The sequence below is a fragment of the Argiope bruennichi genome, chromosome 9 (assembly GCF_947563725.1).
Source record: "Argiope bruennichi chromosome 9, qqArgBrue1.1, whole genome shotgun sequence".
NCBI lineage: Eukaryota > Metazoa > Arthropoda > Arachnida > Araneae > Araneidae > Argiope > Argiope bruennichi.
The window spans coordinates 120,877,075-121,021,253 of NC_079159.1; the positions used below are offsets into that span (position 1 = coordinate 120,877,075).

The 144,179-nt window shown below is 28.7% G+C and overlaps 5 protein-coding genes across 12 annotated transcripts in view; 3 read left to right on the forward strand and 2 right to left on the reverse strand.

The window, feature by feature from the left end:
- Positions 1-10,062: 10,062 nt before the first annotated feature.
- Positions 10,063-26,130, reverse strand: LOC129985223 (RNA-binding protein 39-like). 5 transcript variants are annotated; one of them, XM_056095163.1, is made up of 16 exons: positions 25,987-26,130; positions 23,819-23,895; positions 22,824-22,903; positions 20,378-20,427; positions 20,039-20,263; positions 19,844-19,954; positions 18,676-18,705; positions 18,535-18,570; positions 18,316-18,433; positions 17,633-17,725; positions 17,240-17,437; positions 16,517-16,582; positions 15,925-16,126; positions 15,534-15,669; positions 13,756-13,940; positions 10,063-10,489 (listed from the first exon to the last, which is right to left on the reverse strand). In XM_056095163.1, the coding sequence occupies exons 3-16, from the start codon at positions 22,875-22,877 to the stop codon at positions 10,404-10,406; spliced, it is 1,590 nt and encodes a 529-aa protein (XP_055951138.1). In that variant the 5' UTR covers positions 22,878-22,903; positions 23,819-23,895; positions 25,987-26,130; the 3' UTR covers positions 10,063-10,403. The 5 variants fall into 5 exon arrangements, with proteins under 5 accessions (XP_055951138.1, XP_055951139.1, XP_055951137.1 ...); XM_056095164.1 differs by having other exon boundaries at positions 22,667-22,903; XM_056095162.1 differs by lacking the exon at positions 23,819-23,895.
- A 5,139-nt stretch (positions 26,131-31,269) lies between these two features.
- On the forward strand, positions 31,270-68,085 carry LOC129984321 (ATP-dependent RNA helicase DDX1-like). Its single transcript, XM_056094181.1, has 31 exons — positions 31,270-31,423; positions 34,639-34,690; positions 35,092-35,155; positions 35,880-36,015; positions 36,796-36,840; positions 39,925-40,011; positions 40,106-40,189; positions 42,430-42,506; positions 43,372-43,444; positions 43,550-43,626; positions 45,506-45,559; positions 45,707-45,767; positions 46,374-46,432; positions 46,576-46,599; positions 47,928-47,980; positions 50,444-50,504; positions 52,291-52,362; positions 52,647-52,673; positions 54,293-54,382; positions 56,077-56,127; positions 57,547-57,621; positions 57,708-57,767; positions 58,065-58,116; positions 58,237-58,383; positions 59,185-59,276; positions 59,623-59,695; positions 62,400-62,472; positions 65,349-65,391; positions 65,475-65,573; positions 67,143-67,263; positions 67,829-68,085. The coding sequence occupies exons 1-31, from the start codon at positions 31,408-31,410 to the stop codon at positions 67,954-67,956; spliced, it is 2,226 nt and encodes a 741-aa protein (XP_055950156.1). The 5' UTR covers positions 31,270-31,407; the 3' UTR covers positions 67,957-68,085.
- A 9,891-nt stretch (positions 68,086-77,976) lies between these two features.
- Positions 77,977-95,809, forward strand: LOC129983984 (uncharacterized). Its single transcript, XM_056093722.1, has 5 exons — positions 77,977-80,098; positions 85,216-85,537; positions 88,605-88,839; positions 91,313-91,523; positions 95,056-95,809. The coding sequence occupies exons 1-5, from the start codon at positions 78,281-78,283 to the stop codon at positions 95,395-95,397; spliced, it is 2,928 nt and encodes a 975-aa protein (XP_055949697.1). The 5' UTR covers positions 77,977-78,280; the 3' UTR covers positions 95,398-95,809.
- Positions 95,810-97,669: 1,860 nt separating this feature from the next.
- LOC129985234 (GDP-D-glycero-alpha-D-manno-heptose dehydrogenase-like) lies at positions 97,670-112,732 on the forward strand. 2 transcript variants are annotated; one of them, XM_056095182.1, is made up of 5 exons: positions 97,670-97,782; positions 107,032-107,159; positions 108,695-109,006; positions 110,420-110,696; positions 112,300-112,732. In XM_056095182.1, the coding sequence occupies exons 2-5, from the start codon at positions 107,043-107,045 to the stop codon at positions 112,563-112,565; spliced, it is 972 nt and encodes a 323-aa protein (XP_055951157.1). In that variant the 5' UTR covers positions 97,670-97,782; positions 107,032-107,042; the 3' UTR covers positions 112,566-112,732. The 2 variants fall into 2 exon arrangements, with proteins under 2 accessions (XP_055951157.1, XP_055951156.1); XM_056095181.1 differs by lacking the exon at positions 97,670-97,782 and adding an exon at positions 103,028-103,156.
- Positions 112,733-131,465: 18,733 nt separating this feature from the next.
- Positions 131,466-144,179, reverse strand: part of LOC129984493 (ras-related protein Rab-30-like) — a 14,285-nt gene continuing 1,571 nt past the window's right edge. The window contains exons 2-4 of one of the 3 annotated variants that reach the window (XM_056094383.1): positions 143,246-143,355; positions 139,270-139,482; positions 131,466-134,050 (exon numbers count right to left, since the gene is read on the reverse strand). In XM_056094383.1, the coding sequence (XP_055950358.1) occupies positions 133,607-134,050; positions 139,270-139,449 (624 nt within the window). In that variant the 5' untranslated portion in view covers positions 139,450-139,482; positions 143,246-143,355 and the 3' untranslated portion in view covers positions 131,466-133,606. The remainder of the gene's footprint in view (positions 134,051-139,269; positions 139,483-143,245; positions 143,356-144,179) is intronic. The other 2 variants (XM_056094382.1, XM_056094384.1) reach the window with 2 other exon arrangements.

Consider the following 144,179-nt stretch of genomic DNA (forward strand, 5'->3'; position numbering starts at 1 on the left):
TTTAGTTATTTTTCCTTATGTTATTAACTTTGGCCAAAGGAATCAGAGAAAAACTTTTGCCGTTTGAAGACCAGTTTTTCTCTTAGGGGCGGCGTGTGAGGGCGCTGCGGATGATTAGAACCAGAAAACGAACTGAAGGGAAGAGTGTGGAGAAGAAGGACGGCGGGAGAGACGCGGCCGAGAGAGGAGAGAGATAGATGTTGGAAAGTTCTATGATGTTAACGTACTAAATTTTGTAATAGTGTACATATATGTTATGTTTCGTCCTACGTCAATTAAATGTTATCAAAAAATTTAAATATGGTGTCATGCCAATTATTTTCGTTTACATTTATTTACTAAAAGGCAGTCTTTGCCTTATTAATTTTTCTGATGAGAAATAAGAATTAAAAAAGCTCGGCAGCGCCGACAGACGGTAAATGTAAATTTCCTCCTGCACTAACCCATATTTAGTAATAATTTTATTAGCACAGTATCATAGTAATAAAATTAAGAAAAAGTGAGATCTTAAGTATTCTAGAATAGCTATCACAAGACTGCCACGAAATTAAGGATAGAACAATGCCATTTCCTAAATAAATTAGATTTTTTAAGTCATTTTTTTAATAGAAAAGAAAAACAGCAGTCAGAGAGGATCAGACTATATAAAAAAAATACCTTATCATTGAAAGAAGTCTTATAAATGTAAGAATCAAAGCATTCCGGATTTGCTATCATTAAAAGAATGCAAACCTACCATGAAATTGACATTAGAACAATGCCATGTTCTAATTGCCAATTATAAATGAGACCTTTTAGGTCATTATTTTTAATAGAAAAGAATGACAACATTCAGAAAAGGTCAGACTATAAAAAAATTGTCTTGTGATTTCTTCCGAAATTTAGTAAAGGGCTTTTATTAAATGTTCCCAAAATCTAGAAACATGCTTTTTAATATATATGCAAAAGACTTTTTAAAAATTAAGAAAAATGTGAATATATATTTTAAGAAGAAATGGAAATACTTATAAGTCCTGGTTTTCACAAATAATGAAAACCAAGACTTGTAAGACCAAGTTAGAAAAAGAAAAAAAAAAAAAAAAAAAAAAAAAAAAAAACAGCTGTATAGTTAGAAACAAAATAAAATTTTCAAAAAAAAAAACTATAAAGGAAACATTTATTTTTAAAATATTTTTTGAAACCAGTGTGGAACAATATACTGCATTGTTACAAAATTTAACTAAATTCATGAAATAAGGAATCTTATTTAATGAACTGCTTTAAAAAAATTTTAGAGTTAAGATAGTGTTTTTTCTTTATGTACTAAGAAAAAAAACCTTTTACAAGATAATTAAGATAATATGGCAAAAACATGCTAATTTTGTTTTAATTAAAATTTAGAAAAATTAGTTTTTCTAGACCTCTATCACCCCAAATTTCATGCTCCCAATTTCAATAGTTTATGCTATGCATTTATCAGCACAAATGTTTACATGTAGAAATATTTCACTAGGAAAAATAAAATTTCTGTCAGAGTTATAAAAAGAAAAGAAAAAGAAAATCGTTATAAAATCTGCACCCAAAAAGTTTCCAAAATCTTTTATTCTTATTTTTCAATTTTTTAAGTATGAGATCCAGCTGCCCCCTCCTCTAATTGAAACTAAAATTTGGCGAGATTAGTCCAATAAATAATATTTGCAAATGGATTGAGGTATTCATAAAACATGAAAGAAATCACGATCATTGAAAATTTATGCCTCGAATTAAAATCTCATCACACTAGATATTAGGCAATTGACTAATGTATTTACATACTGCAATTTAATTCAATACAGTACAGTAAAATACCTTAAACAGATCATTCAAGGGATTGCTCCAAAATAATATACTAATGATAATGATGACTGAATGTGTAACATATTATAAAGAGGCTTCACTATAAAAACTTTTAGAGCAACTTCACCCATATTCAATGTATTTCTTTGGATCAAGTTCGATGTTCTTTTTAGCATCAAATTCATTCTGCTGTATTCTTATTTTCCATTGACGGAATTAATCTGCATATTCTTTTTTAACAACACAAAAAGGTTAAACTTAGTAAGTATAACTTAACCCTCCTGTCGGCGGCTTTCAGATTGCTATCCTTACCGAAAGTGGTACACCCGAATAACAGGGTTACCCTTAAAATTTTTAGGGTTTGGTCAAAAGGATTGCTTTTCCCTTTTGCGGCGAGTTCAGCGCTGCAGGGAGGAAGTGACTAACAGACCTTATGTTGTGAGTGACAGGTGTTGTTTTTCGCAGTTTTTAGATTTCTATGAACATTTTTCTTTCAGTATTTATGAAGAGTTTGACAATAACATCGATTGAAAATGCAGAAAATTTGATTGTTTTTTTAGAGATTTTTCGATTATTTCATAAAACACTACAGAAAATTTACGTTAGGAATAAATTATTATCATGTTAATTTGATAAGAATCTAGTTTTTATAAATTGAAAGTGCTAGTCTAATTTTTTTTTCATTGTAATATGTTTCTCAAAACCTTTTATTCCGTAGTACTGAGAAAATATTTTGATTTGATTTGCAGAAGAATATTTTAATTCTTCTGCAATTTAATTCTTAAAAAAAATCCTTTCAGCGCATTGCCCATTTATTTTAATGTTTTAAAATGCGCGTTTAAGTCATTAATTACGAAACGTAACACTACATTATAATTTTGTTTCTTCAGTATTCAAAAAAATAATTGTGCAATTAGGGATTTACATACGATATTTCACTTTCAGAGAAATCGATTTTCGGTATTCATTTACATGATTAAAATTTTGTAGTTAAATATATTTTACAATATTTAATTGGCAATTCTAATTGGCCAGTTATTCAATAATGTGGAAATAACTGGACTATGCAGCTGATGCGCCTTATGACTTCAACAAACAAAAATAATTGTCAAAATATTTCTTTGTAATATTCATGATACAAACAAATTTGGACTAGAAAAATGACTCAAATAATACAGGTTATTTAGACTTTTAATTTTAATTAATCATTTGCAACTGGAATTTTTTAGTTAGTTTAGTTTAATTATATTAACTTCCCGTTGTGTATTTTGGGATGGATCTTGTAATCTTGAACCGTGGTCAGATGACGAGGACGACACCTGAGCTGGCACCCCCCTCTCCACACCAGCGGGAGAACGTTTGCCTCTGACGGATTTAACGTGCAATAGACCCTTCCTTACACGACGGTTCTTCGGTGGAATCGGGTCTCGAACCTGAAACCCTACGGCTCACGAGCCAAGACCTTACCACCAGGCCACCGCGGCCTTACTGGAATTTTTTTGATAGAAAGTTCCTACAGAATATTAAGAAAATTCTTACAGAATATTTTTAGAAAGTTCCTACAGAATATTAAAAACTGTTTTAAAATAAATTTAAATTTTTTTTAAAATCTAAATTTTTTTTTCAAGTTAGAATCAAAGCTCTCATTTAAAAGATTTGCAAATATAGTTGCATTGATCTTCTTTACTTATTACTTCCCAGTTGCTTTTGGCGACCGACATATATGTCCAGGTTACTGATCAAAATGAAATTTTTAATTACATGTTTTCTTCAGCAAAACATCTTGAAATTTCAAATGTTGATAGTCATATAACTCATACTATTTCAGATGCATTGTCCCATTCTGTATTACATATTTTTTTAATTTTCTGTCAGCTCCTCGACAGTAAATCCTTCATTTAAAACGGGAGTGGATAAACTTCAATTAATGCAAAATCTTTTTTGTTGAAAATAATCAGGCTTATTAAATTTCTGAATACAGAGAATAGAATCATTCAGCAATAAAGTTTTATGTATACTACTGAATAATTCTTTTTAATTTTTGAAATGTCTCAGATGATTTCTCATACCTCTTATTCAATAAAAATTGCTCTGATTCAATTATAATTTATCTTATTATAATAAGAAAGCAATTTTGAGGTGATAGGAATGATCATATACTGTCATACTTTTAATTATATTAAGGATAGAGCAGCAATTTTTTTTTAAATAAGTGCAACGTTGAAAATTTTTTTTCACTGTTTAGTTGTAAAATTAAACTGTAGTTGAATTACAACAAATTTCTAAAAGTATATTAAAAGCCAGCTTTAACAGAAATTTATTAATTATGTAAATATAACCCAAGTCTTCGCACCTTCATCTTGAACAATGAAAAAAAAAGTCCATGACGAAATAGGTGTAGCAATAATATAAACGACTTGAGTTATTTTATAACAGTGAAATATGTTGCTGTTAAAATCGCTTAATACCGAGGCCGTGCGCGAAAAAGACAAGAGCGCTACCTAGAGTCAAGGGCATTCCAATGGGAACAGCTTTCTCAAGTGCTTTAGCTAATATTTTCCTGCATTACTATGAGAAAAAAATAATTAAATATAATTTAATAAACGGGTGGAGATATATTGATGACCTACTTTTGATTAACTTCGACAATACTAATATTATTACTAATTGCTATCCAAAAGATTTAATTCTAAAAGATACAAATAAAAATCAACTTGAGGCTACCTTTCTGGATTTAAAAATCGAAATTGCTAATGATAAAACAATAGTTGGTATATACGATAAAAGGGATGATTTCAACTTTAAAATAACAAAACTATGTAACTACCATTCCAATCTAAACTCTAAAATTTTCAAAAATCTAATTTTCTCACAAGTTAACAGGATCAAAAGGGTTTGCAATAATAAAAATTCTTATATTGAAGCATCAAACATCCTCCTTAAAAATTTAATTAAAAATGAATTTCCTAGAAATTACTGTAATGTCAATTTTTTAATTAAACAAGGTATGGTTTGGGATTAATCCTTTGGCTTAAATAGAAATAGAACTTTCCTTGCGTATTGGATCATTCAATAGATGGCGCTGGGAGCCTACCTCTGTTTACATAATTTACTGTTAATTTTTTTAAAAACAGGGAATCACAATCGATAGTTTAAAGTTTCCTTGACTGTTGGATGGTATGTGCTGGACTTTTCGTTTTTAATTTTAATTTTAGTGCTAGTTTTTGTTTTCATTGTTATTTTTGTTATTGTATTTTTACTTTGTTGTGGTTTTTTTCTTCTAATTTGTTATTTTGTATTTCCTTTCTGTTAAAATGGTATATCTCTTGAGCATAATTTCAGGGGATTTTCGGGTCACGAGGAATCATTATTAGACAATGTCTGTATGTCCTCACAGAAAAAACTCCTTTCTTTGAATCCCTGCCTGAGGGTGACCCTTGAAAAAGTCTTCAGGCCGGATTCTTTTTTTAATATTTTTTTTAATAATTTTTTTTTGGTTTAATTTTTATTTGATTTTTTGTTTTTTCTATTAACTTGATTCTAATACTTTTGTATATATATATATATATATATGATATTTTAAACTCTAATTTCAATTTAATTAATTTCCAAGGTTTTATCTTAATTTAGCCCATAGTAACGTGCTTGTGATTTTAAAGTCTCTCCTTTCTTAAATTGAAAAGGCATTTTAAAGGATGTCGAAATTTAAGAGACAAATAAATATTAAATAATGAAATGCAGTTAATATTAACCAAAGAAAAGATTAATAAAATATAAAAGAAGTAAGCTAAGCGAATATAAAGATACGTGCAACTGCGACTAAAGCGAGAAGACGAATGAGCAACAGGTTTTCTTTTATCACTTCACATTGACGCCAAGAAAAAGAATACCCCCCAGACTTCTATCCGATTCCACCCATTCAAAATGGATAGTCCCTACCGGAACCCGTCTCTATAACGCCCGCCGTAAACATAGACGATTGTCTAGCAGTGTTCTTGTCGTGGACAGACAGTATATTCCACTAAGATACAAATGGAAGCTCTAATAGACGCCCCGTACAAACATTCGTCTCGATTAATAATAAAGATGGACGAGTGTGTGTGTCATTATTTGTCTGTTTGTGTTGGTGTTCTTCAGACCAGACAGCTTGAAATAGAATTACCAAAATCAGCACCTACATACTTTGGACAGTGAGAATTTTAAATTAAACTTTAAATTAACCTTTTTAAGGGGCGTGAGAAGTATGCTCATCACCAAGTTCATCAATTTTCGAATAAAGTTATGAAAGTTGGCATAAATTCTTACGAGTTTTTCAATATGGCAGAAACTTAGATGTTTCAATTGTTTATCTCAAATAAAATGAAGTGCCTTGATTTATTTCTTAGTTATTAACTGACAAAATTAATTAATAAATCAGATTAAATTGATCTAGTAAGCTTAATGAATTACTTTTCCTAGGCCAATTTCAATTCTAAAACCATTTTACTCCAACATGACTAGAAAAAAAGAGACACTTTAAAGAATTCATAAAAATCGTTACAATTTTAAAGTTCATTCGAAAATAGGACAATAGAAAAATTATTTATACATTAATTGTGAATTCAATTTTTTTTTTTTTTTGTGTGTGTGTGTGTCAATGATATGAAATTTTGTGCCATGTCATTTTCCTACATTTAATTAAATTAAAAATATTTTAGCACATTTCAAATAATATATTTTATTTTTAAATTGAAACTAATCTTTATATTTCATTCCGGCTTTTTCCCCATTGATAATAATTTAGTTAAAAGGTTAAAAAGGTCTAAGCTAAAAGCAAAGAGTTGAAAATTTCTTTACTGAAATACAAATAAACCATGTGGCTGAAGCGAAAGTTCCATAATTAGCATGTCAATAAATAAGATACTAAAAGTTCAAGATCTTCATTTTACCTCAAAAGAATAAATTTTTCTTGGTGATACATTCAAATGTATAAATAAAAATGCATATTGTATAAATTGTGTTGTAATAATTTCGGATTTTATTGCAGATAAATGCTAAAATGTTATGTAATTTTTAATTAATAGAAATTCTAATTAAAATTTCGGAAATTTCACCCCGAGGTGTACATTCACCGTTTCCAAATTAAAATAAGGGCGACATGCGTTCGCTCCCAGTCAAATAGTTTGATCTGGAGATAGCCAATACGAACACTCATCTTCATTATAATCAAGAGAGAATTCGTTACTTTAACCCTTTAAAGGGCCATTTTTTTCTAGTCATATTATGATAAAATATTTTGAGGCTTGAAATTAGAATAAGAAAAGGGATTCATTTAGCTTATTAGATAAATTTAATTTGATTTATTAATTAAGTTGGTTAATTAATAATTAAGTTACAAACCAAGACACATCATTTTGTCTGAGATAAAGAACTGAAGCCTCTAAGTTTCTCTCTTTCTAAAAAAATTTGTCAGAACTGATGCCAACCTACATAATTTCATACAAAGATTGAAAAATTTGGTGGGAAGCATACTTCCCACGGTCCTAGAGAGGGTTAATAGAAATATTCATGTCTGAATATCCTTGTTCGAATTAGTTCTGTTTTTAAAAAATGAAAATGTGAGGCTAAAGGTTATCAAGAATTTCAAATTACTTGAAAGTGGGTGAAGTTTTTTTACTCCAGTGATCGAAAATATCTTATTTTTGTGTTACACTTTTATAGCATATTGGACTAATTTTTATTAAGGCTTTAAGGCATTTTTGAGTATTTTAATTGCTCCTAAATTGTTTATATTTTGATTATAGCCAAGAGGGATACTGCACAATTTCGCTTAGTTTTCTTTAACCTTTTTACAATAAAAGCATGCTTAGGATTTTCTTAATGAGTGAGCCTTCGCAAAAACTTATTAGTGATTTTTAAATTAAAACCTTTTTTTATTATTAATCATCTTTGGGTTTACTATCTAGCGCAATGAGTATGATAATACTCCATTTCCAGAAAATCGTGAATTGTTCTTCCCCTTTCTTTCTTTAGGATATGTTGATCATACAAAAATATTCCTTGACATTTCATCTGTGGTTTTTACCAGTATCGACGTAATTTGTGGTGAAACATTAGGGGACAATCAATCAGATATTCTTCTGATAACATCTTTTCGAGCGTTTTTCTTGACAAGCCGATTTAAATCGAATTTGTTCTCACACCATTCGGAATCTAAATAACCCCATTTTTTAAGATCTGTATTTAGATTTTCAATAACGAAACAAAAAAGTCCTGAAGTCCATATTTATTATGGAATTGCAAGAAGGCCAAAAATCTGTCGTGAGGAAAGCTAATCAGATTTGTCAATTGGTACATATTAAAAATATGGCTTTAAAGCTAGTGATAAAATATATAATGCTGCCAAACTTACAAAGTAAAATGCCATTTTATTTTTCACAAATATATTATATATATATATATATATATATATATATATATATATATATATATATATATATATATATAATGTACATAATATACATTGAAAATTTAAAGGTCTAAAAAAAATTAAGCCAAAATGTTAAAAAAAAAAAAGTTGGTTTATTTTACATATACCAACTAATATATATAAAATAAATCGCCTGCGTTTATTTGTTTGTAAAAAATATATATAGATTTTTTTTATTTAAGTTTTTGAATTTTTATATTCAATTTCTTAAGAGTATTTAGAACCCTTAGCTTAATTAACAATAATTAAGCTTTACTTCTATAAAGCTTTGTGAAACTAAACAAGCATTTTAGTTTCATTTGGCATATTAGGAAATAAAAACTAACAAACTTGATAAACAAATTAAAATCACATCCAGTGAAATAGAACTGTACACCGGAGAAGAAGATAGTGTAAATGCCAGTTGTACTCATTAAAGGCTAAAATGAGATAAATTTATGAAATAGATACGAGATTTATTACGCTTTAATGAAATAAACGTAAAAAAATTCTCACTTTTAACTCACTCATTAGTTCACTTTCATGCGAATTAAACTACTCAGCATTAAATGTATAAGTAAAAATATCAGTAGAAACCAGTTTAACATTAACAGATGGGCTCGATGCAGTGAAAGAAGATTAATATTTCGATAAGAAAATGAAACCTAAAACATTAATCTTTAAAATCTTATGGATCAGATTATTAATAATAATACCTACATGTGTACATTCCAGGTATATATTTTCATATGTTCAACTTTCTTCCCGCTATTTAAAACTGATTTTGGATACACATTTATTCTCAAAAGTAACGGCTCAGAACATATGCAAAATTTGAAGATGCTTAAAAGAACGTGAGCAGGAAGACATCAATCACAAAGTACACTAATAAAGATTCACTTCTCCTTATCTCGCAACTTTAGATTGGGGGAAGGGAAAAACTGGAATGCGTAAAATTATAGGCAACAACAATTTTAAGGGAGTTTTCGTTTCCATGATTTTATGTGTCCGCCATTTTGAAGGGAGAAAAGACTGTGTTTTTCAGGTCTTGCCATTTGGAGGGTTAAATTCTTCAACATGCAAAACACTAAAAAATGAAGCTCGAACACTTTACGAGTCACAACAAATACGGTACAGCACATTTTTTGCACGGCCCCTTCCAGATAACTATTCCAGTATTTCAATAAATGACAATGCATATGTTTAAAGAGTGGAACGGAAAATTGGCTCATTTAGTGTTATCTTAATATGAGTTGGAACTACACTTGGATCTATTTCAACCTAAATTTCTTCCCTTTTGTTGAATTTTTTTCTTGGTATAAGAAATATTAATATCAGTATTAATTTAACATCGATAAACAAGCCTTTATGTACATACTTTTTAAGGAACTTTCCTCCCACCCACAATATTAAGCACTTTCCATGATGCTACACATCCTGTTATATACGAGAAATATCAGGCTAATATTCATAGCCTGTTTCTACTTAGAAATATTTTGTTGCAATTTCAAAACAGTAATCAAATTATAAAAACAAAAATGATAAAAATTTCGTTCTGGAGCATCTGAAATTAAATTTCAAAACTGGGGCATTTTAAACATTAAGCAAGACTATTTAAATATATATATTGTAAACTTTTGAGTTGAATTTTTCATGGCCTCACTTGAGAAATTAGTTCAGTTTAACAAAAACAATCATGGTCCATTTTTGAATATTCCCAGTGTTTTATTACATTAAATTTCAAATCTTATTTTTTTTAACAAATGGAAAAGAATATTAAAATATAAAAAAGAAAACAATTTAGTAAAAAGAAATTTAATAATCAGTTCTAATACCATACAGTCATATAAATAGTGCTCAACAAAAATTCATGACTTATATAAGACTTTGAAATCGAGGTCTACAAAGTGAGGCACAGAAATGAAGGAGATGTTCCAGATAAATGCTGACAACAGTCATCCTTACCACAAAAAAGTTTATATACAAATGACATTTTGAATATCTATACAAATGACAGCTCCTTCCTCTTCAAGACAATGAGTTTGATTTTATGCATACTGTTCTTTTCAAATGTAACAGTATATTAAAAGGTAATATCAGGTGAAAAATCATACAAAAATAGTTTCTGCAGATATCAGGCTCATCCCAAAATAGGAGCAACTATGGAGTCTGGAAACAGACTGTGGTAATTTACAACAGGTACATAAGCAGCTGTGATCATTCGCCCTAAAAACAGAAAATATTAAAAAATATAGCACATTTTATGGAAACAGAATATTTATACATTTAGAGAAAGAGGTCAATACATAATGACTTTTCTAATAGCAGGTAATTTACAAAGATCAGAATAATCAAATAACAAAAATCATCTTCTACAGCATTTTATAACTTTTGGATAATACATACATATTTTTTGTTTTAAACAACAAAATTCAGTTATATCTTCATTTACTCGGAGGAAGTCTATTTAAATACAAGTTAACATGATAACGACAAATCGAAGGGAGTTAGATGAAATAAAATTCAAAACACAGATTTAGCATCTACATTGTAGTCATCTATTTAACAAGGGTTGAACGTCTGTTGGTCTGGACTTCAGAAGCATGTAAATGCGATAGCCTAAAAACACAGCAACATAAATATATCAAATATGGTATTTTATTTTGCGATTACAATTGTAAGCCTGTGTCAAATTTCAATTTCAAATGTTGGGAAAAAACAAGCCTAAGTCACATTTACTAGAGAATACACAACGAAGTTATGGGGCAGAATACTCTTGATCTTTCTATCTCCATTTCTATTAACAATAAAAAAGAAAGTCAGACAGTGTTTGTGTAACTCTACAGACCAGACCGTTTAACTTCGAGCTATCAAACTTGGCACATATATACTTACATATTTCCAAAGTTTTAGATTCTTATTTTCATTAAATTAAAAATTAAGTAAAATTTACATTTTACATGATAATTTTTGAAAATATTACAGCACAAAAAAATCTTTATGCCATCTTTAATTCAAAGAATTGTCTTTTAAATTTTTTTTTGTTGTTACATACATTTTTCTTTCATTTAATTTATTAATAAAAATATTTTAAATGCACTTAACAACAGTATATTTAATTGTTAAGCTGAGACACAAATAACTTTCATTGTTTTAACTAATATTTCATCTTGGCCTGCCATCCACCCCTTCCTTTGTTGATGATAGAATTTTGAAAGAATGGCTTATTTTAGCATCATGAGTAGAATACTATTTAAAATATGCATATTTAGAAAACTATTTAAAATATGCTTTTAATATACTTTTTGAAATTCATATTTACAATTGAGGTCTAACTTCATAAGTTTAAAATAGTGGAATTTTTATAAAGTGTGCCCATTTTTCTTACTCATTTAGTTAACTCTTAATGTAATATATAATTGGATGCATAAGAATATGTTGAGGTATATTACAATAAGGCTTGAGTATTAATGTTAATTAAATAATTAAATTAATATTAGATAATTAAATTATCCTATAATAAACATAAGCAATGCCGGACGATTTTATTTTCTGTTCTTCAAAGAAGGTTTTAACAATAGTAGAAGTTTAAACACCTCCATTTTTTTAAGTTTCAAGTGCCTTTTAATTGAGATGACAGAAAATTAGAGGGATGCATTGCACAATAAATGGAATGGTACAAGGTTTTTACGTTAATAGTAAGTGTTACATGTCTACCAAAATAGAAGTTTAAATATACTCTTTTGAGTAAGCATTCAAAAGCAAGTCGAATGAATTTTAGCAACCATAAATCTATAAAAATTAACTAAGTTGGTTATTGTTTTCATAAAAACCTTTTTTTATACGAGAAAAAAAATAACATTTTTAAATGTGTATTAGCTTCAGTGTAACAATATATTTTATAAAATTTTTCTTCCAATTCATGGTAATATAAGAGCAATCATAATTTATTTTGGACAAAGCAACATTCCTAAAAAGTTATTTAATTGAACTCAATAATTTATTTAAAATTTCAATTACATACAAATAAATAAAAAATAGATTAAAAGCCTTCAGAAATGTAGAACTGCTCGACTTATCCTAGATGCCATAGACAAAAGTTTGTGGTCAGTTTTTTTTTTTTTTTTTAATTTCTATACATAACCATTATACATACTGAAAAATATGAAAAAATAATTTTTAGAAACTATTTTTTGAAATTAAATATAATAACTCCTTTTTATTATTTTTCCTTATATTTAAGAAAAAATCATTCCAAATCCAAGATGAATTTAAAGTCCCAAGCATTTCATAACTCGGATGTGTGATATGGAATCCAGGCTAAGCAGATAAATATTGGTACTGGCAAAATCCAATAAATAAAACATAACAAATTTATAATCACTCATTTAACTAACAGTTAAAAAATTTCAAAAACCAGGAGACATTAAATGAGTATACGCATTTTACAATTTAATCTATTTAGGGGGTGCTTACACTGATTTCTTTTTTTTTTCTCCCTTTGCATAGAACTTTTAAGATTAATGTTGCATTTCATAATCTGAAAAGTTTTGATAAAATTAACAATTGATGCTTTGAATACTTTTGACATTGTATCAGTTCTTAAATCAACATTTTAATAGCATAATAAGGGTGATAATCATTTCAATGCTCAGACATTTTGAACTAGCTGATATATCCATTATTCAGGATGAAAATAATACTTTCCATGCACAAGTTTGCTAATGTTATATATATCAGTTTAAAAGGTTTTATATTTTTATAGTATATTAACAAAATGTTCAAAATCTACTTAACAAAAAAAAATCTCTCTATATTAAAAATTTATGTAAAGTAAAAGTACATGAAGGCCATAACTGTTTTTTTTTTTTTCTTTTTTCCATAAAATAGATAATTTTTTTTTACTATTCCCTATTTTTACAATACATATACAAACTTCTGAAACTACCAACCAAAGAATACATAATATGCAATTATTAAAAAAAGAAGAAACACAAGAAATATATTTTAGAATTAGGATCAACAGAATGCAAGCATTGCACATAAATAAACTAATTTTCTACTACAATATTGTATGTATATTACAAAAAAATCTTATTACCTAACATTGCTATTTTATTTTTATAATTACACCAAAATTTTTTTAATTGCTGAAAGTAAATTTTCTCCACATAGGTTAATATTTAACATTTTTGATTGCAAATAAATAAAAGGATTTAAAATATCAAAACTATTTGTATTCAACTGGAAATACAATACTATTTACAATTCTTTTATAAGTTTATAAATTATTATTACAAAATCTTTATACTTTACAATATTTCATACATCATATGAAGAAAATTTATCTACCAGCTTGGATTTTTATAACATATAAATTATGTATTTACTGTTACTTTTATTTGTATAGATGAATGATTTAATAATGGTTTGTATAGATTAATTACAAATAAGAACACGAGAAACTTCCGTTACCAAAAATTTGCACTCACCAGCAAACCATCTTCCATGCAGAGCAGTAACAGATGCAACAGCAGCAGCTATTGTTGGACACTTCACATACACATTACCAAGAGGTGACAGCTTGTCTACAAACACATGCATAGCGCCACCATGCTTTTTACATTCTTCAATTACATCATTGCGAATTTCTTCATCCCAATTAGGATTGGTTTCCCTAAAAAATTAATAAAAATAAAAGTTAAGCAAAATGTAAATATATCACAAATTTATACAGAGAGGAAGAAAACAGATGCATGAAAATTCTTTCTATACAAATAAATTTTCCTCAAAAAAGAACACAAACAAATTTTACTTTTTACAAATCCACTCTCCTTAGCTTTGCCCAAACTGAACGTGAGCATACAAATCATATCAGCCATTTCGCACTCTAAGAGTACCTTGAGTAAATTTTTTTTCTTCTGTTGATACCTTTTATTAAATTACTATATGATAGCAATGCACTATTAAATTAATATGGCAGGAATAATATTACATGATAAAAATAATTGAAATATTTCAGAATCATTTTTTCCCCCTTCTGAAAATGACAGGTTTGAAGAAACCTGAACAATGCTTATAATAGAACAATCCACTGACTGCAACTATTTGAAATTCATTAGAATCATCTTTTACACTGCTTGGGACTCGTGGACTAACACCCCATCCCACCCTAAAATTGATGAAAATTTCTTAAATTTTAAGCCATTTGGCAAGAATTCTTGGATAGATACCTGGTGCTTAAAATTTAATAAAACCTGATTCTGAGTTCACAAATGATATTCCACCATAAAAAAATGAGGTAATTTTTTAAAATTATTTCCATATTACAAGCATTTTGGAGAAATTTGATTTACGCTAATAAGAAATATTCTATTTGCCAATACTTGGAAAACTATCAACAAAATGAGGGCACATTAATAAAATGCTTGCCCTTGGAATGAGACATGCAATCAGGAATTGCACACAAATTCAAAATTTTGCAAATTATAGCCATTGTTTGAGTACATGGGGGAATCTTGAAGAATATATCTTGATCTTGAAATACTATAATCTTGAAGAATATATTTCTATATCTAAATGCCTGATGTTAAGACAAAAGGGCCAAAAGGCTGCATATCAAGATATTGATAAGTTACAACTAGCGTTTCTACTTGACAAAAATGTAAAAAGGTTTAGTTATATTAATGTCTTATTTTAAAGCAACATTTGGACTAATTCAGAAAACAGGTCTGGTAATATTGATTAGATAACAACATCCAAGCCAGCATATCCTCTCTCCAAACATATACATAATACTACTGAGAGGATAATGGGGGAAAATGAGAAAAAAAGATAAAATGATAGTTGGTTCCAAAATAACTAAGCTTCTAGATTTGAACCGAAAATTTTGCAACCAATACAAATACTGGTACATTTTAATTCACCTTAATAAACAAATAGAATAAATTTATATAAATAAGAATAAAAAATATGACAGTAAGGTGTCAGTTATGTAAGTAAAGAACCACATTCAAAATATATTTTGAAGGTTTTTTTTTTTTTTTTGAAAAATATGGCTAGAAAACATTATTTAAATGCAGAAAAAAAGCAAAATTTTTCTGCAATATCACATTTCTCTTCTTTTGTGCAATGCTAACTTCACACATTTAGTAACTGTCAATTAAAAAATCTACAAAACGAACAGCTGGTTTCCAATCCACATAACTATTCTAAAGTTAAATTAATCAAAAGATGTAGTAAAGAATTCTACAAAAAGCTAGCTACTCACGTTGCAGGATCAAACATATTAGACAACAAGAAACACTGAGTTGCAATAGGCGGTGTTATTGTTTGTTGAGGAGTTACCAGTCCTTGAGACATCTGCAAAGCAGATACTGCTGCAGCAGGAATATTCAAATCTGTACCTAAAAAAATGAATAAAATGTTTTTTTACAAAAATTTAGGACACACATTCAAAATTCACATAAATAATTGCACAACTTATTTGATATTAGCTAATTATCTGCTTTTCTAGCATTTCAAAGCCAAATACTTTCCACACAAAGTCTACTAAAGAATATATTAAGATATTAGATTGAATATTTTAATAAATTTAAGACATACAAAAATGTTTCTTCAAAATCTTTCAAAAATAATGCAAGAATATTTATATCAAGTACCTTCAGCCAACTTTGCCATTAATTGCAAGCGACCTGTAGCACCCAAGTCAATACCAGTCCTATCTAATTCATCACTATCCAGGAAAGAGCCCTGAGCTACATCTGTTCTCTCTGTTACATGACCAACTTTCATGGGTCTGCCAGCTAATTCAAATCCATTCAACTGCTCCAAAGCCTTTTTCGCATCTTCCGAGTCATAAAACTAAAACAATAAATTCAATTAAAACTATACTTAAAAACAATCATATGATAATACTCAAAATTAGTTACTACGTTAATCATATATTAATTTTTTTTAAATAATTACATAACATAGCCAATTTTCTAATTAATTATTTCAACACCATTCATACAGAATGTAAATTTAATCAATTGATAATTAAAATAGAGTGCCATCAAGTACATATAATTGTACAAAATTTTAAAAAAATAAATAATTCTAAATTTATAAATAAAACACAATTGTATAATTAATACAACTTAATTAACATATTAAACATGCTTGAAAAGCTTAAGATCTCCAGTAAATAATTAGTTCATAGAATACTAATGCCATTAGATTATAGGTTTAAATTATTGATAATATACTTACACTAATGAAGCCATAACCCTTGGATCTACCAGTTTCTGTGTCTTTTATTAGTTCAATTCGCTCTATCTGAAAGTGTATAAAAAGCACATTATAAAACAAAAACACTACTTGCATTAAAAAAAAAAAAAAAAAAAAAAAAAAAAAATTACAAAAAACAATAATAATAGCATAAGAAATAAAAAGACAAAATGAATGTAAAGAGAAACAAAAGCTTAAAGGATCTAGACATGACATTGCAAGTTATTTAAAAATAATCACTTCAGATGAATTATTAAATATTACAATCCAAAAAATTACTGAAAAACTACTTACTGTCATCTTAAAATACAAATATAGTGTAAAGATTTAATTTACTTCCAAAAGTAATCAGTTTTCACCTTTTAAATACATATTTTTAATAGTAATTTTTAGCAAGAATAATACATTGTACCAACAATCAGCAAGGAATTTTATTTTCTCTCAAATCAAAAGTTTAATTGAATGAAAATAAAAGCAAGATATGATCACACTCTTACAAAAAAAATTTTAAGACTTTTATAAAACGTAATTAGGGTACAATAATTTTTTGCATTACACTGATTTCAAATGTGTAAAAACTGATTTTAAAAAATCCAGACTGAAAAAAGGAATATTAAACAAATCTTTTATTCAGAAATTATGATACAAAAAAATTCTTTATATACAGCAAGACCCAAGGGCCAGATAAGAGGAATTGTTACTTACTCTTCCAAAAGGTTCAAAGATTCCTCGCAACATATCTTCTGTGATGTTAAAATGGAGAGATCCAACATATAACCGCATTGGCCCAGGAGTTCCTTTTACCATTGAACTTGTACTTGCTGCAACCCTGTTCTTCTCAGCTTGGGACAGCTGAACATGGATTTTGCAGCCCATAAGTTCTGTATCATTCAGAGCAAGAGCCTACAAAAATTTTTGATTTAAAGATATGCACAAAAGATTTCATTTTCTATTTATTTTATCATAATTAAAAGATTTATCAATTACAATACTGACCAGAAAAAACAAAAGTCAAAATATAAACTTCATGCACATTAAATAAAACACATACATATGCACACTTTAATTTTTAAACCTTTTATAGTTTGCAATATTTACCAAGGGAATTGAATCAACACTTTGGAATTCTACATATGCAATGCCTTTAGACCGCCTTGTCTTGTTATCCATGATAATTTTCACATCACGAACCTAAAGGAGTTTTAAAAAAAGACCTTATAAGCATTACATACATCAATATTAATTATTGCCTTACATGAACTAATATATGAAAAATGAATTATAATAATTGAATTGGGCAGAACCTATTTATTCCATTTTAAAATTGAAGTACTAAAGTTCCCAGCAAATTACTATAAACCATGACATTATGCAATCATTCATCACATGAGAAGTGTTTTAAAAATAATCTCAAGACCTCAAGATAAGTATTCATGAGCCAAAGGACAATTTTTAAGAAAAAAAATTTATACCACTTCTTTAAAGGGTACTTTACAAATCATTTTGAATTCTCATCCTTATTACCCTATTTAGAATAAAGCAAAAAGGAAATTACCATAACAAAAAAATATACAATACACTGCTACCACTGTAGCAGATATTAAACACCTTGGAACTAACAATACAAATGTTTGAGCTTTCTACAGGTTAGGACATAGTTATTCATCGATGGCATCGTCCTACAGATAGACAAAGAAATCAAGCTGAAATATTCAGTAATTATTTAAAATGTGCTAATTGCATGTAATATTAGTATACTAATACAATAAAAAAAAACTTACTGGGCCAACAGATGAGAAGAACTCTTCCAGATCCCGAGCACGGACCTTCTGGGAAAGTCGCATACAAAATATTGTACGAAGATCCCTGTCTTCTGGACTTATATCATCATCAGGCAATCTATAACAAAATAATAATGAATAGATTAATTTTAAACTGAAACTATGTTCAACTCATTTATAAAATATTTTTAAACAAAAAAATTGACTGAAAAAACTCACTTGTTTCGCAAACTGTCAAAAAACTGGGTATGCGCGCTAAAGAGAAGAGAAAAATATTTTATTTCTTTGATATCTGTTATATTTATACAAAAGTAAACAATCTAAATGGTAATTTATACACATATTTATATAAAATATTACCCTAGTGGACTTCTTGGAGGAGTACGTTTCCTGCAAGAGAAACATCAAACCATAAAAAAAAGAAATTAAATATGAAAAGAAAACTCTTAATATGCAAATACATATTTTCATAAATAAAATACAAAAAAAAACAAAAACAACATTAATATTCAATTCTTTTCCAAGAATTAAAATTATTATTTATTTATTTATTACTATTATTATTTCATTTTCAGGGATTTATCCTTATAATTGAGAAGTCTTCATAGTACCTCCAAGTATTATAGTATTATAACTGAAAAGCACTTTAACCTTTTCAGGGATAAATACTTTAAATTAAAAAATGATTTAGTTTATTTTGGTTTTATTAAATTGATTTTAGCATGACAGAAACTTTGCTTGAATTTTAAATCCCATAGATCACTCCTTTTTCCCCATTAGGGAGAATAAAAAAAAAGTGCTAAAATTCACAATTCATTGCCATCCTCACTTCTTCAAGAATAGTATCCACATTCCTCTGCACAGAAAAGGCAACACTTAAAAAGTTTGAGCACCATTACTATTTAAGAAGTCAATGTAAAAAAAATAATAATAAAGATCATAGCACATTTTTATAAGTTTTGATATAATTTCAAAGCATAGCTCACTCTTATTGCTACATTATGATCTATAATAGAAATACTTAAAGGTCCTTTAATAGAATACTACAAGGTTTTTACAAAGATAATTCTAATCCAAATAATATTATGGTAAGATCTGTCATTTTTAAACCATAATAATACACTTGATTATTCCATATGATAGAAAATTATTTAATGGCATAAAGTTTTTTAAAGATGTTAAGGAACACAACTTTTATGTATAATAAAATTTAAATATTTTTTTTCATCTGCCTTAAAAATGAACGGTGTAAATTAAGAAATAATTCATACTTTCAAGTATTTATCTTCTAAGATGTCATAAACAAATAATAAATGGCCTAGATAAGATTGACACTAAAATCAGATAAAAAATAAAAAAAAGAAAAGGAAAAAAACTGCCAAACATAAATGATAAAAATAGGACACAAGTAAACAAAATGTGTTTAAGTTTATCAGATTGTTGGTACAAAAACAAATTTTTAAATTCTGAATGTAAAATTAAAAAAAAAAATAGAGCGGGGAAATGGGAAGAAAAATTCACAAATTACCTAGGACTTCGAGATCTAGTCCTATGCCTTATTCGATCTCTTCGTGGAGACCTAGATCTAGATCTTCGGTCACGACTGCGGATACGAATTCTCCTTTCTCTACTACGACTCCTATAAATATGATAATGCAAAGTTAATAAAATAAATGTTCATACTAAATGAAGAAAGAAAATCAGAGACAGTAATAATCATTACCTGGTACGTCGACGTTCTTTGCGGTCACGACTATAACTTCGACGCCTTCTATCACGACTCCTACTGCCTCTTCCACGACTACGGCTTCTTCTACGATCCCTACTTCGACTTCGCTTATCCCTGCTACGGCTTCTACGCTCACGACTGCGACTACGCTTTCCGTCTCTACCTCTGCTCCTACTGCGGCTCCTTTTTTTCTTCTTAGAACTACTACTGCTACCAGTTCTAAGGAAGAAAGAGGTTAAATACATCAAAGTTCTAAAAAAAAAGGTAAGATTAAAGATTAATGCATCAAATGGCTTTCAAAACCAAAGTTAAAAGCACTATTAAATATCTTACCTTCGATTTTCTTTATCATTATGAGCCCCATTGTATTTTTCAATATCTTCCTATTATAATGAAAATACATTAAAACATTTATATTTTTTAAATAAATCAAGTATCAGATTATCAATAAATATATCAAATTTATTTCCATAAATAGATTAAAAAATATTTACAATGAAAATTACAGTTAAGATTGCTGCATGGAAATGTGCAACCATAATTTAAAATATTAAAAAAAATTAATAATCAAACATATAATTTCTACCTGTTTTGAATTTGCTGTCAAATATTTTAAATTAAAATACAACTTAGAGAATATTCACATAAAAAAATCTTGACCTACTGCAAGATTTGCTTAATTTAATAAAGCACTATTCCATAGAATTAAATGTGCTTTACTGAAACAAAAAAAAATTTAATAAATATTAATTTTTAGAATTTTTATCAACAAAGGGGGTTAAACAATGTTTGATAAAACTTCATATTTCATTCTTCGAGGGAGGGAGGAAAAGGGAAACTGAAACTCAAAAGAATGCCCAATTTTAATTAAAATAAAACTGAGTATAATTTAATGCAAATCCAATGCATTGATCAAAAATATACAAATCAAAACTTCAATTAAATCTTAAAATGATATACAAGCTCAAAGGAGAAAGACTAACAAGGAAAAAAAAAAGTATACACATGAAACTAAAAAAAAAGCCATAGTTATTTTTCTTTTCAGCATCAATTATCCAGATGTTGTCACCTAAAAATAGACATATTTTGAACTCCCAAAAGAATAGATATTATTTAATTTTTTGTTGTTGTGTAAAACAAACCTTTTGTTTTTACAAGCTCTTTAAATCAGGTTGTATGAAGATTTCGAACAAGAATCCAGATATTATCTATAAAAAAGAAACCAATAAATTTGCTTTTTGACCACCAACCTTTAAGTTTCCTCAGTGAAATCACTTACAGAATATACAGAATAATTATATATATAATAAGCAAGAAAGGGAAACATTAATTGAATATAAGTTTAAAATGTAACAAATAATTTTAAGAACAAAAAGTGCAAAACTTACAAATAATAGACAGTAAAATGGAAAACTAGACATGACCATTAAAATTCTGAATTTTAAATGTTTTATGACTTACTTAAAAGAATAATAAAGATACATATGTAAAACTTAAATATTTTTATCTTGTAAACTTATGTTTGTTTTTAATCAATACTTAGATTCCCCAATATTTTCTGAAAACAGGATTCACTCAGTTTCAGATATAAAATGTACAAAAATATTCCATTCCAAGTTAATACAAGATAAGAGTTTCCAATTCATTCCATTCAATGTGAAATTTTATTTTGCAACATATTGATCAAATCAGTTATTTAGGAAAATTTGAATCTATTCTCTAAAAAAATCAAAAATTTTAAATTACGAATGTTCTGATACGAGGGAATCCTGTTAACTCATTTCATCAAGCAAACATTTTTATAGAAATTAAAATATAGTATAAAAGTAAAAGATTAAACTAATTATGAAGCTCTTTTTTAAATAAAAATGCAAAAACATTTTCTATATACAATCTTTTAAATGTCAGAATAAAGATGTTAATAATTGACTGTTAAATTTAATTTGAAGTTCAGACATCCAAATTGATTTTTCAATAGAAATAAACTATAAAAAAAAGATCTCTGAATTTTCATTATCTTTAATTCATAAAAAAGAAAATGCAATATTTGATTACTGAAAGATTAATAAATTATTTTAATGGCTATAAAATAAAATAGCATACCAAGTCCATGCAGAAGTATTTATAAGTTACATTTTAGAAAATGAAAGGGGGGAGTTAAGTCCGTGCTTTAAATTGTTGAGTACTCTTAATTTTATAAAAGGAAATTAACTCTACCATAACAATGAATCTGAAGAAAAGGACAAGCTTTAAAATGGAAAATAATTATTACAGAAAAAACATATTTTACTCCTTCGGCCAGATATTAAAACAAAACATTTTCACACTAGATCTAGATGGGGAAGCTAAATGAAATTTGTATTAATTACTTTAACTTTTAAAATTTCTTATTACTTCCATAAATTCATTTTCTTTAAATAATCTTAAAGGATTATACAATCTCTTTATATTCACAAAACCTAATTTAATTAAATGGAAACAACATTAAGCTATATTGCTAGTTTATTACATTTAATCACTAACATCTGCCAAGTTTCTTTATTCGCCTAATGTATCGACAAGCCAGTTGTATCAGATACAACCAAAAGCTTAGTTGCAATACCCAACGGCAATGCATACTACCTTGGCTAAGTAATCCATAGGAACAGGGAGCAATCAGTTCATTCTACAAGACAGAGCAAGAAGATTATTTTTAAGATGTTGAAAATGCCTTGAAAGCTTTACTACTTAATTAAAAAGTAACAAAAATCCAGGAAAGAAAAGATAATGTATTTCTCACCTCTTTTTTATAAGGTGCTTCAAGCATGGCCTCTACATCAAAATCTTCTGCCATTTTTCTGCTCTTCGAATCAATTTCAACTAAAAAGAAAATTTTTATAAATGTATAAACAATCAAATAATCTTTTTTGTTTATAATTAACAGGTCATAATTACTAAATTTATCAACCACCACATAAAAAAGATTTCATTAAATATAAACAAAATATTTAATAGAAATTTATTTTAGTATACTCCTAACATACCACCAAAAAGCTAAACAACTACAAAGATAAGCAATAGAATAAAGCAGCCACTATTCCAATTAATTTCCAAAACCCGAACCTATCATTTTCTGGTTCTAGATTTTTAAAGTTTCAGATAAATAAGTTTAGCGTGTCCTTTATCACACTAAGCCAAGTTGTCAGTCAAGATGGAAGACCAAATAAAGAATCCTGTAAAATAGTTACAGTAAGTTAATTTTATTAAAATTATGAGCTGTATTGATTATTGTTTTATGTAAGATTTCTTTTTGAACTTTTATGGGTCACTAAAGCTACACACCTTTTTCCTTTTTAAAAGAAATTTTATACTTTTCCCTTTTGTCGGTTCAAATCTTGCCAAGCAGAATTTAATGGGTAATAACACAGATTATACCCATAAAAATATACTACCAGTGGAGATATTCTGTTTGGCATCAGTTGTATAATTATCGTCTAGCCCAGTAAAACTGAAAAGTACAAGGAATATTACAAACTGGCTGCTTGGGTCTGTGATTTTGAAAATAAAATTAGAGCATGCGATTGATGCCTTCAGCATCTGAAGAAGGCATCGGGCAAAATTTTTGAACTTAAATAATCATTCTATGCTTCACAGGCAGTGTAAACTGTAACCCAGTAACTTTGCTAGCACTCTGATTCTGAGAATAAAAAAAACAATATACAGAATAAAAAAGAAAAAAAACAAACACGATCTTAGGCTTTTTAGGAAGAAATTTTAAGAAATTAATGTACTTACTTCATTTAATTAATTGTTGAACTCGAGATGGAACACTTTAGTTATTTCCTTAAGGAAAAGGCGAATTATCAAGGGAACTATTAATTCAAGAAAAGAAGTTTTTTGAATTCACAGAATTCCATTGTAAAACAGAAAAAAATCAGTTATAGTATTACCAGATTCTAACAAAGACTTCATATCAATAAATTTATAAGAATTGTCAAAAATTATCTGCATCCCTTGAAAATCCCCCCCCCTTTATGCAAAATTAAATATAGAATTAAATTACATTCTTTAAATCAATAATTGTTACTTTGTTTTGATAAAATTCCTAAAAAGATGCTTTTAAACAGAATAACTTATTTCAGAAAGAATTGCATAAAAATAAATATTGGTTCCTAATTCATATAAAAAATTTCATTAGAACGTTTTATTAACAATTAGAATCGTTAAATTACAATACAAAATTAACAGTTGAAGTGTAGTTTAGTGTGCCCCTGATATTGTTGCCAATGTGATAACTCAATGAAACAATCTTATAGCAACCCTAATGCTGTTTTGTTTACCATTTTTTATAGTGATTGAATTATGCATGAACTACAACTATTTTATGAAAAATGTTAAGAATAATAAAAATATCAGTTAAAAATTTTAATTTAATTTTATATTACAATTAAAAGTTTTTGTATTGCTAATAAGATACTGAAATGTTATTTTAAATGTCAATACAAACAGAAAATATTTATTCTTTTGCAATACTTAACTGTCCGTATGCATTTTAGAAATCGTCTGAATTAGTTATCTAAGAAATTGTCTGCAATGGAATTCCTTGCACATTTCAAAATCTTTTTTCCGATCTGACGGTTTTCTTGATAATTCATTATGCTGCTAATTGCTCAAGAACGGATATGTGATGAATGGGATGGCAAGAAATATTTTGAACCTGCAGAATGGAAGGGTGTGTAGAATATTATATATATTTTACGAGTTGATGAAGTTGGGAAAAGGATGCTTGTTTAAAATTTTGTATGTAGATTTCTTCTTTCTTCATTCTTTTCTTTTAATTATGTACATTTCCTCTTATCCTTAAAGTCCTTATGTTCAATGAGCTAGTGAAGCTACGAAGATCCTACTCTCGCTGCTAGCAAAGCTGTAGGATGTTTTTTTTTCTCTCTTTTTTAAGTTAAAAAAATCTATAACTATGCCTTCCAATGCATTAATAAATACAAGTATAAATATTTTATGGTAAAGTCATACATGTATTTTATGACTTAGATCAATACTTTCTAAAAGGTCATTTTCTACCAATAAAATTTGTAAAAATTTACAAAAACTGTTCTGGCAGATTTTTTTCACTTTTTAATGATGAAACTAATGGAGCTTGCTATATAGTTACATTAATTAGTCATACATTTATATTTAATAACTTTTAAAATTAAGTAAATGAATTCTCAAAATTAAAATCAAATTAATTTTTATGACTTATATCACCTCTTGAATCGGAAGCGCCATCGGACTACAGCCAATTTAAACCCTTGGTACAATCTTTTGAAATTAACAATATTAAAATTTGTTTAACTGTACCGAATCCTCAACAGGGACTCTGAACAATATATAAAATGTTTGACTGTGGCATCAAAAATCAGATTGTAAGCAGAATTTTCAGCAATCATTTATATAATCCATGTCACAAACGCATAAAAAGCAATCTATGCAATATTAGTTACTGCTTAGAGTTGCTTGAAATTGTAATGCAATCACTTACGTTAATTTATTTCACTAGTGTTTATGTTACATCTAAACACTACGTTTAAAATCATCCAAACATTAAATAGATTAAATAAGGAGGGGAAAAAAGAATCCATGTCAATATCAAATACTTTCCAGAAAGTTTATGAGCGTAAAACTGTAATTATTAAGGCAATATCATATGCTACTTTATGAGAATGTAAAGTACCAGTCATTATGTATTTTTATACATAATTTATAACACATATATAAAATGATCAGTAAAAAACTGTTCAATTTATTAAAGATAGAATTCAGCAACGAAAATCAACACCCTTAAAGAAATGCTCATATCAATAAATAGGTAAATTTATCCTTGCATCGATTCCATTAATGAACTTCAAAACAATATGTGGTAGATAACATTTAAAACTTCTGGTGGAAAATAAATCTGAACTCACCCTAGAAAGAAATTCTTTGGTTAAATAACCAAATCTTGTATTAAAACAATAAACTTTTTTTTTTATTTTATCTTCAGAATTATAACAATAAAATGAAACAGAGCTACGGGGACTTCCACCATTTACCAAAGGTTCCGAACAGGAAATGCTGCCAAATCTAAAATGAAACAATTGAGACTTTATTTAACTATCGCAAATCTAACTTTCGCATTTCAATATTTGTTGTCCCAAAAAATATTTTTTGTTTTGTATATCATATAAAAAATCAATTTTTTATAAAAGAAAAAGATACATCAAAAAGATGTAATTTTATTTTATTGGATGCTTATGCGAAGTCTAATATTGTGAAATGATTTTGAAGAAATTTTGAAATTTGGCAACGTTATGATCAAAACACTCATCTTCGATTGCCGTTATAGGCAGACATCTATTGACTCAAAAAATAGAGATAGAAGAGGAAATTGTTGAGAAGTTTTTCCCGCTGTATGGTTGCTTGCATATATTACATTTTCGCCAATTTTTTTTTTTTTTTTTTTTTTTTTTCCTTCTTATTATTATTCAAATGAATAAATGGATTTTTTTAACTGCAAAGGCAGACATCCGCTAATGCGAGAGAGTCAGGATTAATAAATATTAAAACATTTCAGTGAACGAAGAAAAATTTGAAGAAAGCACTTTGGAAAAACATTTTTTGTTTTTTTAATCAAAATTTAATGAGGCAAAATTTCTTAGTCATTGAAAAGGAGCTTGCTCCAAAGGTATGTTCTCTGAGTTGAATACTTCAAAAAGTGCAAAAGAATATGATTAAAGACATTCTCTTGGTAACAAGACCGCCTTTTTTGGAGAGAAGGAAGCGGAAAAAGCGAAAAAAAAAAGGAACTAGAATTGTGATGTCGAAAGCTCTACATTTTTTAATTGCTTAGATGCAGACGAAATGTTTTTTCGTTTTGAAGACAAGGAATTTTTTTATTTATAAAACGTAAATTTTTACCCTATAAATAAATATTTTTAACAGTGGCGTTACTTGTTATTGATGACTCCCGACAAAATTTTAGGGTGAGGTTCTCAAAAATGCTTACTAATCATCTTTTACTAATTATAAAAATTCTTCGTTCTTGAGGATTCTGAATTTTTATTTATAACACCGTTAATTGACTTTAAAATATATTGTTATTTAAAAGAGCTAAGAGATACTTTAGCATTTATCTATATTTTTATTTAACACAATTAAGAGATGACTTGACTACAAGGATCTGTAGGTTTATTTTGTTTTATTCCATTTAATATTCATTCTCTGATTAATTTACTTATTTTTCCAACTTGGAGAATATGATAATAGCAGTACCTACTTTCCTATGTATATTTGGCATAGTTGAGCGGCACCATCTGGGAATTTGGCCATATTACCTACCTTAAATTATGTGCTATGTTTCACGTATCATCAGACATATACTTTTATAAATATTTTAACATGATAATGTATTTAGCTAGTCAAACTATAAAGTGTGTGATGTAAAAATAATTCAAAACACTGTTCAAGGCAGATCATTGGAATTTATTTTCAAATTGGCACGTACTTAATTCTTAAGTAATCAGAGCTAAGAATGTGTTTTTCAAAATTTAGATCTTTACTGAAATAGAATTAATCAAAATTTTATAATTTTACTCAATAATTTCTAAAGCATATTATTCCACAAAACTATTCTAAACCACTTTAAAATACAAATGATGATATAGGTTTAAAAGTATTGAACATAAGTAAAAAAATTAAGGAATATAAGTTAAAAAGTATTAAAAGTACGCTTTTGTCGCAAGGGCGGTCATACCATTTTTTTCCCCTTCTCTCTATTTCAAAGAATATTGGTACAGGTGGTTTCTCTTGACAAATGTATTGCGGATTTGGATTTCCAGCAAAACGAGATCGTCAAAAATAGACCGACCACCTCTATGGAAACCACTCTGTAACGGGCAAATGCATCCTTGCTTCTCCAATCCTGACCTCCAAGAGATATCTCTCGGGGGTCACGTTCCATATGGTTGGCATTGTTATCAGCCATTTCTTGCTCACAGAATATACAAAAATATGGAAAGGTATTTCGGGCGTTAAAACGCAGAGGCAACCATTCCGCGCTATTCTGAATTGCCAGGAATGCAGGACTGTAAGAATTAATTGTGGAAGTTTGTGCAAATGTTCGGCTAAGAATATTTGCTACATCTAATGGAGTGAAATGCATGGAATATTCTGTTTTTAAAACACAAATTGGGGCTTCACAATAAATTAATTTAATTAATCCAATTTTAATCTCTCCCCAAACTTACAAATTATAATTGCTATTCTAAATTATGATGTGGAGGGGTTTATTTGTATTTAAAACTCCAATAGACTTATGAAAACAGGTTTCATTTAACCAAAAAAACATTTAGTGAAAAATACTGTGTAGCAATTAAACGATATATTAAATGCTATTTTGGTTGTAAGAACCTCTCAAACTGTTTGTCAGACTACAATATTCTCAACGAGTAAGTCTTTTTCAAGTTTAGCTCTAATGCTTTTATGAAAGACGATCGAAAATATGCCAAAATCATTCACAGTTCTGTGATGCAAACTCGTAACGAAACCAATTCAATTTTGGCGCAGAAAATAGCCAAAATGTCCAATTAATAGTTGCTGGTCTATTCAGCTATCTTTCGTCACAGTACTTCTTAGTCTGTTCTTCCTTCCTCCCTTTTTTTTTTTTCCTTATAATTTAGACGAAATTGCTAGAATTTAATTCTTAGCGAAATTCATCCCCGGTTCTTTTTATTTATATAGTTTATAAAAATTTTAAAGAGGGAAAAATTAGTTTTTTCAATTTGTTGTTTTTTGTTTGTTTTTTCTATTATCCCTTCGTTTAGTTCAGTTATATTAACGTCCCGCTTTAAATCAACATTAGGACTATTTTGGCATAGATCTCGTAATTCTGAACCGTGGTCAGACGGCACCTATGCTGGTACCTCCTCTCCAAACTTCCACACCACACCAAAGGGAGGCCATTCGGTTCCGATGGATTTAACTGCACCAGGCCCGCTTACACGACGGTTCTTTCGTGTAATCGGGTCTCGAACCTGAAACCCTCCCTTACGAAGCCGGGATCTTACCATCAGGTCACCATAATTCACTATTATTTCTTTTGTGCTCATTAATAGAAATATTCGGTGAATAAAATTATGTCCTAATGAGTATAATTATATGGAGTTCGATGTCAAGTTGATAATTTTTCCCTCACTCTCTAACTTTAATGGCCAGTATATATTATGGCGAATATCTATTTTCTTAATCCTCTAAAAATTATTTATTGAAAGGTTTAGAATTCGATTTTAATATCAAAAACTAAGTTTGATAAACTGAAATTGAGGTTTGAAATTTTAAAAATTCTATATTAACTTTCGATATAACGGGGGAAAAAAATTCATTTTGATTTTGAGGAATATGTTTTTTTTAAAACTAATTTATTCTTCTATTTTGTGCCCCTTGGTAATGGCACTCAAGCAACGTATTGCCTGCCCCAATCTAGTTACGTCACTGTGTGATATTCATTTGAAACTGACCATTATGTTAGACATAAGAATAATATTTACTCTCATAAATAATTGAAAAAAAAGCAAATAGCTTTCAAAATATGAAAAGAACGAGAAAGATAAATAAAAATGGATAAATTTTAATGAAGATACACAAGGAAGATAAAATGGAAACAAAAAGGAATATTCGGATGTTTGAACTTTTTTTTAGCTTTTGGCACTGAAATAATTATGGAAGTTTTCATTCATTCAAAAGATATCTTAAAATAACCTTCTACTATCATCATTCAAAATTTTTATTCTGTTTAAAATTACTTTTTTTAAAAAATGTTCTTTTCGATTTGAAGTAGCAAGAGCAAAAATAAAAAATAAAAAATAAATAAATAAATAAAAAAAATAAAAAATGCCGTGTAGGGGCGGGAAAGGAAGGACAGGCCAACTTAATAAGGCCTAGAAGGGCCTAATATAGTAAATATATTGGTACAATAATCTACAATATATAAAAGAGGAACTAAAAATTTTTTGAGCAAAAATAAATAAAAAATAAAGATTTATTTTAATTTTGCTTAAAATGTTTTTATATGCCAATGATATATGACTTTTATTAATCCATACAACATCTTTTATTACAGTATCATTCCGCATTTAAAAAATATAGCAGTAATTAAAGTCATCTGTTGATAACATTTACGTAACATAAAATTGTATTTTTATTATATGTGTTCCAGGGTAGAAAATTATTCTGAAATTTTTTTTCTATTTCATACTTTTATTCTAAATTTATAAATTTGGTATTGGTAAATATGTAAAATTATGTATGAGAATATATATTATCGTAGTAAAGAAATCATATTATGTTAATGCAGATTTTTATAAGAATATAAATGAAAAGATAATGTATAAAATAATTGCGTTTCATGAGACTTAAAATTTCATTTTGCTTTCTTTAAATGGAGAATTATAGTTTGAAACAATATGATGAAATAAATAAATAAAAGTTCACCTACTTTTTTTTCTTGTCATTACGAATTGAAATGGACAAAATAAATTTAAAAAAAAAATAAAAAAACCTTTCACATGGGGTAGTAGATTTGGCACATAATTATTTCTTAGTTATAGATACTCTCTTATAAAGTGTTTCTGAAATGATTAAAATTGCTTTTATTTGCAACAGCCTTTTAATCACATTAAATATATTTTGCCATTCATAAAATCATTTTATGTTTTATTTTGCAAGAAGTATACTCCGCGATCTAATTCTCTGCCAATAGTAATTCATAAATATATTTGTAACATGACGATGATAGAATTAAAGTTGCATATATTTAAGATTTTTTGAATGTCCTCAAGCAAGTACTCTTTTGTGACAAAGTTCCATCTACTTCAGAGTAACATATTAGTGCATTTATTTATTTACATTGCTATACAAATAATTTTCACATTTCATCGAAAATTATAATTGACTAGTATTTAATATTTTTCTTAAAGCGTATAAAAATATAATTCGAGAAATTAAACATGCAATATTTTCTCTATGCGAAGTTCTGCGAGATGTCATAAAATCATGAACGAAATCGAATTTGTAAAAAGCAGGATAATTTCGCTTATAATAGGAAAAGAAAGAGTGCTTAAGCGCCAAACCTTACGCCACCACTTGTGATTTTCTGCTGTCAGTGCCCTCTGGATAATTGTTTAACATTTCAGATGCGGAGTTTTGCACGCTTCGCAGGAGTTCTCTGAAAATAACGTTTATCTTCGGAAGTGTGTTTCAGATTCGTTTCGTGTGCGTGACGTCTGCTTATAGACAAATAAAGATTTGAAACTTTATTCCATAATATAAATTAATAAAAATCTTATTTCAAAATGACTGCATTTGAAGGTAACTTAAGATAGCTTCTTTAAATGATTTGTAATTCAGAATCAAAGCTTTTGCACATTGTACTTGAAGCCGGTGTCTGTAAATTGAGCTTCTAGTTATAAACCGATTACTGTAATAAATACACTTAATTAGATTGTTATAATGTATAAATTGAATAAACAGAAGTAAATCATTTTTTTTGATATAAATATATATGTTGCACTCTTTCTGCTTTAAATATTTTGATATATCCATTCTTCACATAGTAAAAATAAAATGTACGATTTTTTTTGAATACATTAAAAAAATGATTTATATTTATATAAATCTAATTAGACATTGTTGCTCCCCCTTTTAAATAAAAATTAAGAAAAAGAAGAGAAACATATTGTATCAAAACTCTGAAAATAATTGTGTTCTTTTGTAACCCTATTAAATTAATTACTTTTTATCACAAAAGTTAATTTTTTGGCTTTTGAATTATAACTTTAAATGTACTGTTAATTAAATATTTAGGTCAATGTAGCTTGAAGCATTTCATCAAATATATAAAATCTGGTATATCAAAGTATGCATTCATAAGAAATAATATGATTTTTATTATTATAAAGAATCACTATTGACAAAGTGGATTAGTATCATTGGAGGTTATATGATGAAGGAATTCAAAAGAATTCTTTTCAATGTAGAAAATTATTTATCTTGGTGCTAGTAAGCATCTTACTAATGGGAAAATCTTGTACTTAATGTATCTTAATTAGACTTACTGTGAGTAAACTATAAGTATGAATTTTTTTTCTAAAATATTAAATTTAGAAAAATTGCTGTTCTTACATTTTGTAAGTAACATTATTAATTATATTATTAATTCTTATATTTGGCAAATCATTTTTAATAAAAATTATACAAAAGGTTTCAGAATTTTTCTTATTAAATATTTGAATATATCTTTTACTAGTTCTGTTTCATTGATATAACCTTACTTTGTCTGGAGATCATTTAAGAAAGTGCCCTTTTATTGTTTTAGAATTAGTGATCATTTTGCTTTTTCTTTAATTTACTTTCAACAAATATATTTTATTGATCTAAAAATAATTTTGTTTGTATTGAACAAAGAGATATCCATGTACATATCTGTAGTTAGAGTTTAGTGTATGTACTGAAAAAAATCAATGCTTAAATTACAAACTTACGCATTCCTTGTATGGGAAGAAAGAAGATGTGTTTGAAGATGTATGTCTGGCTTTTGTGAAATCGGAGAATTTTTTTTTCTTATCAAACACAAAGAAAATTATATTTATGTTATAGAAAAGGTTAATTGCATAAAAGCTCAATTTATAAAATACAAAAGCATAATTTTTAGACAAATATAACTTTTGAAATTTTGCTTTTAAAAATATTTCAGGCATGAAATTTAAAAAAAAAAATTAATTTTGCTTTTAAAGTTAACAAATACAAGATTTAACTTGAAATTATTAATTTATAGTATTCACTGTGTAATTTCTAATATATGGTAATAATATGTAGTTTTATTTTGAAAATTTGTAGTATTCAAAATAAAACTTACTTGCAACCTCTAAAAAATACTAAAATGGGAAGAAATGTATGCATTAAGTTGCAGAGGTTTGAAAATATGTTTCATGTAAATCAAACACATTCTATCCTTAAAATATTGAATTTTTAAAGAAATTACTTTGTATTTGAGAAAGATTTGTATTCAAGATGTATTCTCAGAAACATTTGTATTGATAATCTATTTTGGAAATAATATACTTTACATTTTAATAATTTAAAAAATGTTTTAAAATTGAAGAGAAAGTATTTTAAATATGCTACATGTATAATTATTGTTAATCATTGAATACAGTTAATAAATTTCTACAAAAAAAATTAAGTTTTGTAAATGATAATGATCTTAATTATTTCAAAATAATATTGCATTTAGGTTCAAAGGAAGTTACAGAAAAAAAAAATGCATACCTTAATAACTCATAATTATTTAAATGAAAGTTGAATATGCAGAAAAATCAATTTATTTGACACATATTTAATGTATAAATCATCCTTGTTCTAAAATTGTTTTGTTCATAAATATTGTTTGAATTTAATTTTAATTTAGTCTCTTATGCACATGTTAATATTCATAGCTCCCTCAACAAAATATTTTTGAACATCAAATTGTGATTCATTTAAAATCATAATCCTTACATGTACTGTGTTTATTATGTATGTGAATCTTTTTAATTCAGTGATATCCAACAACATCATATTGCCATTAAAACATAACTTCCTATGTAACCTACCTTCTTATTACATATTGTCTTTGTAACATTTGTACTTTTTTTTTTTTTTCATTATGCAAACTAAATATATAATGAATAAAATTTTCCTCCCTTAGCTTTCAACAATGAAAGGAAAAAATAATATTAGAACATTAGAATAACATTAAGAATTTATGAAACAGTGAAAATGGATTGTAATAATTGAAAGTATTCTTTGAAAAATACAAAAATAAATCAATAAATGCAAAAGCTCAAGTGAAAAATTGCTTGCCAACTAAATTAGAATTGTTAAATCAATAATTGTCTATGTTTTTAAATATGTAAATAGCATTTTTATGCAACTATATTTTAGAAATTAGTGCAGAAAAGTGCCAAAATCATACTTAACTTTTATTGTATTAAAATTGGAAACAAAGCTTTAAGGTGTACTTTCTCACCTTCTAAAATATATTTGATAGTATTGTATCAGTAGTTTCTTTTCTGCAAAGTGCCTATTGTTTGACTTGCATTCTCTTTTATTAATCAAAATTCAGATTGAAGATTAAAAAAAAAACTTCTAATTAGAACTTTTGTCACCTTATTATTATTCAAATGTGCCATTTTTATCACATTTTTTAGAAATTGTATCAATAAATGCTTTGTGTTCATTCATGAAATAAAGATACAAATTATAATGTGCCTGATTGGTTGTGAATGATGATATATAATATTTTTTCATGTTTTTAAATTTTGATGTAAATCTGAACTACTTTGATGCTTATCATATTTATTTAAATAATCAAATGAAACGTATTTTTGTTTTCAAGCTGCAAAATTTCACCGAGCTGGTCATATTACATGAGGAGGAGTTTTAATTAATCTAATATCTATATTCATAGAATTTTTACATATTGTCTTTTCATAGAAGTAATTTTTTCTAATACGTCCAATTAATTTTCTTTTCTTTTTATATAGAAATGGGTGTCCTTCCTGAGATTGCTCAGGCTGTTGAAGAAATAGATTGGAAGTAAGTAAGCTATACATTTTTCATAAATGTATAAATTTTACATTTATGAAAAATGCATAGCATCAGTTATATATATGATTGGTATTAGAATTAAATATAATGATATATAATTGATATTTTATAATTTAATTTTAATTATGTAACTGATTAAGTACTTGTGAATTGATAATTTTTGTATTAATTTTTTAGTAAATCACTTTTATAATTGTTTATCTCAATATTGCTCTAACACAATAAATATTATCTCAATATTGCTCTAACACTCTGAAAATTGGTTATGTGATCTTGCTATTCCCTTTAATTGTGTTTTGAAATCATTCTTTAGCTTGCTGAAAAATAATTAGCATATAATGAGGATCATTAAAACTAATATCTTTAATGATGCATCAATATTGTTTCAGTCTACCTACAGATGTACAGTCTGAAGCAATACCATTGATTCTTGGAGGTGGTGATGTTCTTATGGTGAGGATTTTTCTTCAATAGGTTTTTAAAGATTTTAATGCTTGCAATTACATAGTGCTGTCTATTACTGTTATTAATTATTTTGATTTGTCAGGCAATAATATTAAAAGTTAAAAAAATGAGTAACAATTAAAAATAGATACTTCCCAAACTTCTTGCTTTTCTAAACAATAAGGTAAATTTTCTCTTAAGTAATGTTTAGTAAAATAAAAAGAAGATATTTAGGAACCTATTAAAGTTTTGATTTCTCAGGTTAAAGCCATTCACACTATGGTAGTGATAGGTGGAGTATCTTTTTAAGCATACAAAGAAATTAATTTGCAAAGCAAATGTAATTTCAAGTAAAATATGAGTTTGAAAGGAGAAAAATATGAGATGTATGTCATTTGTAAATTTAACAAACACATCAATCCTAATACATAGATAGTTTAATTCAAGTTTGAAAATGTTATTTATATGATCAAACTTTTAAAAACTTATTGATCAAACATTTTTTTTTTTTTGGTGGGAGGGAGACTGGTTGGAATAAGAACATAGATAACAGTATATAAATATAAGCAGCATATTTGGAAAGCATTTAGATACAAATAGAATTGAGTATGTTAAAAATGTCAGAGAACATATAATAATGAAGGGGAAAAAAAGTTTTTTTTTAGTTGTATATGAATTTTTTATTAGAAACTTTTCTTACCTATTTAAGTGTGTGCATATCTCTCTTGTGTAGGCAGCCGAAACAGGCAGTGGAAAGACTGGAGCATTTTGTCTGCCTATTCTGCAAATTGTGTGGGAAACATTAGCTGACCAGCAGAGTGGAAAAGGGAAGAAAGGTGACAAGGGAGGAGGTGGCAGCACTCAACAAAGTAATGTATTTTTTCCTTTATTTTTTTCCCATCTTTTTAATTTTCCATTTGTAAGCTTTTGTAGAATTTGAATCATTATTTAGAAAGAAGGATCCTATTTTTAAAGTTTACTTTTTCTGATCTGGCTGCTCAAAAAAGATAACATTTTAACTGAACAAGTATTAGAATTTGTAGTTACTCTCAGATTATTAAAAATATTTTCTTAATATAAGTGAATGTTAATTCTAAGTTACAGAATATTAAAAAAATTATCTAAAAGTGATTATTTATGAAATCACATTTTCACGTTGTGTGACAAATTTATGTCAGCTTTTGCCATCAACTGTATATTTACTAAATAATTCTCTTAAGAGGAGAAAAAGAGTTGTATTGAATTTTGATTATAATTCTTGTAAATATTAATTTTTAGTTGGTTACTATTTTCCATACACATGTCTCTGATCAGTTGACAATACCTTGATGATTAATTTTTATGTGTAACACTCTTGGTTTTAAAAATATTCTTTTATGTCCTTGACTTTTTATTAAAGTATTTTCCTTACAAGTTTCCTTTGAAATATTGTCATTAATGGTTATAGACTAGAAATTGCTCAACTTTTCTCAATTTTCTTCTTTATTTCCTTCCATCCTTTCTTTCTTTATTTTTTTTTTGTGGGGTGGGGGTGGGGGAGTACAATTTTATAATTTTTTTAAATGGTTATATTGGTAAATCCTTTTATGTATGCACCACATTTCAATTTCTGTTTACCCATTATTATTTAGAATTTTTTTCATTTATAGGTAATAAATGGCGTATGAGTTATTTTGATAGAGGGAATGCTCTAGGTAAGCTATTTTTATTAAAATTATTGTAATCTGCATATAATATAGTTTTTTATTGCCACCCTTGGAGTCCAGAGATTGCTAGATATAGAGCATCGCAAATAAAAATATTTTTAATTATAATAATACCTGTTTTTTTTTGTTAAATAAATCAGTCCACTCTTATTGTTATACTTTTGTCACATTGTTAAATAATTTGTTTTATTGTTCTTAAGATCATTATTTTCACATTTGTAACAGATCTCTATATTCAGATAATAAAATATCAGCTTGGTATTTTTAATCAGCAAAGAGAATTCACCATTATTGTTAGATTTTATTATTTCTTTTATGTAGATAAAAGAAATAATAAAATCTGTTATTAAGTATTATTAGTGATTATCTGTATTGTCTGTATTAGTCTGTATTGTTGACCATCATTAGTTGCTTAAGAAATTCAAAAAAATAATGAAGAAATATTTTGCAGTTAATAAATGATGTGTACATTCTAAATGGACAATTCTGGAAGAAAGGATATCATTCATTTTAGTAAGAATTTCAAACCTCATCAAATTGAAATAAGATATTACGCTGATAATGTGAGCTGAATATTCAAAAGTTATATCATTCAATAAAATTCAAATGTTTAAGAAAAGCTGCTTTAACGGAGTTGTCATTGCACCGGAAGAGCCGGGGAAATACATTGAATTTAAAAATCATCTAAAACATAGGGAAAATGCAGGGATTTTTAAGTTTCTGAATTCCCTTTTTATCTATCTAAAAAATGCCGAACTCTAAAAATTTGAAGAATAAAAGACTGTAGCATTGCACGAAAAATGAAACAATTGTGAGTTGTGGAAACTTGCTCCTTTTTTTCATATAATTCAGTTTAATTTCGACTTTAGAGACAGTTATTCTCTTTCCATAAGATTCTTGAATTGGAGCTAATGAAAATGTGCAAGAATAAGATAAATTTATCTGGAAAATAGCAATAATCAATCTGATGAAGTGCCATGGTGATATTGAGTCACTCACACATAAGTTTATTGAATGGTTTGTTCATTATGTGATGAATTGTGAACTTATTCAGAGTAAATTAGAGAATTTTTTAAAACACTGAGATGCTCAAAATTTGCATTTAATTCAAATTGGATGGATAAAATATGACTTGGCTAAATGGGTTAGAGGAGTTCTGTAAATCCATTTTGCAACATACTGCTTCCTTTGTAAGGAGGTAATAAGTTTAACTAGCACACATTAACCATGCCAAAAGAGGAAAATGAACGATATTGCATGCCAGTTAAAAAAAAAAAAAAATCATAATTGATATTGTACTTTGTATCTAAAAAGAATATAGGAAAAGCTGATAAGCTAAATCTGAAAAAAAAAAAAAATGATGTCCAAAATAAGTCAAATTTGAAGTTTTTAGTTCAAGAACAATCATATAATGCTGAACTTTTATGGGTATTAAAACTTGTTGCATCACATTCATCCTTTAATAGCGAAAAGTGAAATGATAGTGAGACAACCATATTTATCTATAAATCTACTAAATGGAAAGTAGATGTTATGCTAAAAGCATTGTGTAGAATATTTTAATATAGTCCAGCTAGATGTGCTGATTTCCTGTAAGTTATTGGTTCTTCTTACTTTTAATTGCAGTTTTGTTCTTTCCACTGGGGAGAAAACATCAGTGTTTGCAAAAGTACTTTAAAAGTTTTTGACAACTTAAAGAAATACATAGATTTCAATTAAAAAAATACCTTTTTTTAAATCTGCCACAAGTGATTATGTTATAAATGCTTGTTAGGATAAATTGATTTGATTTTTTTTTCCCCTTGATATAGTAGCAACCCTATTTAAACATAAAACCAGACATTTAAACTGGAAATCTTTTTGAACTAAAAAAAAAAAAAATGTTGACCTCTTAAAACCAAATTGTATAATTTGCATATTGTTCAAAAAACATTTAGTAGGAAACTGAAATCATATTTCTTGGTTTGCTGTAGTTTGCATGTTGTCTTCATTGAGGAGAGAAGGGAGATATCTATAACCCATCTTGTATGACTTAAAGTATACATACAAGGTTTTTCCTTGGGTAGTTATTTATGTTAGTAGTATGGTAGTAAATGATAGAACACAGCTAGATAAATGCAAATCACTATATATGAAATTCAACCTGTGAAGTATTTTCTGGTTACCTGTCCCATTTCGATCATTCATTCGCAATCCACACCAACTGGCTCACCCAAACAGAAAGAAGTTGTTTGTTTGAAACAGAAACTATTATTTTATATTGAACTAGGTATCTTTGGCATCCGATTTAATTAACCAGAATTAATAATTGAGAAAAATTTCTTAAATATTTTCTGTAACTTGTTCTTAATAGTTTCATCAGTGAAATGTACTTATATTTCAAATTTGATAGGCATATAGCTGATACTTTCTATGGGAAGGGCCGTTGATGGCCCTAGGACTCATCAGTGCTAAAACAGTTTGAATTTCAGGGCAATATTGTAATCTGTTGTTGGGAATTAGCTGAAAAAAATATTTTTTATAGTTTACTAAATTCAGTAAAAAATTTTTATGACTATTAAATTGACATCATTAAAATTTTTTTTGAAAATTTTGAAATGTTAAAAATTTTATTTTTGTCCAATACATTTCAAAGTTATTATGGAAAATTCAATTCAATTTAATTTTTAATTAATTAAAATTTCAAAAAAAAATCATTCAAATATTCACTTATTCACCCTGAAAGATTTGAATGGATCAGATTTGTTTGCTGTAGGTCAAATGGTCTGGCTTGTACAGTGTCATGCACAAACCACAAACTCATAACATTCATCTTTATTATTAATTTAATTTGATTTCTAAATTTGAGATAAAATGCAAATATATTGTTAATGCATTTTTAAACTTTTTACAAGTTATTTCATTATTAAATATTAGTTCTCAGCTTATAAACGGATTATTTGTAAAGTGGGAAATAATACATTTCTCAACAGAACTTGAAATAGAAGAGCTAGGTATTATTTAAAAAAAAATCTTTTAATATAAGGAATAAGATTTTTTTTCTTTTCTTTTTCTTTTCCCTTCCTTTAATAGCTGTTAGTCCTGATGGTAAAACATGTCAGTCCAGGGAACCCAAAGAATGGCATGGCTGTCGAGCAACAAAAGGTGTTCAAGGGCAAGGTTAGTGCTCTTTGCTATAAATGCAAATATTATTGTTTCTTTTTCTTTAAAAGAAAAAAAAATTGTAACTCACCTAATTTGATTCATTTGGCAGGAAAATATTATTATGAAGCCAAAGTTACTGATGAAGGTCTTTGTCGAGTTGGATGGTCCACACCTGCTGCTTCTCTTGATCTTGGTAAAAGAAGATTTTTCTTATTAATATATTTTACAGATCTCTGGTATGTTTTTAAAATTATCATTTATAGCTTCTATAATTTGTAGTTTGTTTTAAAGTATTTTTAGTTCTTATATTATTAGCAATTGAGTTTGAGTTTTATGGAGTTCAGAAAGTTTCATGGCATAGACATTTCCAACTGAAAAGATTTTTCTAATACTTTATAATATCCTTTTTATTATATTTGATTTGCAACCATTCTGTTATGAAACTGTAGAGAAAGGCAGTTTGAAGTTACTACAATGGGAAGCCAATTAGCAGAAAGTTGATGGATATGCAAATATCAGAATCATGACTTCACAGGTGATGCAAAGACATTCAAAACACATGTCTGCAAAAAAGAAAAGCACATTTTGAGATATTTTTTTGTAAGTGATATATCATATTTTCAAAATGGCTACAAGAAATCTTTAAGATGCCTGTACACAAGATAGAATAATCAGTAAATTGGTGGGAAAATGTAATTTGAGGAATATTGCCAAAGAGTTTGGCACTGACAAAAATGTGACTTCAAGTGCTTGGAAAGCATTATTTAGTACAGGTACAGCTATAAGGAAGAATAATAATTGATGTCGAAGGAAAATAAGAGCAACAATGACCAATATATGACCATGATGGCGAAATGTGACCAAAAATCAAGCAACAGAGAACATTGCTCAGTACTTATGTATGGCAACTGGATGACAAATGTCCCAATTTTGGGGGGCCCAGAAGACTTCCAAGAAAGTGGCCTACTTGCTTGATGTGTGTACCATTCACAGGATGCCAATAGTATGCATATTTGTATCCCTTTAAGGAAGGAGTCTTTTAGGGCAATTCTGGTATACTTATATTATGAAGGAGGAGGCATAATGTTAAATGGAAGAATGACCATTTTCAGTAGAGGTTCAGGAACTGAATGTCATTGCTATTATGAAGTGATCTTTCTCTCAAGTGCATTTGTTCCTAGGTGCCATAGGTTCAAACTTTTTGTTTACAGATGATAACATATTGTGACTACTTTTCTTTCTGTTAGGGAGCTTCTGCAAAAAGATTTCTGTTGAATAGATTGGTCAGCATTCCCTTTTGATTTAAATCCCATTAAACATGTTTGGGAATCTCTAAGAGACATTCGATGATTGCATATTCTAGAGAATCTACAGACGGCTAACTCAAATACTCATTAAGAAATGGACATTCTTGACTTAAGAGTTGCTAGATAATATTCTTTTGATTATAAACTGATGATGCCACACAACTGTTGCAGCTAGGGAATATCCTATCCCTTATTACTGGATATCAATTAATTATCTTTGATCAGACTCTGATTTGTATCACTGCCATTCTGTTAACAAAGCCTTTTTTTTACTTCATTCACTAATATATGCATCCTATTTATTGTTTCCCCATCAAACATTTTTCGCCCTTTAAGTTTGAATTTCATTCTTACAGTTCAATTTTTGCAGAATTGCAGCAAAATCCAAAAAGTTGCTTAAGTTTTGCAATTACTGTAATTAACCATGTAATTTTATATTTGCTGCATATAAATCATTATAGCTCCAATAAAATATATATTTACAAAATAAACTTTTATAACATAAGAAAGACTAATTTTGTAACTAATGTAAAATGATTATAAAAACGATTATGAGTTGTTAATTTCTTTTTCTTAAAAACAAATTGTTATTATTTTTTTTTTATATAATTTATTCTATTTTGTTGTAAAGATGCAGCATTTTGGAACTTTTTATATTTATGTAATTTAGAAATAATTAAATGTTATTTAATAAAAGAAAACTGGAATTTTTTAAAGCAAACTTCTGCAAAAGCAAAGAAACCCAGAAATCAGTTTTGGAAATTTATATGTATACCCCTCCCCCTTTTTTTTTCTTTAAATATTTAATAATTTACAAATATAATTTAGTTATTCTTGAAGCTAGGGAATATTTAAATCAGATAGGTGTGTTCTGTACAAAATTTTTGAACAATATGTAGCAGAGTTTAAAGAATATCTATTTAAAACTGGTAAATATAAATAAATTAAATTTAGAATCAGTATTATATGATATTTTGATATCACAATAGTGCAATTTAATATTATTTTTTGATATATAAATAGTAAATTATATGTAATGTCTAGTAGAAAAATTTTGTAATTTTTTTTCTCATATAGAATTCTATTCTTTAAGTTCTTTTCTTTACATGCAAATTTTATTTTTCAGGAACTGACAAACAAGGATTTGGATTTGGTGGAACTGGCAAAAAGTCTTTTGGGAAACAGTTTGATTCTTATGGAGAAGTAAGTTCAGTTAGAGTGAATTTTTAAGTAAAATAAAAGTTATTAACATATTGAATGCAAGCCTATTTCACTATGGATTTAAACGTGCAACAAGCATTTTTATGTACAATACATACTTTTACATGACTCCTTTGAGTATGAGAAATATAAAAATATTTTCCCTTTTGCAGTTTCTTAATGTATTTCTTGCATTTCTTATTGATAATCTTTTCAGTTATATTGGTATGAAATTAAAAAGCTGACATATCTTAATTTCCTCATATTTTCATTCCAGTGTCATACTTTCAAGCAGAAATTTTATTATTGTTTATACACTGTTATATTCCTGAAGCCTTTGTCTTTTGCAAGTTTAGAGTTTTTAGAGTTGAATTTCAGTTGGAGACTTAAAATATAGTCTAATATATCATGTTTAAATATTTTGAAACATATTTTTTATTGGCTGTTTAAGCTTTTTAGATAAATAAATTTTTGTTGTAAAATGAAGAAAATTTAAGAATGTATGTATATATTTAGTTTGGTGTTTGTTTTCTTTGATGTAAATATTTAGTAATGGCGAAGATAACTATGTATATTCTTTTTTTATTATTATTATTATTTAATAAATTTGTGATAGTTTCTTATATTAATTGTTTCTTGTACTAATTTTTTTGAGAAAAAAAGCTTATGTTAAAATGAAATTATTCTAATTTTAAAAAGAGAAACATATTTTGATGAAAGAAAGAAGAAATTTCTAAGTCATATTTTTGTGGGTTTTTTTACGTTAATTTTATGTTGAAACATCTTAGTTATGTAAATTTTAACTTCAAATTTATGTTTTAGTAGGTAATATTTCCTCATTTTCTTCAATGAAATGTTTTCATTACAGCCTTTTGGTATGCATGATGTTATTGGATGCTATTTGAATCTCGATGAACGAAGTATTAAATTTTCAAAAAATGGTAAATAATGAAATTACGAATTCTGTTCATTTTTCTTTGATTTTCTTTACTTAAAGGATAATTTTAATATATTAAGTATATTATTTTTCATAATTTATTATGTAGGTGTTGACTTTGGAGAAGCATTTAAAATACCTGATAATCTACGGAAGTCTGCCTTTTTCCCAGCTGTGGTTTTAAAAGTGAGTTAATAGTTAAAAATTTTTTTACAAGTATAATGATTTTCTTTTTAAATATTTATATTGTAAATATGTACTGAATGGTTAAACTTTCAAATGTTAAATTAAAATTTATAGCCACAGACTCCAACTATTCTGAAGAATATTTGGGTAATATTTAATTGAAATATTAATTGAAGAATATTTGAGTAGTATTTGAAGGAGTATTTAAGTTTTAAAAGAACTTGAACACTTTTCAGTTGCTTTATTGCATTATTATTTTTTTATCTTATGCTTCATAAAAAATCTATTATGTATGTCTGTCTACTTGTAAAGTGTTTTTGTTTCTTTCCCCCCCCTTTTTTTTTTTTGTTTTTTTCATGTATACTTCAAGCTGCTTGAATTTATAAATTCTTTTCATTTCCCTGTGGTTATTTAATGACATAAATGTTATTTCAGTTTGTGGTTCAATTTTTCAATAGTTAGACTTCATTGGGAAATTCCTTTGATGTACTAATTATTGCAAATATTTAAATATTTATTACATATGAAAACTGTTAAATGCTTATGTTTTGTTTTGAGGTCTGGGCAATTTTCAACATTTTTTTTTGTTAAGTTTATTATCAACATATATTCTTTACATATATTCTTTCTTATACATCTATTCTTTAAAAATTTCTAAGAAATTTTAAATATCTCATTAATTTTTTTGTTTTCATTATATATAATTTTGTTATGTATAATATTATTCCCAGTATAAATTAAGTTTTATTAAAATGCTTAGAGCACAGTTGTAAATATTGTCTTAGTTATTTTTTTATTATATTAAGAGATTAAAAAAATTAAATATAGGTTTGATATTTAGTAAATATTTTATTACGAATTATATTTAATGCCATTTAAATTATTAAAATTTTTTTAACATTATATATTTTACTAATCAGATCTTTGTTAAATTTATTTATGAATATTATCATGCTAGTTTATTTGTCATATTGTTTATATGTATCTGTTGAATTAAATGTAATTGTTAACCAATTTAAACATTGTTAATCAGTTCAAAAATTTCTTTGACTTCTTAAATTCTGCACGAGTCAACATTACTATTTTTTAATGTTATTTTAATTATATATTTTTACATATTTGTGAAAACATATCTACTTAGTTTTCGGAGTATTTTCTTGCAGTCCTAGAATACAGCATTTAATTTGTATTTTAATTTAAAACATGGTTATAGTTATCATGCCAGTGTGTTATATTCTTCGGTTTAGGCTAAGTTTATAAACTTTCTTTTGTTTTTATACTATTCTCAAGTCCACGTTCACTTTTGAAACAAAATTGTTTATGAATTATTCCAAGGATTTTGAGGATGATATTTATAAATTATAGTCATCTGGAAAAAATTAATGCTTTATGTTAATTTTAATAATTTAGTTGTTTAATTTTACATTAATAACTTAATGCTTTATGTATAGATTGAAGGATAGGATTAAAGAAATTTGTTAAATCTTTTGTTGCCTTATGTTTATATATACATATTTTTCTTTACATATAATGATTAATTTGTTTTGATTTATTACATTATTCTACAGTAATTATTATTTATCACTTGTGAACTCGAATACAGGTCATTACTACTAAGAATTTGTTATAAAATGTATATTGAATGTGCCAAAATAATTTAAAAAATATAGAAAATTTTTATAAAACTTAGTTTTATAATGCAAAAAGATAAATATATTTTTGGAGGGAGGGATATGAAGAATATAGAGGAGGGTGGCAACCATCTTTAAACAATATTGTAATGTATTTTAAAATATAGTTTCAGTTTCTTTGGACTTATTATATTGCAGTGTTATTTGGAAAAGTATGAAATTTCAGTAGTATGTTCTCTTCTTTTCAGAATGCAGAAATGGAATTCAACTTTGGTGAAACAACTTTTCGATATCCTCCTGAGGTATTTCCTTTCCCTTATTTGTATGTTTGCAAATAAATATCTGTATATCATATTGTCATAATTGAAGAATTATTTTTGTAATTTTATCGGCCATGGAACTAATCTTACTCTTACTATGTGAACTCAGTTTTTAAATATATTTTGCAGGCTGGTTATGTTGCAGTTTGTTCAGCACCTAAAGAGTGTCTAGTGAATAATACTATCACTGGTAAAGTAAACAAGCCTTCTTTAGTTAAGTGTGAACTTTATTAATATTTGTTTGAAAGGATCTTGACTGTCCTTGCCTATTAAAGGAAACTTTGTTTTATGATAACTGAACAAAAGCCAACAGATTTTTTTTTTTTTTGAAAATTATGTACTGAGTAATCACTAACTTCCTGTTTATATCAAAGATACATATGAAATGTATTGTTAATAAAATTAATTTCTTACATTTTTATGGAATGTAATATGCAATTTCAAAACCATTTTGATTTTTGTTCACTGAAATTAATTTTATAAAACAACAACCAAAATTTTGTATTGCTATTTTAAAAAATATTTTGTCAAATTTAACAAATAATTAAAAATGTTACAAAAATTAAAAGTAGTTATTTTTTTATATTCTTTGAAATCAGTGAATGAGCTTATACATTTTGATTATACAATAATACTTATATTAATAAATACATTTTTGTTATTATAGAATTTCTTCATTAGCTTCTTTTTAATTATAAGGTGTGCATAGTATGTGTTATTCTAATATTAAGAAAGGGTAAACATATTTATTAATGAAATTTATTCATATAAAGCTAATATAACATTTATTTCAAAGGTGAATCATCAGGGCCTGTGAAACCTGTAAAAAATGCTCCTCAAGCTATCATTATTGAGGTAAATTTAGCTCAATATTACACAGCCATAGTAGTTACTTATATTTTCATCTTTTAATGTAATTTTTTAAAAGAATTTCTTAGCCATTTCTATTTATTTTTATTTAAAAATCAAAATCTAATAATATATTTTATTTTATATAGCCTTCAAGAGAATTGGCTGAACAAGTAAGTTGCTCATTGACTAATTTTACATCCTTTTATGCTATGAATTATATGAATTTGATACACTATATAGAAATTAAAAAACTTATTCTTTAAAGATCTGTTTAATTTTTTAAAAATAATTTAGTATTTAAATTAATTTTTCCTTTAAATACTAAGCATATGAATTTATATGAAAACTAATAATAATTAGTTAAAATCTATTAGGTATATTTAAAGTATTAAATTTAAAAATGTTTTTGTCTAAAGCATAGATTCTTTTTAGCCTATTTATATATCATTATCAGTAATTTTATGTAATATTTAAATTTTTTTATATGTTACATTCATAAAAAAAAGTAAAGCAAAGCAAATTAACATAAAAGTAGAGTTGTTTAAAAAAATTTGAGAAAATATACAAAAAAAAAAGTTGCTTTTTCTAAATGTGTTTAAGTTTGAAGAACTATTTGTTGAAGTAGTTTTATCTTAAGTAAAATGGTAAACAACATTTTTATAATAATTTTATTCATTATTGCAATATTTTATCAATAGCAGGTGCATATGCATAGATTTTTTAAACAAAATTTGGATGTTCATATCTTCTTCACATTTTGAGAAAATATTACATCAGGTCATATGTGGTTAAAATATTTATTATTCAGTTATATGGTACATACTATATTGTTTGACAATTTAATTAAAAAACATTGTTGAAAAAAATTAAGGTCTATTGCCTATAAGTCAATGTATATTGTATATTGGCTGGTGTTTTATTTTAAAATATGATAAAAAATATTTCGATTCTTCTGTAGTCTAAATTTTTTCCTATTTTCTGTAAATGTACTTTGAGTACAGCATTGGTATTAATATAATGGTCATTTATATTAATTCAATGTTCAAAATTTTTAAACTTGCAAGCCTTTTAATAATTCTACATAATGCATATCTGTCTTTAAAGACCTTTATACTTTTTCCAAAATATTTTGTCTAAGATGTACGATTCATTTATCAAAGAAGATAAAAATTGTCAATGATTATTAATTCAAATGTATCGGAAATTAAAAACTGAAAGGCTCTTAAAAATTAATCAATAATTTTTGCTCAATTTTATTCATTTTTTTTTTTGCTTATTACATTCTTTGCATAGTTTTTGAAGAAAACTTTTCTCTAAATTTTGCTAGTCATATGTGGATTATTCAAGTTATTATATGTGAATTTATTCATGTTGAACATCTGAAGAAAATAACTCGTGCTCATATTTTTTTTTTTTGCTATAATAGATGTTTTGGTTTTAATTTTTTAAATTTATTTCCTGGAATCTCTGTATTTATATGTTTTTTTTCCTCCCTTAGACCTTGAAATGCATACAGAATTTCAAAAAATATCTTAAAGATCCAAAAGTTAGGTAATATATTTTAAGTACTACTTATTTACTGATTTTGAAAAATATCTTGATCTGTAATATTATTGAGTGATAATTGAGACTCAATAAATAATATATTGAAAGAAAAATTGACTAACTAACATCTGTACAAGACATATTCCTGTATCATTAAGATCATATTTCTAAGTAAATAAAATTTATATTTTCAATTTTTTTTTCATTATTTTTTAACATTCAGCCCACTCACTAACCCCCATAGAACTTCTGATATATGTATGTGATTTTTTTTATAGATTTTTTTTCTTTTTCTAATTTTAACATAACAAGTTGGTGATCAGATGTTCACCTAATTGATGAAATCTAAGAACCAATAATTTAATCACAATCACTGTACTGATTTAACCATTTTTGATTTTGTATGAAAGTTCATGACCATTAATGTCAATAAGGGTCATCTGCTTTCCTTCCTTCATTTTCAAGAGTTATTGTGAAATAAAAGGTAGAGTCACAGACTTCAACTGTATTGATTTTGCCACTTAATAAGCATAGCTAACCATCATCATTGAAAACAACTGTTATTTATAATAAAATTGTTCATGTCAATCAATGTTGATGAACTGCATCAAATCACAATAAAAGTATGATTACAATAATAAGTAGAGCTAAACAAAAATGTTATCTTAAATGACACTTGTTTCTGTTAAATTAAAGCTGTATGTAAAAGTGGCTAAATTGTCAAAGTCATGAAATCAGTTTTAGCTATTGAAGTTGAGAGCTTTGTCAAATTTTCATTTTGTTATAATAAGTATTGTACATCATAAGTATTCATATGAAACAAAAATTTCCTAAATTGATACAACATATGTGATTTGGGAATTTTGTGAAAGTTTTTTCCAGTACAGAATGTGTAATTAATTTTTTTCCCCTTTAAAATAGAAATCAGGCATGGGGGGCAGCTATTAATGATGTGTCAAGAGGTTAGCATCTTTCGCATTGATTCAAAAATTTCACTATCAGTTCAGTGGTTTTAATTGGAGAATTCTTGTGCTGGTTTCCATAGAAGTTATAGAAACCAGCACTTTTTATTTCTCTCAAAAATGGGCAAGTGAAGGAGGTCAGCCATCTTTCACGACATATTAAGATATTATAAGTTTAATATGACATGAAAATTGAAATAATCAGTCTAGTGGCTGGAGCTGTGCAGCTGGTATATTGATTTCCATTATTATTTTAAATATATACATTTTGATGCTTTATTTCTGAACTATTTATTTTATTAGTATTTTATTGCTTTTAAAAAGTCAGTAGGTAGTCCTAAATAGAAGCTCTTTAGCCACAAGTTACTAAAATAGTTTCTAATTTTCATATTGGCATCTCATTTTTATTTTATTAAAATTAGTTGCCGTTGGTGACCAGTTGGTTTGATAGGGATATTGGTCATATTCACTTTCTGTTAAATCCCTTATGCATGATTTAATGCTCATAATTCCCTCAAAAATATTTTTGAGTATCAAATTATGACATATATCAAATCTTAGTTATTTTAATAGTATACTTGCTCCATTCATTGCACTTTTATTTTATTTACACTAGCTGCCTTTGGTGACCAGCTTGTTTACCATTAATAATAGTTACACTTCCTTTCAATTATATCTCTTGCACATAAATTAATGCTCATGATTTCTCAAAAAAAAAAAAAAAGTTTTAAACATCAAATTGTCATAAATATCAAAACCATGTTATTTTAAAAGTTTTATATTGGGCTCTATCCATTGCATATAAATAATTTTGACATCATATTAGGTAATTAAAATATAATTGTCTCATTTATCTATCTTCTAACTTTTATGATAAAACTTCACTTTCTTTCTTCGTTTCATGGAAAGTAACTTCACTTTCTTATTTTTCATGTAATTTACACAATGTTATACAAAATCTTTCTTTCTTAACTTTTAACAATGGGAAAAATTCTCCCAATATTTGATGGAAAATGAAAGTGGTTTGAATTTCAAGGCAATAATGTCCTCAATTGTTGGAAAGTAGACAAAATATTTTTAAAAAATTGCCAAATTTCGAAAAAATTTGCTTGATCATTTAGTTGATATCGTTATAAAAGAACATTTCTTAAATTTTGAAATTCATTTGTGTGTTATATTTCTGGAAGTTATTATGAAAAAATGTTAAAGTTCAGCTTAATTTTTAAATAATTAAAAATTTTGAAAAATCATTCCAAGAAGCACATTTCTACCCTTCAAATTATATATGTGCCTAGTTAGGTATTTTCCCCTCTGGTCAAACAGTTTGGCCTACAGTGTGTGAGTGAGTGCTTTATACACTCACATGCATTAAAGATGTACAAAATGTGCTTATGTAGTAAAGTTACTTGTTTCTCTCATCAGTGGCATGGGGTTTGTATTTATTAGTATACTTTTTAATCTATATAAATATGTATGGCATATTGTTCACATTTTTTTTTTTTTTCAGAGAGTTGTTAATTATTGGTGGTGTAGCAGCTAAAGAACAGATAATGGAACTTCAGAGTGGAGTAAGTATATTTGTATATTTTTATATGTTTTCCATTTAAAAAATCCATAGATAATAATTAATTCTATATCCATCAAATACAATATATTAAAAGATGAAAAATTTGAAAATATTATGTAAATATAATAATCAGTATAAGATAAAAATTATACTGATAGATGTTATGTTTGTAAAAGGAAATTCGTTAGAATTTTTCCTGGAAATAGATTATATCTAAGCTATTCACTGTAATTTCATCTATTTATATTTCATGTTTTGAATATTTATTGAATGATAAAATTGTAATATTATTTGTATCGAATCTAAAATTTTGATTATTTTTATTTATGGCTTTATTGTTCTGTTCCACTAAAGAAACTACCATCTGCATTTAGTAATAATCTTGGTTATAAGCTTCTTTTAAAAATTAGTATCTATAAAAATTTAAAAAAAAAGTGCACAAAATAATGTTCATTTGATAGTTTCTGTATTTTCTGATGTGATTTTACGGTTTCCAAGGGGGGAAGGGGTATTGTTTACAATGTTGAAATATATAAAAAAAAATCTGTTTGATGATATCAATTTGACCAGGTTTTCTTTCTTCTAATTTTGGAATGTAGTTGTAATTTTTTTTTTGCAGTAGTTCACTGAATTTCATTAAAATAAATATATTTAGTATTTTCATTAGACAGAGTGACATACATATATGAAGGTGAAACTGTAAATACTATTAAGTGCTCAGATTTTAATTTTCAGGATCTTGTACCTAAGCATTTTGTGCTACATAGTATAGTGTAAAAAAAACCGAGCATTCTATCTTGTTAGCTTTTTGTTGACTATTTAATCTAAAATTGAACCTAGAATTGCAATTTTAACTATAAGATTACTTGTCAAATTTTATGTGCTATTGAACTTTTGCAGTAGCATAGAAAATTTGACAAGCTATTTTTGTTATTGCATTTTTGAATTATCGTATTTAATTGCATATGAAAGCACGAACTGACAGATGATCGACTTCTTGATGGATTCTTTTCCCTTCAAAATTTGATATGTATATATACTTAAGATGCCAAAATTTTGTATCAATCTTTACATATTTATGGTTATCATGTTGAATTATGCTCAGATACCCTGTTTATGGATTTTATCCAACATTTGATAGAACCCTATAAATTTAGTATTAAGATCTTGTATCAAATTTGATTAATCTAATTCAAAGTGCTTTGTATTATTGTGTTCATAGGCAGGAAGACGCAATTCCAAAATTTTTAAGTATTGTAAAATTGTTGAATCTATTCATGGAACATTTTCTCATTTTTGAAATAATTTCTCTTGATTCTGTAATTCAAGTAATCTTAAACTAATTCCCATAATCCTTTAAAATTGTTAAAAATGATTAATTTATGAGCTGCAATATAATTCTGATATATTTTAAATTAACAATAAAAGTCTCTGCCCTTTAAGATCTACTGCATCTCTGCTTTATTATATCCCTTCTAAGTGCCATTTTTTAGAAACCAATTGTTGTTTAGATACAACATTTTTGAGCAAATTCAAATATTTCAAAAAAGAAAAACGTTGTTATTTATATACTTATCTGAATAGCATAATGTTATTCAACACTGTAACAGTAAAACATAAATACCTTACTCTGCGAATTTTGTGGTATGCAATAGAAAATGACAGATTCCAACCAATCAGACAAGCATTTGGAGGTTAATTTTAAAGACAGGATTTAAAATCAATTTATATTAATTAGTTTTCTTTTGTCTTGCTTTTGAAAATATAAGACATATTTATTTCTTTAGATTGATATAGTTGTTGGAACACCAGGTAGATTAGAAGATCTTATTTCTACTGGGCAATTGTCTTTGTCACAAGTGAGTTATTCATTATATTTCAAAGTTTGATAAAGATGTTTGGTTTCAAAATTATATATTCACATTTTATATTTAACATTGAATTATGTTTTTCTTTGCAGAATTAGTATTAACAATAACTATTTTAATAAATTAGTACATGATACTTTTTTTGATACCTTAAATATTTAATATTTTTCATTTTCTTCAATAATGAATTAAGTTTGATATTAATTTATTTTTATATCAGTGTAGTGCTTTTGATTTCTTTTAATAATTTTTGAAAATCAATATTTATATTCTAGGTTCGCTTCTTTGTTCTGGATGAAGCTGTAAGTTTATTATTTACTTATATTAAAATTAATGTCTTTAATTAAGCATATGATTATTTAATGTTTTCCTTTGTTTCTACATCAATAAAAAAATAATAAAAGTTTTTTCTTTATAACAGATACAGATTTTGAAAGATATTTTTACTTATTAAATAATTTCTTTTTTTCTAAATGGATTCTTATTAGAAATTTATGTTGAATACCAGTTGCTTTCTTTGAAAGCACTATAGAAATATATAGATTATGTAATTTATTCAATGGCATTTCTTTTCGTATTAAATAACTTTGTTTGCTTTATATGCAATGCTTAAAAACTTAGGTGAGATAAAGCTCAGATATGATCTGCTCTTTTTATTTGAGAACATTCTTTATTTTAATGTTACATAGCACAGAAAGCAAATAATGAATTAACTTTTCCCTCTTTTTTTTATTTAAGGAGGATGAAAATTATATAGTTGTAAATGAGATTAATTTCTATACATCTTATTATATTTGTTCTATTTTTTTTTTTTAAAGCAGGAGCTTCCTACTATTGTGAAAGTCTTTCCTTCTACAGTTATGCATCTTAATATAAATATACTTGAGACATAAAATTGAATTACTAAAAATTACTAAATTAAATTGAGGATAAAATTTGAATAATGGGCAAATTCCAAATTAAATTTTTTTGATAAGAGTTGATCTGAGAAATCATCTCTTATTATCTTGCTTAAGCAGTTTAACAGAAGCTGAAGCAGTTCATGAAGGCTAATGAGATTGATTGAAAGCAGGAAATAACTGTATATGTAAGATATGAAAAATTTTCTGAATTAGATAGGAATTGAAATGAATATTGTTACAAACGAAACTCATTTTTGAAATGGGGAATTGCTACCTTTAACAAATGAAGTAAAAAAATGATGAAATGATGTAAAAAAAAAGCTTTAAAAAGACAGTTAAACCTTAATTAAAATTAAATTTAAAAAATCATTATTGAAAATTGAAAGTTGTACTGTTTAATTGTAAACCGAAAATGTTGAAAAATTTTTAGTGTGTGGAATGGAATGTGTTTCAATATTTTCAAGTAATATTTAAATATATTGAGTAATGCATGATAGTTTATACACATAATTCAAAAAATTTTAGAGTACTAAATTTTCGAATTATTGTTCTAATCAAAAAATTGGATATGTATTGTTTAGTTCACAATTTCTGAAGCCACAACATATGGTTATATGTTATGTGTTGAGAAATTTCATTTGTTTGCTATGATTATTCTTTGGAAATGGGACAAATGATATGTGGATCATTCTAATTCTGAAATTATGATGAGATCATGCAACAGAAATATCCAATGAAATGGACATCATTGAGTTTGTGAAAAAAATTTTAAGCTTTCATCATAGTAAATTTTATATCTCATTTATTTTTTTCTCTTCTTTTACATAACTTTCATTGATGCTGTACTTATTATGTCATTTTTCTTTTTAAGGTCTAACTTCTATAGCATCTAGCTTATGATTTACTTTGTTTAAATTGACTAGTTCTTCCAAAAATCTTTAATGAAGTTTAAAATCTTCACCTTTATTAATGCATGTAATTTTTTTTCCAAGTTTTAAGCTCAGTCTAACTTTTTTTAGGATGGTTTGTTGCAAGCAGGTTATGGTGATTTAATCAACCGAATGCATGGTCAGATCCCAAAGATAACACCAGATGGAAAGAGATTACAAGTATATGTTTAATAATTCATCATATGCATTTTTGGAAAGAGAAGTGATATTTAATGCTTGCATTTTCCAAGCTAAATAGTAATTCTTATGTAGAATTTTTCCTGAAATTTAATAGTAATGTTTATTTTTTAAATAATAGTTAAAGATTTCTGAATTTTTATAAAATATATGAACAAAACAGAATCCCCCCTTTTTCTGTACTTTATATTGAATAGTTTTTCTTCTAATTTTATTTACAAATATTGTGAAGCATAAAAAAAAATACAAAAGATTTTTCACAATCAATTAAATAATTAATTTTTTACTAATTAAAAGTTGTCAATTGTACCATGTGTAATATTGTTCAAACTAGCACATAGAGGAATGATTTATTTAATATACTTATTATAAATATGCTTTAATATACTTTAGTATATTAGAGGTATTTTAGTAAGATTTCTTTCACTTTATTGATAATAAAAAAAATCTCTCTGATAGATTGAAAAAAAAATTATTAATTAAAAAATGGAGATTTCAAACTTAACTATTTGGTTGTAATGGTAGATTAAGATTTAAATTTTTTTTCAAAATAATAGTTTTCATGTTCTATTCTGTAAATACATTTTTAGCTGCAACCAATTGTGCTAGTTAAATTTTTTGTTATTTAAAAATTGTTAGCTGAAATAACTGAAAATTTATTATCTAGCACACATAGTCTTCATGAGTCTCTTATTCAGTTTTCATTTTTTAAATTTTCAGTTAACTTTAAGCCATAGCTAGCATATGACCAATATGAATGCCATCAAAATCTCCCACTTAAGAGGAGGAGCAAATATTGGAAGAAAATATCTAAGTGATTAAAAACAAATCAAAATATTAAAGATTTGCATTAATTTTGGACATTTATTAAAATATCTTATGTAAAAACAATACATTTAAAAATACTGTGATTTACCGTTAGTGATAAAATGTACTGTAGTTCGAGAGACTGTTATTAAAAACCATTGCTTATTTTCTAATTCAGTGCATTTTAAATTAAAGAGAATGCAATTTTTCTTAATTTAAAAAAAATTAAGAAACATTTTTTCAAAAGAGGATTTTTTTTTGTTTTGTTTTGTTTTGTTAGCCAATGTATGGCAAATACGGCTAGTTTATCAATAAAATTTAGTGTTAGTAATTCAGTATTTAAAATCTGTTTTGTTAAATCAGTACACAGATATGTTTCATTTTTGCGCTTTTAATAATAGGAAGGATAATAGATACAAATGACAAGCTCTCCCCTAAACTGCTTCTTGTAAAATGTGGTCACTCATGATGTTCTATTGCTTCTATACATACACACTTTTACTGCCTGATGTGTATGTACAAGACATGGTGATAACTTATTCTTTGCTGTAAATATTTTTATGTTTTGAATTTCAAATATTTAATACGATTTAATAACTAAAAAAATATAATTGTATTCTGTTACAAGCTTGACATTTTATTCACAACTTCTGAAGTGTAAAAAACTATTGAAATTTTGGTATACTTAATTAAATACTTAATTTTTCCTTAGTGAGAAACAAAATTTTATTTTGTGCGATGATTTATAAATAAACTATTTTCAGGATGTCGTTTTTGTAATTATATTATCATAAACTGTTTTATTATAACTTACTTGATACTTGAATGCTTTGTGATGATAATTTTTTGAAATGTATTTTCTCATCTAGATGGTTGTTTGTTCTGCAACACTTCATTCATTTGATGTGAAAAAACTTGCGGTAAGTTTTTCTTTCAGTATAAGCCTCTCAATGTATATTCTAAGTGTAGAGTGTTTTTTTTTTTTTTTTTTTTTTTTTTTTTTTAATATTTATTTACACTGAAAAAAATGGCTACAAGCAAAAATTGTATTTACCATTTTTTATAATGAATGAATTTACTTATCCATATATGTAATTAATGTTGATTTTTTAAAAAATTACATTAAGTGAATTTTTGTAATGAAGGATATATATAATTTTAATTAAATAGTATTAAAATATATACACTAATGGGTGTTTCTTACTTTCCTATATGGAATTTGAATGATTCATTTGGTTTACAAGAAATTTGATACTTATGTAAATGTGAATTTTTTTGGAGAGGATTACTCAGAATTTCTCATATGATTTATGTTTAAAAAGAAACATTATACTTGTAATTCAGAACACTTCTTAGAATTTCAATGAAAGCTAGATATGAAAAGTGAGGAAAAAAAGTGTTTGAAAACAGCTTTAAATTTGAAAACATTTAATTTATGTTACATATCATGTACAATTGCATATTTTTTCATATTTAATTGCATTGCATTTCATATTAATTTGAATAAATAAAATGAAGTTCAGATTTTTAATTACTGTTTGATTTAATATAATAAGTTATTACATTAAATTGTGTTACTTGTGAAGATGAAAATAAGTCTGCAAACTGTATTCAGTAAACAATGTATTGAGATATGGATTAACCATCATAATAAAACCTAAAGCAAATGAGATGCATTTCATCCATTATGTGCATGATTATGCATGACATGAATAATCTCTATCGTAGAAGTGTTATTTTTCAAGAATATCATGATATTTAATGTATTAAATAATTGGGAGAAATCAATAAGCCCTAATTAATTAGAGAAAATACTTTTTTTTTTTAAAAATTATTTTATCTTTCGATATTACATGTCATGTTTTCATATATCACAAAACCCCTTGTTCTTATCTGTTATGCACTTGCACCTTTAAGCCTTATCATGAAGTATCAGAATAATTTAACTGAATTCTAGATAATTAATTCATCTGAATCTAGTAAAATATAAATTATAGTTTCGTGATTACTGATTGAAACAACAACAAAAGTTTTAAAGTGGATATATTGATAAATGTAATGGTTGAAGATTGACTAAACAATGTAAAATTCTTGGCTCTAGTACAGCATGTATACTGAAAAAGCATAAGTATATATGAAATCAAATATAGGTGAATATGGTTGCAGACACAATGATGTAATGAATATTAATACCTATAGAAAGACCAAAAATATTTAAATTCTTATTCATGTTCTATCACCTTATCAGAAATATATTACTGTAATTACTTTTAAATTGTCTTGTTTACTAACTTTCAATTGTAGATATAAAAATTCATTGTTTTTAATTTTGAATGCAGGAACGATTAATGCATTTTCCAACTTGGGTAGATTTGAAAGGAGAGGACAGTGTTCCAGAAACTGTACATCATGTTGTAAGTTTCTTGCACTTTCTTTTTATGTTTAACAATATATTGCTTGTTTTATTGTATTATATTGATTTTTTAATTCTGTTTATTAGGTATGCACGGTAGATCCTAGAAAGGACTTATCTTGGAGAAATCTGAAAAGACCTATTAAGGTAATTTTTTTTTTTTTTGCTTTTATTTGATTGTTATTTCTTGATATTTGCATTATATATATATTAAATTTTAGTTTCTGATAACAAAGAACTTTCTTGTATTGCCATCATTTTATTTTTTGAGAATTTTGTTATATGTCATTTTATTGTTAAACTATTATATTTTTGAGTTTAAATGTATACATTTAAAATATTTATGCTATATGTAATTTAAAACTCCTTTTAAAAGTTGATTTCTGTGAAGAAAAATTTGGTGCAGAAAATATTAAATAGTTAAATATTTTTTTGAACTTTCAGACTGATGAAGTCCATTCAAGAGATAATGTAAGATTTGGAAGCAACACTCCAGGTGTGTGCTGATTTTATGTCTTCTGAAAAACTGAGATTCCATTTCATGTTTCTAATTATTAATTAAATAAGAAAATGCATATTGTTGCAAATTCTGAAAGTTTTCTTTTTAAAACTCTAGAATCTCTTTCGGAAGCTGTAAAACTATTGAAAGGCGAATATGTTATAACTGCCATCAATGAGCACAAAATGGATAAAGGCATCATATTCTGTCGAACGAAGATTGATTGTGATAATATGGAAAATCATTTGAATGCTCTTGGAGGAGGTATTATTGAGAAAATTTGATTCACTGTTGTTTAAAAAATTATGGAAATTCTAGAAATATAAATTGTGAAACATTTGAAATTTAGATTTTGTCTTGAATGTATTTCAACTTATTCAAAAAAATCATGATCCATTGATAAGTTATTCTGTTCATACTCGATTCATACTGTTCATAATAATTCTTTGATAAGTCTGTTTTATCTCCTAATTAAATAGAACATCTGTTTGAAAGTTGATTTTTATTTCAAATTTTGAAAGAACCTGGATGATACCTGATATATTTTTGTAGCTTCAGTAATTCATGTAAATTTTGTCTTAAATTATTTATTATTTGTGACTTTATCATAAATTTCGGTAGCAAAAATTTTGTAGTTTTAATATACAAGTCAAGTTTGTTTTTACAAATAAAGAGATGGAGATTTAAATATTTTTGAAGTTCAATTTAAGAGATTGGTTTTATTTAATAGTGCTCACTAAATTGTTTTTTTTTTTTTTTTTTTTTTTTTTTTTTTTTAACTTGGACATGTTTACCATTAAATTTTCGTTTTGAAATTTCCCTTTTTATGTGTGTGTGTGTTTTTGACCCTTAAAAAAAGTCATATTAATCTAATCTTCCTCTATACTCTAATTTCCTCTTAATGTTTCAAAATTGCTTGCATTTAATGTTTTAAATTATGAATTTACTTTACATAAATTAGTTAATTTATTAATTATTCAGCATTTGCTATAGTTTATTTTTATATGTGATTCTCATAGACATTTATGCATTCTATGATGATTACTTTATATATTATATTTTTAGGTCCTCGCAATAGAAATAATCCCTATTCCTGTGTATGTTTACATGGAGATCGAAAACCTGCTGAACGGAAAGAAAATTTAGAAAAATTTAAGGTAGTTATTTTGCAGTTTCATTTAATTAATTCATAAATGTGCAAATTCTAATGGGGAAAGAAAAAAACAAAAACAAGCTTATATCTATTTAACTTCCCTTTGAATTTTAATACAAGTAAAATTCTTCTTGTTAACTGACATAGAGTTGAATTGTATTTTAGCATGCATTTTTTTAATGGTTAAATATTTTTGTTATATGAATAATTGCCAAAATGCATAAATTAAGATTTAAATGAAAATTTTTTTAATAAAAAATTTTTTTCTAGTGATGTATTTTTTTAAATACTCGATTTAAAAGATTATTTTTTTTAATAGAAGTATTTATGTTAAATGCCTTTAATTTCAGAGAGGAGATGTGAAATTTTTGATATGTACTGATGTGGCTGCAAGAGGTATTGATGTATCTGGTGTGCCTTATGGTAAGCTATTTTCCATAAAAAGCTTAAATGGTAGTTAAAAACGTCTGTATTTTAAAATTACTTATATAAATCTAAGTTTAAAGAACAAATCTCATAAGTGCTTATAAATGGCAGTTGATATTGAATTTAATTAATGAATACTGTATAAATAAATTTTTATTTCATGTTAAGCATATTCAGTGAATTAAAAATGGAAATAATTTTGCATCATTTTTTACTATTCAATTGTGCTCTTTGGCTAGGTGTCAAAATTTTTTTCAAAAATATTTTCTTCTTTGTAAATCTACTATGTAAGTAGATAGTATTATAGTTTAAATAAGGTTCTTTCCAGTTTTGAAGTTGAAATAATTCTCAGCAGCATTTGTATTAGTAGCTCGTCACTTGAAAAATGAGCAATACTGTAAAAAATATTTATTAAGAGAATTATTTTATTTTTAAAGAAAAACTATTTTACCTATAATTAGCATAAATGTTTAATTTCAAAGCCACATATGAAATATGTTGCATTTCAGGCATAATGGCAGATTTCTTGTAGTTTTTTTTTTCAACAGAAAATTATGTGAATGCTGAAGTGCTAATTTTCAGAGCATATCTACCGCATACACTTCCGTATTTGTCTAGAGCTTGTCAGTGCTGTTGCCTAAAAGTGAATATCAAATATCATGCCGTAATTGATCTGCTGGCTATGGCTATCATTTTTACATTAATAATGGATAATTAATAATCTCACCCATAAATAAATCTATACTTATAATAAAGCTCAATGTGTGTGTGTGTGTGTGTGTGTGTTGGCGCTCTACAGGCCAGGTCATTTGACATACAGCTATCAAATTTGGTACATGTATACCTTAGAGGGCGGGAATGTGCACTTGGGGTCCCTTTTTTTGAAATTTTAATTATTAATTAAAAACTAACTTTCCCGCCAAAAAAATCTTCCATTTTCCCCACCGCCAACTTTTCCGCCAAAAAAAATCTTCCATTTTCCCCACCGCCAAATGAGTAAGGCTTCAGTTTCTTTTTTCTCCCAACAGTAATGAGGCTAGGGTTAATATTTTTCGGTGGATTATTTTAAACGATTCTGTTTATTTTCTTAATGTTTTATGCATTTAAAATTAAACATTGTGAATTAATCCATGTTTTAGATTCATTCTGAAGTACTTTTGAATTAAAATAACACAGAATAAAGGAAATTAAAAATGTATAATCTGCATAGCGTTACTCCAACTGGCGTAGAAAAATTTACGCATTTGCGTTACCTAACTGGCGAAGAAAATTCACGCATGCGCATTGTTCTGATTGTTGTCATGACAACCATTATCAACGGATGATTTAAATTATTTTTAGGTTAGTTGCATGCTTTTGTAAGTAAATTGTATTTATGTTAGTTATATATTTTTTGTATATGCTTATAGTTTTAAGTACATCGTTTTTTAAGTAGTTTTTTTAAACCTGTTTTAGACCGATTATTTTAAACGATTCATTTTATTTTCTTAGTGTTTAATGCATTTAAAATGAAACATTGTTCATTAATCGATCTGTTCATGATGAATCTGAGAAAATTTTGTTGACAAATTCTTGAGATATTACATAAATTAAGAAAGATATTCTTTAGTGCCCATAAAGTTTAAACACTCAGTGACTGTTTTCAATAATCATATTACAAAAAAAAATATTTTGTTTCAGTAAAAAATATTATTATATTAATTGCAGATTAATCATTTACACTTTAATTTAAAGCATAATTTCTACGAGGGGTAACAGAAAATGAGAGAGATACATATCACGTTATGACTGAAGGCCTTTATAATATTATGAGTGAATTATATGACTATCAAAATTTGAAGTTTTAAAATATTTTGCTGAAGAATCTATTAAAGTTGGAATTGCATAAAATATTTAATTATTAAAATTTTAATGAACATTAAGATTGGCGAACCGGCTGGTCGCCAAAGGTGGCTAGTATTCAATAAACCAAATATGTTTCTTCAAGGCAAAAAAAAAAAAAAAAATACTCTTAAACAAGTAAAGAAAAAAAGAAGGGGGGGGGGTGATGAGAATGAAGGCAACTTTGGGATATAAGTTTGTCAGATTTCAAGCTGAGTCTACGTGCTTCTGCTGCTCTTGTTTCTTTCAATGCAATGGTAGAGAGAGTTGCTATAACATTCAAATCAGGCAATCAGCTATCTGTTTGGTAGGCTTTCATGGGTTGTAGTAAAGATGGCTGGGACCTGTATTTCTCTTGCTTGTTGTTTCATTTTCTGTCTTATTTTTTATCTTTTTCTTATTTTTGTTGATTTTTTAATTCTCAGAGTGATAGAGTAAGTAAAAAGCATTGGAACTCTCAAGAAAGTGTGTGGTTCTGATATTTAAAGTAATATAACATCAGTAATATGAAGATAAAAATATTAATAAATTCATTTGAAGCGTAAATTTGTTTTCTAGTGTAAATTTGTTTAGATTTCATAAAAACATGATGACCTCTAAATTTAGTAGTAGTTAGATAGTTTGAAACTTGTTATGCCAAATACTTTTTTTAAATAATGGATAAAAATAAAGCCTGTCTTAGTCAATGACATTGGAGTTTGTCCAACAGGGGCCCAAGACTCTCTTGGATTCCCCATTGGTGTCTTTATATGCTTATAATTGTATCAGACTTGGATAAAAGGCTTCAATATGCATAAGATCTGTAATTTTATATTTGCAGTTATTAATGTAACTTTGCCAGATGAGAAAAATAATTATGTCCATCGAATTGGAAGAGTGGGTCGAGCTGAAAGGTAAGAATTTTCATTGACCAAATAATATTTTTTGGTTCTACTACACTAAATAAAATAATATTTTATTAATTGGTTTTATAGAATAGCTCTTTGTAATTACAAAAATTTCCTTTCTTAAATATTGGATTACTATGTATTTTTTCTTCAAGTAAATCTATAGAATAATTTTGTTCAGGAAGATTCTTGTTCCAACAAAACTCATTCTTTATAATTTAACATTCAAAGGAAAATAATATTGTATTTTCAATTTTTTTCCTTTTTCTTTTTTTTAGTTTTAAAGTACTTTATATAGACAGTAATGCTAGTTATTTGGGCATTGTGCAAATTATGACTATATTATCTTGTTATTAAAACTTCAAAAATTAAAGATACTTAATGGTCTGGCAGTCAACAGTAATGAACTTCCCCTTTATTTCATTGTTGGACTGAATGTTTTAGTATTAGTGTTGACTTATGAATTGTTTTAGTATTTTTCAGCTCATGCTTATAGTTAATGTTATTGCATAAATGACAGTAATTAACATCTGAGAATCTTTCATTTGGATGCTATAATTATGGAATCTGCTCTTTTATGTTTAATTTTGAAAAATATGCAATTTCAAATGCATATTATTTTAATCTATATCTTATTTTAAAAGAGCAAGGAAAAAAGAAAACAAATTTTGAAAGCATGCAGCTTTGAAATTTTTTTTAAATATCTGTAATGATGTAATTTTTTAGCCCCAATAATTACTATTTTTATTATATGTTTAATGTAGAAAATCTGGATCTGGCACATGTTGACCATTTCATTTTAATATAAAATTCACTTTTTAAGATAAGATAGTAGGAAAAAAGGGTGAGGCTTAACACAATGAATAGAGTAGTGTAAAGCTCCTTAAATAATACGAAGTATATATTTAATAAATTTTAATGTTTAAAAAATTTTATTAATATTTATTTTGAAGTGGAAATCATTAAAAGCAGGTTACATAAAATATTGTACTGAATTTAGTTGAGGAAAATTTTAACTGTAAGCCAAGTGATCATCAAAGGTGGCTAGTCTCTCTCTATGTATATATATATATATTTATATACACATATCAAAATTTTCTGCATATTATCCATGGCGGTGTATAATCTGGAGGTGCTACTTGTATCACTGAATAAAAGAAGAAAAAGAAAAGATAAAAATTCAGCGTATAATGCACAGATTATCTGTCGTGGCAGATTTTAGTGGCAATTTTCTGTTTTTTTAACAGGTAATCTGTAGATTATACGCAGGAAATTATGGTAATATTATAACATTAATCATCACAGTTCTGGTGTCCATTAAATGAGTACAGTTAAGCCTTGTTTGAGGAGCATCTCTCATAGTGAGTAATCGACATAATGAATAAAACAATTTCTTTAATGAGTGATTAGGAGATATCCTGCATAGAGAATCTTGCTTGTATCTGTTTTTTCAAATTAGAAGTGGAATTGTAAAATACTGTAATTAAGACATAAGACAAAAGCATGTAAAATGTTTTGATAAGTGTCATGATTTCACATTGTGATATGGAGAAGAAATATTTGAATAACATGAGAGCATAAATACAAATAAATTAACTTCAAATATTACATCACTCCAATTTAAACAAACAAAAAAAATAATATGGTTTATAGTCAATGAGGTACTAACACATTGTTACCAATAAATTTAATATCGCTAGTGAAAGTAATTACTTGCAAATACCTACAATTAGTCAGTTTACATCAAAAATTTATTTTTCAAAGGACATCAACAGAATTTCTAAACAACAATATCATATTCTCAACCATGTTGAAAGATTGCTTTTTATATGGATTATTGAGAAACAAATGCAAGGTGACATTGCATGTGAAGTATGGTGAAATGCCCATCTCAAAAAAAAAAAAAAAAAAGCAGTGAAGATTTTCATCAACGAACTGAAGAAGCTTGTGAATTCTAAAGGTTATTTGCCATGCAAGCTTTTAATTGTGGTGAGACATGTCTGTTTGGGGGGGGGGAAGCTATTTCATGTTGTTATTTTGTTATTGCAGATGATGATTTATGTCATTTTTGAAAAATTTTCATGTGTAGGCAAATTTAATTTTCTACTAAAAAACATATATGACAAAAAAAAAAAAAAAAAAAAAAAAAAAAAACATTATTATAAATTTATTTGAGTATTCTTTTAAGAAATGGAGCATTTTATCTTATTTTGCATTGACCCTATGGAAAGAAAAATTATTTCACATTACAAAAAAGTTTCAGTAACAAATTACATTCATTAAATGAATTCCCACTGTATTTTGTTATGATACATTATTAGTAATTCTAACCCATTCTAAAATGCACATTATTTGTGACATACAATAGCCTTTCCTGTATGATTTGAAAGAACTAAATTAATGATGAACATTTGCTAGTTTTTAACTATTTTATTATTAGTAAAACTCCTTTTGTTCATATATATATATATATATATATATATATATATATATATATATATATATATTTATGAAAATAGGATTACTTGTTTCAATATCCAATTTTCTTGTATCTAGTATCAGAATTTCTTAGAGGACCACATTTTTTTAATTATTGGTGATACTTGAATTTTTTCAAATGCAGGACAAGACTTTTAAATCAAGATTGGCTATAAATGAAACTTTCATTTTTGTGATGTGCTTTAAATTGTGTAATAAATTGTCTTAATTGGTTTTAACCTCAAATTTTTCATCATAATAAAGTCAGCAAGAATGCAAGTGATGCTGGTTTTTATATGTGCAGTGATTTTTGTTTTATTCCAAACGTTTTATGCATTTAATCACGCTTGGCATGTTGTTAAAATTGTTTTATATTGGTACTTAAATTTTGAAATCTTTTTCAGAATGGGTTTAGCTATTTCACTTGTGTCTGCAGTACCTGAAAAGGTAATGACTAATGCATTCTTTGAATTTCTCTGGTTAAAATTTTTTTTTGCATGAAATCTTCATTAATGTTGATTTATTTACAGGTTTGGTATCATTCTAATTGTTCAAATAGAGGTAAAAATTGTTGGAATACAAATCTGGTTGAGAAAGGTGGTTGCTGCATTTGGTATAATGAACCTCAAGTAATTATTGCAGTTCTGCAATTTAATTATAAAATTGGCTATAATATAAGTTTTATTCTATGTTCTTTATGCCCATGTCATCCATGTTAAGTCCTTTTTCATTTTTATGTATTCAGCTGAAATAAAGTAATAACTTTTCTCCTCTCATGAGAAAGTGGTTTTAGAGATTTAGGAAATGAGTTAATTATATACTGTCTTGTTTTTTGTTTTTTTATCACTCTGAAGCAATATGGTATTTTGAAAATATTTATATGCAAGCCATGCATTTTTAGTTTTACACTTCTTAGCTCTTCATATGTCAATGGTACTTAAGAATATTGCTTTAATTATGTTTATAACTTCATGATAAGATTTTTTTTCCTGGCAATATTCACAAGAATTCAGCAAACATAGTTCCAACAGCAAACAGCAGATAGCAGCAAAAATTAAATTTTTCAATTATTAAGTTATTTTAATAAATTTATTTTCCTCTTCCTGATTCTACATTAACCCTTATCTGATGATGTAAAATTAAAATAAAAATGTCGATCGTAAATTAATTTTGAATATAAAAGATTAAAATTATTATCAGTTCAAAATAAGACTATTAAGTAAAGAAATAATACAAACTTTCAATAATTGGTAATGTTACTTTAATAAAATAAATAATAATCTAATCTTGTTGGCAAGTAATGCTTATCTCTTCTTAAAGTTTATAAATACTTTTGCAAGTTATTAAAGTAAGCATATTGGCATTTTGCTTGAATTCAAGTGCTCCCCCCTTTTTTTTTTACATTTGTGCTCATTTTTTCAGTTTTCATATTCAGACTTGTTTTTTCAAATCACACGCAAAACACAGCACATAGAGTTTTATTTCTATGCTGAAAATTTTTTCCATATAATTTTGTTTAGAAACATGTTCCATTTTTTTTTCTTCCTATAATAATTTACTGTAATTTCAATTTGTGGACTTTTTATGTTATTTTGAATTATTGTTTTCAAACAACAGTATGTTATATTTTCATTTTGTCACATGATCTTAAGAGAGATTTTTTCATGTTAGAAAAATTTCATGTTTCTAATGTTCACGAAATAGTATAATAATAGTAGTTTATTTCTTTCTCTTTTCATTACATATTATGGTAAATCTAACTTCTTAAAATTATCTTTTTATATTGAGTTTTAATCTTTAAAATAATAAAATCACTAATTTATTTTTTAATGAAATGTTTCATGATTTTTAAAATATCTCTGAAGTAGAAATTCAATTTATATATTTAATATTTTTTTTAAACTGACAATTGTCTTGTTTCACCAAATTATGCTTCCATCCCTTTTTATAATCTAAAATTGAAAAGAAAATTTTACTATGTGTTATCATTTTTCAAAAATACAAAAAGCTATCTAATTTTAACTTTAAGATATTTTTTTCTATAACATAATGGAATTTAAATAAAAAGCCCTACTTAGAAAAGTTTTTTATATTTTATTACATTTGTTATGTGAATTACTGCTATGAAATTTAATATAAGCAATCAATGATAAATATTATTTATTCAAGTGGCTAATTTGTGATAATTTCTTTGAAAGTATCTAGCAGATATTGAGGAGCATTTGAATTGCACCATTCAGCAAGTTGACCCAGATATCAAAGTTCCATGTGATGAATTTGATGGAAAAGTTGTGTATGGTCAGAAGAGAGCTCAAATGGGTAAGTTGATTTGCTGCAACTGAGGGTTTTTTTTTTTTTTTTTTGTAAGAAAGAGTATAAAAAAACAAAAATCCTTGGTCATTATACTCCTTGAATTTGCTGTTTACTCCTAGATGTATAAATATGAATAGCAAGCCTTCAAAGTAATGGTGAATAATTGTGTGCTTTGTCAGTGATGCTTCAGGGCAAAATTTTACTTCATCTGAAGTGTTCTGTTTCTGACAAGACATGATGCTTGTATAACTGCTTCATAAGACAAAGAAATATAATTAACAAGGGATTTATCGATTTGAATTGAAACGTTATTGAGTAAAATTAAAATGATCTTTTAAAACATATAGTGACATTTTATTAACAGTTTTAATCATTGTCTATTATATTAATCTTCTTTTAAAATTTACATACCATTTATAATTTTCTTAAAAGTTTGTAGTTAAATGCATTCATGGAAATTTCCAGGTTTGCAGTAGCCATTTCAGAATTTAAAAATATATATATGTTTTATTTATCAGAAAATTCCAAAGCTATTTTGAAACTTTTTTTATTATTATTATTTTTTTTTCAGGTAGCAACTATGAAACTCATACAGCTCAGATGGCCCCCACTGTTGAGATGTTATCTAAATTGGAAGTGGTTGCCCAAGAATTCTTCATTAAACGGTACTGCAAAAAAGATCAGACTTTTCTTAAGTAAAATTACCTTAGGTATGATAATGTGAGCCAAAAATGTGCTTGCTTGAATTCAGTTTGTGTCAATATATATGAAAGTATTTTCCCTCTGTATCAGGGGTATTGTTTAATAAAAGATTTTGCTTCTCTTGCACTCTTCTTATTGATTTTATCTTCCATGACTCATTTTATTATTGATATATTACATCTTGCTTTAAGATTGTAACTCATCTGTGGCTAATGTACTATAATACATCTTCTGATGTTATATCCTAGACAATTCTAAATCTTTTGGAGCTCTTAGATATATCACTTTTTTTAAAATTTGTGAATCATTAAAACTGTTGAAGAGGGGGGAGAAAAAAAAACCCTGCTTACTTCCCATTTCTGAGGTATATAATTAGAAAATGCTTTAATTGTCCAAGAATTTTTCATTGAGATTTCAATGAACCTTCACATTTCAGACCTCCCCAGGTTCAAGAAAACATATTTGGGACTATGAATGTCTGTCTGTGAGTATTGCTCAAAAAAAACTCAATTCAACAAGCCACAAATATGACATTTTGTATTAACCTTTTCTCCAGATTTCTATCAAATTTTGGGATGAGGGAGTCTATGGAAAGTCTTTTCTTTTTGTCTGTGCATATTCACGTGAGTGCAGTTAACTGAAAAATGTAAGCATCCATTTGGATGAAACTAAGTATACAGATTTATCATAAGACTTTGTTTCAAATTTTGGATACAATTTGACGAAGGAAGCATCTGTTGTTTGTTATCTGCAAGTATGCAATTACAATAACTTCAAACATAGCAACTTAGGCAAATAAATTACAGTATTTAGTTTTGTCTTGATAGCTGTCCTGTCGACAAAACATTTCATCCTATCAACATGTAAACCATGTATAGGCTTGGATGGCAAATCCTTTGAGCATTCACTTTTATTACTCCAATGATTTGTTGATATGGCATTCTATTTGCTTCTGCATTTTTCATATTGCATACAACTTGCAGTGTTATTTATACCACTGTGTTGTGAATTTGTATCCCTCTAAATTTATGTTGAATATTTTGGCTGCCACAGCCTTTTCTTTTAGTTATTTACTGCCACAGATGTTTTATTGTAATTTCCGCTTGACTGTTTATATATGGCCAATCAATTCTTATTTAAGGACTTTTGATGTCACTATATATTAAAACTCCCCTCTCCCCCACCGAGTGCCATGAATATGGGGATGAGAAGTCGCCTTTAAGTGGTAATCATAATAATGTAGAGTAAGGTATCTACACTCGATTGACCAGAAATCTCCAAGGTAGACTCATAGATGCCGTGTCAATAGTCATCCAATTAAATCCAGGTTGCTGAGGTGTAGGGAGAAGGTGACTCCAATATGATATATCAAGTACCCCCCCCCCCTGCCGCAAAAGCATATTAGCCAACATTTATACATTTTAAGAAAAAATTAAGCATTTGGCCTTCAAAAATTTTCTTGTTTTCTTATTTAAGTTTAAACTTCTGAAGCACACAGTTTAAAGCGGTGGGGATTAAAACCCTAGTTTCACAAAAAAAAAAAAAAACCTATTAACTATTATTATTTGTTACATTTCGCAAAATAAAAAAAAATAACATTTCAATAAGTTCTTTTTTTATATGGTGGAACATATATAATCTTATCACTTCATAGCTTCAAAATTATTATAAAACAACTAATTCATTCATAATAAATAATACATACCATTATGAAAGACAAAAATTCTCTGCCACCTTAATCGCAGTAGTTCACATAACTTACTGATGCTTTTTGATTTGTATTAATTTTTTTCACGTATTTATGCATGTACCATTTGGCATTGTCAACTGATTGAAAAATCTTAAATCAAATATTAAATTGTATGGCTGCGAGCACTTTTTCGGAAGTTAAAATACATCTCAACATGGATAAAAAGCTAAGTAAAAGGTAGGACAATTTTTAGTCCACAAAACATCAAAAATTGAAACTTGTAATGTTTTTATGTTTCCTTATTTCTGACAACTTGCATTTCTTACTCTAGAGCAAAAACTTACTTGCTCCGAAACTAAAGAAATTAATTAAATAAACAAATATTAATAGGATAGCGAATCGATTGTTAAATTATTTCATCCGAATTAAAATGCGTTAAGAAGCTCTTGTAACAAGATAGCGTACGAATTTCATTTTAACATCTCGGGTAATTTAAAATCAAATAATACGAATAATTTGATCGCCAATTTTTTGTTTCTTCTGAGTATTTTACCTTTGCTTGACTTAAATATTCATTTGAGTACCAGTATCAATCTCTTTTCCTCAACCTGAGTGTTAAAATTTGAAAAAAAGTTCTGAAAACTTGAAAGTGAATGTTTAAAACTTGAAAATTTTATCCTATTAATATTTTAAGTTTGGTTGCAGTAGCTATATAGGATTAAGTTTTGAAGTGAGTTATAGGGTTACAGCTGATTCTGATGTTACAGTAAAAGACTTTAAATAAAATTTTCAGCTCAAATTGCGTTATTTTAAGGGTAGTTTAAGGGAAAAGAAACATTTGGTAATAGCACATTGGCATATATATATATGACTTGAATGTGGGCAAAGAATCTTGTGGTTATGCTGACGTTTTATTTGTTTGAAAAAGTTCCTATTTTTCTGGGTGCAATATTCATTTATTATTTTAGATCGTAATATGACATTATTTCTCTGTGGGCCAAAGTATATTCATCCTAATACGAAGAATTTCATTCTGAAGCATTTGATACTTTTTATTTATTACTCTATTCTGTTGGCTTTATTGCAAGAGGGAACGCCCGTTTGTGAAGAGTTATTCAATTGTCAAGTGACCAAACTCAAAGAAAAATCGAAACAGCCACCATCTTGAGAAATTGACCGCCATTCGTTCTTGGGTACGAGGGCATTCTGAAAATTTTTCGCGCAATCATTATTAATAAGCGTTGTGTAGAAAAAGATATGACGTACATAGTTTTTTGTTTTTTTTGTTTTGTTTTGTTTGAGTGTAATAGTCTGCAGTTTAAAATGAAATAAAGGAAGATTTTTAATAGATTGCGCACTTCATTGAAAGCTAGCAAAACTTTGCTGGGGGTATTGAATTTATATAAACAGCTGAAATATGAAGAGAATAAATTCGAGATAGGATGTTATCGGAAGGGAATGCTGATAGGACGCTGGTTGGTATTCTATTATTTCTGCGCCGAATTGAGAATTCTATATTTATCAGAAGATACCCTATTGTTGGTCTGGGAGTTGCCGCCCAAGCATTGTTCTACATTTGCGTTTTTAAATAAATAGATCATAATGAATGTTTGGATCTTTTGTTTCGTTTTCAATTAAATATTAGGTAATGAGCATGATTTTTTTTTAATGATTTCTGTTTCAAAAGTCTGTCCCTCCAGATCTCCATTCTCTTCTCTTCCCTATGCTTAAAAATACATGGAATTATGATATGTGATGCAAGATTTTTCTTTCCATTCTTAAAATTTTTTAGGAAAAGTGACTATTTGAATATGACTTTTTTGGTAAAAGTGACTATAAAATTTTTTTCAGAGTTCAGATGAGCAAAACTAATTTCTTTAGAATGAAAAATATTTGTTCGCACCGACAAAGTACTTATTGTTATTATTATTATTATACTTTCTGGTATGCGGTTTGGAGAAAATAACTGTAATCATTAGAAGATTCAAATTCCAGAATTTGATGAATCTTTTCGTTTTAGACCTCCATGAATTCGAGAAACACATTTTTGGAAGATGTACGAAATTTGTAGAAGTCTTTCAAAGTTTGAGCAAAATCTTTTCTGAGGAATTCTGTCTATCTGGGTGTTCGTATATAAGTTAAAACGATAACTACAAAACGAAGAGAGCTAGATGGATGAAATTCGGTATATACATTTAAAATCTATTTTGTAGCCACTTAACAAATTTTGAACCAAATTCAAAAAAGGGTTAAACATTTGGCATCTTCATTCAGAAACATATAAATGCCATGATTCAAAAACGGAATGAATTAAATATATCAAATTTGGTATGTGATTTTTTTATTTATATTTGTAGTTCTATATCAAATATTTGTTCCAATCGTTTGGGAAAAACGCATCTAAAGCAGAAATTCGATTTTCGAATACTATTTACCATGTTCCAGGAATTAATCGACAAAAAGTTCGCCAAGGATCTCACGACTGATTCAATAAAAATGCTAAATTCATGTGAACGATTAATGTTTCATTAATATTGTAAGTCAATACCATGTAAGGCGCTCTCTGTCTTTACCCACGGTTCACATTTTTTGGGGGGCATTTGAGAGGGAGGATAATACTTTTACTACAAGTGAAAGAGAAAGTTTTAGAAAGCCCACACCCACTTTTTCTTTCTACAACTATTAGAAGCGATACTACGAATAAACACTTTCTTTTATAAGTACAAATATTTCCTTTAGTCATGATAATAATTGATTTTATTTTGATGTCATGATAATGGAGACAATGAATAATATGGAACTAGTCTAGAGATGGCCAATAAATTTCAAAATTTAATATATACTCCATAATTTGATATGACACCAAAAGGCATTCAAAATTCGAAAGGGGGAAAAATTTCAATTTTTATAATGCGTCATCACAGTTCTAAAAATGACGTTTTTCATGAATATCGAAATGTCGTTTTCAGCAATGCACTGATAAAATGGCGACTTTTGAGTCCCTGATATGGTCACTTTGTCAAATCATACTATCTGATTAAGAGCAGAATATCTTGGACTATCAATTCATGTGACTACCTCAATCAGCAATTAATAACTGATAACATATCAAATTTCATAATATTTCGGTAAATTAGAAAACTTTTTTGAAATACTTTACAGAAAAAAGGGATTTCATCTTTTCCAGTTACTATTTATGGAGTGCTGATTATAACTTCCTGTTCTTTCAGGTCACAGAAATGTACCGATTCTGGCGATAATTGATTTTATTTTGGTCTGAAGTGTATATTTTCCAGAAATAGATGACAAGAAACAAGAAATAAGATAACAAGAAATACAGAGTATCTGAAATCTGTCTTTACACTTTAAAAATAGCGGTAGTGACCTCCCCCAAACCTTTTCTCATAATCTATATACTAGTAATAAAGTTCAATGTATGTGTGTGTATTGGCGCTCTACAGGCCAGACCGTTCGACCTAGAACTACCAAATTTTGCCTTTTTTTTTTTTTTTTTTTGAAGAATGATATTCACTACAATATTTGAAATATTGTGACTCGTTTAAAAGTGAAGGTATTATTAGAAATTCTTCATCAAACAAAAATTGTAGTATGTATTTTATTTTTCTGCTGTAGGATGTTAGAATAATTTAGATTTTTTTAAAAATCTCCTTGCAATTTGTGTTTTGTCTATTGTACATCTCATGCCGCTTAACGCAAACTCGCCAGTCTAACAAAAGCATTGGCTGGACCTTTTCATAGTTTCACCATGTGTAACGTCTTTTATCATCTTTCACATTAAATCATTTGAAATCTGTAATTTTTGTAAAAATTGTCATCTGTAAAAATTTTACAAGTGACTCTTTTACCCTTTTAATGTTTAAAATGGTTTACTATTCGGCAGACTACGTCAAGAGACGAAAAGTGTAATCCGTGGGTATAATATTATACACTTTTGCATGTCTAAATAGCCGTAGAAGAGAAATCAGTTGAAACTGTATCTTCTCAAAGCGACATGTTTAGAAAGTCCTAAACCAGTTTGATATCCATGCAGGTCAAACACTCTTCGGTGGAGATGATGAAAGACTTTACGCGCGGTTGTTGTGAGCCAGTTAGAAATCCAACCACATTCCTGTCATATACTATACAAACCGATGAAACATGGTTGCCGAGGAATGAGAGTAAATAGAACATGCATTACTGGGAGATAGAAAATCTTAAATGTTCGGCAATCACTTCAAATCAGATTCACTTTTCGACCATGAATGTGGAAGTTACAACAACCCCTCGTTCGGCCTCGAATTTAAAAAGTCATGTTAATGGGTGCACGATATCAAGAGCTTTTGTAAGAAGTAATACCCGATCTGTCTGTCATTGTTTCAGTTGCGGAACGTATGATTCTAAAATAATGGGGTTCCTCTCTACAAAACATTAAATTAAAGTAATTTATAATGGTGACATTCCAGCTGCAAATAATCCCAACTGTTGACAACATTGTACAATATTTTGTGGTATTATATGACATTGAATATTCAACAATATTATACAATTTTGCGAATATTGTATGCAATATTATACAATGTTTGTGTGCTATTAAGGCTTGATATGATGGTTTTGAAAAGTGATTTCCATGTTTGCCTGGAGATATCTGAAAAAACAGGTGTATATGATCACTCCAACAAGCACTGCAAAACCTATCACAACGTACTACCGATGCTTGTGGCAGCGTGGCACTTGATATGTTAAGAAGTGTGTAGCTTGAAATCCAAACAAGGGTCGAAATATGCATTGTAGCTTCAGAAGAGTCATTTGAACTCTGAAAAATCGAGGTATTTTGTGATGACATTGCTTTTTACACTTTTTTAACATGTTTCCTCTCATAATAGAGCTGAAATGTATATTTTAAGCATTTTATTTTTATCATTAATAAGTATAAAATATCTTTTCGTACTAATTTAATAATGCCCTACAAACTTTGTTACTGATATTCTACCCCCATCCTCCCATTTTTTGCAGTTTTCCAGAAGGAAGCGCTAATTCCGGAGTTTACTTCTAAGTAGTACTGTAAAAGTGGTCATTGCAATTTTATAATTCATAGATACCATTTTCGTGACTGTAATTACTGCCATTCTGAAGTTTACTTCTAAATAGTATTGTAAAAGTGGTCATTGCAATTTTATAATTCATAGATACCATTTTCGTGACTGTAATTACTGCCATTCTGAAGTTGATAGGGGTATAAGGATATTGTATGAGTGCTTTGTATATATAAACTACTATTTTACCACAGATAAACAAAAGAAATGTTATACATTTGATTATTTTACAGTGATTAAGGGGCTATGAAGTTGAAAAGAATGGAAAAAGAATATCTGATTAGAAGCAATGAGTGCAAGAAGTATGAACAAAAACAATGGCAGACGATCAATTATCACCAGTGATGCAGATGCAATTTCAGATGGTATGCGCAGTCATAGATGTTATGTTATTTTTACATCATGTGAATTGAATCCATTGCTTCTCCGAATGTTACCACTAATTCACTTGCCCGGTTAAAATTGGAGATGTGCAACGGGCTTTATTTAGTTCCCATACGTTGGGATACGTTACATCGTTGGAGGACATTTGGGAGAAACTGACTTACATTTGTGTTGTGTTTTTATGAAAATTCCAACTTTCAGCTATATTGCAAGAACAATTCGTTGCTAGAGCATACATCGGCATAGCAGTTTTGAGATTTCCCTACTGTCGTTTTGATGCGAAATCAATTCAGCAACCAATAATCAGAAATCTTTGATCAAATAGTAATCACTTAATCGAATTTCCAGTATGGTTCATACAGAAACATAAAAGACAGCTTCCGCAGAAATTTCACATTCCTAGAGAAATGAGAGCAAGCGTTGCTCTAGATTTTGTAATGGATATTGATTACAAATTAAAACGTCATTCTTTATAAAGGTTCAGCTACACGCCTCATTAATCTGGACATAATCGATCTAGTCTTCACATACACCTCATATGATAAGTTTTTATAAAAGCCGAAGAACTGATAATAACAGATACGATAATAAAAATCAACCTTTTGCTAAAATAATTTTGCGGTTAATAAAATACTCAGTTTATTTTCTAGGCATTCTATCCATATTTAAAAATGTAAATCTCTTTTCTTCATACTACTTTTTTTTCTATGATTTTCAATATGTTCTTTGTATGTTTCAATAGATTCAATTCGCTGTGAGAAATCTATCTTATAGTAACGTTTCAAGCTCTCACAATGTAAACAAATAAATAAAATTTTCTATCGGAAACTGCATTGAGGCTGTTCAAAACTGAGACCATATTTGTACTCAATATTATAGAAGTATATGTGCGATTTTATAAATATTCTAATAATTAGATGAACGTAATGAAATATTTAGGAAATGACCAAATATATTTGATAAAGTTTTAAGATTATTCTAATAATTTATTATTTAGAGAATTTGCACTTTTTTACAAACTTATTTATTGGTTAACTGCGAAATTAGAGATCTGCTTGCTAACTCTTTCAACACTGCGTCGCTAGGCAACTACCTAGTCTGTCTGTTTAGAAATATGCCACTAGAGACAACAGTTTCAATGGTTTATTTTTGCAATCTAATCCATTCTTATTTTCACATGAATAGTTAGTTTGCAGAGAAGTAGTTCGGTTTCTTTTATAAAAAAAAATCCGTTCAGACTTCCTCTGAACGGATTTAGCTCAATCTACAAAATTAGTGTGAAGACCATATTTCACATTTCATCCATCTAGCTCAAAGCGATTTTGAGTTCTTTGTTCTTGACAGACGGAAAAGCAGACATTTTCCAAAAACGTGTTTTTCGAACATAAAGAGATCTAAAAATGGGATATTCTTCAAAATCTCGAATTCGAATTTTTTAATTATTGCAATCATTTCTCTGTACTTCGCATACGAGAAAGTAAAAATAGGCATTTGTATGATTTCTCTCTTTGCGTTTATGTATGTAATAACTATAATACAGAGAGGTCATAGTTAAAATAGGCGATCAAAAGGAATGCATTGGGTTAAAAGTAATAGAAATTTCCCATAATACTATTTAGATGGTGCAGAGTTGATGCGTAAAGGAAAAGACAAGTTTACATTTTCAGAACTGTTGACGCTGTAGTCTGATAAGCTGTAAAGTTAGTTTAAAAATAAAGAAATATTTGACATGATTGACTAGCATCTACGGATGTATGCAATTTGCCTTTCTTTTAACTGTAAGGGGGACGAAATACAACTGCATTCTCTTAATTCAATTCACACAATCAATAAAATATAAATATTTTATTATTTTGTCTATCTATATTTAATGGTGATAGTTAATTATAAATAGTTTGACCATGTAGTTTAATTATTGTTTTTATACTTAATGTTGTTTTACTTTTGAGTTTCACTGCCATGCGACTGACGCTTTATTAGACATATTTATGAACAATTAAAATTCATTCAGAATCGAAAGCACGAGGAATGTTTTCGTTACGTTAGAGCTTTAAACTGAATAGAACATTGCGATATTTTAATAACAAAGAAGGAAAATAATCTCTTAAGATTTTTCTTGAAGGAATAAAAGACATATTTTATTCATCCATCTTTTGAAAATTTTTAGAAACTCCACTTTTTTATATATTTGATTGCGAGATCTTATTAAAATTACATTTTTTTTTTATATTTCAATCTCATCAGCCAAAATGAATAAAAAAAATAACATTTGAGTAACAGAATAAGAGGTAATGGAGTTAGGAAATTGTCTTCATTTTTAATAATAAATTCATTAGATATTCATAGATATACTGTAAAGTAAGCTTATGTGCTTATTATAATCATGCAAATTTAAGAACATATTTCATAACATATATTTTTTCTTATTTTATCATAAGCATTCTGCAATTTCCCTTCTGTTGTTTATAATATAATAAAAAATATAACTTTATAAACTTGAAAACAAGATATTGAGTTTCTAGAGGATGAAGTAAACAAGCCATTATCTTCCTACTTATGTGGGAAAATTAAAAGATCGGAGAAGAAGCGCATAAAGTCATCTGATGATTATTATTAAAAGCAAATTTATAACGTTGTAAGGTGACGACGCACGAAAAAGAGAAACCAGCGAACAAAAGGAGGAACTGCATCGTTTTGCGTCTGATTCTACTACATTTCTATTGTTTTACAGAAAATGTTATTGATAAAGCGGGATCACTGAATTCGCTTGCATATCTCTTTCGTCGCACCTTTTATGGAATCTCAAAGGTTAGGTGAGAGATTACACCCTTCGACCGAAGATTAGAACTCATTGTGTTGAGTGGCAGCGGCATAAATATCACCTGCATTACTGCATTCGAAAAATTGTCAATTTCCCGTGTCCATCTGGAATATCTGTTTTTGGTGTTCGTATTGATCTTTGATGTTTTAAAAATAACGTTGAAAGACTGCATATATTAAAGATGTCATTGGTCATTCTGCAGCGTTTAAACAACTTTGAATGACAGGGGGAAATTCTTTTAACATTTTTTTTATTAATTCTTTTAGTTATATGAATTTTTAATTATTTTCTTTACTAAAACTCTTTAACTGCGAAACTAATAGATGGACAAATATGCCTTTAACTAAATTATTTCAAAGGCGCAACAGCAGCCAAAAAGATAGGAAGAAGTCTTTAACTTCTGCAGAACTTTCTGCTTCTGAATCTGTTGCAGAAGGTTCCAATACAACAAAAGAGCCAATTGCAATGAATCCAGAAAGTTGTTATTCGGAAGAAAAACACAAAAATAGTGCTGCCTGTGAAGAAACTGAGAAAATTTCAAACATTGAACCAGAGTTAGACGATCCAAACGATGAAAGCTCTGACAATACTATGCCATGCGAAACAAGTAGAAGGTGCTCTGTTCCAGAAACAAGTGATCTAATGGAACAAGCTCGAATTAAATCCAGATCTCTTTCTTTGAAAGAAAGTGGAACAAAATTGAATATACAGAGAACCAGACGAAGAAAGTGCGAGAGTGAGAGTGCTGCATTCAGTTCCACGGACGACGAAGGATTTGAAGACAAAATTATTCAACTTAGTGAAAGAGATCTAGAAAAGGTGATTGGTCAGTGTGTCGACAGACTAATTCGAGAGTCAATCCTTACGGCCGTGAAAAGTGTGAAAGTTGATAGCCTCTACGAGGACGTCATCAAATCCCTCAGTCGCAGCGCTTCCGAAAGTTCTGAATCATCTGGTGGCCCAGAAACAGTACAGCAGAAACTTCATACTGACAGCGTTACTGAATATGCAGATTTGAAGATGGTGCATACGTTTGAAGAAGAGAAGTTAGAAGATGAAGAATTAGATGAAGCGGATAGCCCTAAACAACAGAGAGATTCTAAAGCATCATCTGAAGTTTCAGACAAACTTCAATCTGACATCCAAAGTGAAAATGATAATAAAGATGGCACAGAAACAGAAGAAGGCTTAACATGTCCAGAATCTGATTCAACATCGAAGGATAAAATTGCAGATCTTAAAGCATCTTTTGAAGCAGATAAATCTGAAAATTGCTCAAACCCAGTTATTGAAGCCGAAAGTAATGTAAATGATTCTATAAAATCTGTTGAAAATTGTGAATCTTCTACATGCCAGAATCAAAATGAGAACATTGTAGCTAATGTCCAAGTTTGTGGCTCCGATCAACTGGATACATTCGTTGAATCGGATAAGAGTAATATTAAAAATAATGATTTTCAAGAAAATGATGTACCTGAACGAACGAAGGAAGTTCAAGACTGTCAGGAAAATAATATATCCACCGAAATTGTTAATGAGAATAAACAAAACGAAACTGCTGAAGACACAATGGATTGTTCTCGGCAGAAGGAGGATCATGCATCTCATATCGAAAACAGCGAAGAAGTAAGAGAATTGAAAGATGAGTTAGCAGATGAAACAGATTACATCAAAACAGAAGTTGAAGAAATAAAGAACATATCCATGGAAGGTTACCACGCTGACATTGAAGAATCTATAAGTCTGCACTCAATGGCTTCAGAATCAAGTTTTGAAAACATCAAAGATTCTAAAGTCTATTCAAGGACAATATCGGATGACACGGTGGCCTCTGTAGATGAAAGCAGTCTTGGTGGAGAACATGACACAATGTTGAAAAAAGACACTGATGATTCTCTCAAATCTGAATCTGGAGACGCGAAAGCTGGTAAAAATCTGAACGTTGAGGCTGATCTAATGGCCATGTCTGGAGATGATTTTTCTCATTTATTGAGAAGCGAATCGACAGTGGAGGAGTCAAGCACTCTTGCGGGCGATTTAGGGGAAAATCTGCCAGAGCAAAAGCCCGTGGAAGAAGAGAAGAAAGTAAATTGGAAAGTTGGTTATTTGCACGTAAAGTTACCTCATAAATCAAGACATAAAGGGCTGAAGGCAAGTATTGAATTTATTGTTTGTTAATTTGCAATTCATTAGCATTTATTTGCAGCTTTAATAATTTTATATTAAACACAGCATCAGCATAACATTTCTTTGCTTTATTTAGAACACAAGTATATTTTTTTTAGATAAGCTGCCATCCTTTGACTTAAAGAGAATTCTGTACTTTTAAAAACCAACAAATAAATGTATTGAAAAATGCGCTGTGCAGTAAGAAATGAAAAATAGTGTATTTAAATACCGCACCTCAAACTGTAATAAATAATTTGTCTTTAATTATTTCAATATATTTTTAATTGTCTTTTTAAAGTAATAATGTGTGGAAACAAATGTTAATTAAATTTCTTAAATTTCAAAAAAATTTCATAATGCATAATTATGACATTTTTGAAATTTAATTCACGCAAGAATATCCTATTAATAATAAATAAAAATATATTCTTACGTGATATTATTAATTTTAGTGATTTTTAGTTAATTCTCCTGAAATTTAAATTTCTAAAAATACTTGATCCTTTTAAGTACATAAGAATGTTTTGAGATTTCTGTCTAATGAGCATTTCGTGTGAGAATCCTATGTACAAAACTCTAAAAATGAATTAGTAAAACCCAGTTATGTTGCGGTTGTCTCTGTCGAAATGGGCATCGAATAACGATTTATTAGAAGAACTGCATGATTTTTAAAAATTTAATTTATTACAGATTTTATTTATTACAAATTTTTATTACCTAATTATGAAATTCGTTTTTTTATTCCTCTAGAATTTCCATTTTTTAAAAATCAATTTTAATAAATTCTTGTTTGAATTCATATGGGATAAATTGCTTTGCTTTTAAAAGAGAAAAAATATAGTTCATCAAGTATTGGATGTGTTTTTAAAAAGTGGTTTATATCTCAACAAAAAGCAATCGAGCGAATATATCTTGAGAAATGAGAAGAAATTCTTTTTATCCCAAATAATAAATTTCATTTTAAGGTAAAAATTCAAAAGAAAAAAAAATAACGTCTATGATTTTACTTTCTAATTCTTTGGGTAGCATCCTCAAAATAAACAATATACCTTGATATCCTAATTTTTTTAAATATTATAGGATATGCCATTAGAAGCCAATTTTCATAAAACACAGGTCTTAAAAACAAAAAATAACAGCAGCAACATTTCTTTTCTGAAATTACAGTTTTAACCTATTATTTATCCTCATACTATTTGCTCTGGAATTTTTTAAGTCTTTTCAAAGCTTAAATAATGAAGATCAGTTTTAAGAAATCGAAAAGAATCTTATTTATTTAGATTAAATGAATTTTTTATTATATTTTTAAATTTTATTAGATGTTTATACACTGACTCCAAGATATTGATTTAAAAAAGTGACTTTAAAACAATACTTAATTAAAAAAAACTTTGGAAAAAGGAATTGATGAAAAATTGAGTCGGGGTTTATTTCGAAAATTTTGAATGATAGTTGTATGGGATGAAAATATTCTCTAAAAAAGAGTTAAAAAAAATGCATTATGGAATAATTTTGTGCAAGTGAAGGTTTGTTGAGAGAGATGAAACAAATTCTTTACTTTTCTGAGTTGAAATGCTTGTTGTCATTCGGCTAAAAGTCCTCTGTCGTGATAAGGCAAGATGACAAACCTGCGGTGTAACAGGTGAGTTCCTGCACCTTATCGAGGCACATATGACACTTGCTCGTTTTGGGTCGTGGGGATCTCTTGTGACTTCGGACGGGTGTACCTGCATCTGATGAAATAGTTGCAATTGAGAAATCAGATAATTCATGATAATATGAATCACTCATCATTGTGATGCTTTAATTCTCCATTTAGACCAATCAGCCAAACAGCTAATTTTAACAGTTTTATTTATTTATTTTTGTACTATTTCCATGATATACTAACATCGTTCATGTTGAAAAGCATGATAATTTAGCTTCAGAAATTGTTCCACAAATTGTAAAAGCGCTTGCTACTGAATTTATTGTTAAGTTATATGTGTTAAAGGTTTAATGAAATAGACAATAAGTTCTATTAAATGTATGAAAATAATCGACTGTATTGAATTTTAGATTGGTTTTTAATAATACAGTAGATAATTTTTTATGTAATAACAAAGGTGAAATAACTTTTGCTTCCAGGCGAAAATGTAATATTTTGCTTTTATTAATTATTTAACTTTTCAAATGGATTTTTGATATTAGAAGAGAGTAAATATTGATTGAACATATGAATAAAATCAATACAGTTCGTAGATATTCTAAAAATTAAATTTCACTTTTTTATAGTTTCAATTATTCTTTAAGATTCAGTTATTCTTTCTACAATTTCAATTATTCTTTCAGATTCAATTATTATTCTTTCAGATTCAATTATTATTCTTTCTGATTCAATTATTATTCTTTCAGATTCTATTTGTGCAAATATTCAGTTTGTTGTCAAACGATTTTTTTTTCTTTTATAAATGTTATGTGACAATGATCATTAAAAATTTTAATACGTTATAATAAAAGATAGGTTTGATTTTAATGAAATTCCGGAATTAAGAATGTCTTGCGATTTGTTAAGATATATTTTGTCATTTACTAAATTTCGCGAAAACTGTAGTAATATTTTTGAATTTATTGTCAAAATTTTTAAATGTCATATATTGGAAAAAAACTGAACTCCTGTTGGCACTATGAGAAAAGTGTTATAAAATTCGGCAGATTGTTCAACTGATATTTCGATTCTTGAATTGATGTTTTGCGATAAAAATGCTTATGATATATCCAGTGATCGAAAATAAAACGTTTGCCCTTGTATTGTCAAAAAATTATGTCACGCTGATAATAAATAAAAAAGTTTTGTTTCATCATGTGTGAAGTGGTATAGTGCATTTATCATATCTAATCTCTGCGCTTTGTCAATTGTATTAAGTTACTGAAAAGCCATTATTTCATCGAAATGGCGGCTTTCCTACATTGAATTATAGCCTTGTTAAAAAGTTATTGTTTCTTTTAAAACCTCGCTCAATATTTCTAGAAAGTCATTTTTAGCAAAATTTAATTACAGTTGACGCTAAAAATATGAAAATATGATTACAAGTATTTAAGAATAATATATTTTATACTTTTTAAGTCCTTACAAAAAATATTTTTGAAAATTCGAAAAAGAGTTTTTGTTATTCTGGTGTTTCGATATGTTGATTCCAGCACACGAACAACAAAATACAAAGACGAATCTTGTATCAAAGAAAAGACGAATATTGTATAAAAGAATTCATCTACATGAGCAACAAAATATAAAGACAAATCTTGTATCAAAGAAAAGACGAATATTGTATAAAAGAATTCATCTACATGAGCAACAAAAAACAAAGACGAACCTTGTATCAAAGAAAAGGAGAATATTGTATAAATTACTTCTTTTAAAAATAGAAAATTAGTTTTTTTTCCCAAATAACGAGCCAGAAACGATGCCATAACAGTATTTTATTAGAAGAATTTATTAATTTTGCTAGAAATCTTGAAATTTATTAATCTTGCTAGAATTTGATAATAATGACGTCACTGAACAAAATTAGAGCTGACATAGCAATACAATCACTGCCTGAGGAACTTTTAAGATAGAGTAGGTTAGTTTAGTTATTCCAACATTCAATTTTGGAGCAATAAAAGGGCTATTTTGGAATGGATCTCGTAAATTTCAATCATGGTCCAATGATGAGTGCGACACGTGAGCTGGCATTCCTCTCATCAAATTTCAGCATCACATAGTGAGTCGCTAAGGTAAAATTCGATACTACACACACAGATCGATTAGAAAAACAAGTGACTATTTTAAGCTTGATAGAAGGTCTTGGCTCATATAAAAAAGGAAGATCAACTTTGAAATCAATAGGATGCAACTAGAAGTGTTTCTATGTACAAAGCAAGAAATAAAAATATTACTAATATGCTGTAAAGAAATCTTAAGAGAGAAAAAAAAATACTAAATTTGTTGGATTTTATTAAATTATTAAAATCTAGATTAATCTCCGTTTTGTGTAATACTTTAATACATATTTTTATAATCTTTTGTTAATTTGATATTGATATATATATGAAAATTGCTCTTTTTATTGCATTTTGTGATAACAGTTATTCTTCAGACATTGCTTCAATGAATTAAAATTCATTGGGTGCAATTATATTTTTATACAAATCCAGAACTCGACTTACGTGTTTTGCATCAGTTACATAATCTTGAGGTATTACTATATGTTTAAATAGCTAAAATTTAAGTTAGTAAGTCTTTAAATGTTTTTTAGAATGCATAACATTCAATATATTATAATATTGAAAATAAACAAGGCGAATTTTAGATATTTATAGTTTGTTAACTATTAAATTGGCAGTTCTTTTATGCGGTCAGTTATTCCCACTGGGTGGCATCTCAAAAATGAGGACGAAAAGCTTTCAGTAAGGTGGTTGGTCCTGGTGGGTACAGTGAGAGGTGGGGTTGACTGCCTCCCATTGATGACGAGAAGTACTTCCCAAGGGAAGGGTTGTACCGTGGTCGGCGATGGCCCTTCGAACTCAACCACAGTATTTAGAAAAAAAATTACAAATTTAAATTATTGTACAGTCAATTAGTCATAATTAAAATACAAAAATTTTATTAAGAAATGTTTCAAATTTTTTTCTACCAAAACTGACCGAATTATGTATTTTTGAATTGCTTTATTTTAGATTAACCGACATCTGCCACTTCCTCGAGATATTCTTTAACTAGCGGATCTTTCTCTAGACCGGTATAAAATCATTCAATGCAGTGATATTCAACGCTTTATAACTCGGTCAATTTTGGTCGTAGAACAGAGGAAATTGTTTTGATTAAAATGCCAAAGTATCAAGAAGATTTTACTGACTCTTTACTAGATTTTACCTGAGCGGTGAATTATATAAAAATTTAAACTTCGCAATTTCTTTAAATAGTACATTTATTGACTCAATGATGAACATAAAATATAATTCTTCACATCATTTAGCCAGGTGCAAGTGTATGCTTTTTTAATGATGTGGATCTGCATGCTCCAATTAAAATAGACAATTTAGTGTATGAATTTAGAAAATATAATTATTCCTCTCAGGTATGGAAGAAGCGTTGTGTGGCCATCCAGCCAGACGAGTTCGCCAACGACGACTCAGACCCATGCCTAGTCCTGAGTGTGTACAGCGGTGACAGCTCGGCCGCTAAGAAGCACAGTGCCTCTTTCTGGAAGTCCATCTCGTGCCAGAAGGCGGTCATCTACAGGAGCAGTTCCAGGACCCACCCGTACGCCTTCACAATTTCGGACGACAAGAAGGCCGTTATCCACTTGGCCGCGGATAGTGAGGCCATCACGCAAGAGTGGATGGCCGCCATCAGGGCCATCCTCTGGCCACCTAGCCCAGTTATCCAACTCGAAAAAAGTGAGTAATTCTTTTTCCGGTAGAGTCAATAGTTTTAGTTGGTAAATTGAAAAAAAAAAAAAATGATCCCTTCTAAAATAAACTTTTGAAAATTTTATTCTAAGCGAAATTTAATCTTGAAATTCTTTAGTGCTAGCCGCCTCTAGAGACCAGTTTCTCTTTAGACAGTTAAATGATAAATATGGAATGTATTAAAAAAAGTAACATTTCACTTTTTTATTTGATTCTTCTGAAAAACGTGAATTCCATTGAACCAGTTTGCTGCAAATTAAAAAGCTTTATGAATGTTATGAAATAAAAGCGATAGTGAAAATCCTAGTACGGAGTAAATAATAGCTGAAATCCTACACTTCAATATTTTGATGGATGAATTCGAATTTGATCATGCATTTAAAAACATTGTTAAGTACAGTGTATAAAATTGGATTAAAAATGATGTTAAGGAACGTAATAGTACGGGAATGGAATTGATAAATTTAAATGGCGATTTTTTGAATTTTAAGATAATACAAAGGCAATTTTTGTAAGATAATTGTTTTGGAAGATATGAACTTCGTTTTCGCAGGCAAGTTGTAATGATTACTTATCTGGCAACAGTTAAGCCTAATTTTGAACTTGATTTTTTTTTTTGTTTGAAACCTGTTTCTTAATATCTTTTATATCTTCTCTCCTCTTGAATGTATTTTTTTGAGATATGGCGAAGAAATTTCAGCGATTTTTCAGGTGCACATTTTAGTTTTTCTTGAATATCTTGAAACCTCTTCAGTTTTCACACTACACACTTATATCAAATTAAAGAACATAAAATTTCTTACATCTTCAAGCTTTTAGTTTTCTTCAAGTTTTAATATTTTTGAAAATTAGGGTTTTTAAGTACTTTTCCATTTCCAGTAATTTACGACCCCCTGGATCATCAAATTGGCATGTTACCTACATGAAAAAAAAAACTTTTAAGAGTGTACTTTCAATTTTAAAAAATTCATGGCTGAAATATTATTTGTTATTTTTTATTAATTCTTTACATTTTTCAACAATTCTTAGACTCCCTATATTTTTTGGGATTTTCACCTACTAAACGTCATTTGGGACCCTATGTTGTATGGTGATTCTTTATTTTCTTGATGCCTACTATCACCCATCTGAATTTGGCGGTCAAATTCGGCAACACCCTGTATATTTTCAAAATAATACTGAAATCAAAATTTGTTAATGAATTATTTTAGATCAATTAAATCATTAACAAATTAGTTAAGTCTAAATATGTTGAAATGTGAAATAAATTAAGCATTTTAATAAAAGAATGGAGTCATAAAATGCATTAATCTGCCACTGGATATTATCTTGCACACATTCTAATAAATAAATGCCAGCAAAATAAAAATCTCACTTAAAAAATTTGTGTTTTTCTTTGCGATAACGTTATCTATCTCGTATGAAACTGCAGACGATAAAAATAGAAGCAAATAACAAAAAAAAAAAAAAAAATAATAATAAGTAAAAAAAGAAAAAGAGAGTGACTAGAAACAGGGAGAGAGAGAAACGAGGAAATTAACAATTTCAGACGATGCTTTTAGAATTGAAATTATGTAAAAATAATTTTTAGAAAAGAAAATTTATTTTTCCAGCCGTATCGATAAAGCAACTGACCTCTATCGCAATCCATGAGATTAGACGAACACGTGATGTCTATAACAGTCAAGCGATTTTTTTTTTATTTCTCCATTTTGTTTTTCTTTAATTCGCTGGATGTCACATATGACGTCCTATATACGAACAGCTGCATTTTTCATTATTTCTCTTCCTTTTTTAAAAATTAAAATTACTACATTTAAACAATTTTACAGCCTTTAGCAAATGCATTAGATGTTCAAAATATATTTCAGTGGTATGACAACTACTTATACCTTTTGATAATTCACCGATTTTTTTTCTTTGTACTATCACTAAAAACAGTACTACGGTTTCTTTTCATTTATATATATATATATATATATATATAATTATTTTTATTGAATAAGTTTGTATTAGATGCGTATTTAATTTCTTATCTTAATACCTTTGAATAAAATAATAAAAAAAAATTATATCGAATAACAATCCAACTTACAGTAACATTAAAAGACCTTTTCCTGTATTTCTATATCATTCGAAAGCTTTGATAACAAATGCAACCCAATCCTGAGATAAGTATGCAAGAGATAATCGAAGTTTTAATCTAGTTTAATAAAATCAAGAACAAATAAAAATTTGTTCAAAGAAAAGTATTTTCAAATATTTGTACACTTGTTGCAAGTAATAGATTTTGGCCAATGCAGTTTTAACTATGAAATGACAGTGAAATAAATATAAAAAGTTTTTGAACAAATACAGGTAAATGTATAAATAATAAAGCGAAATTATCTTCTCAGTTAAATTTAAGAGCTTTGAAGTCACCATTGGAATGTTTATAGAATGAAATATTTGGAAATTGGAAATCACTTAAAAAAATAGTCACAATAAAAGATTCAAAGAAGCTGTAGTATGTAATCAGTATAACAAGTATTTTATTTATTGTAATGGTAGATGTTTCAGAGGAATATTTTTGTTGGTTTGAAGCACTTATATTATAATTAACTAAAATCTATTCTATAACATTGGTATTAACAGTATATCAAAAAAAGTACATCAGCCAGAAAATTTCGCAATATAATTATCTACCTAGTTTTACAGAGCAATTTTTTCAAATTCTTATAAATTTCTCATGCTGTTTAAAATGCAAATGACACACGTGAATCATCAGTCATTTGAAAGCATAATAAAACTTTAAAAGTGATATAAAATAATAATTAATATTATATTTGTTTATATATCGATAAGCAAGAAAAGATGACTTAAATTAATTTATATATATACCGATGTAAATTAAATTTTAAGATAAATTTGTTGCATTCATATTCAACATTGCATTCCTTTGATATTTTATATTCTTAATTTAATACAAAATTTCTAAATCAAAAGAATAGAACATAGGATTTTGGATTACATCCCTTTAAAGAAGAGGTGAAAGTAACATTTTCCTTTATTTCAGTGTTAAATGGACGAGAGTTCGAGATTTCCATCATCGATAATGAGTTCTCTTACCATGCGGGTCTGTTGGGCATGTACGGCTATTTGACCATCACCCCCAAGAAGTTGATCTTAGTGCATCCCCAGCAAGGGTTCGTCATCCAAGAATGGTACCTCAACACAATCGACAAATTTCAGCTAATTCCCCAGACCAGAATAGAAGACGTAAACAAAGTTCTTTCAATGACTACTTGCAGGTAAATATCAGCCTGCCTAATTCCATAAATGTTATACTAGAGAGTAACAAAAGGAGAAGGTATGCACCATTCTGGGCAATGCAAAAAATGCTTCAATTCATAAATACAGCGGCATTGTTTTTACATATATCAATCCATTACGAATTCACTGTTTTTAGTCTTCTTGTAAAACTATTATGAACCTATTTCATACAATTCCCCATCCCATTTTTCTCATTCACTAAGCTGATAAACTTCTATAATTAAATTTAAATATTTTTATAAAAAAGTATTTAAAAGTTGCTAAATCATCCAAACTCAGAAAGTTTATGAATTTAAATTTTAAGGCAAGATTTTCGCCTACAGTATATGTTTGTAACAGCATAATCGAAAATCGATTTTGTGGCTTTAGACTTCATTAATCGATTTAAGCATGGTCATTCAAGAATTTATTGTACACATTCTTTTGAATGATGTTTTAATACAATCATATTTTCCCTCTTTATCATGTAATGCAGATTTAGATGCAAATATTGAAAGAGGGATTACAAAATTTTATCACGTAAGAATTCTGATTAGTATTTCAAAACTAATTGCTTACTTCTATACATATATAATAATCTCTGTGCTTGTATATGAAGAGCAGCTGTTGAATCATAAAAAAATGGCAATTTGAACTATAGAAAATTATGCTTCTTGATCTTTCTATCGTGCATTTCTTAGAAATAAGAATTTAACCATTTCTATTGCTAATATTTTGTAAAATAAAAGTATTGAACGGCCTTTGCACTAATGATTGCATATTTTTCATTTACATTGATTTATAAATACAGAAAACATGCGTTGAATCTCATAAAATGCCTAATTATTAATGAATCTGTCAGTTTTTGAATCTTCTTAGTGTATTGCTAGTGCTGTTGTAATCCATTAAACATGTTTCAAGCACTTTGTCACATATAATGTCTCCATTTCTTTTGCTTAATTATTGTTAAAGATTCCTCTGCAGCGGTCGTTCTTCCGTTTTTGATCCCATATTCTTTTGCAAAAAAGACTTGTTTCTGTGACTCCATATTCTTTTGCAAAAATGATTTGTTTTTGCTGACCAAACTTATCTTTACAGTTTGTACAGGGTGAAGCAGAAAAACCCGGACAAACAATTTTTAGTATAACTTTATTAAAAATAAATAAATTAACAAAATATAGGAAATAATAATGAGTAGACTTTTACTAATAAATAAATTCAATTGATTTCAAAGTGACCACCTTTTGCAGCGATGCAGAGGCGTAAACGCTTGTTGAAATTTTCAACAATGGGCCGCAAGTCTTCTACTTTTAATCTATCCCATTCCCATTGAAACGATTGCTCTAGATAATCGAAATTTTTGTATGGTTTAGTGCAAGCCCTACACTCTAAAATGGGCCATACACTCATAATTCACAAAACTGAGATTCGGCGAGTTTTGTGCCCCCTCTCCAGATGATATCACTTCCCGAAAATGCGCCTTGCACGAGTCTTGTGTCTTTTTGGTCTTGTGGACTGGTGCGGAGTCTTTTTACTTTGCGGAAATGCATTTTGGCTTGTGGAAATACAACAGATTCTAGAATGTTCCGTTGGTGCACTTTGATTCATTTTAACGCCCTCATCCACAAAAACCAGAAGTGTTTTGGCGCTTGCGCAAATTCCGCCTCAGACAAAGATAGACTTAGGATGTTGGCGATGTTCAACAACTTCTGTGTCAACTTGGAGTGTCTACAGACCAGATCCTATCGTTTTGGGAGTTATGATCTCGTTGGACGATAAAGAACTTCTCATTAATGAAAAGGAATCTCTCTCAGCTCTGACATGTGACCCGTCTCAAAAGGTTTCCGCATTTTTGGAGTCGCACGAATTTGTTTTCTTCAGTAAGAAACTGAACTTTTTGGAACTTGTAAGGCTTAGTTCAAGCTCTGCCTTTTTTTGCATTTCGTCACACTGATCGGTCACTTCTTTCCATTCCACGAGCGATCTTTCTCAGGAAAACGCTCGAATTTGATTGAACTCGCTTTTTGATGAGCTCGCTTTTCGCTTTTTGATCGCTATTAAACGTACCTACCGTCCGTTTTCGTTTGACATCATTGCGACGACGAACGTCACTGCCAAGTTCTTTGAAACGACAGATTGCCTCAGACACCATTTGCCGAGACACATTAAGCAAACGAACGATCTCACACTGTCGTTTTCCTTGATCTAAAATAACAGATCTTTTGCTTGACATTGAAAAAAAGCCAAAAAGCAAAACGTAAATTAAAAGATACATTATAAAATATCTTGTAATTGAAGTGGCAGACAAAAAGAAATGAACTCAAATTAAAAAGAAATTAGTTAACTTCTATTCTATGATGCAATAATTTTTTTCCGAGTTTTTTTTGCCGCACCCTGTACACCTCTTTTTGGGGCATTCTTTATAACCTCTTCAAGATGAGCAAACCTAAATGGTATTTATTCTGTTTACAGTGACAGCTCCACCGGCAAAGGGGACCTAATGATCTTCTGCAAGGAGGCGGTCTCCTTGCTGCAGGCCATCGCCTCCACCATCCACCAGATCCTCACGCACCACAGTAAGCAGGAGGGAGGGAAGTACCAGAAGGAACTCGAGGAGATAGGAGCATGGCTGGTGGCCGACGCCACTGTCACTGAAGACTACTACAAAGTGCCTCCCAGACAGGTAAGATCGTTTTCCTTTACTCTAAATATTTAAATAAATTAGAAAATTTTTTTAACCGTTTATGATTCGACGTAAAAATAAAAAAAATATACCAGTTTTTTCGAAAACTTTCAGCAAATAATAAATTACGTACTTCTTAGATTTTGAAGATTTGAATAATAAAATTTAGAAAAAAAAGAGAATTTCCGTATTATTTTAAAGCAAATGCAGATACGATCCAAGTATGCAATTCCTTTCTTTTTAGACACTATGTCAATTTCGTTCCTAAAGTTATTGGTTGTTACCGATCCTAGATGCTAGCAAACTTAGACTATCTTCATAAATCCGAAAACCTGCAAAAAAAGAAAAAAAAAAGGTATGAATAAAACTGGATTCTATAAAACGTCTTTAGTATAACTCAAGCAATCAAGTATGTGGGAGGGAGATGCCTGGTTAGCTTCACATCAATGGCATATCGGGAAATGCTTCTTAATCTGCTGGAACGTGTGTCCACTAATAAATCATGACAGAGTAGTTTGCTGCTTTGGTAAGTTCATTCTTGAATTGAAGAGAATTTCCAGTGCTTCTACAAAAGTATTATGCACGATTGGCTGAGCTTTTCAAAGCTCATTTATTTCCATTTTTTTAAACTGAGGAAATTTCAGAGTAAGTAAATGCATTTTCTCCATGCATGGTTTCAGAAGAAACAGTGTTTCCAGGCTAGTAGCTAGCTCACTGACATTCAGGCCGACGTGGGATAGGACCCACTGAAAGTGGATCGAGTGTCGCAAAGACAGCCGAGAGATAAGATTTAAGTATTTTGAAAAGTAGCAAATTAAAATTTAGCTTATCTAAAATTTTATTGGATATGATATTTGAGTAAAATTTTGTTTTAAACAAGAAGTGTAGAGTGAGAAGCTAGCATGGCTCAGTGATGAATGTGATTTGTACGTTACTTAGAAATTAAGGATTTCTTCTCAATGCTGATAACGTGAATTTTTGCCAGAAGAAAGATAAATTTGTTGTTAATCAAAGATTAATTCATCCTACAGAATCTAAATATAATTTTAAAAATCGGTGAACATGTTTTGGCGCCAATGTGTGCCTCTTTCCTCTCTCTCTGTCTCTGCATCACTGAAACATTGCCTCTTTTAATAATGAAATTATGAGAAAATAGGATATAAACGTTACTTAGACATTAAAGACTTTTTCTCTCTGCTAATAATGTGAATTTTGTAAGGTGAAAGATACATTTACTGTTAGTAAATATATTAAAGATTTCTTCTCTCTGCTGATAAAATGAATTTTTGTCAGATAAAAGATAAATTTATTGTTAACAGAATGTTAAAAAAAATTTAATTATGGAACACGTTTTGGTGCTTATTGCCTCTTTAATTGCGAGCTACTTTGCCCATGGCATGCGAGCATTAATTGATGAGGTATTTATTCATTGCAGCTCTCTTACGCAACGAAACACTGTCACCGCAACACGAAGGACGAAGGTGATAAGCGGATGTCAGGTCACAAACTTGCCGACCAAATACCTGCTAAAAATAAGGAATCTTAAACTTGTTCTTTATTCTTTTCTGCAAGGCCACTGCTTTCTTTAGCAAACTCGGAAATCAAATGGTTAAAACAATTCGCAGAAATGGAAATAAATTTTTAAGAAATTATATACCTCGCTTGCGAAATATACTACAAACTAATTTGTAAAAAAGAGGAAACAAGGGAGGGACAGGCGATGAGAACCTGTCTACTAGTCGCAGAAAAAAATTGTCACTGTAAAAAAAAAATAATAAAGGTCAACAGGTTACGTAACTATATTCTATTCCGAGAGTCAAAAACTACCAATAAATATTCTGAGCTTGTTTTGTACAAGAAGCACTATCTAGAATCATTTAACAAAAACGTGAGGAGAGTAATGCAATATTTATAAACTTATACAACATAAACATTATATAACGCTCCAGTCACATGTTAACCATCGAGTGAGATGTTCGTTCAATGCATTGCAAATAAAAAAAATAATAATGTTTTATTTATTACATTCGGTAATAGGATATTTGAAAAACACATCATAAGATTTTAGCTGCAACTAGAATCCTATGAAGAAGCTTTCAAGCCTACAATTTCTAATTAATTGGTCCAAAATAGTTAGGAAATAATTTCAATATGTATGACCAAAATATATATATTAATTAAAAAATGAATCTGCTGACTTACATTTAGTAAATAAATTCGGGTGTAATAGATTTTTTTCGAATCGAAATATCTAAGGTAGAGAGTTATCTAAATGCTGAGTATTTAATATATACGCTACAATTTTTGGAATGCAGAATTTAGATTTTCCAATAGCTGCATATTTTATAAATTTATATGTACACATATGCATTCAGATCACGGTAATGATATCATTGAGCATTTGTCAAAATTTAAAATAATATCATATTATCTATGATTCCATTGATAAAAAGTAGGTTTTATAATAAAAGGAAAGTGTAGAAAAGTGAAGTGTCGGAAAACATTTTTTCTGCTAAATGCTTAAGCTCGTATGTTCAGACAAATGAGCTGCAACAGAAAAAAAAGACTAGATTTGTTTTCCTTTGTTTTTAATTCGGAATTCGAAGAACTAGTATGTCGATTAAATATTTGAGAAATGAAAGCTGTTCTGCTGTCCTGTTCACCATAGTCTTTCCTTTCCATAAAACACGATAAATTTAGGTCGGAGAAACATTCCTTTTTTAACCACATGCGATGGCAAGAAATTCACAAGTGCACCTGCCAAATACCATAACTCGCAGAGAGGTAACACAAAGTATCCGATACCTTATAGAAATCGGAAAATGATTTATATCTTCTAAATGACCTAAGACTGTTCTCTTAAAAATTGTGTTCCGGCAAACAATCACAGTCGACGTACCGCGAACATCTTTTTTTTAAATTCTTTTATGAAGACAAGCCGTGTACCAAATATGCAACTCCAAGACAGCAGCAGAGAAGCAACTGTTGGTACAGGTCAGTTCCATCTAGCAAAATACAAAATGGCATTCTCTAACTCAAACTGTTTGATGAAACATATACTAAATTTAAATATCTTTACAAAAATGTTAAAGTTAAGAATTAATATTTACTCTATTGCATAAAATTTCTTGATTTGAAATAAAATAACATTAAAAGAGGGAAATTAAAATAAACAAATATAAAAAAAGGAAACTGAAAACTGGAATGAGGCATAATAATTACAATCATCCAAACAAAATTATATCTAACTGATAGAAATCTGCACTGTATACAAACTAAAAAAAATTAGAGAGATAAAAGTGCCATAAATAAAAATAGAACAAAAATACTACCATAAAGGTGCAATATATGAATCCAGTACGTTTATTATAAGTAATTGTAGTTATTTGAGAACAAAGATAGTAAAATGAAAGAAGAAAGAATGTAAAATTTTACCAAATAATTTTAACTCATTGTCTATGAAGCTATACATTTATCTACTATAAATTGTATGCAACTGCAAGAGTTAATTGATATTGTTTATCGTTTCTAGGTTAAGAGTCTTTTGGACATACCAAATTTCATTTTCAACAAACCAATCACTCCAGTGGCAACAGTGGTGGGTACCCCAAGTGTTGCCATGGATTCACAAAAATCAGTTCTCGATGTTGCAAAAACTGAGCCGACCAGAGCTTCACAAGACTCCGGCATTTCTTCTGAAACTGTTCCAGACGACTTCCTCAACTGCAGTGTCACTTCCTTCGTGGTAGGGGGAGGACGTTTTCCAGGAAAATCCTCAGACAGTGAACTTTCAGATACATACACTCCCCCACGCTCCCCTGAAGTGAAAACCAGACGAGAAGCAAAGGCTTCTGATGGAATCGCGCATGCATAAAAAACAGAATACAAAAGAAAACCATAATATAGAAATATTGTTTATGTTTTAATAACTATCTCATATTTATTTAGTGAATTGTTATTCCTCTTTTCGTAAATAAAGTATTTGGAGGTAAGCAGTAACTTGTTTACCTGCTTCACAAAGTTGAAGTCTATACTACTTTGAACTTGATAATTTTTGAATAAACTTTATAAACTTGATAATTTTTGAAATTCCAACAAGAGGACAGATTTTTGTTTTTTTGAAAGAGCCAAGGATTGCTTGGTCATTGTCACATATGAAGCTCTTGTCTGCAAAGTCAACTGCAAATAAAATCAGAAATTCTGCTAAGAAGACACAAATATTCACTTCGGCAGTGTAATTCGTTGCATAACAAAGTTTGATATTAAATTCTTTTTATTAAGAGAAATTATAGACATATGCCTGTCTGAATATGAGTATTTCTTAAAGCACATTCTGCCTTTAATTCGCATTCTGCAAGAATATTTTATTAGCTCTATTCGGTTGTTCTTTCGGATCGTTCTTATAGATAAATTCTGCTTGATTATTATTGTGTTTCTAATTCCGTTTAATTTAGGAAATGATAATCTTGTTCTAAATTAAACGGGAATTTAATTTAGGAAATGATAATCTTGTTCTAAATTAAACGGCACAGTTTTAATAATTATGGTTACATTGCAATGTCAGTGAATCATAATTTTAATAATTTTCCTTACATTGCAGACAATGTCAGTGAATCAAATTCGATTAGAAAGTATGTTAGGCCCTTCTAGCGAACACAATTGATAAAAACTCGTTATCAAGCCAGAAAGTAATGAAACCGGAACAAACAAGACGGATTGACATCAAAGACCACAATTGCTTCTACTGAATCTAGCAATAACTTCGACTGAATCTAATCTTTTTTCTCATAATTATCAGATGAAATATCATGTCGATAAGTTGAACAAAAGATTATCTGTATCTACAAGTGAGTGCGACTTGTCCAAATATTTGCCAGAAAACAATAAACCTCCCATTTGTAGTTATAATAGCTCAGATAAGGCAATATAACAAGAAGTATTTAGTTGAGCATTCCAAGTGAAGATAATTTCTTTATCTGATGCGTTATTCTTGCAAAAATTCTTGAGGTTACATCGATTGATAGAAAATAAACTCAACAGAAAAAGAACAGAGTGTTGAACTAATTATTACCACAATTATACACCCGCAGGGAAATTGTATTGAATTTTGAATTCCATGAGGGGCATAAAAATTTAAAGAATGTGAATCCTCTAATCCGCCCAAGCAAGTTAAATTAGCCTAGAAACATAAATTTAATTTGGGTTAGCCATTAAATAACTAAGTTTTCGTGATTCTGATATTTAGAAAACTGAAGATTAATTATTTTTTTTCTCTATGAAAATTAATAAGCTAGGTTTCGATATTATATAACTCTTAAAAAAGTCTCAGTTCAATAAGAATGCTTTTTATGGTTTTTGCACTCTTTCTTTTCATTTAATTCGCTGACAAGCTATGCTCTGTATCATTTACCTCTTGCGCTAAAAACTCCATGCTCTATTAAAAAAAGATTCTATAAGCTTGACCAACCACTTACCATTAAAAATTTTAAGCGACCTTTTACGAAACCCTACAGAACTTTTTTTAAAAAAAACCTACATTTGCTTCTGCGTTTATGTCTTTCATTTGGAAACTAAAGTTTTAATGAATGATTAAATATCCTTTACCCGCTCAAACTATCCATCCTCTCTGTTACTTTGCATAATAATCTTTATGGAAATCTTTAGTACATTCTCGAATAATGGCTCTGTCTCCTTTGTAATGTTCAAAGGAGAAAATCCTTAGCGTTGAGGAGTTAATATCATAGACCTTATAATAAATTTCTTGCACTCGGGTTAATCGATGCATATGTCTCACATTAGAAAACTACAGTTTTAATGAATGACTAAATGTAATTTATCTCATTACATATCCTTCTTTTCTGTTACTTAGTCTAATAACCTTTATGGAAATCCTTAGAAATATTCTCGAATAATGGCGCTGTCTAATTGGCAATGTTTTAAGAAGATCCTTATTATTGAAGAGTTAATATCATACGTTTCATAATAAATAACATGGCAATTATCAAGTATAACAAAAATTATGCTTGATAAAAGAACTGCAAAACTCTGCTCATCATTTCAATTAATTAAAATGTTAAGATAGTCTACGTATAAACATGCACAAGGCGCAATCTTGGTTAGCAAACAGGTCGTTGCAGATAAAAATTGTTTTATTTGTTTTACGTATGATTACAAGGAACTTTTCTCGGACCACCAAATCACATGAGCACTATATGGATTACAGTGTGGCGGTCTTTCTTCGAGGCCATATTTTGAGACGGTAGGTTTGTATTTGTAATTCTCATATATCTTTAATAACTGAAAATGCAATAATCTGTAAATCCTGGATCATTTTTCGAAAGCCTTTAATCACGTGTGTTTCTCCTGTTGTAATGATTTTGTAATGTTGAAATGCAACGTTTTGGTTCAAGAGTTTCATCGTAAATCATCCTCAAATTCACAAGCTCTGAAATTTTGCTGTTTTGAATAATCTTTCCATAAAAGTTGTTGTTATATACTTATCAAGATATTCGTGTTCTTTGAAAATGCTTGGATTCAATGGAAAAATACACATGTTTCTAATTTTATGAGCTTTAACTTAACGTCATATCAAATTCATACAAGATAAATGTAGTTTGAAAATGTTGATTGTTTGCAAAGCTTGAGATTATTTTGTTAATAGGGAAAAAATGAATTCTTTTAAGCATATATGATAAAATGTAATCACGTGGTTTTTGATTTTAGATTAAATCAGCATTCGTTCGCAATTGTGAAATTCAATAAAAATGTTTAAGTGAAACAAGACAGATGTCACAACCTGCTGAAAATATTATCAAATTTCGAAATTTACATTTTTGCTTTTAATTATATTTAATAGGCTAAGATATTTCCAGCAAATTATAAACGTTTTCGAAAATCATACCAACTAAATGTATAATGCACAAAATGCATCGCTTATAGAGTTACCAAATCTGACAAGTAGTTACTTTTTAAGGAATTGTCAGAATTTTAAGTAAAATTTTTAAATTTTAAATTAATTCAAATTTTAATGCTTTTTCTAAATAACATTTTATAGCAAGAATTAATCGTTTATACATAACAAAACTTAAAAAAAAAAAAACATTTTAATTATATCAGGTTTATTTCGCTCAATTTTCATCTCTATTTTATAGTAATTTTTTCAAGATTAATTTTAAACAGAATTTATAACAATTCTTTTTTTTATCCCTAGGAAATTCGAGCCAATTTTATTGGTTCATCAAAAATTTCACTCGTTTACTTTTGCTGATGATGCCAATTATAATTTTTTTTAAAAAAACAACTGTTTTCTTTGAGTATTAATTCCAAGGCAGTATTTTCATTTTCGCTTTTACTGACATGGTAATGTTTTTGAACTAGCATTCTTTCAAAACATTTATAAAAATTGCAGCACACAGAATTTAATAGCTGAAGCAACCAAAAAAGACGAAGATAAGTCAAGCAAATCAAGTCTATATTATTATGCTATGTTTTTTTCAGACTAGAGGTTTGGAAGTTAATGTTTTTAGTTTAAATTATTCAATTTTAGCTTTTAATTCAAGTTTTTCCTTAATTTATATAAATTGTCGCAATTTTCAATTCCAATTCCAAATTTTGATAACGATCAGAAACTCGTTACATGTGCCGTTTCGAAATATCTATGGTCACTAACTTTTCTTTAAATAAGTAACGAGTTTTTCAATTTTTAGCTTATTACTGAATATTTTTAAAAATGCATAAACGTGATGTTTCACATGTGTAGAAACATCGAAAATAAGATATAGTTACCCTCATTATTAATTGTCTACTTTTAAACAGAGTGTGTCCATTTTTAAACACAATGCGCCTATTTTTAAACACTACTGCTCTTTCCTACGATGTAATTGAGTGTATAAAGATATAGATAGAAAGAATTAAGGAAAGGCGTAGCCCAAGGAACAGAATGGTGTAAGGTTTCTAACGTAGTAATATGAATTATATGTTTATCAGAATTTGAAGGTTACAAATATTTTCCTAATGAAGCCATTAAAATGAAGTTACACAAAACATTTGATTAAAAGTTTTAAAAATCATTAATCATGATGAGCTAACTGGTCACTAAAGACGGCTAATATATAACATATTGTTACAATATGGTTATATTTTATGGAGATGGAATTAACTCAGACGTAATGTTAATTTTCTGCATGAAACAGTTCAATTTTAATAACTAGAACTGTATTTGAAAGCATTTTTGCTTGGTTAAAAGGCCGAAAGGATAAACTTTCTATTCCATAACCTTGAGTATTTTAATACAATGTGAATATAGGAACTGTAGAATGCTGTAAATGGTGGAGAGACATGAGAGATAGGAATGGAGATGCTCTACTTCCTTTTGCGAGAAGAGAATTTTTCCAAGACGTGTATTCATTAAGCAAGAAGGTGACGAGTCGAGTTCCCAGACGTTATGCAATGAGAGGACGACATTATTGATTCTCGTCGCGCGCCCACCAGATAAATAATTAGCAGCAGAAGTTACAAAGAAAGGGACAGTTTCATGTGATATTACCTTTTGCTGGTGAAGTTTCATCATTCGTTGTTAAGACGTGAGACAACCTTGAAGCACCTGGGAAAGCATCCGTTTATTTTGCATGAAAAACCTCTAACAAGTTAATAAAACAGTAGATATAAGTTGGAATTCAACATTTTTTAACGCAGCTTATCCTTTCAAAAGATACACGAGTAGAATTCGAAATGACGGGCCTTTCTTTTTTTTCGCTTGTATTTGTACTTTCTTCGGCCACATTTGGCAGTTTCACAATCATCTTGGCTAACAGAAATTGGAAATCTTCATTTATATTACTTCAAATAGTTTGATTGAATATTTGAATGAAAGGTGCACAAAAATCAAACTGTGATAGAGAGAAAAAAAAAGTAATTTTGAGAGGGAGACTCGAGATTATTCTGTGGATTTTTCACGATAGTTTAATTTTTGATTTTCATTTGATTTGTATGAGGCATATATTTGAATATATTGAAATTAAAATCAAGTATGGTATATTAAAGTATTTCAAATATTAGAATTTTTTCTGCATGTTTCCAAATTCGCTTGCAAATAAATACTTTTTTTGTGTGCAATTGTTGACCGACTTACAAATTAACAGCACTAACAAATTTTGCATTTGACCCCTTAGAATTATTTTTAAAGTTTGATATATTTTTACCATTTTGTTTAAACACGAATTTAAAATTCAAATTTCATTTATTTTAGATGCGAAATACCGAAACCAATTCTTTTGATGGTAAACCCTAACTAAATGCTTTGTTATTTTAAGTTATCGCTATTATTTGTTACATAAACACTTTTTAGATGGATATTATTTCAAAAGTAATAGTAATATTTGATTTAAAAAGGGAGCACCGAAAGGCATCATTGTTTAACGACCACTACAGAGCTTTATCCAGTTATAGACATACTTTATTTTGCAAGAAATGATTGAAGATGCTTATTATTCCTGTAAAATGTGGTATTACTATATTTGATTTATTTCCTACTTGATAATTTTGGAAAAAAACTACCACCATTTCCTATCTTATTTACATCATAAGTTTTCTGCTTTTATAAAATAATTTCTCTGTTTATTTTAAACTAAAGTTTCCTCGAATTGTCACTTTTTATTCTTGACAAGACGTAATAGCGGAAAGAAAGCGAATACATATTCTGAAAAATTCCAGAACACGTATAAAGCTATCAGAATAAAGATACGATATTTTTAATATCCCCCCACACACGAAAAAAAAATTCTTTAAAAGCCTTCTACTACAATATTTTTTCTAAATAGTCAAATGCGCAACCCATTTCTGTATTAGAAATATTATCAAAATAGCCTTTAAAAAATATGGAAAAGAATAAATATTTTTTGTTTTTACCGAAGTCAAATGCTTTAATATGAAGACAATATTTAAGCGCATTTTGAATTAAAAAATGAGATAAACATTCTCACCAGTCTTTGTTAAAAATTTCTTTTACGTAGCTAACAATTGTATTTGGAATCCCCATTAGAGCAATAATAACATTTTCAATCTCACAACTTGGTTGAAAAAGTTAGATATCATTCATTTTATATTAAAGTACAGATGAAATGTACGAGAAGAGACATTGAAAATACAGAAATAATTAATTAAATAAAAAGAGTATTTTAATAAACTTCAAGGAAAACATAGAAAGTTAAATATAAATATAAATTAAATGAAAACAGTTTTTAAAAAAGTGCTTTTGTTAGAATACAAAAGTAATTTTTTCCTTTTCTTCTTTTCAATTTTTAATTCATAATTCATCATTATGATTACGGTATCTCCAATTCAATGATTTTCGCCAGATTCCCTATCAGATAGAACCACTCGTCTGCATTATTAAACTTTAAAAATAATATTGAACTGTCATTTAAAATTGTCAGCTGCACGAAATTAGAAAAGTGTTGATCATCTAACTTATTCACGAGTGCCTTGAATAAAAAATTGATTATAATTATCCATAAAATTATTTATCCATTATATTTCTTATATAAAAATTAATTATCCACCCTTTCTAATATAAAATAAGTCGATTAAAGTAAATTGAAATGATATAAGAAGTAGACTTCAATAAACTATTGCATCAAGAATAATAAGAATTTTTCTATGAACATTTCTTTTGGTAACTGCTTGCAAAAAAGTACTTTCGATATTAATAAGCGTCTGCTTTAATCTGAAATATTATAGATAAAAAACACATTAAACTACTATTTTTAAATCCGCCTCTTTTAATGAACCAGGATGATAGAAAGGTGATAATAAGGTAATAAAATAAGAAGTTATAATTTAAAATATTTGAAATTAAGCAAATTTTAACACGAGCAAATAAGAATTATTGAAGGAAAGTGATGAATAGAAAATTCAACTAGATAAATCTATGAGACTATTGCACTTGTAATTAATAAAATAGCAAATAAAAATATTTTAAATGCAAAATTTTTAACTAAGATGAATACAAAGTATCTTCAGAAATGTGTATAAAACACGATTCAAAATTCATACAACGTTTTCTATTTAAGAGATCATGGAACTTTCTGTCTGCGCTGAATTCATCTCACTGTAATTTAATAACCATGACTCAGCACAGCTTTTTTATCTACGCTATATGAATTTTCAAATAATTTGTTATAAGCCAAAAGTTTGAAAATTCAAGTAATATTCGTTTAATTTAAAAGATTTAATCATAACGTATTATTCAAAAAGATTACCATACAAAATTAAATTTTATCTTAATATGGTAGTAGTAGCACGATCCAACGCGAAATATCACGCATCAATAAAATTAAATAATAATAATAAATAAATAAATAAATAAAAAGAAGACAAAAAGCAAGAATTTCACGAGTGCCTTGATCAGGAAGAATGTTCGTATAAGGAGAAAGTGGCGTTAAAGGGTGGTAACCCCTTATCCTAACCTTGAAAGGAGACATTTTTCTTTTCTTTTGGCGATTCTTGGCGCTTTTAAAACAACAGACTTGAGTGGAATACTTATTAAAGAAACTATACTTCTCTTTTCTAATCACCTGAAACTAGAAGGGGCCCTGAAGCTGTTCTAGGCTTGCACACTTTCTCCGACAGATTCTGTAAGTTTCTATCCATTAATCTTATTTCATTCGGCGTCTCTGATCTTACTTAATACTAAACTTTAGATATTAATAGTTTGATTTGAACTTTTTAAGCTTAATTAATAGAGAATTAAAATTAATTTCATAGGAAAGTAATTACAAATTCCATTGCTAATTCTGTAAAAATTGTGCACTCATTTGTATTTGTTTATTCTAAGAAATCTTATTTTCTTTTTATAATTAACAATATTCCTACTATTTTTTAATTATAAAAAAATATCATTTCAATCACTCAACCCATATACAAAGATTTTCATGCAATAACACGCTTTTTCTCCTGGAGTTTTAATCCATAATTTGTTCATAAAAATTATATCCAAAACGAAATAAACTTGTAGTTTGATATTTACAAAATTCGAAAGTGAAAATTCAAAAATAAGCAGACGTGTAATCAGATATTAATAATATATTAGCAAAAATAAAAAAACACATCCCAATTAAAACTTAAGTATTCATCAAAGTTTAAAAACTGAAAATCCTTCTTTATGCCTCTCTCTTTACCTCCATTTCAAAATATCAAGGATCTTTAGCTTTCCTCTTTCACAGTAAAGATTCACAGAGATGGTATAAGAAACAATTTCATTCTTTAAACAGTAATTAATTTTCTTTACTCTTTCTATTCAAGTGCGTGCTAATTTCTGAAGATTTCTGTTTAGCTATATTTATGCACATTTTTTGAAGCAACATGATTGTTATTTTGTGATGGACCTCATATTTCGAACCATGGTTAGATGTTGAGGATGATACCAGAGACAGTATTTTCTTCTCCCAATTTCTATATCAGATTAAAATAAGAATTTTTTATCCTAATGAATGTAGGCCTGTATATACAGCGAAATTCTCGAGTTTTGAACATCAAACCTTCTGATCAAACTTTCAATGAGTTTTTTTTTTTTTTTTTTGGTTATAAAGAGACAAAGGTGTAATAAAAATTTTCTCTACTTCATAATTTATTAAAATTTTTCTTTCTGGAGTAAAGCTACATGATAAAATTTACGAAGAAGCAATAACTCCTTGCCGTAAAAGGAAATTACAGGGCTAAAAAAATTAAAACCAACACATAAAATATAATAAAATAAAGTTCAAGATATTTCTGCAAATATTGATACCAAGAATCAATGGTTTAATTAATAGAAACAACCTATAATCTTGAGTTTACGTCAAAATTTTTTTAAACAGATGAAAGTAAATCAGTTGCACAATCCCTCAAAAAGATATTCGACCAATAAGCAGCATTTCGAAAATAATTATCACATAATAAAATTCCCATCTCTATTTAAATTTGGTCTCTATAAGTCTATGAAATATTTTTGATGCAACTTTATATTTAGATTTATACAAACTCGATTTATTTCAAACATCAGCAACCAATTTCAAATATATTTCCAAATTCTATAGATTAAAATAATAAGACTATATATAACATTTTGTAATTTTGAATAAATTATTAATGAGTTATGAACAATTGAAATTTTCAGTTCCTAATGTTAAATAAGAGTCCTCGTTTTTTCAAAATATTTCAAGGTATAATAAATTTGACAATAATTTTTATTTTACATTTAAATACTTAATAAAAAAGTTATGCATTTTTAAAAATATAAAAGTACATTTTATATTTTATTATCAAATTTTAATTTCAAATAATATATATTATATGAAATAAACGTGAAGTTGGGGAGATCGATACATCTAGCAAATTCAACTTTGCTTACATTTCAAGCGAAGCTTTGTTTCGAACAACTGAGAGTTCGATTAAAATTGCAAAAATGATACATGGAATCTTTAATGAAAAGCATGGAAGTAAAATTTTGTATAAAATGTGAATTTATATGGTATTTAATATATGATAAATTTTTGTGAGTGAATAATGCTTTGATGAAATATCTTTTTAAAAAAGTTTAAAACTATCTCGGTGAATTTATTGTTCTTATTTAATATTTTTTCTGGTGTTAAACTAATAACATAAACAAAATTATTTTCAAATTATTTATCTTTTGGTGGAAAACAGCTTGCAAATCAACAGCATTATGCTATTTATTTTTTTATTTATAATAGAATGTTTGATAAAATAAGTTTTTTTTTTTTTTTTTTCAGCTGCATCAATTTTTTTTAAAAATTTCAGCTTATTTTATGATTAATTGCTAAACATCAGAATTTAGAATTAATTTTAATTATTTGTCTCAAAATTACTATTTAACTGTTATTTTTGGTAATATTATTTAATGGTTATTTACTTTTAGAAATACTATTTAACTATTACAATTTATTTTTTGAATTTAAAACAGTCATTAATATTAATAAAGATATTATTAGAGAGACGTTTCTGCTACGGTTGCATATATTGAGGGAAAACCTAATCAATTTTTTTCCTTTTATATTACCGGCTATTTTGAACCAGTTTGTCTGAAATTTTATATCCAGAGATATCATATTATTTGGAATCATTTAAAAGACGAAAATTGGGAATTGTGATTGGATAAATTTGATTCATATTTTTGACGACTTGTAAGCGGGTGTTCCGAAAATGATTGATGGATTTTGAAAATCGATTTAAAAAAGACGGAATGCTTTTTTTTTTTTTTAAATAAAATGTATCATTTTCGGCCTTACGCTTGGGATATCAGGGAATGTTCTGTTCTACACTGCATGCAAGACAAATCCAACTGACATGTTTGCACGGAAATTTTTAACTCAGTCTGTCTGGAAATTTTTAACTCAGATAGCGCCATATTATTGCTGCAAATGGGGGTTATATTAAAACCATTTTTACTTAATTTTTTGCAACAGTCCTTGATACATTTTCATACCGATTTTTATTTTCCCTATTCTATCTGTCGGTGGCAATGTTAATTTGCAATATAATAGGATAAAATTCTCTGATTTCCCAAGTCTGGATCTTCACGTGATCTGGTTAGTTTTGGAGGGAGCACTCAGCCATTTCCTAGCAAGTGGCGTAGCATAGCGCCTGGATTGAATTCCAACTTTAACTAAGTGTATGTCTACGCCCGCGCTTCTGGGTTGCCCGATGCTGAGCGGGATTTCCGATCCAGTGCAATGCTAGTCGGTTCCAAAACTGGCATCTCATTCGCTCACAGGTCTATGGAAACAATAAGAGGTTTGGGATACCACCCCGGTCCCTACTGTGGGCTGGTCTATTGGTGGGTGAGCTGTCAGGGCGCTTTGGGTGAGGCACCTCGGCGCTCGTAGATGGTCGGAAGGATTGACCTTGCTGGACACTCGGTCGGTCCCGGTGTGAAGTGACCTGTCTGAGCAGCTTTGGTTGCGGGATATCTCTTGGATCCGGGTCTCCCAGAGAATGATGACTACGGATCTAAAAAGCTCAAAGGATATCTAGGGGGGGGGGGTTCTTCACAAGTGGCCTTTTCTGGCTGATTCTGTTGGTTCCGTTAAGGTGGTTGTAACTTCGAGGTTTGTGATCGTGCGGTTGCGACGGTACTGTGCAAAGACCTAGTTGTTGGGATTGGGATGTTCCCGTTCTACATTTCTATCTCATTTCGTCTTTTTTTTTATTTTATTGAGTTTCAAAATCCATCCGTCCTACGACCAGAGATATCTTCAGACGAGCCATGCGTTCCCCTTTCGACCCCTCTTGCGGTTTTCTGGGGTGCTTTGATGCCTGTCTAGTTTACCGACAAATTGTTGGTAAACTGGACAAACAGCAAAGCACCCCAGAAAACCGCAAGAGGGGTCGAAAGGGGAACGCGTGGCCCGTCTGAAGATTTCTCCGGTCGTGGGACCGCCGCTTAATATCGGTCACGAAAGGCGCGTGTGCTAGGAAAAGCTTATTAAGAAATGACTTCTTCCTCTTGCAGATCGCCGAGACATGGAACGCAACGGTCACCACGAAAAGCCGAGGAACTTCCACCATGTGCTGGTAACCGGAGGAGCCGGTTACATCGGATCGGTGCTCGTGCCCCTACTGCTGCAAGAAGGCCTGGAGGTGAACGCTCTTTTTCTTGAAGATTATGGGTAGAGGGGGACAATTCCCCTATGACACATTTGCATTATCATGTACGAAATATGAATAGAGAAAGTACTGCGATACAATTCGATTTCGAGATTTGTATCAATCTTCTCTTTTCCGACTTGCCTGAATTCGAAACATATACATTTTTCGAATGTCCGCGGGCATAATTAAAAAATACAACAAGATAGATGCTTAAAATCTGGAATGCAGTTTTAACACAAAATTTGAAGATTTGTCTCAATTTCATTTTCATTCAAATTCATTTGATGTTCATTCATTGATTGATTCATTCCAAATTCATTTGAATGGGAAACTTTCAACCATCGATAATTAGTTGCACAGAACGTGGCATATTCAGGTATTGCAATGTTCCTTCCGCTCCCTCTTCATAATTCCCCTCTCCCCTCCCCCCAAAAAAAGAATGGGCCATGCAAAAATAGCAGTAGTTTAGGCAATTGTTTTCTCAATTACAAGGGAGAGCAAATAGCATTATCGTTTTCTTTCTGTCTTACTCCATATGGGAGGGGGGGGGGCAAATGTACTTCATGTATATGACAGCCGTTATTTATGGAATTAAAGCATTTATAGGGCATCAAAGCTCTAAGAAGCATAAAATAATTAACTAAATCAGAAAGTCACTGCAATCCCTCTCTTTACCAGAAGACACTATTTACAACCACAATTATCATATTTTTACTTTCACCTATACGAAGTGCAAAAAAGTAATGTAACCATCAAAAAATTCGAGCTCCAGATTTTGAATAAATCTCTAGGTTTCAGATCTCCCCGAGTTCGAAAAACACATGTTTGGAAAATGTAAAAAAAGCTAGATGGATGAAATTTGTTAAAGAGTCTTTACACCAAATTCCGAGATTTCTGCCAAATTTTCAGCGAAACATATTCAGAGGAAGTCTATCTATTCGATTGTTCGAATATAAGTTAATAATTACAAAATGAAGAGAATGAGATGGATGACATTCGGACAACGCACTCAGTAACGAGATTAATTGGTTTATAAAATTGATGAAATTGGCTCTGCTGTTAAGGTTAAGAAATGAAAGGTGGAAAAAGATAGGAAACCACTGATGACGTTTCTAGGTGTTATGAAATAGGCGTTTTATATGAAATAAAAAAATCATGAAATCGGTGCAGTGGTTAAAAATAATGCGCTTTATCGTGATTTTCTACCCCTCGTAGAGATTGCACAAGGAAGTAAAACCTTTTAGATTTCTCTAAAAGTTAAATAAATTATAAAAATAAAACTTTAGAAATGCATTTGAATCTGCAGATGCAAAATTTTCATGAATGCATTCTTTAGAAAAACTTATTTCGACTGTTGAAAATTGAAGTTTATTTAAGATCACTGATGATGAGTATGATGAGTATGATGCAAACAATTTTTTAGTAATTTGAGGCATTATACGATTTGAATTTTTTTCATTATTTGCAGTTTTCATTTAAAACATAGAATCTCCTAATGACCCCCCCCCCCCCTTGTTCTTTAATAGGTGACAGTTTATGACCAATTCCGATTCGGAGTGTCCCCATTGCTCTTCCACGCCCACAACCCTAGGCTGAGGTTCGTCAAGGGAGACATCCGTGACAAGGAACAGTTGTCTCGTGCCCTGGAAGATGCAGACGCCGTCGTCCACTTGGCCGCCATCGTCGGGTATCCGGCCTGCGATCAGGATCCCATTCTGGCCTACAGTGTGAATGTGGAGGGCACAAATAATGTGGTGTCCTGCCTCAAACCTCACCAGAAGATGGTGTTCGCTTCAACGGGCTCTTGCTATGGAGCTGTCGACGGAATCTGCCACGAGGTGAGGTCTTTCTCACTTTCTCGTACATGAAGTGTAGAGAAAGGTTTGTAATCGGCAAAAAATTGGAACTCGAAAATATGATTAGTCACCACATGTTCATAAAATTTGTTAATTTCTATTAAATTTTCAGCAAAATTTATTCAAAGGAAAAATAAATTTTGCACGACTGCTAGAATATGAGTTAATGCTATTCTGGATACAAAACGAAGAGAGCTAGATAGATAAAATTCGGTAAAATTCTAACAAATTTTAAGCGAAATCTAACAAAGTACGGCTGAATCTAACGAAATTTAAAAGGCACTTTCAGAAGCCTGTAAACGTGACAGCTCAAAACTGCAATTACTTATATATATCAAAGTTTTTGGGCGAGATGTCCACTCCTACTGGTTAAAATATAATATATGACATTAACAACGGATCAAATAAAAATTGATGAAATATTGTGACAGCTTCGCAAATTAAGATACTTTAAAACAAGTTTAATTTTTTCTATTTTTGCACTAATTTATTTTTATGAAATGCCAGTGACCCATATAATTATTTTAATATTAATGAATTTTCTGTCTGAAAACCATTTTTTTATGTGGAGAGAATTATGAGGAGTCAGGATTAAAACAGTATTGAGGGTCGAAGGAAAAGGAATCGAAATAATTATTTTTGCTTCATCTAGATGCAATATTTATTCGCAATTTTTTTAAATTTTTAAATTTTTTTGTATTTTTTAAAAGACAGAATTATGAAAAATGCGCTCTTAGATTAGCATAGATTGCTAAATAACTTCTTAATAATTCTGAAGAAATATATGTATCCTGAGGTATATCTTCATATTTTTGCATTGTTTCCTTTCAATTAAACTAAATGTAGCTTTCCCTCAATTTGTCTGCAATTAACATGAAGAAGATGAATTAATGGAAATGATGGGAAAAACAATCGACCATAATAAATTAAGTAAATACTCTCCCATGTAAAAAAAGCCTCAACATATAATGTAAAATAAAAAAAATTGACGAAATGTAGAGACAGTTTCGTAAGTTAAAATGTTTCAACACGATTTTATAAATTTCTGTTTTCAAAAAAGATAAGATTCTGCGAGTTAGCATGGTTTATTATTTTTTCATTGAAATATTATAGACAACATTATAAAGTTTAGATGCTGAAGAAAATGCAGCACTTTCGTAATAGCATTCAAGGATAAAGACTAAATGCAACGTTATTCCGAATTTCTCCTGTCGCTTTATGTAAAAACTCAATACAACCAAAGTTATATTTCAGCAGTTTTGAAATCAGCGAATAAAATGGTTCAAATATCAACTGCTGTGTAAAAATTGTTTCAGTCAATATTTAAAATGTATAATCTATCTAGACTTTTATGGCATGCAGGGTTATATAGCCAATTTCTATATTTCACTGTAGGACACGCCCATCTCCCCTCTCACCCTCTACGGCCGGACCAAAGCGGAGGCCGAGCAGATAGTGTTGGACCACGGTGGTGTCTGCTTGAGGCTGGCCACCCTCTTTGGCGTTTCTCCTCGCATGCGGCTGGACCTTCTGATCAATGACCTCACTCTGAAAGCGCTTACGGAGAGCAGGTTCAGCCTCTACCAGGGTTCCTTCAGGAGGACCTTTTTGCACGTTAGGGACGCAGCAAAAGCCTTCCTCTTTGCCCTGGATAACTACGCGCAGATGAAAGGTAATAATCACTGTCACAACAAATGGCCATTTGATTTCTTTTAGTTCAGAATGAAGAGTTAATCCAGACCTTCATAAAATAATCGAAGTGTTAAGTTTAGTGGTTTTAAAGGTTGCTCTTCTGTACTCTGAAGAATATGGCTCATAAATTTCCTGAGGAAGTATTAAGAAATCAGCATATACAATGAGTCTACAATTCTTAACTAATCTAGTCCCCCCCCCGATATACCTACAACTCAACGCTTATGTAGATAAACATGGATTTTTCTTTTGGAAATATGTGGATGGATCTCAAACTAAACATCACTGATTAGTGAAAAAAAAAATGCAGTGTTTTTTCTGGACAACAATCCAATTTTAAGATAGGATTGGAATTATCAGTATCTTTTATATTCGCTCTTCACTCCTCCCTTTTGAACCAGTGTAGATTTTTGCCGATGAAACTTTCAATATCGCGCCGACGCGAGGGAGGGACAAGCGATTATCAACAGAGGGACAATTGTTAAACTCTTTGCTTTCTTATTTTAGCTACTTCTTATTTTCTACTGAAATAAAATTATCTTTAATTCCAAAATGAAGTATTTTAGAAGGTATAACAATAAAACACTTCAAAAGAGAATGCATATTATGTGAATAAAATAACTCTTCAAGCACAGTATTTAATCTGTTTATACAGTAGATTCCTTTTTGGAGGGAATATATGTGACGGAGAATATGTGATGCACCGCCAATACGAGTTTGAACAACCTAGAGTCTTGTAGTAGTTTGCAAAACTTTTTTTTCGTGAATTAGTTATTTTTCATTGCTTTCTAAAAATTAATGACTTTACTTTCGTGGAATGTATTGTTACTTAATTTTACTTGAGACACGTGCAAAATTTCGGAAAGTTTTTGGAGACAATGTTTATTGAGTTTGAAGATCGAAAGCTAATTTTTGCTTTTCTGATAGCCAACTAGTCGCCCTTAAAGAGTTTGTGTCACTAGGAGAAAGGGTGACAATAATTTTACCCAGAAATTCTTAAACGACTTTTAAAAAGGGCCGTGTGAAATTAAGTAACTCGATGCCATATCACAGTAATACGAATTATCGAGTTACATTTTCACTTAATGAGATTTTACCAAGTAAAAATAACCATATGGCTTCTTAAGTCTTTCATTCCCACTCCCCGATATCAGCCCATACGACTTTTTTCTATGGCCATGATTCGAAAATACTCATCAAAGGGAATCATTTTGTGACACTAAAGAATATCAAACATACATAACCGATGAACTGAAGGTTATTTCATCATCCGAGTATCAACACTGCTATGAAGAATGGAAAAAGTGGATATTCAAGACTTTGAAGGAGACAATGCGAGATTGTATTTATTATTGAATAAAAATTATTTTAACAAAATCAGTCCTATTATTTTATCTACATAGTTCTTATAAGTCATCTTTTGTGAATCTAATCGCTTTTCTAAGGCAAAACTTACTAAATTAAGTAAACTATATAAACGTCAGCATTTGTAAAGCTTTAGCGTTTGAGTTTTTCTGATATATGTGTATGACGTTCAAAAATTATTTAATAATTCAATTCTTTTCCTTTTCTCATGCTTGTAGGCATCCCTTTCAACGTTGGCGATGAAACTATGAACATGACCAAAATTCAAGTCGCCAAGCGAATCCAGCACTTCGTTCCTACTTGTGAAATCAGCCTGGGCTCCGGAGAGGACAAAGACCAGAGGGACTACGACGTATCCTACGCCAGAATAAAGAAACTAGGCTTCAGGTCTAGTATTTTATTGGATGATGGAATTAAAGAACTGGTCGCTGTCTTGCCACAGATGTCCGAAGCAGAACTCACATTCAGCAAAAATATACTATAACAGTGTCCAGTGTTTGTTTATCCTCCATTTCTGTAGATGCGAGTTAAAGTCTTCCCAAACTTCATAACAGGCAATGATAAAGGATAAAAAAAACTGTGCTTAATGTTTAAATGGAAGACTCTTTATATGGGAAAGAATCCCTTATAAAATGATATTTTTTATGGAAATATCAAGGAATGGAAACATATAACACATAAACTTTTATATGGTGAAAATTCCATTAAACACAAGTTATCAACAATATAAGCTCTAGCAAATTGATTTAAAAAGGAAAAATATACAATATTATCTGGCAAAATATAGCATGAAAGGACCATCTATGACTTAACCTCTTTCAGCTATTGTATATTAGTAGTTAAATAATTAAATGCCACAAAAATAATAATTAAAAATTAGAAAAAATAGAAGAATTTCTGTTTAAAATTATTTGTTTTCCTGATTAACTATTTAATTGCATCCAAATTAAATTATTCATCCATTTTTCCAAAGCATTCAGATCGTATTGTCACCTAGAAGCCATCAAATATTCTCTAGTCAAAAGTGAAAGCAGAAACACATTTTTAAAAAACAGAATATTCTGCTAATGACAGGAAAAGAGTTCACTTCCTATTTTGATAAGAAATCTTTTATTATAGTAAAATTATTATTATGACTTCAATGTTTCGTATAAAAAAAACCACTATCAAAATTGTAAGCATCTTTGAGTATTTTCATTGAAAATCTGTATATATAATCGTCCACCGCTGTCTGTGCCACTGGGTGAAGTTAAAAATATTTACGTCCTTTTGGACTGCATGTCTGTTCTTATCGCATGCGAAATTGTTTTGGTGATATTCTCACTTCAAGGACAAGGCCGCGGCGAGGTCTCGGCTTCGGAACCATAGGGCTTCGGCTTCGGAACCATAGGGCTTCAGCTTCGGCACCTGATTCCACGGATGAACCGTCGTCTAAGCGGGTCTGATGCTCGTTATATCCACCGGGGCCAAACGCCCTCCCGCTGGTGGGATCTGGAAGTTTGGAGAGGGGATAGCAGCTCAGGTGCCGTCCTCATCTTCTGATCGTGGTTCAAAATTACAAAGTCCGTCCCAAAATAGCTCTAATGCTGCTTTAAAACGGGACATTTTTATAACTAACTTCAGGGACATTTGGAAGTTATTTCTATAATTTTCTTTCAGCATTTTTATTTTATATTAAGCAGTGCATATTTTTCTTTAATTAGATATCTATTTGTTTCAATCTTCTCAGACAGGAAACAAAAAGAAGCAATTGATGCATGTTATTCCTTTTATATTTCTGTAACGAAACCACAATTACAATTACATAACTTTTAAATCTCAATCACCAGGAAAACAAGCATTTTGCACAATAATTATTTAAAGTGTTCTAAAATATTTTACTACATGTTTACTACAAGAAACAAGCCATGTCATTTCTAGAATTACAGAAATGAAAAACGAAATTATCTTTCCATATACGATTTCTGGAAATTCGGAAATAACATAACACAAATTATTTTTAGATTGTTTTTGAAATTAAAAAAACAAAAACTGAAAAACTAAAAATATATACATGTATCTTTTCAGTGATATTTATTATAGCACAATAAAGTAGCTTCTATTTTTAATCAATTTAAAAAACCTTTTAAGCATATTTTTAAAAATATATTTTGCACAAAATAAAAATTAAATTTAACCTGCACGAGGATTGCTAAGCGTTCATAAAAAAAAATTAGCTTTCATCAATGCGTTGTCATCACATTGATAAAAGCTCAAACTGAATGATTAAGTCAGCTATCACTACAAACTAAACTGCGTAATTTTATGTTCGTGTCTATATGAAATGAATAAATATGAAACTCGATATTTCTGTAAAAATAAATGCAAGAAAAAGGTTTCTGTGACCAATTCAAGTGCTTATATTATTGATACAATAATTCTGCATTACTTAGGCAAACATGGCTTCTAATTAGGGCCCAATAGCTAATTAGTAATAGGCATATACATCTAACAGGAAAAAAGAGCTAGAAAAGAAAAATTTTTTTATAGGTTGAGCCCATAAATATTCTGATGAATATGGAATTTAAAGTTTTTATACAGACCCTCGATACGATAAGCTATATTTAATAAATTCTTTCTCAACGTAGTAAACTGCATTTTATGCAGAATCAGAGGAATTCTTATGGAACATTCTTCAGAAAAATTGCGATAAATTATAATAAATATTCTTTAATATACATAGAATTGTTCTAGACCGAAGAATTATCTCCTGCATTCATATTTAAAAAAAAAAAAAACATATTTCGTTTCATCAAAAATATTTTTGTATTAATTGAGGTTGAATCATTTCATTTCAAATAAAAATTCAAATTTAAGGGGGATGACAGAAAATTAGGAAAATGCATATTACAAAGAATAAAACAGTATAAAGTTTCTAAAATGATACGATTTACATGAGTATTAAAATTTCAAGCAAAAATATTTTGCTGATGATGCTTTCAAGACCATTAATTCTGATGAACTAGTTGGTCACCAGAGGCAGTTAGTATTAAAATAAAAATCTTACACAAAAGGGAATTATTTCGTTATTTATGACCTTTTAGCTGTAATAAGTTCCTCCATAACGTTCATTACTTTCAAAACTTGTATAGAACCTTCCATGGCCATTTGCTTTTCCCTGAGGTGGCGATTAGCTCACACAAGTTCATCGACTGATAGCTGTTTGCTATGCGAGTGAGGAGAGTATCAAATTCGTTTATTATACGTGTAAGTTGATCAGTTTTCGGTTAGTTTTAAAATAAAATTTAAAAAAAAAAATGAAATCTGATATTGCAAATTTCAAGTTATCATGTGAGAACATTTTTTTAAAGTCAAGTGGTATCAATCCGACAGAACAAAAAACATGTTCTCACATGACTCATATTTCGCAATCATCAACATTTACAAAAGCGATGGTTTTTGATCATCCGAAAATCAATCGAGTTCTAATTTTTTTTTTTTTTTGTCTAGGCCATAATTTTTTTTTAATGAAAAACCAGCTTAAATCGGATTTAAACAATCGTGTGACTATCAGGATGGAAAGAACAATAGTCACCATCACGTGACTATTTATTGAGCAATCATCAACTTTTTGGAAAGCGATGGTTGTTTTTTTCCCATCTCAAAGTTGTTTGAGCTCCAAAACATTTTTTTTGGCATCTAGAAAATTATATATATAACTTTCGATGTCTTTCCGACTGTTTTGAGTTTATTTCCATTTTCTTCTCTGTGCTTCTTTGGTCGATACCATCTTACGACCCTGCCCTTTATTGGCCAAACAGAAGAATCGAGTACATGGTGGACATTCGCGTCAAATAGTAACTTTTATTGACGATAGCTCATACATTTGGCAACCTTCTTTATCATAATATTTATCATATCTAATAACTCTAAAAGGTAAAATTGATGCCTGAAAAGCGAAAAATCGCCAGTTTTCTGTCAGTACATTTTGAGGCTCCAAAAACCCAAACAACATCATGTTCTCGCATGTAAAAATATTTTTTTTTCCGTTACCAATTTTTTTATGCAAGCTTTTGCATTATATTCTAAAGCGGAGGATATTTGAAGTTGTAGGGGAGAAATTAGGGATGTCATAAATTTTCGAAATTCGGGGTGTATTCGAAATGTTTCTGTACATAATTTTCTTGGCTGTATAAAATTGTCGTGTTCTTATCATAATTACTATATTCCTTATAATGGCGTAAAGTTGCCTTTATCGTCAATTTTGATTTCAATATTTCTGCTTAACGTATTCTTTTCTACGCTAATCAAACTCTTTTTGAAAACAATTTGCAAAAATTTCGATTCCATTCCTGTTTTTGTGTATAGTATATATATTTCTGTTGCAATAAATTTAACAAAATGAGAAGTGAAAAAAAAAACTATTTCTGCTTTATTGACAGCTTTAATTATTTTAAGATTTGAGATAGGAATTGACGGATCGTAAAATTTGTCCTACCAAGGCACTTACGGACAAATACGGTAATAACAACATTTGATATCTAATGGCACGGTTTAATTATACAGAAGAATGCGTATTCAGAATGAATGGATAAAGCGGAATAAATTATTGTATATAAGAAATTGAAAGAGCTTGTACAGTATTTAAAAAGTTAGCATTATTACTAGACGCCTTTGGCGACCAGCCGGTTCGCCAATATTTGTGCTCTCTAAAATGCTCAATTAATATTTTATGTAACTTGATCTCATAATAAATGTTTCAGAAAAATATTTTTAAGCTTCAAATTTTGATAGTCATATAATTTGAAACATATACTATTATGTAGGCTTAAGACGTTCTGTTCATAGTACTACGTATGTTTAAAAAAACGTCCGTAAAATTCAATTTTAAATTAAAGTGGAAATGATGAAACTGTCATAAATATAAAGACATTTTTTACAGAAACCAAGCATACTTAAAAAAAAAAAGAGAGAGAGAGAGAGAGAGAGAGAGAGAACTGAGAACAGAGTTGTTTGGAATCGAAATTTATGTGCATTACAAAATAATTTTCATAATTTATAATATCTTAAAGAACTATTCACAAAAATTTCATGGATTCATCGTAAAATCCAGTCTGTTATCGGGTTTACATGTTTCTGAAAGTACAGACAGCCAGATGGTCAACCCGTTGTAGGATTTAGCTCAAAATTTGATAAATTTCAACATAATAGATGTTGCATCTGTATACCGAACTTCATTCATCTAGTTTCCTCCATTTTGTAGTTACCGTGTTAACTCATATTCGCACAGCCGAACAGACAGACTTCCTCTGAATGCGTTTTGCTCAAAATTTGATAGGAATAAGCAAATTTGGTGTAAAGAAAGTATACCAAATTTCATCAGTCTAGCATGAAATGTTTTTGGGTTATCTTTGTCGCATGCTCCAAAAATGCGTTTTTCGAACTCAAAAGGAAGTCTAAAACGTGGAGATTCATCAAAATTTCGAGTTCGAATTTTTCGATGATTACAATACTTCCTCTATACTTCGTGCAAGAGAAAGTAAAAACAAGAAGCTTTTATTGGTTTTTGTAATCTTTGATAAAGACGAAAACATTCTGTTAGAATCTCAAAAATAGTTAAAAAAATAACAAGAGTGCAAGATGTGAACAACAGCAGCTCGAATCGCAACATTCTATAGTTCTTTCGAGAATTTTAAATTTACCTTCAATTAATAATCAGTCAATTTCAGCAATTTAGTAAGACAAAATACCATCACTTTACTATGCAATGAGTGTTCATTGAGCTCATATTTTAATGAATGAAAACTTATTAAAGAATTAAGACTGGTGTATATTTTATTGATATTGTCTATTGCATCAGTAGCATCTTTAATTTACAGAAAACTGGCATTTTATTACTTACTACTTTCATTTTCTTTATACTGCACACAGATTCATTTGTTCCATACATTAATATATATAAATATTAAATCTTCGATAATAAATAACATCATTATCTAAATTTGTATCACATAATATTCCTTTTGTCAGTATTTTTTTGCTTGTAATACACTTTTGTTTAAAGAGATTTTTATATAACCTTGTTTAACCCTTTAAAGGGACATTTTTTTCTAGTCATATTATATTAAAATATTTTTAGGCTTGAAATTAGAATAAGAAAAGGGATTCACTTAGCTTATTAGATAAATTTAATTTGATTAATTAATTAATTTGGTTCATTAATAATTAAGTAACAAATCAAAACACATCATTTTGTCTGAGATAAAGAATTGAAGCATCTAAGTTTCTGACTTACTAAAAAAATTTGTCAGAACTTATGCCAACCTACATAATTTCATACAAAGATTGATAAATTTGGTGGGAAGCATACTTCCCAAGGCCCTAGACAAGGTTAAATAAATAGAATAATTTCTTAGTCTATACTTTTTTTATAATGTTAAGATTTTCATAATAAGCCATTGAAATGCAACCTTTTAAAGATCTAATTGGACTGAAATTTTAATTAAACGCTGATAACATATAGCATAATAGCTAAACCAGCAGATTAGTTTTCATGAATTCACGATTTTTTTTTTCTTTTGTGAATGAGCATATGATATTAATAATACATGAACTTAATTTTGTCTGATATAATATCACATTCTTTAATAGAAACATAACCCTAATGGTTCAATTAAGTTAAAAAATTGTACATACTCAAGAGTTTTTTTTTTCCTTTGAGATTATCTACTGCACATGAATTGGAAACATCATTTTGTATATAACGTATGGTCGCTATTAGCATAAAGTACTCAATGACAGTATTGTGATATCTTCGCGATACTGCACAGCATTCAGAATATCGAAAACCCTTGTGTACAATATCTTATTCTAAGGAATAAATGTCAGATGAAAATATGTTTCAATTCCTTCACATGAGACAGTATAAGATCAGGTTACTGGATACATCACTAAAGCAATTACTTTCATTTTTAAGCATTGTTGCCAGGTGCCTTTCACTTTTGCCCATAAACTTACAAGACAAAAATTTAATTGTAGTTAAAAATCCGGTCAATTCTAAGAGGGACTAGAGAAAAGTTCCATGGCGTGTGAATTAATATCCCATGTTTCAGGAATAGCTATAGGCAGTGAGTGAATGAAGGTCCATCGCAATTATTTACCAAGAGAACAACATGCAATAGACATTAAGAGTCAACACTTTGAAAAAGTCCATTACTCACACAGTGCATAAAGTTCTTCAAAGGACCAGAAATTACTGAACATGGCCAGTAGCATATTGACAATCCTGTTGATACTGCAACGTTCAGTGGTGGCTAATTAAGTTTAATATACTCCCAAGCAGCAAGAGAAGTCGCTAAACGATTGGCCAAGCATCGCAGCCATCTGATATACGCCGCCCGTATTTTGCCAATGTCACCTTTGCATTGGCGCGACATCGGATTTTGACCATATTTTTTTCTGTCGCCTCTGAAGATCGCTTTTTCATCGGGGCGAACTCCTACGGCGACTTAGTGAAAAAGACCGGCTCAAAGCAATCGGCCCATAGTCGCCTCGATGTCGGGAAAGTTGCTTTTCCTAGGTGGCGCTATGCGAACATATTTTAGAAATTTCCCATGAATCACCTGGCGTGTATTGGATTTTGAAATTCAACCAGCAACGCATACTGTCATTTCAAGAAACTTGGTAAGTGTAAAGTTTTTATTATTATATATTTGTAAATAATATATTATTTATTCTAAATAGTGAATAAAAAAGATTATTTTTGTTGAAGCCGTTCGAATTCGTTGCTTACCTGAAACATGGAGTTGCACGTGATATTATTAGCGTTAGGCGTAAGCGACCATTATCATTTCTTTTCTTGTTTGTATTCTTTTCAAGTGATTTTATTTCCTATCTTTTTTTTTTTTGTGTGTCTGTTCTTAAATTATTGCAGATATTTTTCCATTTCATTTACAATGCCTTTCCTTTTGTTAACAACAATTTCTAATGAAAAAAGTTTTTAAAAAAATATTAAATTGCGTTCTTATGTTTTGATTTTGCAATAACATTTGTGTTATTATTTTTATTTCGACATAAGGCTAAAAAAATAGATTAGCAGAATATATTTATTGTAAATTTCAAAAAAAAAAAAAAAAATCTTTAAAACTTGCAATTATGTAGTTATATTTGAATACTCTTATGTGAATAGTTTATAATTATTTCCCTTTTCATAAAATAGTAACATAAATTTTACACCCATTAGTTTATATTATTTTTCTCTATTGTCCTAAACATTATTATAATATTTGCCTATATAGTTCATTATCAGATTGAAAACATTATCAAGCTTATGAAGTTCTATATATCTATTTTACTCCTTAATTACATATCTCCAATTGTCAACAAATATTTTATTTGTACTTTTAAAAGAAGTGAAAGCTCAATCATTATTCTAATTAAGGAATATGTTTTTTAGGTTCATCAAATCTGCAAAAAGAAGCTCTTTTGCTTGTTAATTACTCATCTCCAATTGTCAACAAATGTTTTATTTGTACTTTTAAATGAAGCGAAATCTCAATTACCATTATAATTGTTTTCTAGGTTCAGCAAAAAGGAAAAATGAAATGTATAATTTTTTATATGTAGCTGAAGATTCAGTTATACATATATATAATATTTATATAAATGTGTGTCGATTTTTAGAAATTTCAAACTCTTCAAGTATTACATAATAAATAAAGTTTAAATAAATTTTTTATAAATTACTTTGTGTCAATATTATTTATTCTTCTAAATTATAAGTCATAGTTTCAGGATTTTGCTTGAATGTATAAGTCATTACAGAAAATTCAGTAAAAAATTACAAGTAAATTATTATTTTACTTTGTATTTCTAAAATATTATTTAATGAAGGTCTTTGTAAATAAATTGTTTTGCATAGTTGTTTTTCTTTTCTTCTAAAAATAAAGAGGGGAAAATAATAATTAAAAAAATATTTGTCTAAAGAAATTTTGTATAATTGAAAGTAGTGTTTACATTTTTAGGTATGGAGTTTTTGTGAAATATTCAGAGTTAATCATAGATCAAATTTGGTTCTTGTGCCATTAAACAAAACCAAACTAATCATAGATTTTTAAAAAAATTAGAAATTTGAAGTAAATTGTTAATTTGTGCTTTTAAAATGTTATCAATTGGACATTAGCTAACACTAACATTTGTAATGGGGTATAAAATTTCTACACCATAAGTAACTTTGTAAGTTAATAATAAATAAGATTTCGCATAAGTGAAAGAAGTGTTGTATTTTTGTGCATGGAATTTTTGTGAAACATATTTTTCAAATATTCAGAGTTAATCATAGATCAAATTTGGTTATTTTGCCACAAATCTAAACCTCACTAAACATAAATTATGAAAATATTAGAAATTTGAAGTAAGTTATTAAATAAGAAGTAAGTTTGTGCTTGTAAATTGTTGTTTATTGAATATTAACCAACACTAACATTTATAATGAGGTTTAAAATTAATGCAATATGAAGTAACTCTGTAAATTAATAGTAAATAAAATTTCCTATAATGGGAAGAAGTGTTCCATGTTTGGGTATGGAATTTTTGTGAAATATTCAGTGTTAATCCTTAATTAAATTTGGTTCTTGTGCTACAAAACCAAACAACTAAATATAGATCAAGAAAATATTAGAAATTTGAAGTAAATTATTAATTTGTGCTTGTAAAATGTTGTATGTTGGACATCAACCGACACTAACATTTATAATGTGTAAAATTTCTACAACTTGAAGAAACTTTGCATGTTAATAGTAAATATAAGGAATTTTGTAGAATTGAAAGAAGTACTGCATTTTTGTGTATGGAATTTTTGAGAAATATTCAGTGTTAATCAAAGATCAAATTTAATTCTTGTGCCATAAAACCAAACTAATCATAGATAATAAAAAAAATATTAGAAATTTGAAGTAAATTATTATTTTGTGCTTGTAAAATGTTATCTATTGGACATTAGCTAACACTAAAATTTATAATGAGGTATAAAATTTTTTCATGAAGTAATTTTGTAAAATCAATAGTAAATAGAATCAGTAAAATTGAAAGAAGCGTTACATTTTTGTATATGGAATTTTTATGAAACATATTTGTGAAATATTCGGGGTTTAACATTGATCAAATTTTGTTATTTTGCTACGAATCTAAACCTCACTAAACATAAATTATGAAAATATTAGAAATTTGAAGTAACTTATTAATTTGTGCTTGTAAAATATTTTCTATTGAAGAAACATATAATAGGAATTATATAATTTAGTGTTTTAAACTATTTTTAACCAATGCATTAAATTTTAGGGTGTTAAAATAGGAATTTGTGTTTTATTCATTATTCTTTAGGAATTATTTGTTTATTGCTCACATTAAGCAATATAAAAGTGTGTATAGTAAAAAAAAAAAAAAATTTTTTTAATAAGAATTATATATTTTTCTGTTTCGAATTTTTATAAAATAGCTTTTAAAAACAGATGATATAGGCAATATATATAATACATCTACTTTTAAATTTCTAATATCAGGTAAAATCATACTGATTAATTATATAATTGAAACTATGATTATGTTAACATTTCTTCCCATGCATTAAACAATGAAAATAAATAGGAAATATCAATGAAGGAAATAAATCTTATATGTAGACAGATATTGAGGTGATCAAATTTAAAATTATTTCAGATAATTTTAACATTTGTTTATTTTTTTTTAAAGAGCAGTAAAAAAATGTCATTTAAACATTTTATAGGGTAAGATTGTGGTAAAATCTATGCTATAATAATAGTTAAAAAAAAGTTGGAAGAATTGTTAGAATGACATTTTCCATGAATTTTTATCGAAAACAAGTATTTTATGGAATTTTAAATTTATCAAAATAAATAACAAACACTACTATTAATAGGTAAAAAAGAAAAGTAAACTATTCAAAATATCTCGTATTTTCAGTCTTTTGACAAAATTTTTTAAGTATGATAGTTTTAAATATTATGACACTAGTTTCTAGAGTTTGAGAAAATTGAATAACCATTAAACTAATATTTCAATTTGACACCAGCAAGTGTTCAGAAATAAATTGCCTATTGATTGGCATTTGGTTGCCCATTGCTAAAATACATGGGGAAATGATTGGTATTGGGTCGCCCATTGCTAAAATACATGGGGAAATGATTCGTATTGGGTCGCCCATTGATAAAACAGGTCGCGAAATGCTTGGTATAACGTCGCCCGTGATAATAACAAGTCGCCAAAGGATCGGCAAATTCGTCGAAAACAAGTCGGGGCGACCATCGCGCGGCGTACCGCCGGGGGACATGACCAATGTCGGGGCGAGATCGCCTCCGATCTCGCCCCAATCTCGCTCGTTCCGTGGGGCGATACTTGGCCAATGGTTGGCCAACGATCTTTTGCTGCTTGGGCTAACGTTCCCGCTTTAAAGCTATTTTGGGACGGACATCGTAATTTTGAATCGCTGTCAGATGACGAAGGCGACACTTGAGCTGGCACTTCCCTCTCCAAGTTTCCGCACCCCACTAGCGGGAGGACAAGATTTGGGGTTATGGAGCACCCGCCCGGCGAAGCCGGGCTATCTCCTTCCTGGTAGGATGTAAACTTGACAGCGGATGTGCCTTGTACTGCTGCAGTCTGCTGAGTGATGTTCTTCAGTGTCCGGTCTCCTGGTGGTAGCATGGGTGGTGGAGGGGGTGAGATCTCTTGACCAATGGGGTCGTCTCGTTCAGCCAGGTGTGGAAGAGGTGGGAGAAGCTAGTGCCGTGTGCAAAACCTGGGAAGTGTGCATTAGTTCGTGGTTGAGTGGTTTAAGGCTGCGTGGAAACTATTGTTCGTTGATAGCCAATGGGGGACAGGTCTATTTCGGGTGGGATGTACAGGATCAAGTTAGTTGGGGTGTGTTTCTAATTTACTGAGGGATGGTGCTATTTCTGGGTCTTTTAATTTTAATATTGGGAGGGTATTTGGGGATACTTTTGACAGCATCATTGTCGTTGGTATCTATTTTGTTGAAAAAGTTTACTGACAATTTATGCAGTACTTCGTGGAAGGATTTATAGTTCAGGGCTTTGTTAAGATCTGCCGTTCTCATGTACCATCTAGCTTTACAGATATTCCTAATAATTCTGTTATATTGTTGAAGTATAATTTTAATATTGCTTTTCGCGGCATAACCCCAGACAGGGCATGCATACATGAGTACTGGACGCAAATAGGCTGTAAAAATAAGCAATTTCATGTCCCTATTCAATTTGGAGTTTCGAGCTAATAGGGGGTAGAATTTACGGGATAAAGCTCGGAACTTGTCTTTAATAGATAAAAAGTGTTTTTTCCAAGTTAGTTTACAGTCAAGTATTAATCCTAAATATTTAGCCTCCTGAGACCACGGCACTAGGCTGTTTTTAATTTTTACTTTGGGGAAGTTCGGTTGCTGCTGGCCCTTGTGAAACAGTACTGCTTCAGTTTTATTTGCATTTATTTCTATCTTCCATTTTTGGAACCAGTCCTCTAAAATTTTGAGATGTCTATTGAGGGCGATGTGTACATAGTTTACGTTTTTATTTCTGGCTAGTATCGCTGTGTCGTCTGCGAATAAACATAGCATAGTGTCAAACTGTTTAGGCATGTCGTTTATGTACAGTGAGAAGAGTACTGGGCCTAACTTGGAGCCCTGCGGTACTCCTGCATTTATAAGTTTTGTGTCTGAGTATTCGTGTTGTACCCTGACTTTAAAGGATCTGCCAGTGAGATAGGACTCTAAGATGTTAATCAGGTAGCCTGGAACCCGATTTTGGATCATCTTGTAAATTAGTCCATCTATCCACACTCGATCGAATGCTTTTTGTATATCCAGGAAGACAGCACCTGTCTTTTGTTTATTAGTGAATCCTTCTGTTATGTACTCTACTACTCTGACAAGTTGGTGTGTAGTGGAGAGATTAGGTCTAAAACCAAATTGCTCTGGGAGCAGGGTGTTGTTTTCTATTAGGTGTGTGTTCAGCCTCTTGAGTATGATACTTTCAGCAATTTTGCTTAAGGTTGAAAGTAGTGAAATTGGTCTATAGCTGGTTGGGTCTGTGGGGTCCTTTCCTGGCTTAAAAATAGGAACCACCGTTGCTGTCTTCCATCTTGTTGGGAAGTGGCCTACTTCCAAAATCTTTTGTAATAACAGGGTAAAAATCATGATAATGTTTAGCGGTAGTTTCTTAATAATTTTATTGGAGATGTTATCAATTCCGGGGGCTTTGTTTACATTAAGTTTATGGATGTTTTCAATTACTTCAGATGATAACGGGAGTTCAGATACGGGGCATGTTTGTTTCAGTGGCGCCATCTGGGTGTCGCGGTAGTGACTTAAAGTTTCTTCGACCTCGATTTCGGTTCCCTCATGGCTTAAATTGTTTAGATTAAATTGTGTCTCCAAGCTGTTCGCTAGGCAGTTTGCTTTTTCGAGGTCGGTTTGTGCAATACTAGCCGGACCATTAAGGGTCGGAATGTGGTGTTTTTTCTTCTTGAAGGGTCTCACAAAGGCCCACAGCTCACCGTTCTCGTTGTTCAGTCTGGCTAACTTATCGGATAGTTCCCTGGTTTTCAGTTCACTGTCTAATTTATTTATTAGCTTGTTGAGTCTATTAAGCTCTGCTTTCGTCGCGGGGGATCTATTTAGTTGGTACAATTTCCTTATTTTGTTCCTTTCTGCATTTAAATTTTTTAATTGGGGGTTTATGTACGGCTGGTTATTTTTAATGGGGAGGGAGTTAATATTTTTGCTGGTCACTATTGCGTTTTCGATTTCCTCGGCCAGTTTATTTATTCCTTCTGGGTGATTAAGGTTGTTTACTTGGAAGTGCGACTTTCTGAGATCATTAACAAAATTTTTCCAGTTTACTCTAGTTTTTGAGTTAGTTTCGGGTAGTGAATAGTTAAAATAGAAGGTGAGGGCTATCGGATTATGGTCGGAACTCATTTCAGGTAGGGATTGGATGTAATACGGGAAGAGGAAATCTTTAATTATGGTGAGGTCTATTGTTGACGCGGAATTTGGTCCATAACGGGTTGGTTCGCTAGGCGCCAGGACTTCAAGCCCTGCACTATCGACGAAATTCCTGAGGGCAGTTCCTTTGGGGTTATTTTGGGTGCAATTCCAGGAGATATGGTGCGCGTTAAAATCACCGCAGATGATGGGGTTTGGACTGATTTGTAGCAGGTTTTCGATGTCGAAAATGAATAAGTTGTGGTCGGCACTTGGGGGGACGTAAGTTGAGATGAAAGTTATGGGATCACTATTTCTGGGGGTAATAGCAACTAATGTCGCTTCAACATGATGCAGAGTTAGAGGGTTTACTTGATAATGGGGTATTATATTTTTCACTAAAATTGCCGTTCCTCCGCTCGCTCTGTGGTCGTCCTGATTTAACCTATACTGATAATATCCTGCATAATTTGCAACGTGGATTTTTTGTCCGGGTCTCAGGTGGGTTTCTTGTAATAAAATGAGATCGGGGCTATGCTTATTAATGAACAGTTTCAGCTCGTTAATTTTGCCTTTTATCCCGTTTGCGTTCCAGTACACAGTTTTTAGGGCGTCACGGGTGAATGTTAATCATTACCCTTCTCTATGGCTTGTAATACGGTCCTGAAAATAATTTGTAGTTTGTCCTCTATTTTCACGGCTTGTTTGAGTTCCTTGGCTATAGTTAAAATTTCAGGGACATGCTTAATTATTTCCCTAACCTCCTTGTAAATTTCAATTATAGCAGTGAAGCTGCTGGTTATTTCATCTTTGTTTATGGTCTCTGGTTTGTTTGTGTTTATTTCTACGGTTGCAGTTGATTTCTGTGGCGCCATCTGTTGGGCTCTGTTGCCGTTAAATAGTTGGGCGAAACTTTTGTTAGGCTGTATTAACGCCTGATTCTGCCTAAAAGGGTGACTAGTGATATTTTCTGGGTTATTGTTTTTATTAGCTATTTTTGGGAAGGCCTCGCAACCCCTAAAGGATGCGATATGCCCTGGTTTTTTGCAATTTATGCAGACAGGGTTTTCAACTTTTTCCTTGATCAGGCATTCCCTAGTGTTGTGTTTGCCGTTACATTTTAAACATCTAGGGTTCATTTGGCAGTTGGAGGCTCTGTGGCCAAAATAATTACATTTGTAGCATTGAGCTACGGTGTTCCTACCCCTGTACTCCTCAACAGTGACTCTGAGGTACCTGATATGTTCAATTTTGTAAATATCTTGCACATTTTTGGTTCTCCTCAGCTCAACTAGGTAGAGGGGGAGGGGGCGGCGGGTTTTTGCCTGGGTTAGTCTGGTGACTTTCTCAACAGAGAACCCCTTTTCAATCAGGTGTTCCTTTAGGTCCTCTTCGATTTGTTCGATATGCAACCCTTTGATCACTACTTTCACTGGCCTTTCAGCTCTCGGCTGTATTATGTAGTATTCGAACTGGTTTATTTTACAACACTCCTGGATTTTTAAGTGCTCGTTTTTATCTTCAGGGAAAACCCTGATAAAGCCATTACCTAATTTCGAGTCCTTGATCTTGCAGCTTGAATGCAACTTTTCAAGGACCCTGTGGTAATCTGGGGTGAATTTAAGCATAATGGGGGGGACGCTTTCAGTTACGGGCGGCTCGATTTCTTTGATCTTATCGAGGCTTTCGAATTTATTTTGAGTCGGGATGCTACTGCTTGGGGTAGCTATCTCATTATTTTTCCTAGCTGCCTTTCGTTTCGGCACGATTTGAAATTCGTTTTCTTTTGGGGTGGGGGAGTTTGGTTTTTCTATTGGGGAAAGTTTGCACACTCCCGGCTTGCTACATTCAAAAACACTGAGTTTTCTCAACTCACCCTTCAAGTGCTCCATTTCCCTCCTTATGTCGATGAATTCTCTGGTGAGGGTGATGCAGTCCTGTTCAGTCTCAGGTGTATGGAGCTTGAAGGAGTCGTAGGCTGCACGTTTGTTCTCTGTGTGTAACAAATTCATCTCTTGGATTTTGAGGCAGCTGGCTGCCCTTTCTTTTTGAAAGCAGATGTTACAGATGCCTGATTCATCGTCAGCTTCAATCTGCATTTCTTGTTCATCCAAGCATATCCGCTTGGATGGTTCATCGTCTTCAGACATTCTGTCCCTCCCAAAGGCTGATCCTAAAAAGGACGAGTCGGGACAGATGCTGTTTTCGGTTGATTCGGAGTTGGCCAGCGTAAACGGGAGCTCAAAAGAGGCACGTCCTCACGGGTCAAATCCCAAGCACTGAATGAAATAAATGAATGAAAAATACTAGCGGGAGGACGTTTGGCTCCGAAGGATTTAACGTGCACCAGACCCGCTTACACGACGGTTCTTCGGTGGAATCGGATCTCGAACCTGAAGCAATTCGGTTCCGAAGCCAAGACCTTACTCATTGGTGGCTGGGTGGTCGGCTGTACATAAGAAGTAGCATATTGACAGCATGCTATGCAGTTCGACAAATCAAGTGCTTATATTTTATTCAAATGATGCTCTGGGCTGAGTGCATCAATGAAAAAACGAAGCATTTTTCAATGTGGTGGAAAGTCAGCTTCATAGTATATTTGTAATGTTTTCCATATAGTCGCTTGAACCCATTCATTGAAATAAACATTTATACGAACCAACTTTTTTATTTTAATTTTCTTCAGGATGTATCGCTTTTCAGTCAGCATCAAACGTGATGTTCCTGCTAATGATACCCTCCTTATGCAAGGCAACAGGGCCTAGGTCATTGAATTAGATGCATATGTGTCTGTTGAGACAAAAACGCACACACTCTATCATGCCTCTACCGGCCTGCAAAATCACTAGACCTCAGTCCTACTGCGAATCTGCACAACCTGTTAAACACGTAATACCCATTATTTGGTGTAAATTTGCATGGTCTGTTGTTCAGCAAGAGCCTTAAACTTGCAATGCAAAAACTACTAAACACCATTCTTAACTTAATCCTAACGTTTATCTAAGTTAGAGATATAGCTACATGATATTAAACTAAAAGGAGTGATAATTTTCTGCCCAATGAAGTCTATGGAAAAAGTATATAAACATCATGCACAGTAATATGTTAAAAAAAAGTCATTTCCTGTCTACATTTTTATGGGATGGAAACTTCCAAGAGGTGATAAGTACCTCAAATGTGATTTGTTTTAATACAATGTCCAATTCACCCGCATATTAACAATGCCATTATTTAAAAAGATACTATAGTATGAATTATAAAGCATATCTGCATTGACTCTCTCCAGTGCAAATTATCATTTGTTAGTAGGGGAGGGAGGGGGATTAAATATTGAAAAAAAAAAAAAAAATCGAAATTTTGCAGGTTAAAAATTATAGACCATTAGTCTCGATTATCACAGGACAAATGATAACATCGATTTACAAACGATTTTAGATTGTTATATCCATTAAAAAGAGAAAATAATGATTCAATAAACTTCAGTAAAAGATTTACTTGTTAATTTTCTCTTAGCTCACATTTATGTGATATGAAGAGTTCTGCTAATTAATGCAAATTTGTAAATGACGCTATTACAGCTCAGATTTATTCAGAGTTAACAGTAATCATGAAGATCTCCGGAAAAATGAATGCACATCTCGATGCATCAGATTTTATACGTGTTTGTATCTTATGTTCATATGTGCAAAATAAATAATTTGAAAATTTGCAAATTTAAGAAGTAAAATCACTATAACACAACTGAGATACATCATGATCTCCCTAACAGAGTAACAATGGTGAATCACCCAGAGACAGAGCTTTATGTCCTAATTACAACACAAATATAATGTTCATAATGATCTATTTTGTATATTATTCATTTGCATCCAGATCATAAAATCAAATAAGTGTTTATGAAAAATTTAAATATTAGTGAAGATATGTTTTGATTATTATAAGAAAGTTAAAGCTAGAAAGCATTAATCAAAGAATTTAGCCTAAAGGACTTGGAAACAAAAATTCTTATTCCTTAAAAATCAATCACCCATAATATATTTTCGAATAAAATATTTTTAAACTTCATATTTTGTTAGCCATATAATTCGTAATATCATAAATGCCTTACAATATTCTGTTCATTGTATTGTGGATGTCTCTATTTTTTTGTCAGCTCTTGTAAAGTTTCACTTGAAATGGAAGTGATAAAACTTCAATAAATGCAAAAAACTTTTTTACTGAAATCAAACATATTTTTTAATAATATGACTACAGAAAATCGAATTCTTCAGCACTGAAGTCCTATGTGTACTATAGAATATTTTTTATTATTTATGCAATATCACAAATATTTATTCAATTAAAAAAAGATGAAAAAATTATCTGATTCACCATAAATTCAATTTTAATTTCAAAACATTTTAAATGTTGTAAATAATGTTTTATTTTATTCCAGTCAATAAATATACTTCTGAAAATAATAATGAAGACAAAATCTTATAGTCCTTGAATTCAGTTAAATAATCTTGGCTATCTAACATTCCAATCTTTTATGATCAAATTGACCGAATATAGCTTTAAATATAATTATTTTAAACAAATAATTTTAAATAATTCAACTTTGGGGGAACTCAGGGCACTGTTTGCCATATTTTCTTTAAGACAATCAATGGAAAGGTCTAAAATCACACACTTTTATAAATTACTAAATATTTATTATAAATAATATAAATTAAAAAATATTTATAATTTACTAATACAAGAGAGGAATTTCTTTCACTTAAAATATTAATGTCTCATGTTTATTAAATATGATTCCCAAGATAGATGATCTGTATAAAAATTTAAAATCTGTAACTCATCAACTCTACGTCATTTATTGATTCAAATTACATATAATTATTTACTTTATTTAGACCATTTTTTTATTAGATGTTTATGCCTATTACTAAAGTTTTGAAAATAGCTGTAGGGGCTCTGATTAGAGTAAATATCCTATATATATATTAAGTTATCTTTGCCTTAAATAAAATTCAATTATTAAATTAATAATATAGATGCTTTAAAAAGTCACAGAAATATGTTGTTTTAAAGGAAATATTACATATATTTATTTCATTTTATACAGACAATGCTGAAAATTACACTTTTTAAAATTTTGTTTGTAGTTGGAATCAACTTAATCTTTTAAATTATTCTTTTGTCAATGTGATGGCAATATCTTGATAAAAACTCATTTTTCCTATGAATGCATAACATGCACATGCATGTTAGATTTTATTTCACACACATGTATGCACACAAATTTATTTTGATTATAAGCAAAGATGAACAATTTATAAAAATATGTTTTTATTGATAGAAGATTTAGTTGATAATTATATTAATATGGAGTAATAAAGCATTAAGGTATAATTTAAGAAACATAAAGTATTTTATTTGTTCGACGCAAATATAAGATGAAAACAGTTTGAACAACCAGTTTCTTTACAGGTTTTACACGAAAGTAATAAATTTATAAATATGTATTACAAATTACAAAGTAACATATTTAAAACTGGAAGATCACATTTCTCTTCCCATTTGTGAGGAAAAGCATTCACAATTACAGTCAATAAAAATATCTCACAATGCAAATTAAAACACAAGACTGAAAACAATCCTAATAAATACACATACAGAATCACATACTTAATAATTAAATAGAAATCAGAAAAATTATTATGCATGTAAAAAATTATGTCAAAAGTTAAGAACTAAAAATATATCAAATCATCTTTTTCAATTCTATATCTCCTTCACCAATATCTACATGAGCAATCTGATGATCTTGCATTGAATGCATTGCTGTAGCATACTTTATACAGCTAAAAAGGCAACATTGAAAAAGGAATCACTAGTTAACACTGTTAGTGACTAGGACTTAAAAAACTTTTTATCTTGTTTATAATATTAAAACATTCCATAAAACAAGTGTTTCAGTCAGAGTAGAAGAAAGGAAGTTAGAAACAGAGTAAGCAATGAATTTTGAAGAAAACTAAAGTTCTTCCTCCATTTTATGCATGAAAATTTATGTAAATATTACAGACAGATGTTATTCATTATATGTAAGTAGAAAATTTGTGTATAACATTCTTTCCCGACAATCATTACAGATAGAACAATTTCTTTCATGAATAGACCAGAAAACAGATAAAATATTAAAACAAGAAAATAATATCAAACATTATTAGTGAAATAAATTTTCTAACAAACAAATTTAAATAATAAGTAGAAGAAACTGATGTGAATGTTTCAATGTTTTTAAAAAACATACAGTAATATCTCCACTTTTATTCTTTTTCAGAGACCAAAGAAATAATGAGACAAATGAAGATAAAGAATGAATTACAGAATTGCACTTACATAGGTAAAAATGATCACGAGCAGGAGATAAACATTTCACACATGTACATTATCAATATATATATATATATATATGTACGTTATTTCATGTTTATTCCTAATACTGAACTCAAACATTCAATGTATATTAAATATTGATTTTATTCTGTCTTTGTAATTCTGCTCATATACAGGATGATCAGCAATTAAAATAATAACAAGATAATTTAGCTATCTTTCATAATATGAGTATGAAATTACTCAAGATGCAATATTTTTGCAACATAAAAAAATTAAAATTTTTGGAGCTACTATTATTTATACAATGTTTATTTCAAAAATAAAACACAAATACTGCTTTACTTGGTGTGGCAAAAACAGCAAGAAGCATACCATTCCATAATAACAAGAATTTTAATATAGAAAATCTGATGGGACCAATATATGTATATATATAAATGCTAGGAAAATGTTAAAGATGGGGATGTAAAGGCAGAGTAATACTGTAAATCCCATATGATTTATGTGTGAATGAGGTGAATATATCATAGATTAAATATAGCAACCAAATGTCATAATAATGTTTCCACTAAGCTCAATAATTACAAAACTCAGCTGCCAAAATTATTACATAATTGCTATTGGAGCATATCCATAATATCAAGAATTTATAAAAAAATATAACCAAAGAATTTTGTAAAATTTTATTGAGAAATAAAAATATATCATAATTTAAATCTCTCCTCCCTCTTCAATTAAAAAGAAAAATACTATAAAACAATTTTTCATGTTCAAAGTTCACATTCATTTGATTCATTAAAAAGAAAATTGAATCTTTGCACTTAGTATTTATATTAAATCCATAACATATGTTAACATATAACAATCAGCATTTAAGTAGAAAGCAAATTTATTAAATTGTTAGCCAACTATTTATATAATTTTATTTATCACAGTAACATTCAAAAATCTATGAACTACATTTTGAAAAAGAATATTTTCCCCCTCTCACTGAAATTAATGACTTTTATCATCTTATTCAAGCAACATCATGATGAATAGATAATTTTAGTTCACATTAAAAACTCATTGCTTACATCAAATGAAATATAAAACTTTCTTTCCTACTCTGAATTTATTAAATATTGGAAGAATTGGGTTCTTTTTTTTCAACATGAGCATGACTCACTTGGTTCATCTTGGGCACATACTTTGAACGAGTCTTTCATTTCCTGCTCAATGTCCTTGACACGAGATGTGCTAATCAATTGTTTTGCAATATCAGTGAACATTTCCTCGACACCAGCACCTGTTTTACAGGATGTTTTGTAAATACCACTAACCAAATTGTGACACTGTTCACAAAAATTCTCTATGTCAGCGTCTGTGATGGGGCTATCTGAATTCTGATTAAGCAAGTCTGTCTTGTTGCCGCAAAGGAAGATTTTGGCACTTTCAGCATAAGTTACAATGTCCAGCAGATGCTGGGACAGGATATTGAAGGAATCTGGGCTATCAAAGCTAAACACCAAAATAGCTGCTTCAGCAAATTTATAATAACTGCTTGTGATGGAGGCCACACGTTCCATACCACCTGTGTCCCATAATTGGAGCTGAAAAAGAGGAAACACAAAAAGTATTAATATTAACACATTTACCAAAAACGAATTTTATAATTTAATTACAAGATATGCCTTATGAAGAACCAAAATCTCTTATTATTGCATTATATTAAAGATATACTATAAATATAAGTAGATAAAATCAGAATAAGCACACTTTTTCTAGAAGATAAGAAAAAAATTATTGTATTAAAATTCTTTCATATTAATTTGATAAATGAAGATAAGTAATATTTCTATATAAACCTATATTTTTTTATAAGTATAGCTTCCATTATAAATAAAAGCATTTTTAATAGCTATAAATGTAGCAAGCTGTATCTTACCTTCAGACCGTCAGTGTCTTACACAACTTTATATATATTATGACAATATATGTAAATGATAACTTTTATATACAAAATGGGAGGGGAAGTTGGTCACAATTTTTTTCCCCTATCTTTTCTAAGCACTCAAAAAATAATTTTCTACTTGTAAAGTATAATATCCAACAACTATAATATTTTATTAATATAATTTATAAAGTCTTATGGTCTTAATTTATATATCCTATGATGAATACATTAATCAAATTTATTATTTTTTACTACTTTGTTTTACTTTAAACATAATTATTTGTGATTAAAATGTACAAAATAAAGCACTACAAAAAATTTCTAATGGAAGGCAGATGTTACTATCTAATCATTACTTAGGATTTTTTAAGTTTTAAAAAACAATTTATCTCATTAGAATTAAAACAAAGAATAAGGCTGTGTTCTGATTCTAATGAGATAACTGTTCAAATCAAGTACTGTCAAAACTCTGACAATAGTTAATAACCAAAGTAAGATATCTCAAGATAGGAATAACAAAAGATAATGTTTAGCATAAAGGCCTTCCAAAAAATAACAAGTAAGAAAAGAATCAGCAAGATATGTAAATAATATTAGCGAAATATTATAGTAAGAGAGGTGATATATATTAATAAATAAATAAAATAAAATAAAATTTAGTTTGGTTTTTCTTTTAATTCTATTTTCCACATACCTAATACAATTTGGAAATCCAAATAGTTTAGATTTTAGACTAATTAGATTATTTTTTGAAAATGCCAGATTAGTTCTCAAGAAAACTTTTTACCAAAATTACACAAAATTGCAACACATTATAACTTTCCAAAACTGAATTTACAAAAATCATTATCTGAGTGGGAATTAAAATCACCTAATATAACAAACTTCATCAATAACGAATTTTAATATATGGGTCATTTTCAAAATTCGGTGCCATTTGGAAATTGAAAAGAAAAAAATAAAAATTTTTTTAATTAGTAAATTTCTTTTGACATTATTAAACAGACATTATTTCTGTATATTACTTGAATATTTTTGATACATTTTTTTCTTTTATATATTTTTAATTGATGTTTTTTTGGTCAGATATGAAGAAAATTGTCATGTCTGTTACCGGACATTTTTCTTGTAATTTTTGTATTTAAGTTCAGTGTACAATAATGTAAAGCTATATTTAATATAAGTATAGAGTCATTTTACCCATATAATAAAGACTTTCGAATAAAAAAATATTTCTTATGGTATTTTTATATTTTTGTTTGTTTATGTTTTGTTATTTTTATATTATGTCTGTTACTAATATAGAATTCTTACAAGGAGTTTTTTAATATAAAATACTATAAAAACAATTAATGCAAAATGTCTGTCATTCTTATATATACTAGGCAGAGTCAATTAATATGTAACTCTAATTGTAGCAATATTATGTCAATTTAAACTTTTTAAGGAAAATTTTGAAATGGTAACAGACATGACACAAAGTAACAGACGTGACATAAATTCAGGAGCCAAATTTTGATGTAAAGCTTGAAAGATAGAATTAAGCTAAAATGTGTTTCTCTTTTAGTACATAACTTTTTACTATAAAATAAAAAAATAATAAATAAAAAAAAATATGTATATATTATTTGAAATTCACAGATACAGAATTGGAACATGTGTACACATTTTATTTTTTAGTATTTTCTTGAGTTACAATGCTATTTATTCAACATCATATTTGGAGAGATCCACATCAAACATCAAATATTGTAATTGGCGAAAAGAGCATCTAGTTAGATTTGGAAGTTTCATCACAATATCCTCTGCTTCAATATTATATTCTTTATCATCCTCTCAAAAGAACTTTGCATGATTCCTGACTTTTTTTTAAATACTTAACTGTAAAATTGTTGTTCTGGATGTCGATTATTTCTGAAACGAAATATTTTATCGATCGTTTACCCTCCAATTTTACAAGTACGAAGCTTCCTTCTTGAATATCTTGTTGAAAATTGTTGGATAAAGGAGAAGAAAAAGATTTACAATAATTTTCTGCGTTATTTATTGTCATGGCCGTGCTTTCTTGTTCATTTTCTTTTAATGCAAATACATTAACTGTAAAACAGTCACAGACATTTTTCTGTCTGCAGAAACAGCTTAAATCCCTAAAAAACATTGAGTCGTTCCCAAAAGAAAAAATTTCATGTACGCTCATCGTTCCTTTTAAAACCGGAATATCAGATGGAATTATTTTTTTAAACATTTCTACATCTGTTTCACAGATATAATGAAGCTGAATGTTTGTTTTATTTATTAAAACATTAAACAAGAGTTTTTGCATTGGGTATATCTGTCCTCTGTGCAACTATTTTGTCAGCAGCTCTCTTAATGGCTCCCCCTATTCCATCAGCAGCACCCTTGCCGTGACCAGCCTCAAAAAAAGACCATGATCCATACTTATAACCATTATTTGCTATATGCTCATTCAAAAGGAAGAAACTTTTCTTCTGTCGATATTGCGCGGTAGGGCCATCAGAAAAAAAAGTGGATAATTTCAACTTCGGGGGAAATTCTCTTAAGCTCATTGAATATTGGCTGAAGGTGAGCCCAAATTGCTGCAGGACCATGGTCGTAACATTCGGAAATTGTGCAGAACGAAATTGGTTCATGCTGGTTTCTTAGATATAAAGCGCCAGTATGCAGAGTTGCCTGCTTTCTCGATCCTCCGAAATAAAATGCCTGCACTTCTGTAGCATGTTTGCACACGTAATTTTCAGAAATAAAGTTTAATAAAGCTAATGATTTGATAACATTGCAAACATTAATCAATTCAGTAAATACAATGTGATAATAAAAAACAAAGAAGATAAGAGAAAAAAATGAAAACTGTAACAAATATGCACTTTCAAAAAGTAAGAACTTACATTTATTCCCTCCCCCCCCACCCACCCTTAAAAAATTCTTCCTAAAATATCAACTAAAATTTAAACAAAACAAACCCAAAAATTGAACCATATTTCAAATCTTGAAACATGTCAAGTCTGTTACCAAGATTGTCATGTCTGTTACTATATAGAGTAACAGACATGACATTTCAAAGTACAAAAATTAAGGAAACTAAATAATTCCATAAAAACATGAAAATAAATTTTAATTAAAATTAAAAGCCTAAAAATCTAAATTAATCAGTTGAATAAATTTATAAATAAATATATTTTATACAAAATATTAAGGTAACAGACATGACATGCAATAAAAATACTTAACACAAAAAGGCTTCAGCTTCTTCAATCAAACATTCAAGATGGCTGCTTGCATTTCTTTCTTAGAACATGTTTCAATGGTATACAAGTGTTGTCATTTTAAAATTTCAATCTTGTTGCTTAAAATGTTGAAAATATTGTATGGTAACAGACATGACTTAATGTCTGGACAGCTGTATTTAATTGGTAAAAATCATCTATTCTTCTTAAAAGGTTATTAAAACCTTCTTTATAACCTAATTAAAAGTATATTTCACAATAAAAAAATATGTCAGAATAAAAATTTTAATATTTGGAAAGTAATGCAGCAAAAAACATTTTGAGTTTTATGATTTGGACAGCTGAATTTTTGTTTCCTCTCAACTTCTTTATTAGAAAAAAAAAAAAAAAAATCAGATGAATTATTTTAATTTTATTGTTTCTCCACTGAAAATTGCCTGCTAAAAAGCATGGTAAAAAGAAAAATCATTTAAACTTTATAACATCTTGTAAAAAAAATGTGTTTCACATGGACAACAAATGGCACCGAATTTTGAAAATGACCCATATGCCACAATATATTATTACCTATTACTTTCTACAATGTTTTGTGTATATTTTATTATAATATAAATATCTATTCCATTATTTTACCAATATTTTCAAATATAATTAAATAACATAAAATTGTTTTATTCTTTGATAATTGAAAATCTGCTGCTTGATTATTATATATAGCCATAACTATCATTTTTGGATAATTTTACTCCTCAGTAGAGTGATATACAATGAGTAAGAAAAGTTCTTCTTAAATACCAAAATTAATATCCATTCAAGGAAAAACAATTTTAATATTTTTAAAACTTTTCAAAGTTACAGCAAATTGATTAATTAAAATATTTCTACATTCTACTACTACTAAGGAATTAATATCTTTTCTTTCATTTCTCCTATGTTTGGTGAAATCAAATTTAACTGTCATCTGTACAAAAGATCTCCATTTCTAAAAATGGGAAGTTCAGAACACATTTAAACAGGTTATTAAAATAGTTGAAATAGCTCAAAAGAAGTGAGTAATATGCACACAATTTTAGTCAGGATATTAAAAAAAAAAAAAAAAAAAAAAAAGACCAAGAATGGATCACAAAAGAATGTTTTATTAGCATGTGCACAAAAACAGTAAAAACACAAAAATCTGTTGAAGATAAGACTTGCTTACATTTTGAACTGAAAACTAACAGAAAGATATTAACTTTTAATAACAAATGAAAACTAACAGAAAGATATTAACTTTTAATAACAAATGAAAACTATTCACAGAAAACATTAAACAAAGGATAAATATGTCATTGCATAGTAGTAGTTTTTAATTATATAATTTTTCCTTAATTTGTCTTTTTCCTTGAGGAAAGGGAAAATGCATGTGCAATATGAATTTTTATTTCATTTAATTTTTAAAATCCTTACAATATAACATATTTTTGAAATTTTGATAGAAATAAAATATGTTATATAAAATTAATCAACAAAATAAATACCATAAAAATGAACAGTATAGTCATCTTATATTTCTTCAAAAATAAAGTAGTCTAATTCTACTAATTTAAAAGATTAAGTGGAAAAGAAACAAATAAATGACAATTCTACTCACACGAATGTTTCTACCATGTATTCTGTAGACCTTGTCAAAATGGTCCAAACCTAAAGTAGAGTGGCGACTGGAATTGGAAACAAAAGTATTCATAGCAAATCGCCTGAAGAGGGAACTCTTCCCTACACCAAACTCTCCACACAAGATGACTTTCTGCTCGGGAATTTTTGTAGTAGCCATAGCACCAGGAAAAGCAGGTTACATGTCATACACCTGAAACACAATGTTCATAAATGCTCTGAAGAGTTCAACAGATATTGATAAACCATATAAAAATAAGAAGAAACTATAGACAAAATTTAATGTTAATAAAACCTGTAATTTATATCCCATTTTCTTTATATAACATTTTAATTGCTTATTTATTTATTTACTCACAAAAGTAATTTTTTAAAAGCTTTTTTCAAGATGTGATTTCACAATTTAAATGAATTAATAAACACAGTTTTATGAATTTTATTCTCAAAATTAATTTCTGATATATTTTTTAAAGCCTCTTCACAATAAGAAAGACTCAATTCAGAGATGTAGCATAACAAGAAATAACACCTTTTAGGGGTAGCAAAATTTCATAATAGATAATATCTTATAATCTGAATTAGAATAACCAAAAATTCCTGAAAAGTTTCAGCAGCTATGGAATTTGGCAGAAAAAGCTGCCTGTCTGACACTGGGTACTCTACTACATTGGACGAAATTGAATGTAATCTACATTATACATCAACTGAAACTAACAAACAGAATTTCAATTTTGAATGAGTTCGAAATAATGATGATGAGTATTTTAGAATTAACATTATTAAAAATTCTTTATCACACTTCTTGCAAATCATATGTCTTTTTGCAGCAAAGAATGCAGATGAAAAAAGCAATTTTACCGATCCAAAATTTTCTAAAAACAAGACAATTTAATAGCAGAAAGGACTAAAAAAATTATGGTTAGCTCAACATAATCTTTACTAATAAAAGATATCATTTACATCATTGATTCCAAGAATGGAATAAATTCCTGGTAAGAGATATTGATTTGTGTTGATTACAAATATTATTAAGCATTAATCTAAAACATAATTTTTTATACATTTATAATGTAAAAAAACCCAATTTAACAAAGATATATTGACCAAGTCATTAATTTCAAAATGATAAACCAAATATCAAGACACTAAATTAATTTTTTTCCATCAATTTCTCAAGTATGTATAAATAGAAATGAACAGTTAAACAGAATCTGTGAAGACAAATGACAACCACAATTTATTGATTAATGTCTAATGCATATATTAATATTGTATATAATCCGTCAATCATCAATACATGTTTTAAAAGGGAATGTACAAAGCAGAACTAATTATATACAAGGCTGTCAGATATTTAGAGGAATTAGATTTCAAACAAACCTACACATGTCAAGCTTCTTTAATCAAAGTGAAAAATACACACAAGGCAGTGTGATGAGGAAATTCAACACATTTGATTTTTCCTTATTAATTGAATATTGATGATAACACCAAATTTCTTGGCATGAAATAATCACTATGCACTATAGAAAATTTCAAAGTGTAATGAAACACAAGCAAACAATATGTAAAACTCGGGAGATGAAATATTAAGTACATAAAATAATAACTCCTCAAAGACCAAATTTAAAATAAGATTTTAAGATTCATGCAAAGAATACTAAATAGCTGAAGACATAATACATTGTGTCCACTAAAATACAGTGTATATATTTAGTAAATAGTTGTAAGAAATATCTAATTTAAAAATACTATTCTCCAGTTATCTAATCTAGTCAGTTTTTCTATTGAATATAATAATAACAAAAATAAAACTGACCTTTTTAGTATAATACTTCAATAAATATTTAAGGTTTTTTTTTTAAATTGACTATTCAAGCATTATATTATAAAATGTAATTAATGCAGTTGTAATAAAAAAAAAGAAAAAAAAAGTCTGAAATAAAATATAAATTAGATACTTTTTTTAAAAGAAAACCTATGATAGAAATCAGCCAAACATAATTTTTAACAGGTACTAGATATTTCAAAATTTGAACCAGAATTACTACATAAAAAAAATAATAAAACGAACACAGGAAAAAACAATTCGATCCATTAACCATCTGATTTGTAATAGCAAATAAACATCTATAAGTTTTAGAATCAATCTTATGTAGTTTTATGCTTTTATATACTTGACTTAATATAAAGCCATATCTTCGTCTTTATTCAAAATTGTAAAATATATGCATCCATAAAGTATCATAAAATATTTTGATTTGAATGTAATATCCATTTACCATTTTCTTAAATAAAGGAGAGGATTGAAAAATTTTTAATAGAAATGCCACAAATTGAATTAATAATTAAAAATATATTTAACCATTTTTTTATATATATATATTTAAAAAAGATTTACACAGACTATTTCACAGAATTTTCATTTCCAATCTGTCTGTACTACACAAATTAGAAAATAGAAGAAGTTGCAGATCTTTCAAAGACATATTAAAAAAAGGCAAGATTCTCTCTCTAAGATAGTTTGAGCATTTGCACATAAAACGTGTAAGCATGTGAGAATATATGAGTGCATTTCATGATTCTAAAAATGTTTATTGATAAAATAATTATACTTAATAAACTTCAAACTGTTTAAACTTTTAAAATAAAAATTTTTGTTAAGATTTTTGCTGCCATTAAAAATATGTAAGAAGGGAGGGAGTTGAAAAGAGGAAAATAATTTATTACTGATTTTAAAATTGAAGTAACCTCATAAAGAAACTAATTTTTTTTGCTTATTCAGATTTCATTAATGGTGAAGAATGGAAGATTCAACACTTCAAATTCTTTCCAAGCAAAAAAATTCACCTACTTTTTTGGAAATTATATTAATATAAAACAAAATATCAAAAATTATGTAGAAATAAAATAAATTGAATTTTTGGAAAATAACATTTGAGACAATATAAAATATTTCTCAAAACTCTTGATTCTAGATATAATGATTTAAATAATAATACTTTAAAAACTTTTATAAAACATTTGCAAATTGCCAGACTTTATGTTTTGTCAGTGTAATGCTTGAGCCAGAGAACACAATTAAAAAAATGCTATTAAAATTCCTGTTGACTAGAAATTACACTATTTGATTGCTACATTCATTAAGATTTGAAATTTTTCTTTTTATAGAAGTATTTACAATTAGTGTTTAATGATAGTTATCAAATACCTTTTGAGTTTGCAAAAACCATTTGAAAGGGAAATGGAAGTTTTTGTTTTGCTTACTTTAAAAGCAGAATACCTACAATATTTGTAAATAGTAAATATTAGCTAGCAAAAGAATATCTTATTAAAGTAAATATTATTTATCATATGCTACCTCTTGTGCTGTTCTGTTATTTTAAATTCTGAAATTTTTTAACAAATTTTAGCAATTTGCTTAGAAAATAATTATATTTTTTGTGCACTTACATGTATTTTTTTAAAAAAATATTTTAACAAGTTTTCAACTCTGGAAATTTATTCTTTTTAGATATTAATAAATAATATGAGTAATACTTTTTGGAATAAATTTGGTTTATATCCTATTAAATTCTAATAAAAATAATATGTTAAGTATTTACAATGAGTTATCTAAATTAATAAACTCTTAAAATAAAAAAAGATGATTTTTAAATTACTGAACGTTTAGCAGCAGAGTAACTAAATATATATATGCTTTTTTAATGCTAGCACCAGATTTTATCTAAAATCATTAAAAAAATTAACTAAATAATCAAAATGTATCATATTTAAAATCAAAATAGCAAATCATGAGTTATACTATAAAAATATTTCAGAAAGATTTAAGGTACACAGCATAATTTTAGATTTACCAATCCTTCAACAGATTATCTACATAAAATCTTTTTAACTTTAATTATTTTTTATAAGCATTATTTAAAATATATACAAAAAAAAGTTTAGAATATTACCATACGTTTTATAAAGGGAATAGGTTGACCTTTAGATTGATATTGATTCAGGAATTTTTCTTTTATATCAAAGCACTCATACCGTGATCAATTGTAACAAAGTAATTCCTCTGAAAAATAAAGTTTTTTTATTTAATTGAAAACACATGAAAGTTACAAAACCAAAATAAGATTAGTAGTTTAAAGTTAAAGGGAAAATAAAATAAAAGCTACAATATTTCTGCAACAAAGGATATGTTTCGACTCTTTAGAACTAAATTTCAGAATATTTCTCCCTCTCCCAAAACTAAAACTAAATTTCTTAATTTATAACACAGGTAACACTCGCTACAATTTAAAATGTCCCTTCCCCCTAGAGTTAATGCTAACATGTTCAAATATTAATTTTTTCATTTTAAAATATTAAATATATTTGAAATGCTAAATTTACTTAACACTTTCCTGTATATCATTTTAGGTGTTAGAAATATAAGATTTTCTAGATCAAAATTAGATATATAGCAGCTAATTTTGGAAGGTCATATGAAAAATAAGAAATTTAGAGATAAAGAGGACACTAAAAATGTTTCATGTTCTTTAGTTTATTTTGTATATATAAAATTTCCATGCATTCACTAATGGCAAATCTTCAAAATTTTAGTATTCTGTTTAAGGATGCTAATCAACAATTTAGGTTTTCATTCTTTTTTCATCTGTTATAGTTTAAGAATATTTTGAAAATTCCAGATTCAATTAATTTATTTTAGTAACTTTCTAAGTGCATATATAAAACGAGTCCCTTTTTAACAGAATAGTCAATATAATTGCTTTGCGATCAAATTTTACGGGAATTCATATTAATACTTGTGGCTATAGGTATTTGCTAACAAAACACTTGCAGAAACAAAAATGATGAAAAGAATGCAGAATTATATATTTTATGTCATAAAACAAA

What these genes read in the sequence shown, in the direction of transcription:
- LOC129985223 (XM_056095162.1), bottom strand. Translation starts at nt 22,877, where the DNA reads ATGGCAGAAGATTTTGATGTAGAGGCCATGCTTGAAGCACCTTATAAA. An exon ending in AATGATAAAGAAAATCGAAG is followed by an intron (nt 20,264 to 20,377) that starts GTAAGATATTTA and finishes TTTCTTCCTTAG; the next exon opens with AACTGGTAGCAGTAGTAGTT. An exon ending in AATGGCAAAGTTGGCTGAAG is followed by an intron (nt 15,670 to 15,924) that starts GTACTTGATATA and finishes TCATTTTTTTAG; the next exon opens with GTACAGATTTGAATATTCCT.
- LOC129984321 (XM_056094181.1), top strand. An exon ending in TATTAAATTTTCAAAAAATG is followed by an intron (nt 43,445 to 43,549) that starts GTAAATAATGAA and finishes TTTATTATGTAG; the next exon opens with GTGTTGACTTTGGAGAAGCA. An exon ending in ATCTGAAAAGACCTATTAAG is followed by an intron (nt 57,768 to 58,064) that starts GTAATTTTTTTT and finishes TTGAACTTTCAG; the next exon opens with ACTGATGAAGTCCATTCAAG.
- LOC129983984 (XM_056093722.1), top strand. Translation starts at nt 78,281, where the DNA reads ATGCCTTTAACTAAATTATTTCAAAGGCGCAACAGCAGCCAAAAAGAT. An exon ending in AGTTATCCAACTCGAAAAAA is followed by an intron (nt 85,538 to 88,604) that starts GTGAGTAATTCT and finishes CCTTTATTTCAG; the next exon opens with TGTTAAATGGACGAGAGTTC. An exon ending in ACAAAGTGCCTCCCAGACAG is followed by an intron (nt 91,524 to 95,055) that starts GTAAGATCGTTT and finishes TATCGTTTCTAG; the next exon opens with GTTAAGAGTCTTTTGGACAT.
- LOC129985234 (XM_056095182.1), top strand. Translation starts at nt 107,043, where the DNA reads ATGGAACGCAACGGTCACCACGAAAAGCCGAGGAACTTCCACCATGTG. An exon ending in TGCTGCAAGAAGGCCTGGAG is followed by an intron (nt 107,160 to 108,694) that starts GTGAACGCTCTT and finishes GTTCTTTAATAG; the next exon opens with GTGACAGTTTATGACCAATT. An exon ending in TAACTACGCGCAGATGAAAG is followed by an intron (nt 110,697 to 112,299) that starts GTAATAATCACT and finishes TCATGCTTGTAG; the next exon opens with GCATCCCTTTCAACGTTGGC.